The sequence below is a fragment of the Podarcis vaucheri genome (genome assembly GCF_965113315.1).
Source record: "Podarcis vaucheri genome assembly, chromosome: 7".
NCBI classification, from domain to species: Eukaryota; Metazoa; Chordata; class Lepidosauria; order Squamata; family Lacertidae; genus Podarcis; species Podarcis vaucheri.
In genome coordinates this window covers 19,364,357-19,491,133 of record NC_138765.1, presented here as the reverse complement: position 1 = coordinate 19,491,133, position 126,777 = coordinate 19,364,357, and the positions used below count along the sequence as shown (strand labels likewise).

Genomic DNA, 126,777 nt, shown 5'->3' with positions numbered 1-126,777 from the left:
ATTCCGGAATTCTACTGTAAGCCAATCAGGTTGTGGATTCACTTCAATCTGGAGCAGGATTGGGTGGTTCCTGCCAACCAATCATACTGCTGCATTGTTCTAGGACCAATCAGACTGCTGCATTCTGAATCCTATTGTTCTCGGACTAATCAGACTGCTGCAATTTGGATCCTATTGTTCTCAGTACATAACACCCCTCCCCTCTAAGTTCCAGTCCTGCCCGGGAGGTCGCATTCATAGTCCTCAAGGTACGCCGGCGGCCTACGTGTGCGTTGCGGCCTGGGGTGTTCCCTGGTCCGGGCTCCAGGTTCTGGCTCGTGTTCCAAGGATGCTGGCTGTGATGGGGTTGTTTGGTCTGGTGCAACCGGCTCGCTCAGTCGTGGTTCTGGTTCTGGTGTCCTTTCGGCCTCACGGGTCCTCTCTGTATTTACTGATTCTGCCTCTCCTGCTGGCCCCTCCTGCTCTATGGGCCTCACTGCCCCGCTGTTCCCTTGGGACTCCTCTGACCTGTCCTCCTCCTGCGTTTCTCCCGGGAATCGTCGCCGTATCTGGTCGCAGTGGCGGCGCCAGCATTGCCCCCCATCCGTTAGCACCTCGTACGACACTGGGCCTGTGACCCTGGTGACTGTGGCGGGTACCCATGCTGGGCCTGCCCCAAAATTCTTTGCGTACACTGGGTCCTGGGCCTCGAAGGTCCGGGGGTTCCTGCCTTCCCCCACCACTACCTCATCCTGAGCTCTATCGGGGTGAAGGCGGTCCAATCTGATTGCAAGGCGCCGACCCATTAGTAGTTCAGCGGGGCTCCGGCCAGTCGTTGAGCTGGGGGTGCTGTGCTGTGCTAGAAGGAATGTGGCAAGGCGGTACTCCCAGTCCCCTTGCATCATGCGGCGAAGGGTGTCCTTGGTGGTCCGCACCATGTGTTCTGCTTGGCCATTGGTGGCAGGGTGGAACGGCGCCGAACGGATGTGGCGGATGGCGTTCTGTGCTGTGAAGGTTTGGAATTCTCCTGACGTAAATGCAGTCCCGTTGTCTGAGACGAGAGTGTCAGGGAGCCCGTGGGTTGCAAACAGCCTGCGTAGTACCCGGATGGCTGCGGACGTGGAAGTGGACGGTACCAGTGCGACTTCCAGCCATTTGGTGTAGGAGTCCACCACTATGAAGAATGTTTTCCCCTGAAAGGGGCCCGCGAAATCCACATGCAGGCGTGACCATGGTGCTCGGGCGGACTCCCAGGTCTGGACTGGGGCCCTTGGGGGATCTGGGCGGGATTCTTGGCAGGCCTGGCAGTGTTTGACCCAGGCCTCTATCTCTCCATCAATCCCCAGCCACCACACATAACTCCTGGCAAGGGCCTTCATTCTTACTACCCCTGGATGTGTCTCGTGTAGGGCTGTGAGGACCCTTTTGCGGACGGGCTGGGGAACAACGACTCTGCTTCCCCATAACAGGCACCCCTTGTGGGCCGACAGTTCATGTTTGCGGGTTGTGTATCCGGCGAATTCTGGCCTGGGGCTGCTGCTGGGCCATCCCCTCCACACCCAGTCCAGGACCCGGGAGATGACCCTATCTTTCTTGGAATGGTGTGCAACTTCTTGTGCCTGAATGGGGCGGTCGGGAAGCAGCTCCAGGCTCATAACCTCTTGTGCAGGTGCTGGGTCAGGGCCTGTTTCCGGTAGTGGTAGCCTGCTGAGGGCGTCCGCATGGCCCATCGCCTTCCCAGGTCGGTGAATCAGTGCATACTGGTAGCTGGCAAGGAAAATTGACCACCTGAGGACGCGAGGAGACAGCACTTGGGGGGTCTGCCTTTCGGGGGGCAAACAAGCCAAGCAACGGCTTGTGGTCAGTCACCACGGTGAAGGGCCGCCCGTACAAGAAATCATGGAATTTTTTTACTCCCTTCACGATTGCCAGACCCTCCTTGTCAATTTGCGAGTAGTTCCGCTCGGTTGCGTTGAGTGTCTGGGGAAAGTACGCCACCGGTACCTCTCTTCCATCCGGGAGTTGGTGCCCCAGGACAGCGCCAATGCCATAGGGTGAGGCGTCGCATGCTAGCACCACCGGCAGCCTCTCGTCGAAGTGTGCCAAGACCGAGTTTGAGACAAGCAAGTCCTTGACTGCCTGGAATGCGGCCTCCTGGTGCTGGCCCCACACCCAAGGGGCCCGCTTGTCCAGGAGTCTGTGTAGGGGCTCCGCTACCGCCGCCTTGTGGGGAAGGAAGGAATGGTAAAAGTTCAATAGTCCCAAGAAGGCCTGAAGTTCAGTCTTGCTCTTGGGCGCTGGGGCATCACAAATAGCCCGTACCTCGTCCCCAGTCAGGTGGACCCCTTCTGCGTCCACCATAAATCCCAGAAAGTCCACCTGAGGCACTCCTAGTAGACATTTTTCCCGCTTCACCTTGAGACCCGCCGTCTGGAAACGGTGCAGAACGGTGCGGAGGTGGTCCTCAAACTCCTCTGGTGTGGGCCCGGCAATCAACACATCATCGAAGAAGGGGGTGACACCAGGAATCCCTTTAAGGAGAGAGTCCATTAGATTCTGGAATATGCCTGGTGCCACGCTGACCCCGAATTGCAGCCGCTTTACCCTGAACGCTCCTCTGTGCGTCACAATCGTCTGTGCCTCTGCTGTGGCCTCATCTACTGGCAGCTGTTGATATGCTTGGGCCAAGTCCAGCTTGCCAAAAATTTTCGACCCAGCCAGGGTGGCAAGGACATGGCTGACCACTGGCACTGGGTATGCGTGGGCCGTGAGGGCCTTGTTTATGGTACATTTGTAGTCTGCGCAGATGCGGACCGAACCATTAGGCTTGACGGGTGTGACAATTGGAGTTTCCCAGGGGGCATTAGGCACCGGCTCCAGCACTCCTTGCTCCACGAGTCGGTCCAATTCCTCGTCTATACGGGGTTTCAAGGCGAACAGGACCCGGCGGGCCTTGAGCCTGACCGGTCGTACTGTGGGGTCAAGCTGTAGCGCAATGGGGGGGCCTGTATACTGTCCCAAGTTCCCGTCGAAAACCCCTGGAAATTCCTTGCATATGGCGTCCACGTCCACTTGTAAGCTAGTGTGGTTCACCCCGGTGACAGCTAGCCCCAGTGGTCCAAACCATGCCAATCCCAGTAAGCTAATGTAGGGGCCCTTGACCACAAGCAAGTCCAGTTGCCGCGTCCGCCCTCAGTTTTGCACCCTGAAGGTCCCCACCCCCATTGTGGGGACCTTACGTTTCTGGAAGTCCCGGAGGGTGAATGGGGCCGGCCTGAGTTTGGGACCACCAGTAGGACACAGTTTCCTTAAGGTCTTTGCCGAGATTATGGATAGAGTTGAACCCGTGTCAAGCTCCATGCGGCATGGGGCCCCCTCTATCTGTACCTCTACATAAATTTTCTCTACGTTGGGGTGGGGCAACTGGTATACCTGGCAGTTCGTGAGCTCCGTCGAGTTGCCTTGGTGCGTTGGGCCCGGGACCTGGGGCTCTTGGGTTGGTCATCTGATGCCTGGTGTCGGGTGGGCCGAGCCCGACACACCCGGGCGATGTCTCCCGATTTTCTGCACTGCCTGCACTCTGCGTTGCGGAAACGGCAGGTCCTCCTCTCGTGACTCTCCCCGCAGCTTGCGCAGTTTCCTCCTTCTCGTTGAGGCAGCTGTGGTCTGTGCGCTGCTTGAGTGCGCTGCTGTACTTGGTGCACCTCCTCCCTGTCGGATCCTGAGTCGTCGGTGAGGTCTTCGTGGTGGACCCTCGGTTGGGATGGCAGGCTCGGCCGTGCCTCTTGCGTCGACCTCTCGGCAGCTTCTGTTGCCAGGGCCTCCTCCAGAGCGACCTGGAACGTTAGGTCCTTCTTGGCGTAGAGGCGTTGTTGCAGCTTCTCATCCTTCAGGCCACCGACGAGGCGGTCACGAAGCATGTTCTCCAGCTCTGAGAAGTTGCAGAACCGGGCGGCTTGGCGGAGAGAGGTCACAAACCCAGTTATGGTTTCCCCAGGGGCTTGTCGCTTTGCGTAGAAGGCATTTCGACGAGCCACCACTGAGGGCTGCGGCGAAAAGTGCCCCTTCAGCTGTTCCATTATTGTTTTGTATGGAACAGTAGCGACGTCTTCAGGCACAAGGAGAGCCCGGGCGATTTCAAACGTCTCCTCTCCGCAGACGCTGAAGAATATCGCCCTCTTCTTGGTGTCTTCTTCGTCGGTGACCCCTTTGGCTTCTAGGAGGAAGGTGAAACGGGAGGCGTATGCTTCCCAGTCTCCAGATGCTGGGTTGAATGGCGAGAAGCTGCTGTTGGCTGCCATTCTGAGTTCCTTGTGTCCCGGAGCTGAAGCCTGGATACACGGTGCGAGGCAGCGGTGCGGCAGGTGGCGGTGCTGCGGTGCTGTGTGTGGCAGTCAGCTCAGCGGGATCCCACCTTTGTCGCCAGTGAAATATACTCAGAGTCGCAAAGTGATTTCATGCTCTTTATTCAGCTCATAGTGGTGAGGAGGAATGAATGAAAGTCCCCTCACAGTATCTGCTTTATATACATTATTTACACAATGGGCTGCACATGATTGGCTAATTCCGGAATTCTACTGTAAGCCAATCAGGTTGTGGATTCACTTCAATCTGGAGCAGGATTGGGTGGTTCCTGCCAACCAATCATACTGCTGCATTGTTCTAGGACCAATCAGACTGCTGCATTCTGAATCCTATTGTTCTCGGACTAATCAGACTGCTGCAATTTGGATCCTATTGTTCTCAGTACATAACACCTGAGCTGCAGATAAAAGCCAGCCAATCCCAAGTTGCGGGAGCAACATTGTTGGTTGCTAGTTCCTGCCTGAATCCTGTCCTGCTTTCCTGCCTGAGCTCCTGACCCACCCTGGTTCCCTGCTTGTATGCCTGTTCCTGACTTCACTTGACTCACTGCCCTTCACCCAGCTTCAGCTACTACAGACTGCCTCCACGTTGCACCTTTGAGCACGGACCGGACTTGGACCATGCCTCTTGGGTAACCCACGGGACCAGCACATGCACACTCCATTTGCACTGTGCTCTTGGCAGGTTTACTGTGCCCCGATGTCACTCGGTGTGAGTTGGGTGTGTCTTTCTTCAGTTCTGTGAAGCTGTACATTGCAGGAGAAGATGGGTGGCATTGGGCAAGTTGCACAGAAGAGATGCTTCTTCGCCACAACCAGTCTTCAAGTTGGCAAACCTATGATAAGCTTCAAAGGATACTTAGAAGAATACAGACTAAACCAGTTGCCTCTCCTGATGGCGTCTCTCAGCAGCTTAATAGAGATATAAACCAGCTTGGGGGAAAGAATGAACCCCTGTGGAGTGCAGTGGGTTATGCAACAGGCCAGTAACCATGGTGCTGAATAATAGGAGGCTGGCCCATTAGGGGAAATGGAGTATTGGTCCACCAGCATCTGTCTGCTTTCAGACAATGCCCACCTACCACGGGTTGGCTGTGTCTGACATTCCCTCTTGCTCCACTTACTTTTGGTCTTCCTGCCATCTGCCCTACCAGTACTCATATGCATCAGCCACCACTGGTGACAGCCCCACTTTCAGGACTGACCACGCAGGTAGGAGTAGAAGCACCACCAGGAAATCATGCCCTCAATGTTTTTAATTACTTTTTTGTTGTTGGAGATTCCTTTAAATGCGAATATTTATTTGGACTTTTCTATTAAAAAATACAGATTAATTCTGAAACAGGACAGAGAGCATGCAAAACTGATATGTGTCAGATAAAAACTGATCTATCCAACCCTGGTGGAAAGTATTACATGGGATGTCTGCAGGGTTATTGTCAAATCCCACAAATGCATTGAACCTTGTTTCTTTCTCTTCCTTCCTTCCTGAAAGCTTACATCGATGCTACCCGAACCTTCATGTTCTTCGCTGTGATCGCTGGAGTCATCTCTTGCATTGGCCTTTGTGGCAACTTCTTTTCCTTCCAGCTTCGCTCCATCTCCAAGACCAAGAGCTCAGCTATAGCCAGCCTCGTTGCAGGTATCATGGGGGTTCTGAACATCTGCGTCCACACTAAGCCCAAGCCCCTGAAACCCCAGAAATCAGCTAACCCAGAAATAGTACCCCGGGTTAAGAACTTTGCTTCAGGATGAGAACATAAATCGTGTGGTGGCGGCGCAGTGGCAGCAGGAGGCCCCATTAGCTAAAGTGGTGCTTCAGGTTAAGAACAGTTTCAGGTTAAGAACGGACCTCCAGAACGTCTTAAGTTCTTAACCCGTGGTACCACTGTATAGGGAGGGTGGGAGGGTGGTCCGGTGGATGAAACGAAACACAAGAATCTCAAAACGCAATGTGCAGCGGTATATATCTATCCCTTGGAAGTAATTTCTGCAACCCCATTGGCCGGAACAGGTCCCATGCTTCCGAGGGACCAGTTGGGTAGCTGTGGCAATCCAAATATAGCCACCCCAGAAACAGAGTCAGTTGTGGTGACTTCACTGCAACACATGCTCTCTGGGAGGAGAACGCGATTTCACAAAACACTATTGGCAGAACTAAGTTATACTTAGAGTAGACCCACTGAAATCAATGGATATGGTGCACAGCAATGCCCTCCCCACTCCCCACCTCCAGTTTCAGAGTTACAAAAGATAGGGAGGGGGATGCAAGGGTTTTCATAGCCCTGCCAGGGCAGCTGCTTTTTACTTGCTATGTTGGAGTTAGAAAGCAGCCGTGTGGGGTTGCTTCAAAAGCCACACCGTGGGAAGCAGTGGCTTCCATTGAATGAAAACCATACACCCCTTCTTGAGTATGGCATGCTTCTAAAACCTTCCCTCTTTCATCTCATGCTGCCACAGCTAAGTGAGCTGAGGAATTTGCCTGGCAGGAATAACAACACTGGGAGATGGCCAGTTGCACTGCTGGTAGATCTGTGCCTCTGGATCCTGGGAGTATGAGCCACTCAGGTGGTTGGCAGAGGAGCCAGCAGAGCAGGGCAGTGGCTGCCACCTGTTCCAGCTGTCCCTCTACATTTCACCTAGACCACCCATCTACCACCTTTCATCACACTCTATATTAGATCGCCACCTGTCTCTGTTCAAGTGAACTGCAGAGTGATGGCACATTTACCTTTTTATTATATGTTACACATACTGTAAAAGGATAGCCAAACAACTGCATATGAAAACAATGTGAAAAATAACAAGCAGAAATATGAAAAACTATTTAGAACAGCATCCCATAATGCACAATCAATTCAAATCCAGGACGGATACCAGCTGGGATAAGGATTTAGGCATGTTTGTTGAAAGCGGGAATGTTTTGGCTCCCAAACGCCACAAACCCCGAAGTGTGTCTTCCAGTTTGCAAACGTTCTTTGGAAGCTGAAAGTTCCGATTGAGTGCAGGAAGCACTTGCAGCCAATCAGAAGCTGTGATTCGGTTGTCGAAAGTTTTCGGAAGTTGAACGTACTTCCGGAACAGATTCCCTTTGACAACCAAGGTACAACTGTATAGGGCTTTGTACACTAATGTTGAACCTTGCACGGCGGTGGATTGGCAGCTGCAGTATATATGTTGGTCATATTCCACCCCAGTGAGTAGTTAACCCTCTCTATTTTGCACTAACTGCAGCTTCCAGCTCAGCATCAAGGATTTAATTAACAAGTAACTTGATATCCTGGTGTATTTTTTCTTCCTAGCTCTTTGTGTCATGATTGGCATGGCCATCTTCACAGGGCAGACAGGAGGAATTGCCCCTTATGGATGGGCTTTTGGCTTGGGCTGGGCAACCTTTCCTCTCTTCCTCATAACTGGTGAGTATTTGTCGAATGCTGGAAATGTACATCTTTATTTAAAGGTTTACCTTTGTGTAGAGTAGTCTGCTGCGTTATTTAGCTCAGAACAGTTTGGGGCTGCTCTACAGTGTGTCCATTTGAACACAGTTGAAAGCAGGTGTGTATTCCATGCAGAAGATTCAAAATGCACCTTGTAGTTCTGTGGAAGAGAATATGTTTTTGCCCTCTAGAACGACAAGTTTGTGACCTCACGGATGAGGAAGCGAGGTCAGCAGTCCAGATATCTTGGGTGGTGTTTTTTTCTGCTCCCCCTGTTGCCCTAACCAGCCCCTTTTCTCTCCTGACAGGTGGGCTGGCTTTTGCCTTGGATAGGGCTGTGTCAACAGCAGCATGAAGAAAAGGCTGTGCTTCCACTTCAGATGACACCTGGGGCACACAGACCCAGCCTGCACTGGGGCGAGTTGGAGCTGGGGGGAACTGAATATAATGTAGGGCTGTCCGGACACAAAAGTTGTTGAACTTCTGTTTTGTCCTTTTGGCCAAAGTTGTTGATCTTTCTTTGCAAAACCCCTAAGGGTTTTTGAGCTATTTTTACTGAAATTTGAGCTATCTTTACTGACATGAACCGAATAGCCGCTATGTCTGGGAAATTCTGGGTGCATGGCAACTTTAATGGCAAAACTGATATTGTTATAAGTCTGGCAAGGTGGTTAAGAAACTCCAATTGGTGGGAGAAGGATGATTAAGGTATCATATTATCTTAATGTATGCTGCTATTACCAGTTAAGAATGATAATGAACATTATTATAATTATTTTGTAAATTTATTTATTTGTTTTTTTCAAATTAAAATTTTACAATAACATATAAATATACAATATAGAAATAAAATTCCACAGAATCTCCTGGACTTCTCTCCTCCCATTTGTGGGTCCTATTGTTAGTCCTTTCCTCCTGCGTATTCTATAAAAATCCAAATGTTTTGCATCTTCCTTGTGTCCAAAATTCAGCATTAAACTACAACTGTTATTCCAATCCCACTAAAAATGTTTTAGCTGTTTACAATGGTTTTTAATATAGATTATAAATTTCCCCCATTCCTTATTACAATTTTGGTCTTCTCTTCCTGATTTCTGATCCTTCCAGTTGTTTTTGCCATTTTGGCATAGTCCATCAACTTGATCTGCCATAATGATGAACAATATTATTATTCCTTCAGTAGCTGGGTTAAAGATAAGGAATGAGTCAGCCAGGCATCTTCTATTCATCAAGCTAAAAGGAAGGTCTATGAATTAAATGATATGCCTCTATGTTTCGTATATTTTGTAGGAGCAAATGACTTTTGTGATTCTTCTGTTTATCTTGCTTACCTTGTGGCCACAAGAATTTGGAGCAAATGATTCAGCAGAGGAAACACAGCCCAGAATAACTAAGGAGATAGTACAAGAATATTTGGCTAGTTTAGATGTATTCAAGTCTCCAGGGCCAGATGAACTGCATCCAAGAGTATTAAAAGAACTGGCAGATGTGATCTCAGAACCACTGGCAGTCATCTTTGAGAATTCCTGGAGAATAGTCGAAGTCCCGGCAGATGGGAGGAGGGCAAATGTTGTTCCTATTTTCAAAAAGGGGGAAAGAGAGGACCCAAATAATTACTGCCCAGTCAGTCTGACATCAATACCAGGGAAGATTCTGGAGCAGATCATTAAGCAAGCACTTGGGCAAAAAAAAGGAGAGGCACAAATACAAGATGGGTGACACCTGGCTTGAGAGTAGTACATGTGAAAAGGATCTAGGAGTCTTGGTTGACCACAAACTTGACATGAGCCAACAGTGTGACGCGGCAGCTAAAAAAGCCAATGCAATTCTGGGCTGCATCAATAGGAGTATAGCATCTAGATCAAGGGAAGTAATAGTGCCACTGTATTCTGCTCTGGTCAGACCACACCTGGAGTACTGTGTCCAGTTCTGGGCACCACAATTCAAGAAGGACACTGACAAACTGGAACGTGTCCAGAGGAGGGCAACCAAAATGGTCAAAGGCCTGGAAACGATGCCTTATGAGGAACGGCTAAGGGAGCTGGGCATGTTTAGCCTGGAGAAGAGGAGGTTAAGGGGTGATATGATAGCCATGTTCAAATATATAAAAGGATGTCACATAGAGGAGGGAGAAAGGTTGTTTTCTGCTGCTCCAGAGAAGCGGACACGGAGCAATGGATCCAAACTACAAGAAAGAAGATTCCACCTAAACATTAGGAAGAACTTCCTGACAGTAAGAGCTGTTTGACAGTGGAATTTGCTGCCAAGGAGTGTGGTGGAGTCTCCTACTTTGGAGGTCTTTAAGCAGAGGCTTGACAACCATATGTCAGGAGTGCTCTGATGGTGTTTCCTGCTTGGCAGGGGGTTGGACTCGATGGCCCTTGTGGTCTCTTCCAACTCTATGATTCTAATATATATATATATATATATATATATATATATATATATATATATATGTGCTTTCGTAGATTTTCACGGGTACAGGAATGCAGGTTTTGGTGTCTTCGGGTGTCTTCCCGTGTAAGAGTCGGGGTGTCTGTGCGACGTTTCGACGAGGTCTCACTCGTCATCTTCAGGCTGGTGCTTTCGGCTTCTTGTTACTGGAACAGAGCAGAGTCTGGTGTTTGAGTTCCTATAAATACTGTTGAGGGGTGTGGTGTATAGCCTCCAACGTTCTGGGCAGAGAGGAAGTTCCTAGATTAGTGTGCCTTTTCTTCTTTTGTTCCTTAATTACTTGAGGGATATCTTGGGTGATTTCATGAGTGATATTCTGAATATCACTGGGTGGGTCATTAAGTGTAGATTAGTTGCTAAAGCTTTCGTGTCTTGACCTCTTGAGCTTGTGAAGAGTTTTTCTGAGAAGATGGCTGTGCTGCATTTAGTTGTGCTCTGGCTTGGCTTCGTGTATAGGGGCGAGCTATGGTTTTGTGCCTTGTGCCAGCCAGATCTGTGTAGGGATTGCAGGGGGGTGCAGCATCCGGAGGTGCCACTATAGTTTGGCTACTGGATGGAGTCTGTAATATGTCTGTGGAGAGGGTCTGGGTTTGGGTCTGGTGTGGTTGATTGGTGACGGCGTTCTGTGTGCCTCTGGTTCTGGTGTCGGTTTTTGTGGGGAGGGCTAATTTCCAGATGTCTGGCAGGCGGGACGTGTCGTCACGCTTGTTCATGTTGTGAGGGTGTTTCTCTATCTCGATGGCTTCCATGATTATTCTCTTGTGGTGATGTTCCATGTTAAAGAGCAATTTGGAATCTGCAAAATTAATTTCATGTCCTGTTTCTTTCATGTGTTGGAAAAGAGAGGAAGTTTTTTCTTCTTTTTTGACGGCATTCTTGTGTTCTGCGATACGTGCATTTATTCGTCTGTTTGTTTGTCCAATGTACGTGGCTGGGCAGACTTTGCAGGGTATTTCATAGACCCCTTGGTTTTCCAGCTGGATTTTGTCTTTTGGGTTTCTGAGGATATTGGCTATTTTTTGGTTGGTGCAGAAGGCTGTTTTGATATTGTGTTTATGGAGGATTTTGCTGATTTTGTCTGTAGTGCCCTTGATATAAGGAAGGAGGGCCATGCCATTGTTTTCTTCTGTGTCTTGGTTTTTGGGGGGTGTTTCTTTTTGGATTAGCTTCGTAACCCTGTTTTTCTGGTATCCATTGGCGATTAACACATTTGAGAGATTCTGTAACTCAGTTGTCAAGTGGTCTTTGTCAGCCAGGCGTTTGGTTCTGGAGATGAGAGTTTTGGCTACGGAGTTTATTTGTGCAGGGTGGTGGTGTGATTGTGCATGTAAGTAGCGGTTGGTGTGTGTTTTTTTCCGGTAGATAGTGTGTCCTAGGGAGCCATCAGGTTTTTTGTAGATTAGGACGTCAAGAAAGGGGAGTTGGTTGTTGTCTTCTATTTCCATAGTGAATTGTATTTTGGGGTGTAGGCTGTTGAGATGTGTGAGGAAGCTATCTAGTTTTTCTTTCCCGTGTGGCCAAATTACAAAGGTGTCGTCAACATATCTGAGCCAAAGTTTGGGTTTGTGTTCTGACTTGTCTAAAGCATTGGTTTCAAAGTGTTCCATGTACAAATTTGCGATGACCGGTGAGAGGGGTGATCCCATAGGTGCTCCTTCTATCTGTTTGTATCTTTGTCCATTGTGGATGAAGTACGTGTTGGTTAGGCAGTGGTTGGTCAGGTCCAGGATGTATTTGGGGGGGTTGTATTTGTTTTGAATGGCTGTCAAGGCTTCATTAATGGGCACTTGAGTGAAGAGAGATACAACATCGAAGCTCACAAGTAGGTCATCGGGATGTAGGTATTGTTTCTTTATTGTTTCTATGAACTGGAAGGAGTTAGTAACGTGTGAAGCGATGGATTCTGCATAGGGCTGAAGTTGCTTAGCGAGAAATTTAGCGAGATTTTGTAGAGGTGAGCCTATGGAGCTGACTATTGGTCTGAGTGGTGTTCCTTCTTTGTGTATCTTGGGGAGACCGTAGAGTTTGGGGCATCTGGATGATTTTTCTCTGTTACTAACAAAACCATAGCTCGCCCCTATACACGAAGCCAAGCCAGAGCACAACTAAATGCAGCACAGCCATCTTCTCAGAAAAACTCTTCACAAGCTCAAGAGGTCAAGACACGAAAGCTTTAGCAACTAATCTACACTTAATGACCCACCCAGTGATATTCAGAATATCACTCATGAAATCACCCAAGATATCCCTCAAGTAATTAAGGAACAAAAGAAGAAAAGGCACACTAATCTAGGAACTTCCTCTCTGCCCAGAACGTTGGAGGCTATACACCACACCCCTCAACAGTATTTATAGGAACTCAAACACCAGACTCTGCTCTGTTCCAGTAACAAGAAGCCGAAAGCACCAGCCTGAAGATGACGAGTGAGACCTCGTCGAAACGTCGCACAGACACCCCGACTCTTACACGGGAAGACACCCGAAGACACCAAAACCTGCATTCCTGTACCCGTGAAAATCTACGAAAGCATATATATATATATATATATATATATATATATATATATATATGTGTGTGTGTGTGTGTGTGTGTGTGTGTGGGACGCAGGTGGCGCTGTGGGTAAAAGCCTCAGCGCCTAGGGCTTGCCGATCGTAAGGTCGGCGGTTCGAATCCCCGCGGCGGGGTGCGCTCCCGCTGCTCGGTCCCAGCGCCTGCCAACCTAGCAGTTCGAAAGCACCTGCGGGTGCAAGTAGATAAATAGGTACCGCTTACCAGCGGGAAGGTAAACGGCGTTCCGTGTGCTGCGCTGGCTCGCCAGATGCAGCTTTGTCACGCGGGCCACGTGACCCGGAAGTGTCTCCGGACAGCGCTGGCCCCCGGCCTATAGATGTGAGATGGGTGCACAAACCCCAGAGTCTGTCAAGACTGGCCCGTTCGGGCAGGGGTACCTTTACCTTTACCTATATATATATATATGCACACAGATTCTGAAGCCTGGTTATAAGGGTGAAAGTGTGGGTTTGGATTTAGAATCAAGAGGTCTAATTTTGCTCCCAGCAGGCTTCCCTGCAAAGTCATAGGAAGCAATGGAACCTCTCTCGTCTCCATCCCTTGACATGTGGCTCTTTCTCTCCCCCATGCAAATTTTGGGCGAAAAGCAGTTCTTCTGGCATTTGAATCTGACTTCTTGGATGTGACTTTCTCTTTAACAGAAGGTTCCCACACACAGCCTATTTATTCCTCCCAATGTACTTGCAGAAAACTTATGTGGAGGTTAGTTCATTCAGCATTCATCCTGAACTTTCTTGGGGAGTCATATTACAACAAGCATTCATCCTGCCTTCGCCCTGATTTGTTTGTCAAGTGTTTATATGTGTTCCCAGTAATAATTCACTCATTTCTCACTTGTCAATGCATTTCCCAGCACTCCTCCCCAATCACACAAAGTCTGGGTTTTCCCCACTGAATTCCATTCAGAGTAGATTCATCGACATTAATGAGCCTATGTTATAGGTTAACATTGGCTATAACCCTGATTTCTTTATTATTATTATTTTTAAAAATGGATCCCCCCCCCAGGTTAATAGATGGCTTTAACCCACATTATTTATGTGCAACCCCAAATTTAGGGTACACAGTCTGGAGGCACCTTGAGTAAGCTTTCTAAATTTACCTCAAATGGAGGTATTTGGAAAAACAAATACCCACTACACATGCTTAATTTTTCTCTCAGTGACTGCTGTGTGCAAAATGATTTTAAAAATAAATGAAATAAACACAACATCCAAATACTCTCAGAGTTTCATGAGTTGCTCTCAAACAGGGACAGGAAACCTGTGTTTGGCAGATTCTTCTCTTCATTTAACACAGAGTTAGCACCGTGAAGCTTACAGTCTCTGAATTATAGATAAGTGGAGAGGAAGGATTGTGATCCATCTCTACACCAGGGTTTGCTAAAATTTGGTCTCCAGCTGTTGTTGGACTACAACTCCCATCATCCCTAACTGCATAGCTGTCAACCTTCCCTTTTGTTGCAGGAAATTCCCTTATTCCAGTGCCGTTTCCTGCTGTTTCCCGCTTCTATCCCAGATTGTTATATATCCCGTAGACTGTCCCTGGGACAGGTGACGCTGCTGACCCCTTATTTTCAAATCTGAAAGTTGACAGCTATGCCTAACTAGCAGGCCCAGTTCTACGGAAAGCAGAAGAGTTGTGTGTTATTGTCGAGCAAGGGTTATGCATATGTCTGTAAAGCTGACAGAGCACCAGAAATCTTCCCACTCCATTTCTTTTCTTGTTTCTTCTTTATTTTCTTTCTTTTAGTTGTTATGTTTTAAAAAATGCTTTGTATTTGATAGAAATTGTTGTATATTGCTTTTTCTATGCCCCCCAGGTTTTAATGAAAATCCCCCCCCCCCAAAGCCAAGGGGTATTGATGTTGACTCAACTGAACAGTTGGTAGAGCATGAGAATCTTTAATCTCAAGGTCTTAGGTTTGATTCCTATTTGGGCCAAACATTGCAGGGGGTTGGACTAGATGACCCTTGCGGCTAGGTGACTCTACAAATCTATGATTTTATAATAAAGAAGCTACAATGAGGAAAGCATCTGAGCAGGTCTGGGAACATCAAGCTGATGAGCCAGACATCTGGTCCACTGCCTCCACTCCTTACCCTGCTCCTAGCAGTTAGGTCTAATTATAGTAGTGCCAGCTGGCCAGGGGGAGATAAGAATTAATGCCCTGGCTTCTTCCTGTGTCTTTAGCTGTGGTTTGATTTGCAGAAACCAGCAAGTGTAGATTTCGCTCTGGACATGTCTGCAGATGTATATGCCACTCATAGTGAGATTCATCTGCAATAACAGCAGAGCCAAGATTTGGGTGGATGCAAGCGATTTTATCCTCAAAATGCTTCGCAAACAAGTCACAAAGAGCTACCGTTGGTTCTATCACCTCCTTTGGGCCAGGATACACCCCAGAAAAGCTCTGCCTGACAACATAATGAGGTTGCAAGGGAGGCAGCAAAGTGTGCCTTCTTTGCTGCCTTCACTGCCTCTAGGTCGGCTCAATAATGAGCCCTTACCAGTGTTTGGGTCTTTCCTCCACTTGTGTCCAAATTGTCTCCCAGCTTGTTTCCTCATCCTAAGCTCTGGAGTACTCATGAATGCTGCCTCTGTGTTCAGAAATCAACAGATGAAGCTTCAGCATAGAGGACACCTTACCAGTGTTTGGTTGCATTCATATGGATCTTTCCTCCACTTGCGTTCAAGCCATTTTCCAGCTTGTTTCCTCATCCTAAGCTCTGGAATATAACGGGGGGGGGGAATGGGCTCCACAAAGTGGGAGAGAGAGCTCTGGCTGATCGTGTCAGCCAGAGCTTTGACAGGGCGCCAGTCATATCAGCCAGAAAACCTCTTAGAACCATTTGGAATCCCACCGGATCCATCAGCCTCTGGGGGCGGACCTTCCGAATAGGTTCCCCCGCCTCTGCAGAGGGGAAGAGTGCACTCCCATGGGTGGTGGAGTCAGAGCCTGCCTGGCCCTTGTTCCAGAGTGAAGACTTCACCTGAAGAAAAGAGGAAGGCATTCTGAGCCAGGTGGGATTAAACATCTCTAGATTTATGTGGGAGGGAAAGGGAAATTGTTCAGTAGCTGATTTTTTGGTGAATTTTGATACAGGGAAAAATGAGAGGGACTCAATGCGATTTATTTTATTTTTGCACTGGACTACATATAAACGTCTTTGTTCTAATTTCGACAATGCCAACTTTGCTGATACATTTCTTCGATCCACTTTTTAAAGTGAAGCCGTCCTGGATTTGTATGCAGATTGGAGCACAGCTATCCATTGGATTAGACATGTCTTTGAATTTTGTGGCTCGGTTCCAGTACAAAAATGTGCATTTTACGGCAGACATGCATTTCTGAGCATACAGAATGTATATTTGGTTGGGTGGGATGGATGAGTATAAAATGTGTACTTTAGGGGAAAGGGCATACAATTTAGATGTGAAATGTTGCTGCTTTTTGTTATCTACAGAAAATGGTACAGAATGGATCTCTTAAGTGCCCATGAAGCTGCCATGCATTGGAAATAGGCAAAGCCACCACTCCCAGATAGATAGGTTGATAGAGAGCTTACATACCAATATCCAGCAAAGCTGGGGGTTTATCCACACTTCCTCTTGTCCTCCTGCTTTCCCCTGGGAAAAAACAACTCTTTAGCCTTCAATCAGAGAAAAGAGCAATTTGGGTTTTCTATGGATTGCCGTTTTGCCATTTGCTCAGATTTAAAGCAAAAGAGCAAGTTTTCCCTGGAAAAGGAGCAGGGAAAGAAACGGCCATCTGGGTCAGACCTAAGGCATATTTCGCTCAGTAAGATGCAGTCATGGGCAGAGGATATCAAGCTTTTAGAGAGGAACCAGACACAAGTCCATGTAGTAACCGTCAGTGCCTAATACTCATGAATGCTGCCTCTGTGTTCAGAAATCAACAGATGAAGCTTCAGCATTGAGGACACAATTGCTCACTCATGTCTGGAGACAAAGACAAAGTTACAGAACACAGGAGGAGACGGCAATATAAGCTAGAGCCTGTCACTAATCTGTGTCCTTTCAATAACAGGGCAACAGGGAAACCATAAAAGGCAAAAAGAGAGGACTGAAAAAATAGAGGTAAAGAACATGTTTGGTATGCATATGGTTGAAAGTTCACAAAATATATAACATATCTATCTAAATTGTGACTTTGTGAAATTTATTCAACACATAATAGCAATTTACACATTCCCATTCTTTTTATAGTTTTTGGTAGAGTTGATACTTTATTGCTGCTGTCATTCTTGCCAATTGGAAATATTCACACAGTTTATTTTGCTATTCTCCCTTTGTTGGTGTAGTCTCCCCTTTCCAATTCTTTGCAGTTAACATTCTTGCTGCGGTTGTAGCATACAAGAACACCTTTTTCTTATCCTTTGGGATATTAATTCGCATAATGCTTAGGAGAAAGGCTTCATGGTTTGTTTGTTTTCCCAAATGTTTGTCTAAACATTTTTTAAAATTCATCATTGACAGTATTCCAAAATATTTTATCCCAACCCCACCACATGTGGTACATTGTTCCTTCCCCCTGATTACACATCAACCAAACGTTTGATTTTGATTTATATATTTTAGCCAATTTGCTGGGGGTCATGTACCACCTATACAGCATTTTCATGACATTTTCCTTTATTCTATAGCAGGCGGTGAATTTTTAGTCTTTTTGCTACAATCTTTCTCAATCCTCCATCTGGAAATGATATCCAAAATCTTTTGCCCATTTGATCATCACTTCCTTGATCTCTTCGTCCTCTACTTCCCAATCCAGCCTTAATCTATATGTTTTTGATATTTTCCTTTTGTTCTGTAATAATTCCTTTTCTAATTTTGATATATCTCATTTTCAAATCCATTTTTTTTCTAATTTAAACACCTTATTTAATTGATGATATTGTAACCAATCCGAACAATAATGTCTAATAGCTTCAAAATTCTCCAGTTTTAATTGGCTTTGTTCTTCTTTATATGTTGCCCAATTTGGTTCCACATTTTTTCTTTTTACCAAAAAGGCCTCCATCTCTATACTGTGTATAGAGCTTTTGAATTACATGCTTTAAAATACCCCTATGTACTTTTTCTTTATCATAACCTAGATATCCGTGCAATCCAACATGCCACCCGTATCTGTTGTCCCATCCTTCTATGTCCAATATATCTGTATTTTTCAATTTCATCCATTCTTTTAGTCAACATAAACATGAGGCTTCATAATAGAGTTTCAGATCTGGCAAGGTGAAGCCCCCTCTTTCCTTTATATCTGTTAATAATTTATATTTTATTCATGGCTTCTTGCCTTGCCTGGCACTGATTTGATCCCACAATGTCCCTATTTCCCCTGCCAGTGCTGCCACCACTAAGCTCAGGAAGGAGAATGAGCTGGCGCTTGTCCCGAGCAATGGCGGCAGCGGTGAAGGAGCACGCCGTTGCCTCTCTGTGTCTGCCACTGCCTGCCTCCTCCCTTCAGCAGCTCGTAGCTGTTTCTGGAAAATGGGCAAGAAGGATGTATACTTTACATGTTATACATAGAGTGTATTGCACTAAGCAATACACATGATGTATAATATATACCCTTTATGAGAACAGGGTGGAGAAGGAGGTCCCAGGTTTTGCAAACTGCCCCCAGAACCCAGAACATAAATTCTAAATGCCTGTCATAGTCTGCGCAGCCTGAAAACCTCTTCTGTCCAGGACAGCACAATCTGCTGCAGGCCTCTGAGCGCATGTGCATCTTTAAAGCACACCTGAACACATACTGCAACTGATGTGGAATAATGTGGATGTCTCCTTTCCCCAGGTTCATCATCCCTATTGTGCTCCTCAGTCTCACATCTGACCATTCTCACAATGCATATACTGCAGATCAGCGCTGTGATTTGTGCTTTCATCAGCCTTCTCCTCCTCCTCATCGCCCTGGGCTCAGCCTACTGGCTGCAAAGTGACAATGCGAACAGTGGCCTCTGGGTAGCTTGCGGCCCTATCTTTTCGATCTATACTTGTTACTCACCTTCGATTAATGCCGTACAAGGTAAGATCTTCTCTGTCTTGTGCTAGGAGTACTTAAGGTGCGGTATTCCAAAGGAGATTGAACTGAGGTTCATTTCTGAGGTTTGCAGCAGTGGGGGACCTAGTTGATCCTTCCTCAACCCTGGGTGCCAGCACAAAATGGCTGCTGTGGGTGGGCAGCAAAAAAATTAAAAGGAGATGGTAGTTCTTACCACTGAGGCTGGATCTACACGGATATGAAAAATGCTATAAAGACACTATAAAAAATATAGCTCTCAATGCTGTTTACCATTGACGATGGATCACTGCTCTACAGTGCCCTCTTGTGTCACATTTTAAGAACACATTTTTAACGTTATAATTGACCAGTGTAGATGAGTCCCCACTTTCCACATAAAAACCCCCTTGCCTCTGATTTTTAATATATGTTGTCAGGAAGCCATTTTTTTTTTGTCTGCCAAGACGCCCCTACCTTACATACAACCTTGCATGTTGCAAAGGATCCTGGGAGTGCTTTGGACTGCACACTCAATTTGCACTGTGCCCTTGGCAGGTTTACTGGCGCCCAATGTCACTCAGTGTGAATTGGGTGTGTCTTTTTTCAGTTCTGCGAAGCTGTGCATTGCAGGAGAAGATGGGTGGCGTTGGGCAAGTTGCACAGAAGAGATGTTTCCCTACCACAGCTAGTCTTCAAGTTGGCAAACCTATGATGAGCTTCAAAGGATACTTAGAACAATACAGACTAAACCAGTTGCCTCTCCTGATGGCGTCTCTCAGCAGCTTAACAGAGATATGAACCAGCATGGGGGAAAGAATGAACCCCTGTGGAGTGCAGTGGGTTATGCAACAGGCCAGTAACCATGGTGCTGAATAATAGGAGGCCGGCCCATTAGGGGAAATGGAGCATTGGTCCACCAGCGTCTGTCTGCTTTCAGCCAACACCCACCTACCACGGGTTGGCTGTGTCTGACATTCCCTCTTGCTCCACTTACTTTTGGTCTTCCTGCCATCTGCCCTACCAGTACTCATATGCATCAGCCACCACTGGTGACATCCCCCCTTTCAGGACTGACCAAGCAGGTAGGAGTAGATTCCTTTAAATGTGAATATTTATTTTGACTTTTCTATTAAAAAATACAGATTAATTCAGAAACAGGACAGAGAGCATGCAAAACTGGTATGTATCAGATAAAAACTGATCTACCCATCCCTGGTGGAAAGTATTACATGGCATGTCTGCAGGGCTATTGTCAAATCCCACAGATGCATTTAACCTTTTTTCTTTCTCTTCCTTCCTTCCCAAAAGGTTTCTACCATGCTACCCGAGCCTTCATGCTCTTCGGGATGATTGCTGGAGCCATCTCTTGCATTGGCCTTTGTTGCAACTTCTTTTCCTTCCAACTTGGCTTCATCTCCAAGACCAAGAACTCCGCTAAAGCCAGCCTTGTTGCAGGTATCATGGGGGTTCTGAGCATCTGCGTCCACACTAAGCCCAAGCCCCTGAAACCCCAGAAATCAGAGCTGTAGACACTTGCAGCCAATCGGAAGCCATGTCTTGGTTGTCCAATATTTTTGGAAGTTGAACAGACTCCCTTTGACAACCAAGGTACGACTGTATAGGGCTTTGTACACTAATTTTGAACCTTGCACAGGGGCTGATTGGCAGCCAGTGCATTTCTTTCAGCCGCAGTATATAAGTCAGTCATATTCCACTCCAGTGAGTAGTTGATCTTCTCCATTTAGCACTAACTGTAGCTTCCAGCTCAGCATCAAGGATTTAACTAACAAGTAACTTGATATCCTGATGTATTTTTTCTTCCTAGCTCTTTGTGTCATGATTGGCATGGCCATCTTCACAGGGCAGACAGGAGGAATTGCCCCTTATGGATGGGCTTTTGGCTTGGGCTGGGCAACCTTTCCTCTCTTCCTCATAACTGGTGAGTATTTGTCGAATGCTGGAAATGTACATCTTTATTTAAAGGTTTACCTTTGTGTAGAGTAGTCTGCTGCGTTATTTAGCTCAGAACAGTTTGGGGCTTCTCTACAGTGTGTCCATTTGAACACAGTTGAAAGCAGGTGTGTATTCCATGCAGAAGATTCAAAATGCACCATGTAGTTCTGTGGAAGAGAATATATTTCTGCCTTCTAGAACGGCAATTTGGGACCTCACTGATTAGGAAACGAGCTCAGAAGTCCAGATATCTTGGGTGGTGTTTTATTCTCCTCCCCCTGTTGCCCTAACCAGCCCCTTTTCTCTCCTGACAGGTGGGCTGGCTTTCGCCTTGGATAGAGCTGTGTCAACAGGAGCATGAAGAAAAGGCTGTGCTTCCACTTCAGATGACACCTGGGGCACACAGACCCAGCCTGCACTGGGGCGAGTTGGAGCTGGGGGGAACTGAATATAATGTAGGCCTGCCATATTTCAAAAAGTGAAAATCCGGACACAAAAGTTGTTGAACTTCTGTCAAAGTTGTTGAAGGTTTTTGTTTGTCTTTTTAGCCAAAGTTGTTGATCTTTCTTTGCAAAACCCCTAAGGGTTTTTGAGCTATCTTTACCGAAATTTGCTGAGATCTATACTTCTGACATGAACCGAATACCTGCTATGTCTGGGAAATTCCGGATGTATGGCAACTTTAATGACAAAACTGACATTTTTATAAGTCCAGCAAAGTGGTTAAGAAAATGGAAGTTATTTACTGATCGGTGTTGAACAGAACTTCTCCAATTGGCAGGGAAAATATGATTTGCTTAATGTATGCTGCTATTACCAGTTAAGAATGATGATGAACATTATTATAATTATATTGTAAATTTATTTGTTTGGTTTTTTCAAATTAAAATTTTACAATAACATATCAATATACAATATAGAAATAAGATTCCACAGAATCTCCTGGAGTTCCCTCCTCCCATTTGTGGGTCCTATTGTTAGTCCTTTCCTCCTGTGTATTCTATAATAATCCAAATCTTTTCATCTCCATTGTGTCCGAAATTCACAGTACTTCTGGCATTTGAATCAGTCTTCTTGGATGTGACTTTCTCTTTAACAGAAGGTTCCCACAGACAGCCTATTTATTCCTCCAAATATTTTTGCAAAAAACTTATTTGATGGAAACTGTTGTATATTGCTTTTTCTATGTCCCCCCCGAAGCTTTAATGAAAATCTCTCCCCCCCCAAAGCCAATGGGTATTGATATTGACTCAGCTGAACAGTTGGTAGAGCATGAGAATCTTAATCTCAAGGTCTTGGGTTCGAGTCCCATTTGGGCCAAAGATTACAGGGGGTTGGACTAGATGACCCTTGCGGCTAGGTGACTCTACAATTCTATGATTTTATAATAAAGAAGCTACAATGAGGAAAGCATCTGAGCAGGTCTGGGAACCTCAAGGTGATGAGCCAGACATCTGGTCCACTGCCTCCACTCCTTACCCTGCTCCTAGCAGTTAGATCTAATTATAGTAGTGCCAGCTGGCCAGGGGGAGATAGGAATTAATGCCCTGGCTTCCTCCTGTGTCTTTAGCTATGGTTTGATTTGCAGAAACCAGCAAGTGTAGATTTTGCTCTGGGCATGTCTGCAGGTGTATATGCCACTCATAGTGAGATTCATCTGCAATAACAGCAGAGCCAAGATTTGGGTGGATGCAAGTGATTTTATTCTCAAAATGCTTCACAAACAAGTCACAAAGAGCTACCGTTGGTTCTATCACCTCCTTTGGGCCAGGATACACCCCAGAAAAGCTCTGCCTGACGACATAATGAGGATGCAGTGTAGGGAGCAAAGTGTGCCTTCTTTGCTGCCTTCACTGCCTCTAGGTCGGCTTGATAATGAGCCCTTACCAGTGTTTGGGTCTTTCCTCCACTTGTGCTCAAACTGTATCCCAGCTTGTTTCCTTGTCCTAAGCTCTGGAGTAGTCATGAATGCTGCCTCTGTGTTCAGAAATCAACAGATGAAGCTTCAGCATAGAGGACACCTTACCAGTGTTTGGTTGCATTCATATGGATCTTTCCTCCACTTGCGTTCAAGCCATTTCCCAGCTTGTTTCCTCGTCCTAAGCTCTGGAGTCCTGTTTCATTGTGCATTTTAAGGTAGTGGCTGGTTTTATGATACACCTTTATTGTTTGATGTTCCTGTATCCCGTAAGTTGGTTTTTAAAAAATGCCCACTGCTTGAAAAGGTAAATGATTAAGCGGTGTAGGAACGTCTTAAATAAATAAGAAATAAAATTGTGATGTAAATCAATTTCCGGCTCCACAAAGTGGGAGAGGGCTTTCAGAGTGATCATATCAATAGCCCAAGCCATTCAGGTGTTCCAGAGGTCACCCAGAGCTTTGACACGGGCGTCAGTCATATCAGCCAGAAAACCTCCCAAAACCGTTTGGAATCCCACTGGATCCCTCAGCCTCTGGGGGCGGACCTTCTGAATAGGTTCCCCCACCTCCGTAGAGGGAAAAGTGCACTCCCATGGGTGGTGGAGTCAGAGCCTGCCTGGCCCTTGTTCCAGAGTGAAGACTTCACCTGAAGGAAAGAGGAAGGCATTCTGAGCCAGGTGGGATTAAACTTCTCTAGATTTATGCGGGAGGGAAAGGGAAATTGTTCAGTAGCTGATTTTTTGGTGAATTTTGATACAGGGAAAAATGAGAGGGACTCAATGCGATTTATTTTATTTTTGCACTGGACTACATATAAACGTCTTTGTTCTAATTTCGACAATGCCAACTTTGCTGATACATTTCTTCGATCCACTTTTTAAAGTGAAGCCGTCCTGGATTTGTATGCAGATTGGAGCACAGCTATCCATTGGATTAGACATGTCTTTGAATTTTGTGGCTCGGTTCCAGTACAAAAATGTGCATTTTACAGAAGACATGCATTTCTGAGCATACAGAATGTAAATTTGGTTGGGTGGGATGGAACAAATGAAAGGGACTAAAAACGATTTTATTTTTTATTTTTTGCACTGGACTTCTTTGTTCTAATTTTGATGATGCCTACTTTGCCGATGCATTTGTTTGATCCACTTTTGAAAGTGAAGCAGTCCTGGAACTGTATGCAGATTGGAGCTCTATTATTGCTCTATGGAAGGCAAACAGCATCAAAAGGCAAAGGAGACCCATTTGGAGAAATCATTCACCAGCTTGTCAACCAGAGTTGGCATCACTAGGCAGTCACAGAGGGCCACACCTAGAGACCCATTCCCAACCTCTGGATCTGTGCGCCATGAAATGTTGGTGTGCCATCAAGCTGAACAAACCTACAGAGGGGGTGGGGTGGGGAAGGGAGGTGGTGGTAGCCAGTGGCATCACAAGGGGGGCAGGTGCCATGTCTGGGTGGAGGGTGACAAAAAGGTACCCGGTGGGGTGCTCGGCCTGCCTCCCCTAGACTCAGCGGTGTGAGCAACCATCGCGCCAAATGTGGAGGATCCTCCGTTCACAGCTGCAGGCGCAAGCAGAGGATCCCGCCACCCCCCATGTGGTGTTCGAGTGGCGTCGCCAGCAAACCGCTACAACAACGCATGCACGGTGTCGCACACATGTGCTGTACATAGTGGCGCCACACATGTGGCGTCACTACATGCGTTGTATGTAGTGGTGCAATGCGTGCGCAGCCGGTGGTTTGCCCCGCCCTGCGTGTCGGTTAGCCTTCGTTCACCCCTGGCGGTAGCAGCACAAAATGGTTAAGCAGTACATTATTTCATTTAGGTACTTCATTTAGACTTTATTTTCTTTTTCCTTGATCCCTTGTTTCAGTGATCTACTAAATGTTTTTTCTTGATCTGGAAGGAGACCTAAAACGTATTCAAGCAAAAAAAACATGGCGGCACCAGCATAAGGTGCAAAAATCCCTGAGTAGGATTGACAGTTTGGTCATCCTGAGAATGAATCTGGCTCAAGTGAATTCTGCCCCAGACTTTGAAATTCTGCATTACCAGCACAGTTCCTGGATAGGAACTTGGCAGGATGGAATCCAGATTAAAGATGAGAATTTTGGATTCCCCCTACCCCCAGACCTTGGAGAAAGCTGAAATGCTAATATAGTTTCAGTGGTGAAATTGTGTTGTGTTGGGAACAATGTTTTCCCAAATAGCCATTTACACATTCCCATTCCTTTAAAAGTTTTTGGTAGGGTTGATACCCTATTGCTGCTTTAATTTTTGCCAATTCCAATTGGAAATATTCACACAGTTTACTTTATTGCTGCTGTCATTCTTGCCAATTCCAAATATTCACACAGTTTATTTTGCTATTCTCCCTTTGTTGGTATAGTCTCCCCTTTCCAATTCTTTGCAATTAACATTTTGCTGCGGTTGTAGCATACAAGAACACATTTTTCTTATCCTTTGGGATATCGATTCACATAATGCCTAGGAGAAAGGCTTCAGGGTTTGTTTGTTTTCCCAAATGTTTGTCTAAACATTTTTTAAACTTCATCATAGACAGTATTCCAAAATATTTTATCCCAACCCCACCACATGTGGTACATTGTTCCTTCCCCCTGATTACACATCCAGCAAACATTTGATTTTGATTTATATATTTTAGCCAATTTTCTGGGGATCATGTACCACCTATACATGAAATTTTCCTTTATTGTATAGCAGGCCATGAATTTTAAATCTTTTTGCCACATTTTTTCCCAATCCTCCATCTAGATAGGATATCCAAAATCTTTTGCCCATTTGATCATCACTTCTTTGATCTCCCCATCCTCTACCTCCCAATCCAGCAATAATCTATATGTTTTGATAATATTTTCTTTTTATTCTGTAATAATTCCTTTTCTAATTTTGATATCTCTTTTTCAAATCCAATTTTCTTATCTAATTTAAACACATCATTTAATGGATGGTATTTTAACCAATCCGTACAATAATGTCTAATTGCTTTAAATTTTTTCAGTTTTAATTAGCTTTGTTCTTCTTTTAGAATTTCTCTATATGTTGCCCAATTTGGATCCATATTTTTTCTCTTTACCGAAAAGACCTCCATCGGTGAAAGCCACCAAGGTGTCTTTATATATACAAAGTCTTTATCTCTGACCCATATTGTAAATAGAGAGTTTTGAATTATATGGTTTTAAAAAAACCTATGTACTTTTGCTTTATCATAACCTAGATATCCGTGCCATCCAACACGCCATCCATATCTGTTGTCCCATCCTTCTATGTCCAATATATCTGTATTTTTCAATGTCATCCATTCTTTTAGTCAACATAAACATGAGGCTTCATAATAGAGTTTCAGATCCGGCAAGGCGAAGCCCCCTCTTTCCTTTATATCTGTTAATAATTTATATTTAATTCGTGGATTCTTGCCTTGCCTGGCTACTGATTTGATCCCACAATGTCCCTATTTCCCCTGCCAGTGCTGCCACCACTGAGCTCAGGAAGGAGAATGAGCTGGCACTTTTCCCGAGCAATGGTGGCAGTTGTGAGGGAGCACCCCGTTGCCTCTCTGTGTCTGCCGCTGCCTGCCTCCTCCCTTGGGCAGCTCGTAGCTGTTTCTGGAAAGCGGGCAAGAATGATGTGTACTTTACATACTATACATAAAGTTTATTGCACTAAGCAATACACATGATGTATAATATATACCCTTTATGAGAACAGGGTGAGGAAGGAGGTCCCAGGTTTTGCAAACTGCCCTCAGAACCCAGAACATTAATTCTAAATGCCTGTCAAAGTCTCTGCAGCCTGAAAACCTCTTCTGTCCAGGACAGTACATTCTGTTGCAGGCCTTTGAGCATATGCGCATCTTTAAAGCGCACCTGAACACAAACTGCAACTGATGTGGAATAATGTGGATGTCTCCTTTCCCCAGGTTCATCATCCCTATTGTGCTCCTCAGTCTCACATCTGACCATTCTCACAATGCATATACTGCAGATCAGCGCTGTGGTTTGTGCTTTCATCAGCCTTCTCTTCCTCCTCATCGCCCTGGGCTCAGACTACTGGCAGCAAATTGGCCTCTGGCACAGTGGCCTCTGGAATGTGTGTTTTCCTAATTGCAAACCTATCGGGATGGTTGTGGCAGGTAAGATCTTCTCTGTCATGTGCTAGGAGTACTTAAGGTGCGGTATTCCAAAGCTGATTGAACTGATCTTCATTTCTAAAGCATGCAGCAGTATGTGGGGCACTTGATCATACTTCAACTCCCTGAAAGTCCGGTGTGACTAGGGATAACATATTTATTCTGTCTTAGGCACTGGGAATCATATTTTGATAAATATGCTCTGGAAGCCACCACAAAATGGCTGCTGTGGGAAGCAAAGAAATAGGTGACAGTAATCTGCAGCAGTGAGTCCCACTGCTGCCTTTACTATGGTATAATTTATGTAGGGCCGGACTGAGAGGTTTCGGCACTTGAGACAAAACAGAAAGTGCTTCTTCTTCTGTAGCTTCCTGCTTGTGGTAGCTGCCACCTGCAAGTTACACCAGCATTGCTGCGTCACAACTGAAACATCACCAATGACAGGATGCCTTCACTGCAATGGGGAGGGTTATGGGTAGACTTGGCGCAGTCGCAATGAGCTTCTGGCCATGTTTGGAGTGTAAACAAGGAGCTGGCGAGGGCGTGAGGATGTGAGTTCCCACATCTCCTTTGGAACACAGCTGTTTCTCTGCCAGGAAGTGTTTTCCTTCCCTGACTTAGAGTATGAGATCTGTGGCGAATGCTGCCCAAGGGGTTGCCCGAGATTCAGCCAAAAGACACTGCACTGCTCCTTCAAGTCAAAAATTCCTTCCTTGCACAGAAGGGATGCACATGGGTCCGTCAAATGAACCACTGCAGTGCTTGAAATGTCAAGTACGTGAACCAGCAACTCCTGCATCTGTCAGGAGGGCTGGGGCTGTGAGAGACGACAGCAGCCCCCCAGTGAGGACATATTGACGATGCAGCTGCAGGCTAGCATTTCTTGGAGCGCTGGAGGACAGGGATTAGGGGAGACTCTGTGCTGTTTTGATGATCGCACTACTGCCATTTTAAAATTGTGTTTTGAACTTATTGTAACCTGCCTCAAGAACTTTGGTTAGTAGGTGGGGTAGAGATATTCATAAATAAATAAAATAATCGTGGTGCTGAGTAATAGGGGGTTTGGGCTGGGTGTTCATCACTATGCAGATGACACCCAGCTCTACCTCTCTTTTAAATCGGAATTAGTGAAGGCAGTGAAGGTCCTGTGTGAGTGCCTGGAGGCGGTTGGAGGATGGATGGCGGCCAACAGATTTGGATTGAATTCTGAAAAGACAGAAGTACTGTTTTGGGGGGACAGGGGGCGGGTGAGTGTGGGGGACTCCCTGGCCCTGAATGGGGTAAATGTGCTCATGAAGGACCAGGTGCGCAGTCATTTTGGACTCACAGCTGTCCATGGAGGCGCAGGTCAATTCTGTGTCCAGGGCAGCTGTCTACCAGCTGTATCTGGTACACAGGCTGAGACCCTCCCTGCCTGCAGACTGTCTCGCCAGAGTGGTGCATGCTCTAGTTATCTCCTGCTTGGACTACTGCAATGCACTCTATGTGGGGCTACCTTTGAAGATGACCCGGAAACTACAGTTAATCCAGAATGCGGCAGCTAGACTGGTGACTGGGAGTGGCCACCGGGACCACATAACACTGGTCCTGAGAGATTTGCATTGGTTCCCAGTACGTTTCTGAGCACAATTCAAAGTGTTGGCGCTGACCTGTGAAGCCCTAAACGGCCTCGGTCCCGTATACCTATACCTGAAGGAGCATCTCCACCCCCATCGTTCAGCCCGGACACTGAGATCCAGCGCCGAGGGCCTTCTGGCGGTTCCCTCATTGTGAGAAGTGAGGTTACAGGGAACCAGACAGAGGGCCTTCTCAGTAGTGGCACCCGCCCTGTGGAATGCCCTCCCTTCAGATGTGAAGGAAATAAGAAGGTATCTTATTTTTAAAAGACATCTGAAGGCAGCCCTGTTTAGGGAAGTTTTTAATATTTAATGCTGTATTGTTTTTTACATTCAATTGGAAGCTGCCCAGAATGCCTGGGGAAACTCAGCCAGATGGGCGGGGTATAAATAATAAATTATTATTATTATTATTATTATTATTATTATTATTATTATTTTAGGAGCCTGATCCATTAGAGCAAATGGGGCACTGCCAACCCCCACCTGCCAGGGATTGGCTCTGCTTGACATGGCCTCTGGCACTGCCTACTGTTGGTCTCCCTGGCTGCTCTGGGCATTTAACCCCCTTCTTCCTTTCTCTTCCTTCCATCAAGATTCCGTTCATGCCATCCGAGCGTTCATGTTCCTCGGGATGATCGCTGGAGCCGTCTCTTGCATTATTCTCTGTGGAACATTTTTTGACTTCCAGTGTGGCTTCCTCTCCCGGGCCAGGACCTCAGCCATAGCCAGCCTTGTTGCAGGTATCCTTGGGGTCATATGCATCTGATTCCACAGTCCCCTCAAGCCCCTAAACTCAAAGCTGCAGACTGTTCCTGAACAAATCCCACAAATCCTACGCCAAGAAAACTTGAGCTAAAAGGAAAGTCCACACGGAATCCTATTGGTGGACTCCAACTAAGTCATATTCAGAGTAGACCCACTGAAATGTATTACCATGATAAAAGGTACAATTCAAACCCTTACTCTCCATCCTAGGAATTTAGAGTGTGGTGGAGCCACTACTGCATATCCAGTTCATCTGGAAGGTATGAATCTGCTGTAGGCCTCTCAGGAGGGTGAACGTCTAATGCTTCTTTCTGCAACACCTGCAACATCAGAAGTTGAAAGTAGGAGTCTAGAAAAGGGCTGTGGTCTAAATCACTGAGCCTCTTGGGCTTGCTGATCAGAAGGTCGGCTGTTCGAACCCCCACAATGGGATGAGCTCCCGTTATTCAGTCCCAGCTCCTGCCATCCTAGAAGTTTGAAAGCATGCCAAAAAGTGCAAGTAGATTAAAAGGTACTGCTGCGGCAGGAAGGTAAATGATGATTCCTTGTGCTGCTCTGGTTTCAGTGCTCCGTTACGCCAGAAGCAGCTTAGTCCTGCTGGCCACATGACCTGGAAAAACTGTCTGCGGACAAACTCTGGCTCCCTCGGCCTGTAAAGCTAGATGAGCACCGCAACCCCAGAGTCGTCTGTGACTAGACTTAACTGTCGGGGTCCTTTACCTTTACTAGAAAAGGGCTTAGTTATCTCTCTAAATACTTCTTTCCGCTTCCATTTCCACCAATGTCAGAGGTGCAAAGGAGAAGAGCCAGTTCAGAAAACACTTTATAAGCTTCCCCCTTCTTCTTTGCACCTCCAATATTATGGTGCAAAGGAGAAGAAGAGGATCACAAAGGTTCTTCAAAGCCTCCCCAGAAATGGCTCTTTTCCTACTGCAATATTGGAGATGGAAAAGAGCTGTATAGAGCAGCTTCCAGCTCAGCATCAAGGATTTAATTTACAAGTAACTTGATATCCTGATATATTTTTTCTTCCTAGCTGGTTGCGTCCTGATTGCCATGGCCACCTACACAGGGCAGACAGGAGGAAATGCCTCTTATGGATGGTCTTTCGGCTTGGGTTGGGCCTCCTTTCCTCTCTTCCTTATTACTGGTGAGTATGTGTCAAATGGGAAATGCTGAAAAAGCACGTCTTTATTAAAAAGTTTGCCTTCGCATAGCCTTGTCAGCTGCATTAGTTAAGTCTGGGGCTGCTCTACAGTGTGTCCATTTGAACACAGATGGAAGCAGGTGTGTGTGTGCGTATCCTTACCTGCCCAATGACATTGTGGGTTGGTATATACCAAGAGCGCTTCTTTCTTCAATTATCTGAGGCGCGGGCAAGGAAGAAAAAATATGGATACCCTAATTAGATGAAAGGTTTTATAACACCAAACCCACCCTTGTGGGTGGGATGCCAGGATCTAGAATTAATTTAGATTGAAAGCAGCATGTTGAGGATGAGCACAAACGATTGTGGATTGAGAAAATTGATTTTTTGTGTGCTACCTATGGGGTTAGTATATACGTAGGTGTTAAATAGCGTGAAGGGTAAGGTACATATCTGTGGGGCTCCAAAATCAGTCTCCGTGGGGTAGAACACTTATCTCATAGGACCACATCCTGCATCTCCCTTAACAGCAATGAAAGGACCTATTGCAAATCAGCACCCTCTCTTCCCCACTATGCCAGAAGGACTCCATAATGCCTGACTTGCATGACCAGGCATTGCATTCTACCCAACTCTCTGGATAACACTATGAAGGACATGGCACAGCTTGAATGGGATCAATCCAGACCACAACTTTATTGACATCAGAGGCAAGAGGTTGGGCATAAGCATCAGTCAACCATTTACTTCCAACCCACCTGCCAGAAGAGACACCAAGGGTCAACGCAGCAGCAGGGGTTCCTATGACTTACATCAAATAGGGGGACTCCCATGGGGGTCACCACCTTGAGGAGTGCTGAGGTCCAAGCCCACGCCTGGGCATACAGCCAGAAGCAACTCCTCCAGGACCCCTTTAATGGGATACCCTATATTTGGGGAGGGGTAGACCAAGACTACAACCTTTCCCCTGCCCGGGCAAGACTAAGGAGCATCCAATGCCTAGACCGCCAAAGTTGTGACAATTGCTATGAGGTAGGAAAAAACCAACAGGTTGATTTCCTTAATGGACAAATTCCTGCACCAAATATGGTGACCACCAATGCCACAGCTAGGTCTGAAAACAGTATGAAAAATGGCTGGCTGGCTGGGGGATCCAACACAAAACTAGTTGCTGGGACTAGGGCCAACCTGCCTCATCAAGCCCACTCCCTGGGAAGGCCCTGTCTCCAAGCCTGCCTGCCACTGGCCAATTTGCAGGCAGGCTTGAATCCAAAATGCCAGCTGATGAGGTGAGCTTGAAGCCGCCCTCGCCAGCCAGGCAGTCCCCAGCACCAGGGCCCCTGTCGGATGAGGGATCCAGGAGGCATTGCCTACCCACAGTGTGGCAGAAGGGTAAGCGGACTTCTATGAAATGCCACTGAGATGTCCAGAAGAACCAACAGCGTCACAGCCCCAATACCCAACCCTAGTCAAAGGTAATTTGGAGACACAACCGGTGCAGTTTCTGCCCCTTAGCAGAGCTGAAGCCAGAGTAATTGAGGCCAAGGTAATGCATGGGATCCCAAAGTGCCTGTAATGGAATGTTGACGTTCTATACAGTTATGTTGCCTAAGTATTGCAGATTGGTGGAGAAGCTGTAGCTCAGTATAACACGCATGTTTTTCATGTCCAAGCTTCAGAAGCTTCTCAGAAGGTTCTGAAAACGTATCTGGCCGGGACCCCGAGAACTGTTGGCACACAGGATTGATATATATGGCATCTATATCTATCTATCTATCTATCTATCTATCTATCTATCTATCTATCTATCTATCTATATCTATCTATCTATCTATCTATCTATCTATCTATCTATCTATCATCTATCTATCTATCTATCTATCTATCTATCTATCTATCTATCATCTATCATCTATCTATCTATCTATCATCTATCTATCTATCTATCTATCTATCTATCTATCTATCTATCTATCTATCATCTATCTATCTATCATCATCTATCTATCTATCATCTATCTATCTATCTATCTATCTATCTATCTATCTATCTATCTATCATCTATCTATCTATCTATCATCTATCTATCATCTATCATCTATCATTTATCTATCATCTCTATCTATCTATATCTACACACACACGTACAAGGCATGTATCTGCATAGCTGCTTCCTACAATCAAATCCAATACTACCCCAATAGTTCTAGGATTCCATGTGCCCATGGAGGACATCAGTAAAAGCCTCTTGCTTTAAAAATCGACACATCTACATCAAAATATGTATTTTATTATTGCATATGTTGACCTAAGATATGTGTTTATATATGTATGTTGTGGATACACACTAGTTCTTGTTACGTTTTATTTTAAAATAGATAATTTACAGTGTGATGTGAAAATGGGTTGGAACAGGTTTATGCATCAATGACACGGATGTGAGATAGGCTTATCCATCCACTCCTAGACACTTCCAGTTCTGCCCACAGCTAGTCGCTTGGAAAAGTCTCAAAATGCGCAGTCAGTGTGGTTCTGTGGAAGGGAATATATTTTGGTCCATGAAAACAGCAGGTCTTGGAGGATGAGCAAGAGAGGTAATGCTGGGGTCAGAGCCCCAGACATCTTGGGTGGTGTTTTATTCTGTTCCCCTGTTGCCCTAACCAGCCCCTTTTCTCTCCTGACAGGTGGGCTGGCTTTCCCCTTGGATAGGGCTGTGTCAACAGGAGTATGAAGAAAAGGCTGTGCTCCCACTTCGGATGACACCTGGGGCACACAGACACAGCCTGCACTGGAGCAAGTTGGAGCTGGGGGGAATTGAATATATTGTAGGGCTGCCATATTTAAAAAAGTGAAAATCAGAACACAAAAGTTGTTGAGATTTTGTCAAGGTGGTTGAGGTTTTGATTTTATTTTATTTTTGGATATTTTTTTGGCCAAAGTTGTTGAGCTTTCTTTGCAAAATCTCTAAGGGTTTTTGAGCTTTCTTTAATGAAATTTGCCGAGATCTACACTTCTGACAGGAACCGAATACCTGCTATGTCTGGGAAATTCCGGGTGTATGGCAACCCTACTTTAATGACAAAACTGACATTTTTATAGGTCCAGCAAGGTGGTTAAGAAAATGGAAGTTATTTACTGAATGCTGTAGAACAGGATTTCTCCAATTGGCGGGGGAAGAATATATATATCTGCACACAGGTTCTGAGGCCTAAAAGACAGCTTGGTTATAAGGGTGGAAGTGTGGGTTTGGATTTAGAATCAAGAGGTCTAATTTTGCTCCCAACAGACTTCCCTGCAAAGTAATAGGAAGCAATGGAACATCTCTCTTCTCCATCCCTTGATATGTGGCTCTTTCTCTCCCCCATGCAAGTTTTGGGAGAAAAGCAGTTCTTCTGGCATTTGAATCAGTCTTCTTGGATGTAAGTTTCTTTTTAACAGAAGGTTCCCACACACAGCCTATTTATTCCTCCCAATATACTTGCAGAAAACTTATGTGGAGGTTAGACCATATCTGGTCTTCATTCAGCATCCATCCTGATCTTTCTTGGGGAGTCATATTACAACAAGCATTCATCCTGCCTTTGCCCTGAATTGTTTGTCAAGTTTTTATTTGTGTTCCCAGTAATAATTCACTCATTTCTCACTTGTCAATGCATTTCCCAGCACTCCTCCCCAATCACACAAAGTCTGGGTTGTACCCCACTGAATTCCATTCAGAGTAGATTCATCGAAATTAATGGGCCTATGTTAGTAGATTAGCATTGGCTATAACCCTGATTCCTTTATATATATTTTTTAAAAATGGATTTGTTGTCCCAGAGTAATAGATGGCTTTAACCCACATTATTTATGTGCAACCCCAAATTTAGGGTACACAGTCTGGAGGCACCTTGAGTAAGCTTTCTAAATTTGGAAAAACAAATAGCCACCACACATATTGGCGCTACCAATTTTGTATAAATAGAGTTTTTAAAAAATGCTTATTTTTTTTCTCAGTGACTGCTGTGTGCAAAATGATTTTAAAAATAAATGAAATAAAAACAACATCCAAATACTCTCTGAGTTTCATGAGTTGCTCTCAAATGAGGGTGGGAAACCTACATTTGGCAGATTCCTCTCTTCATTTAACACAGGATTGGCACCATGAAGCTTACAGTCTCTGAATTATAGATAAGTGCAGAGACAGGATTGTGATCCATCTCTAGAACAGGGTTTCCTAAACTTTGGTCTCCAGCTGTTGTTGGACTACAAATCCCATCATCCCTAACTGATTCCATCAGCCAAAAGGCTAGGTTAGGCTAGGCGGTTGTAGTTTGAGGCAATAGGGGTATGCAATGAAAGAAGAAAGAGGGAAGGGGAGCAGGTGTTTGGTGTGGGTGTGTGTGTGTGCGCGCGCACGCGTGCTTGACATTGCAACTCCCCAGACCAGACTAGGCATAGAATTCTTTTCTTAAAATATTTGTGAATGATTAGGGGAGTGAGGCATAACTGACAAAAGCCCCTATCGCTGCTCATGTATTTTCATCTGCATGCAAAGTTATGAAAGTGCATCAACAACTCATGAGAAGCATTTTATTCACAAATGTATTTCTTTGGTTACTGATCTATGGCAGGCAAGCAGCATCAAAAGGCAAAGAAGGCCCATTAGGAGAAATCATATAGGTTAATGAGTCACCAACTTGTTAACCAGAGTTGGCGTCACTAGGCAGTCACAGAGGGCCAGACTAGAGACCCATGCCCACTCTCTGGATTCAGTCTTGCCTGATTGCTCCTCCTCCTCTACTGTTGCCCTTCTGGGTCAAGTCAAAGGTCCATCTAGCCTCAGTGACAGATCTGACTGCTCTCACAATGCATATACTGCAGATCAGTGCTGTGGTTAGTGCTTTCATCAGCCTTCTTCTCACTCTCATTGCCCTGGGCTCAGACCACTGGGTGCTAATTGGCAATTTGAACCGTGGCCTCTGGAAATTTTGTCGTCCTTCTGCTTCGAGCTATATTTGTTTTACATATTCGATGGATCTAGAACCAGGTGAGATCTTCTCTGTCTTGTGCTTGGACTACTTAAGGTATGGAATTCTAAAGCAGATTGAACTGATTTTCCTTTCTAAGGCATGCAGCAGTGGGGGGGGGGGCAGTTGATTCTTCAACCCCCTGAAAGTCCAGTGTGACTAGAGATAACACATTTACCCTGTCCTTTTTTTGGGGGGGGGGTTTAAAATAGTAGGTGCTGGGACTCATATCTTGATAAAGGTGTCCTGAGTGCCAGCACAAAATGGCAGCAAAAAAAATAAAAGGTGATGGTACTTCTTACCACTGAGGCTGGATCTACACAGATATGAAAAATGCTATAAAAACACTATAAAAATATAGCTCCCAATGCTATTTACCATTGACGACGGATCACTGATATACGGTGCCCTCTCATGTCACATTTTTAGAACACATTTTTAACGTTATAATTGACCAGTGCAGATGAGTCCCCACTTTCCACAAAAAAACCCTTGCATTTGATTTTTAATATATGCAGTCTGGAAGCCATTTTTGTCTGGCAAGGATCCCCTACCATATACAACCTTGCATGTTGCAAAGGATCCTGGGAGTGCTTTGGAGTGCCCACTCCATTTGCACTGTGCTCTTGGCAGGTTTGCTGTGCCCCAATGTCACTCGGTGTGAGTTGTGTGTGTTTTTCTTCAGTTCTGCGAAGCTGTGCGTTGAAGGAGAAGATCGGTGGCGTTGGGCAAGTTTCTCTGAAGAGATGTTTCCCTACCACAACTAGTCTTCAAGTTGGCAAACCTATGATAAGCTTCTTCTCCTTCTTCTTTAAATAAGAATAAACATGTGCATCCCACCACCCAGACCATTCCATTGTAATTATCCAACCTCCCAAAATTTCAGCGCCTCTTGTGGTGGTCCGACTCCTTTGTTTCAACAGTACAAACTCCACAAACACCCTCCATTTCTCCCCAAAATCATTTCTCCTGCATATTTCCCCTCTTACATTAATGGCACATGTTAGTAAAGGTAAAGGGAAACCTGACCATTAGGTCCAGTCGTGGCCGACTCTGGGGTTGCGGCGCTCATCTCGCTTTACTGGCCAAGGAAGCCGGCATACAGCTTCCAGGTCATGTGGTCAGCATGACTAAGCCGCTTCTGGCGAACCAGAGCAGCGCATGGAAACGCCGTTTACCTTCCCGCCGGAGTGGTACCTATTTATCTACTTGCACTTTGACATGCTTTCAAACTGCTAGGTTGGCAGCAGCTGGGACTGAGCAACGGGAGCTCACCCCATCACGGGGATTCGAACCCCTGACCTTCTGATCAGCAAATCCTAGGTTTGTGGTTTAACCCACAGCGCCACCCGCGTCCCTAATGGCACATGTTAATTTATTGTTAATAGCTATATCCCACACCTCTTTATACCATTCTTCCATTTTATTTTCTGCTTGCCCCTTCCACTTCCTAGCTATCATAATTCGTGTAGCAGTCAATAAATTAGTGAGCAAGTCCTGTATAGCCTGTGAACCTTCCACCCCATCGTAAATTGATAATAATGCTACCTCTGGACTTTTGGTCAGCTTTAACCCAGTGATTTCTGTTATCACCTTAAACACCTTTTGTAAAAAAAAATAAAAAATTGTACATATTTGCACCCCCGCAGGTGAACATAATTTCCAGTTTCCTGGCATCCCCTCCAACATAACACTGAATATTTCTTGTTTATTTGATTTAATCTGACTGGTGTCAAATGCCATCTCCTAATTAATTTATAATTATTTTCTTTTATTCTTATAGACAGCATTTTCAACATATGTTTCTCCCATAATTCCCCCAGCTGTCACTATGTAACTGCCCTGTTGTTTTCTTTTCCCACACCTCTTTTAATTGATCTCCTTGATCCTCCATTTCTATTAATATTTTATAAATTTCACTGATTTCCCTTTTTATAACTGTATTTTTTCTTTATCTCTCCTTTTTATTTTATTTTTTTTTCCGAATTTTGTATATTCCTTGCAGTTCTTGTTTTCCCTTGACCATTTCTTTGTCCATTGCGCCAGTTGTTTACAGTTAAACCAAGTTATTTTACTTCCTTTTAGAGCTTCTCTTATTTTTTCTTTGCGTCACATTTTCTCCACTCAAAGGATTGAGTGGAGAAAATGTGACGCAAAGAAAAAATAAGAGAAGCTCTAAAAGGAAGTAAATTGAAAAAGAAGCCAAAGAGAAGAAAATACTTAAAATAAAGGATTATTTTAAGTATTTTCTTCTCTTTGGCTTCTTTTTCAATTTACTTTTTTCAATTTACTGGGAGGTCTTCTGTCATCATCACCGGGGTTAGTGGGGAATTTGCTTGTATCATTTTTCCTTTATATTTCGCCCATATCTCAATGATATTTCTTAGTAAGGGATTTTCAATATTCTGCCACCATTGTCTATTTGGTTTGATAAAAAATATATTCACTAACTTCTTCCTCATTTCCTGTATACCACTCTCTAACCATTCTCTCTCTCCTTGTTCTGTTATACCATCTATGATATATCTTAATCATACCATCTTCTTTTATTAATTCTAGGTTTTTTATCCCCATTACAAAATTTATTAATCATACTTTGCCAACACTTTATCCCTGTCTCCGTTATCTTAATTGGTAACATTCTAAATAAAAAAATTACTCTAGAAAAAAGTTCATTTTAATTATCACTAGTCTTCCAAACCATGAAAGCTTAATTTTCTTATATTCCTCCAGCTTTTCCTTAATTTCCTTCTTTAATTTATTAAGGTTCTCTTGTTCTAAATTTTCTAAATTTCTTGTTATATTTATTCCCAAGTACTTCATTACATTTCTTAGTTTTTATATCTATTTTTATTTCCTTCAAAATGATAAGCTTCTAAGGATACTCAGGAATACATGCTATACACATTTTTGTCTACTTGAAGAAGCCATGGTCCAATCTGAAAAATACAAATATTTATGTTACAAAACTATAAAAATAATAAAAAATTAAGTTTGCAAAACAATAATTACCATGTGGTTTAGGGTAGATCAATGTGTCAGTGTCCACTTATCCCCAGTGTAAATATGACATATCGGCAAAAGTCAGAAATTGAAAGATAACTATAGCATGTACACAAAAATCAATTTCAGATTTGAAATCAGCATTGAAAGAACATATAAAAACAGTTGAAAAATCTCATGCAGAAGGGGAAAAAAATTGTTCCCCAGTATACTGTGTATCCCAAGGGAATACATTTTTTTTGCATACCTCCAACTGTACGTAGATATTCATGTCATGTTCAATGCTATGTAAGTCACTTACATTTATACTCATATTGTACTACTTTGGCTATGTGTTTAATAAAATATTGAAAAACATTGTGAAAAACAAAGATTATGGTGAAAAGTGAAAAACATGAATTGCAAAAAATTAGAGCTTACAGAACAAAACCATCTTCAGATATGAAATCAGCACATCGAAATTAGGTTAGAACAAAATTCTTGTTTCCCAGTGTTATAAACCAATTTCGTTATTAAACAATGATTATAAACTGTTTGCCAACATATTGGCTAACAGGATGAAAATAATTTTGAAAGAATACATACAACATGATCAGGCAGGTTTTCTTCCAGGGAGACAAATGAAGGATAATATAAGAAATATTCTAGATATAATAGAATACCTGGGAGCAAGAAATGAAAAACAGCAGCATTGATGTTTATAGATGCTGAAAAAGCCTTTGACTCTTGTCTCTTGGGAATTCATGGAAAAAATTCTTGGAGAAATGGGCTTTGGAGAAAATTTTGGGAGAGGGAGTCAAGCAATATATTCGGATCAAAAAGCAAAATTAATTGTAAATCAAGTGATAACAGATGAATGTAAGATACAGAAGGGAACAAGACAGGGATATCCTTTAACACCGTTATTATTCATTTTGGTCCTAGAAGTCCTGACGAGAACTATCAGGGCAGATGAAAATATCAGATGAATTATGGTAGCGAAAAAGACATATAAATTGAAAGCATATGCTTATGACCTTGTAATTACAGTGGAAGACCCCAAGAATTCTGTTCCGAAAGTCCTAGAAAAAATGCAGGAATTTGGGCAGGTGGCAGGCTTCAAATTAAATAAAAATAAGACAAAGCTGTTAGTAAAAAACCTATCAGAAAAGGGTAACAAAGTATTTATCAGAGTATAGAAAAAGAGATTCATAAAAAGGTTAAATATTTAGGAATTTGGCTCACAACCAAGAATATAAATACAGTGGTACCTCTGGTTACAAACTTAATTCGTTCTGGAGGTCCGTTCTTAACCTGAAACCGTTCTTAACCTGATGTACCACTTTAGCTAATGGGGCCTCCCAGTACCGCTGGGCTGCTGCCGTGCAATTTCAGTTCTCATCCTGAGGTAAAGTTCTTAACCCGAGGTACTACTTCCGGGTTAGCGGAGTCTGTAACCCAAAGTGTTTGTAACCGAGGTGTTTGTAACCCGAGGTACCACTGTATCTTTAAGGATAATTATGAAAATATTTGGAAGGAAATAAAAAGGAATCTAGAAATATGGGGTAGAATGCAACCCGTGCATATGCAGACGCGTCTTACGTTTACTACAGGATGCGAACGGGGCTCCGGAATGGATCCCGTTCGTATCCAGAGGTACCACTGTATACAGATTAATTCTGAAACAGGACAGAGTGCATGCAAAACTGATATGTGTCAGATAAAAACTGATTGATCCATCCACAGGGGGAAATATTACATGGGACATCTGCAGGCTATTGCCAAATCCCACAGATGCATTTAACCTTTTTTCTTTCTCTTCCTTCCTTCCTGAAAGATTCGTACCATGCTACCCGAGCCTTCTTGTTCTTCGGGATGATCGCTGGAGCCATCTCTTGCATTGGTCTTTGTTGCACTTTCTTTCCCTTCCAACTTGGCTCCATCTCCAAGACTAAGAGCTCAGCTATAGCCAGCCTCATTGCAGGTATCATGGGGGTTCTGAGCATCTATGTCCACACTAAGCCCAAGCCCCTGAAACCCCAGAAATCAGAGCTGTAGACTGTGTTTAAACAGATTCCGTGCCAACAAGCCGAGCTCAAATGAAAAATATTCATTTCACAAAACACTATTGGCAGAACTAAGTTATACTCAGAATAGACCCACAGAAATTGATGGATATGAATAAGGGTGAAAAATGCCCTTCCCCCTCTCCACCTCCAGTTACAAAAGATTGGGGGGGTGAGATGCAAAGGGCTTTCATAGCCCTTCCGGGGAGGCTGCTTTCCACCTGCTATGCTGGAGTTAGAAAGTAGCCATGTGGGGTGCCTTCAAAAGCCACACTGTGGGGAGCAGTGGCTTCCATTGAATGAAAACCACATTCCCCTTCTTAATAATAATAATAATAACAACAAATGTTTATTTATGCCCAGCCAGAACCGGGCTCAGGGCGGCTAACACCAATAAAATTACAATAAAACGTAATAGAAAAAGAAAAAGAAACAGTTAATTAAAATATGGGTTAAAATATAGGTTAGAATACAATTTAAAATGCAGCCTCATTTTAGTAGTAACCCATAAATCAAAACCACAAGGGAAGGGAAACATAAAGGTCAGACTGAGTCCAAACCAAAGGCCAGGCGGAACAGCTCTGTCTTGCAGGCCCTGCGGAAAGATGTCAAATCCCACAGGGCCCTGGTCTCTTGTGACAGAGCGTTCCACCAAGTCAGGGCCAGTACTGAAAAGGCCCTGGCCCTAGTTGAGACCAATCTAACTTCCTTGCGGCTCGGGACCTGCAAAGTATTGTTATTTGTGGACCTTAAGGTCCTCCGTGGGGCATACCAGGAGACATGGTCCTTGAGTATAGCTTGCTTCTAAAACCTTCCCCCTTTCACCTCATGCTGCCACAACCAAGCAGGATGAAGAATTTGCCTGGCAGGAGGAGCAACACTGGGAGGTAGCCAGTAGCAGTGCTGGCAGATCTGTGCCTCTGGATCCTGAGAGCATGAACTACTACGTTGGCAGGCAGAGGAGCCAGCAGAGCAGGGCAGTGGCTACTACTTGTACTGACTATCTGTCAGTGAAGCCCCGCTGCTGACAAGAGAAGCAGAGGCAGGCATAGAGAGAGAACAGTTAAAAGTGGAAGGCAGAGAGGAGGGGGAGCGCAGCTGTAATTTGAGCTCTGAACATAGGGGAGAAGAAGGACAGGGCCAGAGTGAAAGGCTGCTGAGTGAGAGCTCAAATAGTGAGTCAGATCTTGGAATGCAGGAAGTATTCTCTCCCAAATCTCGTTGGATCACAAAAGTGGCTGAGACACGTGAAAGATACCAGAAAAGAAGGTGAGGGCTTCTGTGTTGGGGAAGGGGGAGGAGCTTAGTCTGGGCAACTCCATCTCCTGGGGAGAATGATGAGTAGAGGAGCTCCGTCATAGTTTGTTATTTTAGCAATAAATCTGAAATAATTAACAGCCAGAGTCGTCTCACTTTTGTGAGAGACACCAAGCCATAACATTATCCCTCTACATCTCACCTGCGCCACCCATTCACCACCATATTTTACATCGCTACCTGTCTGTGTTCTAGTGAACTGCAGAGTGATGACACACTTACTTTTTTATTATATGTAACTGATACGTATATTAAAAAGTTAAACAATATAATATGAAAACGATGTGAAAAATAACAACCATAAATATGAAAAACTGTTTAGAACAGCATCACATAATGCACAATCGATTCAAATCCAGGACAGATGCTAGCTGGGATAAAGACTGTAGCAGGTTTGTTGAATGCGGAACATCTTTAGCATGCACCAGAGAGACAATAATGGAGGGGCCTGTCTGATATATAATGTGAGGGAGTGCCAAAGTGTAGGTGCCACTACAACAAATACCCGATTTTGACATCATGTGGAGCGGACCTCCTCATAGCCTGGGACCTGCAGGATGGCATCTCTTGCAGAGCACAGTAGTCAGCTTAGGATGTAGGGGGTGAGATGATGTTTTAGGGCTCACTGGTCCATAGCTATATAGGACTTTGTACTAATTTTGAACCTTGCACAGGGTTTGATTGGCAGCCAGTGCATTTCTTTCAGCTGTAGTATATATGTTGGCCATATTCTACCCCAGTGAGTAGTTGATCCTCTCCATTTTGCACTAGCTGCAGCTTCCAGCTCAGCATCAAAGATTTAATTTACAAGTAACTTGATAACCTGATGTATATTTTCTTCCTAGCTGGTTGCGTCCTGATTGCCATGGCCACCTTCACAGGGTGTTTGACACCACAGAGGAGTTCTGAATGGTCTTATGGATGGTCTTTTGATTTGGGCTGGGCCACCTTTCCTCTCTTCCTTATTACTGGTGAGTATGTGTCAGATCAGAAATGCTGAAAATGCACATCTTTATTTAAAAGTTTGCCTTCGTGCAGCATGGTCAGCTTCATTATTTAAGTCTGGGGCTGCTCTACAGTGTGTCCATTTGAACACAGAGGAAAGCTGGTGTGTGTTCCCTGTAGAAGATTCAAAATGCACCTTGTAGTTCTGTGGAAGAGAATATATTTTTGCCTTCTAGAATGACAAGTTTGTGACCTCATGGATGAGGAAACGAGGTCAGCAGTCCAGATATCTTGGGTGATGTTTTTTCTGCTCCCCCTGTTGCTGTTGCCCTAACCAGCCCCTTTTCTCTCCTCACAGGTGGGCTGGCTTTCGCCTTGGATAGGGCTGTGTCAACAGCAGCATGAAGAAAAGGCTGTGCTTCCACTTCAGATGACACCTGGGGCACACAGACCCAGCCTGCACTGGGGCGAGTTGGAGCTGGGGGGAATTGAATATAATGTAGGGCTGCCATATTTTAAAAAGTGAAAATCCGGACACAAAATTGTTGAGTTTTTGTCAACGTTGTTGAGGTTTTTTTTAGTTTTGCCCAAAGTTGTTAAGCTTCCATTGCAAAATCTCTAAGGATTTCATCTTCAATAAAATTCGCCAAGATCTACACTTCCGACATGGACCGAATACCCGCTATGTCTGGGAAATTCTGGATGTATGGCAACTTTAATGACAAAGTGGCATTGTTATAATACCAGCAAGGTGGTTAAGAAACTGGGGAGTTATTTACTGAATGCTGTAGAACAGAACATCTCCAATTGGTGGGGAAGGATGATTAAAGTATTGTATTAGCTTAATGTATGCTGCTATTACCAGTTAATAATGGTGATGAACGTTGTTGTTGTTGTTGTTATTATTATCATCATCATCATCATCATGTAAATTTATTTATTTGGTTTTTTAAATTAAAATTTTACAATAACATGTCAATATACAATATTGAAATAAGATTCCATATATAAAAGGACACAGATTCTGAAGCCAAAAAGACAGTCTGGTTATAAGGGTGGAAGCGTGGGTTTGGATTTAGAATCAAGAAGTCTAATTTTGCTCCCAGCAGACTTCCCTGCAAAGTCATAGGAAGCAATGGAACCTCTCTCTTCTCCATCCCTTGATATGTGGCTCTTTCTCTCCCTCATGCAAGTTTTGGGAGAAAAGCAGTTGTTACTGGATGTGACTTTCCCTTTAACAGAAGGTTCCCACACACAGCCTATTTATTCCTCCCAATATACTTGCAGAAAACTTATGTGGAGGTTAGACCATATCCGGTCTTCATTCAGCATCCATCCTGATCTTTCTTGGGGAGTTATATTACAATAAGTATTCATCCTGCCTTCGCCCTGATTTGTTTGTCAAGTGTTTATATGTGTTCCCAGTAGTAATTCACTCATCTCTCACTTGTCAATGCATTTCCCAGCACTCCTCCCCAATCACACAAAGTCTGGGTTTTCCCCACTGAATTCCATTCAGAGTAGATTCATCGGAATTAATGAGCCTACGTTAGTAGGTTAACATTGGCTAAAACCCTGATTCCTTTATATTTTTTAAAAAAATATGGATTTGTTGTCCAAGGGGAATAGATGGCTTTAACCCACATTATTTATGTGGAACCCCAAATTTAGGGTACACTGTCTGGAGGCAGCTTGAGTAAGCTTTCTAAGTTTACCTCACATGGAAGTATTTGGAAAAACAAATATCCACCATGCATATTGACGCTACCAATTTTGTATAGAGTTTTTTAAAAATGCTTATTTTTTTTCTCTCAGTGACTGCTGTGTGCAAAATGGTTTTAAAAATAAATGAAATAAAAACAACATCCAAATACTCTCAGAGTTTCAAGGTATAGGCAAAGGGAACCCTGACCATTAGGTCCAGTCGTGACTGACTCTGGGGTTGTGGCGCTCATCTCGCTTTATTGGCCGAGGGTGCCAGCGTACAGCTTCCGGGTCATGTGGCCAGCATGACTATGCCGCTTCTGGCAAACCAGAGCAGCGCACGGAAATGCCATTTACCTTCCCGCCATTCCTACCTTATCTAGCTATTCATCTACTTGCACTTTGACGTGCTTTCGAACTGCTAGGTTGGCAGGAGCTGGGACCGAGCAACGGGAGCTCACCCCGTCACGGGGATTCGAACCACCGACCTTCTGATTGGCAAATCTTAGGCTCTGTGGTTTAACCCACAGGGCCACCCACATCCCCAGAGTTTCATGAGTTGCTCTCAAATGGTTGTGGGAAACCTGTGTTTGGCAGATTCTTCTGTTCATTTAACACAGGGTTGGCACCATGAAGCTTACAGTATCTGAATTATAGATAAGTGGAGAGACAGGATTGTGATCCGTCTCTAGACCAGGGTTTCCGAAACTTTGGTCTCCAGCTGTTGTTGGACTACAACTCCCATCATCCCTAAGTAGCAGGTCCAGTGGTCAGGGATGGTGGGAATTGTAATCCAACAACAGCTGGAGACCCAAGTTTGGTAAACACTAGACTAGACAATCGATTAGATGTTACAACAAAAACCAACCTGATACAAAGAGAATTGGGAAACACTGCTGTAGACCAAGATGGAGTGGGGGGTGGGGCTTCTACAGTCCCATGGCCACAATCTCTTCTTTGGCAACCTTTTTGGGGGGGCCGTGCCACTCTTACTTTCATAGAACAGACCACATTCATAGAACAGACCCATGCAAAAGGCAGAGGTTTCTACACTGCTAGAATCACACATGCATGGAGCTTATTTCTCACTTGTTACTCAACATACAGTGGTACCTTGGGTTACAGATGCTTCAGGTTACAGGCGCTTCAGGTTACAGACTCCGCTAACCCAGAAATAGTACCTCGGGTTAAGAACTTTGCTTCAGGATGAGAACAGAAATCCTGCTCTGACGGAGCGGCGGCAGTGGGAGGCCCCATTAGCTAAAGTGGTGCTTCAGGTTAAGAACAGTTTCAGGTTAAGAACAGACCTCCAGAACGAATTAAGTTCTTAACCCGAGGTACCACTGTATTCAGGTAAGGGCTGTAGCTCAGAGGCAGAGCAACGACTCTGCATGCAGAAGGACTCAGGTTCAGCCCCAGGTATCTCCAGGTAGGGATGGGAAGGGATGGGAAAGACCCATGCCACAAATTCTGGAAGACTACTGGTAGTAGACAATACTGAGCTTGATGGCAGTGGGTGCATGGCCAAGCTGTTCTGCTTATCTCCCCATCTTCCTCTCTTGCACAGATACCATGAAAATTTAAGGACTGCCTTTTTACAAATACTTGGTATATAACTAAATTGAAAATGGGTCCCTGCTGTCACAGTCATTTCTCTGATGGGAGAAATGTTGTGTGGCGCCCTAGAAAAGAGGAGACTGAGAGGATATATGATAGCCATCTTCTAATATCTCAAAGGCTGTCACATGGAAGATGGTGCAAGCTTGTTTTCTCCAGCTCTGGAGGGTAGGACTTGAACCAATGGTTACATGAAAGGAGATTCTGACTGAACATCAGGAAGAACTTTCTGACAGTAAGAGTTGTTTGACAGTGGAAGGGTCTATTCCGGGAGGTTGCGGACTCTCCTTCCTTGGAGGTTTTAAAGCAGAGGTGGGATGGCCATATGTCTGTCAGGAAAAAGCAGCAATGCGAAAGCCAGCTGCAGGTGTCTGGAATGCAAAACAGGATGTTGATGTCTGGGACTGTACTGAGCACCGGATGTTAGCTCAGAGTGTCATCTGACCTGTACTGGAAGTACAGGGGTGGAGTTTCTTACACTACTGTTGGAGTCTGAAGAGTGCAGACACGTTTCTCTGTACTGCTGGAATGACAGGAATAAAGACATGTAAATAGATTTCTGTCTGTCTCTTTACCCCTCCCTGAGGGAACCAGGGAGGAGGGGGAGAGGTGTGTCCCTCTCACGCTGAGTGGGATCGCCGATTGGTGACCTTGCCTGTATCCTGCCGGCAGACGCAGACGGGGAGGTCAACAAGGATCTCAAGCCGAATGCCTGGAGTGAGGCCAGTTACCTCTGACTGCGGCTCGAGAATCTGACAATGTCATGGATGCTTTAAGTTAGAATCCTACATTGCAGGGGTTCGGACTAAATGACCCTCGGGATCCCTTCCAACTATGCAATTTCATGATTCTATTCTTATTCTTATTTTAATCATACGAGCTGACTTGATGTACTTCCCTTGCAAACCATCCAGAGAACCCAGAGTAGAGTCGTATCTTGGTTGTCAAACAGCTTAGTTCCCAAATGTTTTGGCTCCCAAAGTTAATGCCGTAAACCCAGAAGTGACTGTTCCGGTTTGCCAACTATTTTTGGAAGCTGAATGTCCGATGGGGCTTCTGCATCTTCTGATTGGCTTCAGGAGTTTCCTGCAGCCTATCAGAAGTCACGCTTTGGTTTTCAAACATTTTGGAAGTCTAACGGACTTCTGGAACAGATTTCATTCGACTTCCAAGGTATGACTGTATATGAATATTGGATGTATTTTTTAAACAACAAGAGACCATAATAATAAATACGTTCAGGCTGAGTTCTGAATTACAACTCCCACGATCTCTCACTGAGGCTGTACTATAGTCAGGGGCACCAACTATAGAGGGCTGAAGGCCCTTCAATATTTGAGGACAGGAGGTGAGGCCCTCCCAGAATTAAGGGGGCTCCAAACAAAGCCTCTTGCCTGCACCCTCTGCGCTCCCCATCCCCTGCCACTGGCGGGTAATTGGTGGCACGCCAGAGAGGAGCAGGATGCATGTAGGGTGATCTTTACTTTCCTTGCTTTGTAGCCCCGCCACTGTCAGGGTGCAGTGGGGATTTCTGCAAGGGGGGGAGCCTGAGTCCCACCCCACTGCATACCCGAGGCAACAGACCCCTGGCACCCGCCACCTGGTGCATGATGTTGTGTGTATGATGTCACACAACGCTGGACCCCCTCGATGTTGGCGCCCCTGGCTGTAGTTCAACGACATCTGGAAAGCGGAAGGTCTAGCGCCTGGGCCTAGCACAGAGCTCACTGCCTGATGACATCATATGTTTGTGACAGCACAATGTTCAGAAGGCATCACGGAGCAGTGGCAGTTGGCCATTGGCTGGGCAAGCAGCACTTCAGCAGGGCAGCGCACACCCATGCTCAGTCAGCAGCACGCCTGAAGTAATGTGAACATCTCCCTTCCCTGGGCTCATCATCCTGAATCCGCTTTGCAGTCACAGACCCAACGTTTCCATCAATGTGCAGCCTGGAGGGTATCGCAGAGATTTTTGCTGTCCTCTGCTTTCTGCTTCACATCGCTGCTCTGTCCACAGAGCACTGGCTATCAAACATCAATGAGCACATGGGGCTGTGGAAAGGTTGCCATGAAACACAGTGTGTGTTGTTCGGGCTACAAGTTCCACGTAAGTTCGTCTTTGCCTTGGGCTATGTGTACTAGAGGTGTGGTACCCTGAAGTGGCTTAGAGCTGTTCTTATTATTTATTAGGTAAGGGTAAAGAGACCCCTGACCATTAGATCTAGTCATGACCGACTCCGGGGTTGCGGCACTCATCTCACTTTATTGGCCGAGGGAGCCGGCGTGCAGCTTCCGGGTCATGTAGTCAGCATGACTAAGCCGCTTCTGGCAAACCAGAGTAGTGCACAGAAATGCCATTTACCTTCCCGCCAGAGCGGTACCTATATATCTACTTGCACTTTGATGTGCTTTCAAACTGCTAGGTTGGCAGGAGCAGGGACGGAGCAACGGGAGCTCGCCCCATCGCGGGGATTCAAACCGCCGACCTTCTGATCGGCAAGTCCTAGCCTCTGTGGTTTAACCCACAGCGCCACCCACGTCCTATTATTTATTACCCCAGTGCTATTTTTCTAGAAGAGGAGGTGCCACAGCTCCCCACGAATGCCTGCCTTGGTCTCTTATGATGTCAATGGTGCGCACCTAAGAGGTGCTGGAACTGAGTTCTGGCTGAAAAAAAAGCCCTGACTTACGCTATGTATGTGCTGTTCTTCAGACGGGCCTTAGAAAGCGCTTTTCATAAGTTTATTACAAGAAGCATCACTTTACAAAATATTAATGTTACAATAGAGTGGCTAAGACAACTTGTTTGCTTGCAAAAAGCTGCTTCTTTTCCTTCCCCTCAGAGCAAGATGGTCCTTCACATACTTCTGTGGGAGCTGGGTGGTGACAGTTCCTAAAGCTTCTTTCCTCAGTCCTCTTCATTTTGAACGTCTCCTGCAGTTTGGTCCTTCAGTCTGCTGATAGTTCAGAGTGACTAGGGATAATGCTACACAGACACACACACAGTGCCAGATTAAACCCAGTGAAGCCCCCTGGGCAGTTGAAATCAGGAGGGATCATAATTTATCTTGTGCGCTCTAGTGGGATAACATTGAGGGAGCAGATAAAAACTGACCTCTCTGTCCCTGGAGGGAAATATTGCATGGGAAGTCGGCTGCGCTATTGTCTAGTCCCATTGATAAATTTAACCCCTGTTCTCTCTTTCCTCCGTCTAGCATACATGCAGGCTACCCGAACCTTGATGTTGCTGGCATTGTTAGCTGGAAGCCTCTCTTTGTTTAGCATTACTTCTGTCTTATTCCAGTGCCCCTTCGGCTGCATCTCCAAACCAAGGATCTCAACAATATTCAGCACCATCGCAGGTATGGTGGGGGTGTCATAAGCATCTGCTTCCACAGACAGCCAAGCTGTAGCTCAGGGCTAGAGCATCTGTTCTGCATGGAGAAGGTCTCAGCTTCGGTCCTCAGCATCTCCATGTGGGGCCAGAAGAGACCCCTGGTCTCAATCCCCCAGAGCTGCTGCCTGCCACTTTAGGCAGTACTGGGTGAGATAGGCCAATGGTTCGGACTCAGCATAAGGCAGCTTCCTGTGTTCCTTCGAGTTTGGTAACTAACTCAAAGCCAACCCTTGACTTGGAAAAATAAAACAAAATAACCCCCCACTCGCCAGATCCTATGCCAAGAAGGCTTGAGCTGAAATGGAAAGCTGAAATCAATACACATGGCAAACTTAAGTCCATTGAATACAAGGCATCCCCTCTGATTAGGGCTGATACCACCCGAAATCCAGCAAAAATAAATCTTAGATGGCCTTAAAGATGTGCACAGGATTACAACCCCTAAGGTGGCTTGAAAGGGGAATCCTGCAAATTCATGGACGATAAGGCTACCAGAGGGTTGCAACAGGTTTGGCAGCCTCCGGGATTGGGACTGGAAAAAGAAGAAAATAAATTTATTTATGATATCCCACTTCTTTCTCCAATGTGGCTCACCCTCAAACAACCCTGCAGGCTGAGAGACTTTGACTGGATCAAGGTCACCCAGTGAGCTTCATGGTGGAGGGGAATCTGAAACCTGGTTTCCCGGGTCCTAGTCTAACATTCCAACAACTATGCCATAGTGGCTGTCAAGCAAGCATAAAGGTAAAGGTACCCTGACCATTAGGTCCAGTCGCGAACGTCTCTGGGGTTGCGGCGCTCATCTTGCTTTACTGGCCAAGGGAGCCGGCGTACAGCTTCCAGGTCATGTGGCCAGCATGACTAAGCCGCTTCTGGAGAACTAGAGCAGCGCACGGAAACGCCGTTTACCTTGCCGCCGGAGCGGTGCCTATTTATCTACTTGCACTTTGACATGCTTTCGAACTGCTAGGTTGGCAGGAGCAGGGACCGAGCAATGGGAGCTCACCCCGTCGCAGGGATCCGAACTGCCAACCTTCTGATTGGCAAGTCCTAGGCTCTGTGGTTTAACCCACAGCACCACCTGCATCCCTCAACTATGCCATACTGGCTGTCAAACAAGCATAGGGGGTTACTATTACTGAGCTCAAAATAGGAAGCTTTATATTGAATCAGCCCAGTACTCATACCCTCCAAGTGTCCCTATTTCCCAGGGACGGTGCCAGAATGATGAAAGCTATCCCGACTTCTGATTTGATCCTGGAATGTCCTTATTTCCTCCCCTAGTGCTGTTGCCACTGAGCTTGGGGAGAAGGAAGAGCTGGTGCTTGCCTTGAGCAGCAGTGGCGGCTGCAGTGGTGGCTGAAAGGAGCACCCCATTCCTCTCCATGGAGATTGCCGACCTCCTCCCTTTGACAGCTCTTAGCAGCTGTTGGAGAGAGGGCAAAGTGGAGGAGAGGCTGCTGCCACTGAGGCCCAGCTAATGCACCAGCTCTGAGGTGCAGGCAGAGGGCAGGGCTGCCCTGGGCAGGAAGAAAGAGGGGGAAGAGTGGAACGCAAAGAGCCTAGAATTTGTTTTTATAAATGCCTCGTGCATCCACATCTAATCTTGCCCCTTTCTAAAAGTTATGTACTGGTATGTGCCAAAGAATACAGTAAACTTGGGATTAAGGAGTTTTCTCAGGACAGCAGAGGGTGTGTCAGAGACCAGGCTGAGGAGAGCTATTCTGATGAGGAATGGTGTCCAGGATGCAGATGCCCAGGAGCAGTGGAGCATTATAGATTTGGAGCAGTGGTTTGCAGAGGGAACTAGTTTGGAAGACAACAGCTGGGCAGAACTCAGTGGGGAACAGCTAGGAGAAGGAGAACAGGGAGAGAGAGAATTAACAGACTCGCTGGAAAGTGTCCAAGTGCTCAGTCCAAGGTCAAGGGGAGCAGATAAGGTAGCTACACAGAAAACCAAATGGGTGCGAGATCAGGTTGCCAGATGAGGAAGTGATGGGGGTGGCTTGGGGGGAAGTGGGTGGAAACTTTAATTGGGAGCACCTTTCTTCCGAGAATGGAGTCTTTGTTCTTTCACTGTGAACATTAAATTCTCGTTAACTGATAAGAGACTGTTTTCACTTTGTTCTGCTTATCCATGGCCAAACGGAGGGAGGAAGCCGCTTCCTTAAAGCCTGACAGGTTTGTGTCCTGGTGGTGTAGTGGGGGTGGGGAAACAAAAATTGGGGAGGTTGAGGACGGTCAGTGAGAAATGCCCCTATTTTCATCTGAGGACTGTTGGAGGGTATGAGTACTGTATACACTGACAGGTAGCAGCTCTCCAGGGATTCAGGCAGGAAACATTTCCAGCTTTGATGAGCTCAGGATTGAACCAGTTGCTCTGCTTTACACATCAACTATGCGTGTTTCTCAGAGGAATCAGATCGACACTGGGGGAAAGGGGAACCTGGGATATGAGGCTCTAAGAAGTTTTATTTGCTCCTAGGCTTATTTGTTCTGGTTTCGGTATGCATCTTCACCAGCCATATGCGACCAAGTGATAATTCGGGGTGGTCCCTGTACTTGGCCTGGGCCTCGATTCCTCTGTGCCTTATAACTGGTGAGTATGCGTGGCATGGGACATACTGAAATGTATTCACAGAATCTGAAATATACTTGGAGTCGAGTGTGGATTTCATGTTCTTTATTCAGCTCATAGTAGTGAAGAATGGAAGTTCCCCCGAAATGTCTGCTTTATATACATTATTTACACAATGGGCCCCACGTGGTTGGCTAATTCTGGGATTCTCCTGAAGGCCAATCAGGTTGAGGATTCACTTCCACCTGGAGGTGGATTGGGTGGCTCCTGCAGACCAATCAGACTGCTGCATTGTGGATCCTATTGTTCTAGGACCAATCAGACTGCTGCATTTTATCATATTCAACTCAGTACATAACAGAATCATAGAGCTGGAAGGAACCACAAGGGTCAGGGCCGTTTTTACCCAGAGGTGCAAGGGGTGCGGGGTACCCTAGCGTCGAATTCTGGGGGGCGCCAGGTGCCCGCCCCTGAAGCCGCTGAAGCTCTTAACTGTCTACCTGTTATGAAATAATTAGAGGCATCTTGTGTGAAGGCGTCACTGGAAGGGGTGTGCGCCGATGGCGGTAGCTGGGCTGTGGCCACGCGGCTGCACCAGGGGACCCCGGCCCTCCTGTTGGCTTGAAGGAGGTGCTTCCCAGAAGCGCTCGTCCACAGCCGAGTCCCTTCTTCTGCGCTGAGGCGCCGACGCTGAGGTAGGAGCATGAGCAAGTGGGGACCCTTGTGGGCAGGAGCAGGTCACAGAGTATGGCTGGAGGAGCTGCAACTTGGTGAGCCTGAGTTACAGCAGTGGCGGAGCGGCCAGTCTGGAGCAGCGCTCGCCCCACTGCCAGTGCCGCGCACCCTTCGGCTGGCATCATGCAGGTGGCACTGAGTCAGCCCCAGCCTTGAAGGCAGCTTGCTGCTCCCCCTGGCTTGGCCCAGCCCCCACCCACAACCGGTGGGGGGAGAGAGATGCACCTCCAGAACAAAGAAGGGGCAGCAACGTGTGCTTCCTCCTGCTCCGCTGCCTTCAAGACCCTGCTTCCCTCCTCCGGCCCTGCCATCATATTAACAGGCCTCTCCCTGACACTTTCATGGGCCATAGATTATTTAATAGCCATAGGCCTAAGTAAAGAGGAATGTTTTTGCCTGGCGCCTAAAGACATGTAATGAGGGCGCCAGGCGAGCCTCTCTGGAGAGAGCATTCCGCAATCAAAGAGCCACCACAGAAAAGGCCCGTTCTCTTGTTGCCACCCTCGGGACCTCTTGTGAAGAAGGCACGTGAAGAAGGTCCTCATCCATCCCTAGACACTTCCAGTTACCAAACTTTTCCGTCTATAAGACGCCCCCTTGTATAAGACTCCCCCTATTTTGGGGGACTAAAAATTTCAAAAATGGTGGTGGGGAGATTCCCCAAAGTTGTTGAGCTTTACCCTCAGTGGTCGCAGAGGGGTCTTTGCAGCCCACGGTTTGATCCTCTCGCTGCGCCGCTGTTGCGGCGCCCTCCTTTTCCCCCTCCTGTCTCGGTCCAGCCTCAGACTCACCAGGACTGTAAAAGCTATTGCAAGGCAACCTGCTCACAAACCCTGTGCAAGCACTGCATGTGGGAGACTTCTACCTGCGCATCCAAACGTGCCTCCCGCTCCCCTCCTCCTCCTCCACAGGGCTGGGGGAAATGCGCTAATTAGGGGATTGTCATTAAAAACAGGGAAAAGAAAAGCCCTCCCCCCCCGTGCGTTTCCCAGGGAGATCAGGTGGAGCGTCCCCAGGTCTGCCCCAATCTTGAGTGCAGGTCTTTGCAAATGCTCCCTACCCACCAGAAGGGAGTAGTTTTCAGCACAGGAGGCCAGCTAATTAATCAGTCGTTTGCCTCAGTGCCTTGCGTATACTTGGCATGCTCGAATGGCCACACAAAAGCTTCAATTAGATTTATTTTTAATTGCACAACTCCATCCACAGAAATGCACCAAGGCTATCTGCTGCTGCCGGCATTGCAAAAGCCACTTATTGTCTGTCCCCTCGCTGAAAAAAGCAGCAAAAGGCCGACCAATTGCCACAATGACAGCCAATCAATACCAGCCCTTGACGCAGCCACCAGTAACATTCTCCGACTCATGGCAGCAACCAATCCCACAATGTACTGCCCATGTATAAGACTACCCCCAATTTTCAACATGATTTTTGAAGGAAAAAACCTTCTCTTGTACATGGAAAAGTATGGTATATCCAGGACTAGCAGCTTGTAGAAGGCTCAAAATGCACCAACTATGCAGAAGAGAATAGTCCTATCCAAAGATATTCTACTTGGAGATGCCAACATCTTTAAGTTGGACTAGCACTAGATTGGACTAGCACTATTGGTTTGCATTTTGGCCTGTCGGAATGGTAGAGTGTGGAGGATCAGAGCATGAGCCTACCTGCGAGCCAGAGAAAGATTGCTGGGCTCACAGATCCACATGTCTCAGAAGGTGTATCATTCTGCTCCACCTATTGCCTCAAATAATCCCTTTTCTCTCCTGACAGCTGGGACTGCTTTGGTACTGGATACTGCAATGTTAGACTGAGCAAGACAATGTGACTGTTCTGCCATTTCCCATGACGTCTGAAGCTACATTGATAAGGTGTGGTGCAAAGATAGCCTGCACTGGGGCGAGCTGGACCTGGAAGAAGAGGCTGTATTTTCCCCTTGGTGGCAGAATTGATGCATTATTTGCCCCCCCCCCTATAATATTATTGCTATATATTTTGGAAAGTGGTTTGTCCCTTTGTCCTCTGTGAGTTCGAACGCTTCTAATGATATTGTCACCAAAAAGCAGAAGCCAGTTTTTGTCTGTCAGGATACCGCTGGGCACCATTTTCAATCCAGATAGTAGAGCACAATGGTCCAAACCGAAGAAGATGTTGCCAGATGTGCCACAGGGATTTCCAGGAATGAGGCGCTGGTTTTGGTCAATGTTTGGAAACTGCCGTCTGCCATTTTTAATTCAAGATGGCACGCTGAAATGCTCCCAACTGCGCTGGTTATATAATTTAGAATAATGATTTATTATTTATACCCCGCCCATCTGGCTGGGTTTCCCCAGCCAGTCTGGGCGGCTCCCAACCAAATATTAAAAACACAATACAGCATTAAACAGTAAAAACTTCCCTAAACTTACCTCTGGAGATATCATCGCCCAATTTCATATGGCAGTTCCTAAGATGGAAGAATGGATTTTGGTTTATGTTTGGATTCTGTTAGATGTTATTTTTGACCAAAGTGTTTCAAACTGCCCTGACTTGGGCACCTCTCAAGATATCAGGGCCCAATTTTGTGTGGTTGTTCCTGAGACCAAGAAAGAGATTTTGGTCTATATTTGGATACTATTGCATTCCAGTTTGAATCCAGATAGTAGACTGCAGTCATTTTAATCATATTTGGAAGAAATACCTAATACGGTTGTGCACTGGACTTGACTAAACTACAAATCTCGAAAAGAATTGGGCTAATTTGGACAGAACTGGGTTTCAACTAAGTCAGGTTAAGGCAGCCCTGGTTCACCCAAGCTTGGGCCTCCTGGAGCTAACCGAGGCTCGCTGGCAGAGGAACAGGGGAGCAGGTGGCGCACCATGCCCACGGGATGCACGCCAGCCATGCTCCCGCCTGCTCTCTGCCCCCCCCCCCCCGGCACAGCTTGAAGCTCTACCCCTACCGAGGCTATAAGGGTTGAGATCTTGGGTTGGAAGAATGAGAGGCAAGCAACAACTGCAAAGTGTTGTTGTTGTAGTTGTTGTTTAGTCGTTTAGTCGTATCCGACTCTTTGTGACCCCATGGACCAGAGCACGCCAGGCACTCCTGTCTTCCAATGCCTCAAACTCATGCTGGTAGCTTCGAGAACACTGTTCAACCATCTCGTCCGCTGTCGTCCCCTTCTCCTTGTGCCCTCCATCTTTCCCAACATCAGGGTCTTTTCCAAGGAGTCTTCTCTTCTCATGAGGTCATCTTGAATCCAAATTCTGTCATTGGCTACCCCTCCTGGTTTGGTGCCATCTCCAGATTTGATGAGCATCCCCTCAATTCCTTCGTCCAAGCCGTTTATAAAGACATTGAACTAAAGGTGAACTGAACTGAATCTCTCCCCCTCCCCCATTGCTACCTACACATGCTTTGGATGAACGATATTGTGATCTGCAAAAGTGAAAAACAGAGAGGTGGAAGCTTGGCTTTCTCCTGTGACTTCAGCTGAGCTGCAAACAGCTCTGGCTTTTTACAGTGTGGAGATAAGCAGCAGCAGCAGCTGCTAATGTTTGCAGATCACGCTTCTGCGACAGTTACAAGAGGACCCCTTGTAAAACAGTTGGTGAGCCTCATAGGTCGTGGGATGAACGGGGAGGCAATAAAAAACTCACGCCCTTTTGTAACAGGATTGCCTCTTGGAGGCTTTAAAAGCAAGCAGGAAATAGCACTGCTCCCACCTGCAACTGGTATTCAGGGGCATAGCCATGCAGCAGTGGGTATGCCTGCGCTGACCAGGATGGGCACGCTCCCGAGGGGGGCGTGGCATGGAGACTGCCCTCCCAGGCGTGGGATAGCCACTCGGATGCCCAGAGTGGTATGTGCCCTGCAGCCGGGGCGGAGTAAGCCTCCCATAGGGGCAGAGCAAGCCGCCCATGGCGAACATTTGGTGTGCCGCCTGCCAGCGACACCCAAGCCTCTCCCAAGCTGTCAAAATGAAGGAGGCACAGGTCCTCCCCTTACCCCGAAGGCTCAGGGTAGGCTTGGGAGTCATGGGCGGGCGGTGCACTGAATATCACCCCCTCAGTGAGGGCACCCAGGGCAGTCCGGAAATGAGATGAAACCTACTTAATGTAGGCACAGCAGTCCAGGTTGTGCCATTAAATTAAGCCTGCCTTTACAACCATTTTCCCCTCCCTGTACCGTTCATAACATCAGAATCAGAAAGTATATCCGTACTTCAAAGTGTCTGACCTGTTTGTTCTAATCTGCAGTAAAATGAAACCTATGCATATATAGAATTCTGGCAATCCAAATGGTATCTTTATTTCTCAAGCATATTACAGATGGAGGCAGTATGTGAAGGTGGGACTTGATTTTCCAGATTCTCTTCCAGGGAACCAAAATGCAAATCTCTCTTTACAGCCTCAGCAATACCCCAAATACATTTTGAGGCAACGCAGAAGGTTTCTCATCAAAACGTTCTTCTGTTTCCATCTCTAGCAGTATTCAGTACTGTTTTTTCTATGCTCCTGCAGCCATCATAGTGCATGGCCATCGTGACTAGCAGCCACTGACACCTTCATGTCAAATGGCAAGGATGATAAAAGACGCTTTTTATCCAGTCTGGTTTGATTTCATAAAATATATAAATAGGGGAGCAAAGGGAGAGCCAGTGTGGCATAGTGGTTAGAGTGTCGGACCAGGAGCTAGGTGACCAGGGATCGAATCCCCACTCAGCCACAAAGCATTTCCCCTCCTCCTCTGTGTTTGTTGCCACCAGGGCTGTTTCTACAGTTTGGCTTCAGAGAATACCTCCCCTGTCCAGCTTGCTATCTTCTGTCGCCAGAACTGACGTAGTTAATCGTAGAATCATAATGGATTAATGTAATTAGTTATGTAATCAATTTCAATGGAAAAGAACATCTAAAACAACGCACGAAACAATGTAATTACTTAAGTAACCACTGCAAACCTAGAAAACGATGATAGCGAGTATTGCTTGTCTTCTCTCGCAAAATTTCCATTCCTGATCTCCAGCGAGCAGTCAGATTGCATCAACATTTGCTGCTGTTTCCATCTCTGAGTGAATTCTCTGACATCCCTAGTCCTGTTCCAGATTCCTTCTCCCTCGCACTTTTCAAAAAGCATCCACACAGTTGCTAACTCTGCAAAAAGAGTCTCATCTAGGCTTGCCCTTTGGTAGGTCGCAGAGTGCAATGTGGCTTAATCAAGAAGCCTAGCTAAGTGGGCCTTTATAAGTCAAAGTAAAAATAATAATAAAGGGTCAGAGTGAAGTAACATGGTGCTTAAATCACCTTCATTTCAATGTAACTTCCTCATCAATGTCAGCAGCCGTTTTATTGATATCCTGTGTGACTCTCACAGCAGGCTGAACTTCACATGTTGGTAGGTTTTTGTACTTACTTATCTCTATGTTGTAAAAAGTTTCACCCTTTATATTGCAGATGACTCACACATTTATGTCAAATATTTGCTAGATGTACAGTACATTTAGCAGTTGCATATATTTTATCTCTTTTTCACTACTGTTGATTTTTAATCATCTTTTGAACGTTTTCTTTAAAATACTTGTGCTAACTGGCTTTTTAATTGATCATTTTAATGTTTTATCCTTTTGTAAACTGCTTAGAGGTTTTTTTTGTTACAACCAAGCAGTATATAGATATCGTTACACAAGAAATAAATAAATAAAATACCAGATGTGCAACACTGCAGTCAGAAGCAAAGATAATAAAAAATTATCATGCTATCAGATTCCCTTGCAAACCTTAGAACAAAGCATATCTCATAATGGCTGATGAGGGTGGTTTATTTCTCCAACATTCCATAAATGTCTATCAGTTCTGCACAAAGCTGCCATATATGTTTGTCTTCATTATCTGCCTTCTTTCTCTACTTGATGTAAAAATTGGGGTTTGGCTTTTGCTGCTCAACTCCTCATGGGACTCTGAGTTCCCTAAGTCCATGATCAGTCAGAGAAGAATGGATGGAGGCAGGAGCCAGTGGGAAGCAAGGCAGATATTTACAGTGGTGCCCCACAAGACGAATGCCGTGCAAGACGAAAAACTCGCTAGACAAAAGGGTTTTTCGGTTTTGCGTTGCTTCGCTAGACGAATTTCCCTATGGGCTTGCTTCACAAGATGAAAACGTCTTGCACTTTTTTTAAAAAGCCGCTTGAAGAGGCACAGTTGCGACGGACTGTGCTTCGCAAGACGAAAAATATCGCAAGATGAAAAGACTCGCGGAATGAATTATTTTCGTCTTGCGAGGCACCACTGTATTTTTCTGTTGCAACAGAGTTCCCTTCCCCTCCTTCCAAGGAGGGAGAGTCCCTGAACAAAAGTGTGCAGGAACCTTTGACTTTTGACATTGCCCAACCCCCTTAGCTAAAGGTCACCCCAAAATCACCATGCATACATTATAGGAGGCAGTCTACAGCAGAAATCCTGTCTGCCAGAATACATGATAATGGTCCCTGATTGCATTACCTGGGCACAGGACCAGATTTAGGTTTGATGAGGCCCTAAGCTACTGAAGGTAATGGGGCCCTTTATATGTCCAGCTGTCCTTTGTCAACAACAAATTGTCACTGTTTTTTGTGTTGAAAACATACTATATGGTAATTTATGGACATAATAGGTATCTAAAGCCATTTGCACAAAACAAAATCTGTATTTTATCAAAGTAATTGTTGAACTGAAATACAATTAAGAAGTATATTAACAGTGAAATAATTATTAAGCTCTAACTGTATGCAGGTCTTATTTTATTTGTTTTTTATCTTATATTTTGGAAATGTACAGCTAGGTTGTTTTTTCTTTAGGTTTTTTTTGGGGGGGCAAGAGAGTGGAGCCCTAAGCTATAGCTTGTTTAGCTTATACGTAAATCCGGCACTGCCTGGGCAGTCTGGCCATTCTTTTGTGATGGTTAATACTTTACTACCTGAATCCAGGTCACAGTCTCACCCTATTCATACACAAATATGCCCTCAAAACAGGATTTGTAAGCAAAAAGACAATGGGAAGCTTTTCCCCAATTGCCTCCCTTACTGCAGAGGAATATTTGAGGTCATTGGGAGAGTCAAAATGGCTTCAGGATTGCTCTCCTGTACTATTTCAGACACATTTAGATATGTGAGCATTTATGAATATTTATTCTGTGTTTGAGACCTTAGAATTCTTATAAATCGTGACCTCCCTAAAAGAGGGCACGTGTTGCGGCGAGACCTGGAGACCAAACTCCTGTGTTGTGGGTGGGTAAGATTGGATAGCCGCAACACCCAATTGGTAGGTCCCTCGATGTTGGGTTCAACCTGACCAATGGGGCACAGTCTAAATGGATCGAGGGACCTATATATACCCATGCACGTGACCCAGAGCTTCCTTTTTTGGCTCGTGCATTCGGAACAGCTAAACAGCATGTCCTTTGTGCAACCGAGAGAGAGAGACTTACCCTCGATGGATTGTCTTGGTGATATCTTTCCGTTATCTTTCTTTCTTTACCTTTCTTTTATTTATTTTGTTCTTTATTGTTTTCCCCATTTTAAGTTCCCCTTCCTTCCCCTTCCCTCTTGCTAGCGGGGCTTGCCCCACAAGGCTTCAGCCTCTGAGCGCTCCTTGTTGCGGAGCCGGCCGCTACACTCACCTTCTGTAATCAATAAAGCTGTGGCCTAAATTCTGCCAAAAACCAAAACAAAAATTTGAGTCAAGTGTGACTTTATTTAGTGGGGAGGTCTCTGGGTCTGAACACGCAACAGTTGCATTCACACTTTGTGTATCATTAAAGCATCATGGATATGTACTATAACTGAAGTCTGTGAAATGGGCTTAAAACTTTTGTAGAACTAATGACTGCATCTCCGGACTGTTTCAGCATAAAATACCAGAATTAGCCCAAACATGTATTTCCGCTGACTGAGTTTCCCAGACTTACATAACACCATTACTGTTGACTTTCTCTTTGATTCAGAAGCTTTATTTTATTCCGACGCCTGTATACCTTGGGTTCGGATAAGTTCCCTAAACAAATACTTTCAACGATTAAACCCTCAGCAGGTGGGGCTTTCCTCTTAAATCAGAATTACTGGATGACAAAGAAGAAGAGGAGGAGGAGGAAGAAGAAGAAGAAGGTACTAAAAATTGGACATATATCAAGAATAAAGAATAGCCAATGTGGTGCTATCCTGGTTTCAATTTCTGGAATCTCCAGATAAGACTGGGAGGGTCCTCTGAGAGATATTCTGCAGTCACTGCCAGTCAGTGCACACAATACTGGGGTAGATGGGTCAGTAGTCTGACTCTGTATAAGGCAGCTTATATGCATGGGTGCTAATTTAGAAACATACATCTCACCTCCTTAGGCTATTATACCTGAGAACTGAAGTTAAGGCTGTACAGCCCTTCAAACAGTGCAAAGAGTCCCCTGCCTTTCTGGGCTCAGGAGCGCATCTGGAACTCTTAAGTGGCTGTTGCCATCATGACAAAATGCCCATCTCACAGACACGAAACTGGCAGTGCTCAGAATCCCTCTCCCAAAACAACAGGTGAAACACCTACATGCAAGCAAAAACAAATGAAACACAGAGCAGAAAAAGCAGAGAACAGCCCCCAAAAGCAGGCAATCCTGCAAAAAACCCCTCTAAAAGTAAAAATAAAAAATAAAAAAACAACTCGATTTTTTTTTTAAAAAAACCAACAACTTAAAAAAAATGGAGAGCAGGGAAACCTTGATGTGTGTCTGAGGGTGTCCACAGATTCTGTCCACAAGTGATACAGAATTTGAGAATATCTTCAAATTGAGAGAGGTCCTATGTAAAATAGGACTCATGACTACCCCTTAATCCAACTAGAGTTTTTGAAAAAAAATAAGCCCAAACCGTTGCAAACAAGTAGCCTGAAATGCCATCCCCCCAAAAGGCAACAAAATTCTTTTGCGTAAATGAAAAACAAACAACAGAGTTATCGAACACTTAAAATGTGAAGGGCATCATATCTAGATTTTCCAGGAACCGAGAATGGGAACTTTGACAAACAGGAAATCCTTGAAATTGGAAATGGCAGCAGTGTATTGAGGAGATATCAGTCTTTACATTAGATATAAACAAGGATTCCCCCTGTCAGATGACCATGGCCAGTGAGAGAACTTTAATTCACATATATATGCACACACATCTCGCAATCTGCTAGTATTGGTCAAGGCTGTACAAAAATAAACTGCTACAGATTATTCAAAGTCTTGAAGCAATTGAGGATTTTCCTGCAGCTTGGCATTGGACTGGCTAAGTAACAGATCCTAAAGAACAACACAGTAAAATAGTGAGAACAATGTATTAGACCCCATCAACAAAATGGTAAGGAAAAGAGTGGTTAAATTTATGGAAAGAAATGCTAGATATTCTAATTGAGATTACCTTGAGTGATATGATACAAAATACTATGGTATAATGGATTAATGTGATAGCCTTCCATGGCCTCACAGTTATGCTTGATGCTCAGTTATATAGGTCAATTCTCTCTCGCTTTCTGCAGATTTTTGGAAAGAGCATGTGAAAAGACTTGTGCACATTTGGGATAAGTTTTTAATGGGAAATGGGGGAATCGCCCATGTACACTAGGCTAGGGCTTAAATATTTTTTCTTCTGTGTGGTTTTATTTTAATTCTGGACACTAGATGGCAATGTATTATTTTCTTTAAAAGCCATAGCTCTGGGATGTACAGGTTGAGACCAATGTGGGTCCAACAGTCAAGAAGGTGGCTTCTGCACATTCTGTAGAGGGAAGTTAGATTCAGATGGGGGTGGTCAACCTGGGAAGGTAGCCCATTTAGGGGAAGGAAAACTCTGATCCTAAACCTCTGCTACCTTATGGAAGAAGGAAAGGCTAAGGAATAAACTCTATACAATTCCAGAGTCCCTAAGACATTGGATGGCATATTGTACACCTCCTTCTGGCAACACCTGCAGCCAAGATGGTGCCAGGTGTATTCTGTATCCAGGGCAGCTGTCTACCAGCTCCATCTGGTACGCAGGCTGAGACCCTCCCTGCCCGCAGACTGTCTCGCCAGAGTGGTGCATGCTCTAGTTATCTCCCGCTTGGACTACTGCAATGCGCTCTACATGGGGCTACCTTTGAAGGTGACCTGGAAACTACAACTAATCCAGAATGCGGCAGTTAGACTGGTGACTGGGAATGGCCACCAAGACCATATAACATCGGTCTGAAAGACCTACATTGGCTCCCAGTACGTTTCCGAGCACAATTCAAAGTGTTGGTGTTGACCTTTAAAGACCTAAATGGCCTCGGCCCAGTATACCTGAAGGAGAGTCTCCACCCCCATTGTTCTGCCCAGACAATGAGGTCCAGTGCCAAGGGCCTTCTGGCAGTTCCCTCACTGTGAGAAGCAAAGCTACAGGGAACCAGGAAGAGGGCCTTCTCGGTAGTGGCACCCACCCTGTGGAATGCCCTCCCATCAGATGTCAAAGAGAAAAACAACTACCTGACATTTAGAAGACATACCTGTTCAGGGAAGTTTTTAATGTGTGACATTTTAATGTATTTTTAATCTTTGTTGGAAGCTGCCCAGAGTGGCTGGGGAAAGCCCAGCCAGATGGGCGGGGTACAAATAATAAATTATTATTATTATTATTATTATTATTATTATTATTATTATTATTATTATTATTATTATTTTATTATTGCTGCTCTTCTTTCCTTTGGACCACGTCAGCGAGGCCAAAAGGGATGGTGGTCTTGTCATCCGGGCAGCCCAGGACCACCATACGCACTGCCCAGGCTTTCACCCTGCAGAGGTCATTTTGGTACTGCTGACGCAGCAGTTTGACTTCACCCCCGGAGGCACACTCCATTGTCTCTCGAGACAGACGGATGCTGACATGATTCTCAAACTCTTTTTAAAAAATTGCTTAGAATATTTTCCCACCCCCATGTCATCAGATTCTGAAATTTCCAGGTCCCCCCCCCCAACTTAAGAGATTAATAAAACAAGCATATTTTAGAGATGAATGCACAGGGAAACATTTGGAAAGTGCTTATTTGATAAAAACTGCATGCAAAAATGCATATTTTACAGATGAGTGCATTGGAAATACATTGAAAGGTGTGCATTTCCCCTGCATTGCACTTTGGATTTTCGATTGCACTTTTAATAAATAGTGCATTATATATTTTTTTCTGTCCGTTGTCTCAATGCTATCAGTCAAATCTAGTTGTGTCCTCACTTCATTTCCCCCCCAAAGTTTATTGTTTTTCTTCTTAGAGGTTTAATGACAACCCATGAATAAAGAAAGAACAAACACAAACCCTCACTTAGGAACTATGATTTGGAGCAGAATATAGCCATGTTATCTAACACACCAAAGAAAAGAGTGGATGCAGCTTATCCAATGCAATAAAAGAAAACCAACACCCTATCAGAAATAATAATAATAATAATAATAATAATAATAATAATAATAATAATAATAATAATAAAATCATTCACTGTGTGGAGCCCCCTGTTGTCCATCTTTTTCATACGTGTAATAAAACAGTACAGTTGCACTGTAAATTGATCTGTGCCTTTTTTTTTTTTTCTCCCCTTGCTATTTTTAACTTGTGTCTTAAGTTTTTCATGTAAAGCAACCTGCCACACTTTTGGGAACCTTGCCATAAGAGTCGCCCCTTCCAAAACCTTAAAGCCTTTGTTCTCTGAAGCTTCTCCTGTTGACTGATTGCATTCCTCAGATACTCCGGGGATTAATATTTAGGTTTCCTTCTGTTCCTCTTTCCCCCTCCCTCTGCATTCCCACATGCAAGCGCTACCTAAGTTGCAGCCCAAGACCTCTGTCATCGTACCTTGGAAGAATGGCAGATGAAGGTGATTGACTACATGGGACTGGCAGAAATGACTGGCAGAATCCGAGACGGCGGAAGAAGATTGGAAGAAATTTAAGAACTATCTTAAGAAATATTGCAAAATCAATGTGTGTTAGAATGAGGCGGCTTTAAAAATCAAATGGAGTACAGCTGTAAATATTAAGTTAAAAGAAAAGAAAGGTTGACAACTAGATAAAATTAAGGGTGAGGATTTGCTGAACTAAATATTTAAAATGGGAATGCAGAAAGGGGAGGTATGAGGAGGTCGGTGAAGTAAGTTTTAAGAAAATAAGGTTTTGAAATTATACTTGTTCTTTTTTGTGTGTTTGTGTGTATTGTTTTGTTTGATATAATTTGTAAAACTTCAATAAATATCTTTTTTTTAAAAAAAAAAAAACCTCTGTCATCGTGGCAGTCTGTTGTCCTCAAGCTCATCAGCATGGCTCTCTTTCTGCTCAGCTCCTCACTGACAGTCTCTGCGATCTGTACCAATCACTGGGTCACGAGACCCATCTTGTTGGGCCCTTCCAACGAAAGCCTGTGGGATGTCTGTGCACTGTGGGGATGCAGATTCCTGCCCCGAGGATGGGGTAAGTGGCTCCTTTTGTGGTCAGCAATCCAAACACCCGGTGCAATGCCTCTCTTTGCTAGGATTGCCAAATGTTTTTTTTAATTGCCAGCTTCTGCTCTTCTGTCTTAAACAGCAGCATGGTCTACAGTCATAAGAAATGTTGTTAAAAATGTATTACTAATTCCTACTCTTTCAAAGGCACAGGAGTTGGCCTGGTCAGTTTCTTCCTTGCCAGTTGACAACCTTACTCTCTGGCTCTATTGTTCCTCATGAATCGGTGCCTAGCATCTACCGTATTTTCCTATGTATAAGACAACACCTATTTTTTGAACCAAAAAATTGAAAAATCAACCAATCGCTCAATCTTTCAGTCAAAAAGATTTCCAGCTTTGTACTGCTGGAAAACTCTTTAATGAAATTAAGGAAGGGGAACAGATTCCATTGTCCTGGAAAGAAACCACATCTGAAAGGTGGTACTCTTTCTCTCTCTCCCAGTGCTTGCCTCAGATCTTCTTTCATAGCTGTCAACGTTTCCCTTTTTAAAAAGGGAAATTCCCTTATTCCAAATAGGATTCCTCGCAAGTAAAGGGAAAAGTTGACAGCTATGGTCTTCTTTCCCGGCCACCCCAAGCAAGTGAACGAGCAGGGGGGGGAAGCGACCAACAGACCGACTGAGCATCCCCCTTGGTCTCTGCCTCAACATCAAGTGTGTGGAGCTTTTTTGGGGGGTGGGGGTGGGGGAGATTGAATCACCAGCTACGGGAAGGTAACTAGAGTGTTGTTGTTGTTTTGCAACCCCAAGCATTGAACACCTGTGTATAAGATGACCCCCAATTTTGGACGGAAAAAATTAAGTGAAAAACATCATCTTAGACACGGAAAAATACACTAATCCTCCAGCCACTGACCCCACCTGTGCTATTCCTGAGTCTGCTCCAGGAACCTAGCTGGCACCTGAGATTTCAGCTCCTGAAAAAGGTGGTGAGATCTGGCACTACCTCTCCTTCTTCTTCCTCCTCCTCCTCTCCCCCTGCTGCCATTCTTACTGCTGCCACCCTACTTTATGGGAGTTGGAACTTAAGAGGTTGAGTTGTTCCCATGATGCCTCAGCATTCTGACGTCAGCTTTGGAAGCTGGGAGGAGATTTGGGAGGAGTCTGTTTGTTCCTCTCGGTCGTTGAGAGAGAAAGACGCAGTTCGTAATGGCTGCGAGGAGTCCTGGAATTTTCTGAGAAAATGATGCAATAAAGAGCTGTAAATGGACATTACTGTGCCCTGTGTGTTTATCAGAAACTAAGTGACAGTTTGCTGCTGCGTTTTACTCTGCTGGGCGTGACGGAGAAGAAGCGGATTGCATCGCTGAGAGGGAAGCGTGCCAGACCGCTGTAAAGAGCTAATTGGATTATAAATCAATTAGCACGTCAAGGACTGACCGATATATCTACATACTTCTCCCATTGTCACTTGCCTACTTTTGGTCCCTTTCGCTGCTGTTAGCGTCATCAGTGTTGGCTTCCTCTCCACCTCAGCCTTGCCTCTTTCCAAAGAAGGGCCACAGGAGACCTTCTACAAAAGGAATAATCCCTGGCTGAATGAGGTGCCCAGGAGAGTGCCTGTACTGGCTCTGCTTTCCTACAACTGCGATAACTTTGACTTAAAGGGACCCCTGACCATTAGGTCCAGTCGTGGCCGACCCTGGAGTTGCAGCGCTCATCTCACTTTATTGGCCGAGGGAGCCAGCGTACAGCTCCTGGGTCATGTGGCCAGCATGACTAAGCCGCTTCTGGCAAACCAGAGCAGCGCACGGAAACGCCGTTTACCTTCCCGCCAGAGTGGTACCTATTTATCTACTTGCACTTTGACGTGCTTTCGAACTGCTAGGTTGGCAGGAGCAGGGACGGAGCAACGGGAGCTCACGCCATCTCGGGGATTCGAACCGCCAACCTTCTGATTGGCAAGCCCTAGGCTCTGTGGTTTAACCCACAGCGCCACCCATGTCCCTTAACTTTGACTTAAACTCGGCTAAAAATATAAATTACCTTAAAGGATATAGATCACCTGCCACAGTTAAGTACAAGCAGTGCAGGCACTTCCGAAGCCAACTTGCCCTGAATGCTTTGCTCTGAGAAAGGACCCTCCCTTGGACATTTCACAAGGTGTGGCGGGGTGTGTGTAGAATGAGAGATGGCAGAAGAGGACCCCACTGCTGCCCCAAGGCAAGTGAGGAGCCCCCCCCCCGGGCCACCAATTTGCTTCCTCTCCAAGGCCCATTGGATTGAGACAATTGTCACATTCTGTCACATGTTTGGACTTGCCTTGTCTAGGTTCTTGGCTGATTTCTAATAAGACTGAAGCATGTCTGGAACTCACATATCGTCGCTTCAGTTATTGACTTTTAAGGAAAGTGATCTTCAGGTGATAGGGTTCTTCCAGCCCATTGTGATTCTGTCAATCTCCTCCCCCCCCCCTTCTGCAGTCTTCAACACCTTTGTTGTAGGATTCCTGGTGGTGGGGGCAATGTTCGGGTTCCTCTGTGCTGCAAATTTTATGCTCCTCTTCATCTGCACAAAAAGCAAATGGCTACACAAGTGTTTAAGGAAAAAATTCCTCACTCCAGGTATCTCAGACACAGCTTGCCTCCAAATTTTAGGGTGGTGTTATGTGTGCCGGCGTGGTTGCTCAAGAGCGAGCAGGCAAGACTCCCACTGGTCTTTTCAAGGCTTTATTATCTGTCCAAAACATTCATTGTGCAGAGCATCTCAATTCCATGTCTGCTCAGTCGCTAGCAGAATCTGGGAGTGGGCGGTCCTTAAACTTTCCCAGCATAGCAGTCTATTGACCCCCATCCTACGCCTCCTCCATCCTATGCCTTTCATTTTAACTATATTTTTTAAATCACAAAATTGTTTGCCACCCTAGGCTCCTTTGGGAGGAAGGGCAGGATGTGAACCAAATGAATGAATGAATGAATGAACCTTGGCTGGGTTGGAGCAGAAGGAGAGTCACACACACCACAACAAAGGGGCATTAATCCTTCTTCATATGCTTCTTCCTAGCACTCACTACGATGATCGCAATGTCTGTGTATACAGGGAAATATACTAGCGATGTTCCTCTAGAGTTCTGTGGCTGGTCCTTCTACTTTGCCTGGGCTAGCTTCCCACTATTCCTCAGTGCTGGTGAGGTCAAACCAAAGGGTGTGGATGCTTATGGATTTAGGATGGACTGTGTAGAGTTAGGACCTCTGTTGACTTTGGAGTTGTGGGTTAGAAATCTCCAACCCCTTGCAATTAAAAATGGACAGGTGGGTGGGGCCTTCACAGTACTTTCATGAATGGAGATCCACAAGCTTGAAGTCACCACCTACCAGCCAATGGGTGGTGACTGGAAACCTGATGTCTGCAAGGATGGGCTGTGCAATTGACTCCCCTGCGGTGAGGGGGTGACTTCACAGCCGGTGGAGGGGTGGTGGTTTCATACCTGCTTCCTGCAGGGACCGAGCCAGCCATTCTTCTACCTGTTCCACAACCGACCTCTCCTGCGATGCTATGTATGGGGAAGTAGGCAAGGTTTGGGGACAGTAGTCTCACAAACAAAGCTGGGACCCACACACAGTGAATGGACTAAGTTTAGATGGATGTATAAAGTTCAAATTGCAAACAAAAAGCTTGAGAAAGTTCCTTACTTTGACGTTTACCGAACATAATCAACAACCGCATTCCCTTTATATAATTTTGAGGTGCAAATGCTGTTGATTATGTAGCCAAAACTCACTTTTGGTGGTGGGGGGTAACTTTGACAGAAATATTAAAAATATTGAGGGGGGGAATTAAAGGGGCCTTCTTACCAGATGCTTGGAAGCTGTGGCTGGATGGTTTCGTGGGAGCTGATTGAAACTAAATCCTTCGAAGACAGAGGTCCTATGGCTGGGTCGGGATGGCATGGGGATGAGGGACCAACTCCCTTCTCTTGCGGGGGCCCAATTAGTGCCATTGCCTTCCGTTAAGAGTTTGGGTGTAATCCTTGATGCCTCCCTTTCCATAGAGGCGCAAGTGACAGCAACAGCCAAGGCGACATTTTTCCACCTTCGCCGCATCAAGCAGTTGGTCCCTTACCTTTCCTGCCCCGACCTGGCCACAGTGATCCATGCGACGGTCATCTCCAGGCTTGACTACTGTAATTCGCTCTACACGGGGCTGCCCTTGAAGCTGACCCAGAAACTCCAGAGAGTGCAGAATACTGCAGCGAGGCTCCTCACGGGGTCTCTGCCATGGGAGCATATTCACCCAGTGCTTTTCAAACTGCACTGGCTCCCAGTAGAGTACAGGGTCAGATTTAAGGTGCTGCTTTTGACCTTTAAAGCCCTTCACGGCCTAGGACTCTCGTACCTACAGGACTGCCTCTCCCAGTATGCCCCACGGAGAGCCTCAAGGTCCATAAATAGCAACACCCTAGTGGTCCCGGGCCCTAAGGAAGTTAGATTGGCTTCAACCAGAGTCAGGGCCTTTTCAACTCTGGCTCTGGCCTGGTGCAACGCTCTGCCTCATGAGACCAGGGCCCTGCAGGATCTGATTTCTTCCCACAGGGCCTGTAAGACAGAGTTGTTCCGCCTGGCCTTTGGCTTGGAGCCAATTTGATTTCCTCCCTCTCTTTCTTTTTTCCTTTCCTTCTCCTCCTACGATGAGGCTACATTTTAACATTTTAATGTTTCAATATTTTAATGTTGTATTTTAATTTTGTTTTTAAGTTGTAATCATTCAACTTGTTTTTATTATTGCTTGTAAGCCACTCTGAGCCCGGCCTTGGCTGGGGAGGGTGGGGTATAAATAAAAAATATTATTATTATTATTATTCTCAGTAGTGGCACCTTGCCCTGTGGAACACCCTCCCATCAGATGTTAAAGAGAGAAACAATTATACAGATTTCCATAGACATCTGAAGGCAGCCCTGTATCAGGACTTTTGTAATTTTCGATATTTTGCTGTGTTCTGTCATATTCTGTTAGAAGCCTCCCAGAGTGGCTGGGGCAACCAAGTCAGACGGGCTGGGTACATGTGATAAATTATTATTATTATTATTATTATTATTATTATTATTATTATTATTATTATGCCAGGGGCCTGGGGTTCTCCCAACTCTGGTGTAAATGCTTTCCTATGTTTGGGGACAGTGTCCAATCTCCCTTGGATTCTGCTTCTCTTTGTTCATTTGTCCTCTCTTTCTATCCCACAGGAATCATGACAGTGTTGTACCAGAAGTTTCAGGAAACTGAAGAACAAGAAGAGAGCCTTGCAGCAAACTCTGTTGGAAACTTAGCGTGAACGTCTTTGAACTCCGCAAGAGGGAATAAGGCAGAAAACCTGACCTCTTACAGCATGGACTACAAATACAGCATCTGCATCTGAATTTCCCTGGAGATTTGTGGCATTCCAAATTACTCGGTGCTGTTTCCAAGGTGGAATAAAGCCACTGGGAATCCTCTACCATTATATTTTGGAGAGTATGGTGTACGCACATTGAGTCCCTTTCGATTATTTGTGCCTTCCAGGACAGCTGCGCTACTAGCACACATGTTTGCGTTAATTAAAACACTGTGAAAAATAAACTGAATTATTTCATTTAAGGTCTTTCTACTCCACATTTTGCAGCAGAGCCTGATGATGGCTTGTAGTGTAAGCATTAAAAATATAATGTGTTTGCTTGTTTGTTTGTTTATCTGATCTAATATGCCCACCCTTTGCACAGGCCATAGGGTGGGGAGGGTTCACAATAAAATCAAGTTGATATATCCCATTTATATACAGAAATTACTTAAGGTACCTTTTAATGGAATAACAACATGAACAACAAAAGAGAAAAGGGGCGGTGGATTTCAGCTCCAAGGTTCCCTCTTCCCAGTGGACTCTGCAAATTGTAGCTCTGTCAGTGGAATAATACAGGTCTCCTAACTACTCTCAGAACCCTTAACAAAGCAGAGATACCAGAATTATCTGGAAGAAGCCCTGACTGTGTAAAGTGTTATGACACTGCTTTAAATGTACAACGGAGACTGGGCCTTTCTCTGGAGAAAGCCTTTTGCACTGCAACGGCTTCAGGATGGGCAGAAATGCAGTCAGGGAAGACATGCACAACAATATGTCAGAAGCAAAACCCTTTGGAGAAGAGCGTCGGGGCTTTAGTTTTCAGTGACATGTAGGGACGGGACAGTAATATGGTTTGGTTCACACTTTCCCTGATTCGCACCTTCCATCCAACTCCATCAGGCCTCCTTTCCATCAGGCTGCCCCAGTGGAAGAAGCAGAAAGCAGAGCTCCTTCCATCGGCTTTGCTGAAAGACCAGCTGCATCAGGTACCTCCTTACCCCTGAACTGTGCCAGCTGGGGATTATAAGAGCAGCTGTTTAGAAATTGGTACCTAAGTTTGACTTTTTCCTCTTCCCTCCCTGTTCCGTTCTCCTTGTGTGCCATGGCGTTTTTGGGTGGGAGGCTGGAGCTTAGACTGTAACTATCTTGTTTTAATCGATTGTACGTAAGCCACTCTGCGAGCCTTTTTGTGGGGTACATCTGTTCTAACAGATAAATAAATATATGTCACTGTCCTCTGAAATTCACGTGTCTCTGAATTTTGTGACGCTGTTTTCCAATCCCTTCCCCCACAGATGGGAATAACTCTCATGCTTATTCGTTCCATTTTCGAATCACTTCCTATCGGGCACCTGTAAGCCACTTACAGTATAATAAAGCCTACATAAAACAGTTAAATATGTAAATATGTATATAAATATGTTAAATATGTATATAAAAATAGTTTAAAACAACAGTGGCACGTACATCAATCAACACCCAGAAAGAAAGAAACAGAAATAAATGTCTCCTTTTCGAAAGCTTGCTGAAAGAGAAGTTTGCTGAAAGGGCAATGGAGAAGGTGTCTCTGATTCTGACATCATGCAGAATTTCACATTGCATACCCACTTCGCCATTTCTCCTTAGTCTGGTTAATGAAAAACTTGCACTTTGCACCAAGGTAATGGCTGCTTGTTCGCAAGGGGTGTGATCTATCTGTAATGATGCATTTGCATCGAAGAGCTTTTCTCCAGAGCTCAGCTCAGCTTCCAGAGACCTCCAGCAATGTGGCAGATCCTTCTCCTGCTCGGCAGTCTGGGCTGCTGCTTGCTTGGCTCCACAATGCTTATTGCTTCTGTGTGTACCACTAACTGGATTATTCAGCCCACTCTATTCGGCTATTACTACGAAGGGCTCTGGAACTTCTGTATAGCAGAGCAATGTATGAGCCTGAATCGAGATTGGGGTGAGTCTTTCTCTGGTGGCCAGTATGCTAAACTCTGGACGGATGTGGGTGGGGTGTTGTTACCAGATCAGGGCTGGCTCACTGAAGGTGCCCACCTTGGGTGCAGAAGCCAAGAGGTGGCAGCCACCTCACCCACCTGCCACGCTGCCGCCTCCATCCCTGTACCAGATACTGTTCCTGTGCTTTTGACAGCAGCTTAATCTACAGTGGTACCTCGCAAGACAAATGCCTCGCAAGACGAAAAATGCACAAGACGAAAGAATTTTCCGTTTTTTGAGTCGTTCCACAAGACGAATTTCCCTATGGGCTTGCTTTGCAAGACAAAACGTCTTGTGAGTTCTTGCGAGTTTGTTTCCTTTTTCTTAAAGCCGCTAAGCCGCTAAGCCGTTAATAGCCGCTAAGCCGCTAAGCCGCTAATAGCCGCTAAGCCGCTAATAGCCATGCTTCGCAAGACGGAAAAACCGCAAGACGAAGAGACTCGCGGAACGGATTAATTTCGTCTTGCGAGGCACCATTGTATATGCATCCAGAGTCCATAATGCTTATCTCTAGCCGGTGAAAAAGACATTGCTTGTTAACTCAGATGTGGCGAGCCTCTGGCCCTCCAGATGTTGTGGACTCTAGCCAGCATGGCCAACGATCAGGGATGATGAGAGTTGTGGCCCATCAACATCTGGAGAGCCATGGGTTCCCATCCCGTAGGGAAACCCAGCCAGATCTGTGGGGTATAAATAATAAATTATTATTTTGAATTATGGTGCTGGAGGAGACTCTTGAGGGTCCCATGGACTACAAGAAGATCAAACCTATCCATTCTGAAGGAAATCAGCCCCGAGTGCTCACTGGAAGGACAGATCCTGAAGCTGAGGCTCCAATACTTTGGCCACCTCATGAGAAGAGAAGACTCCCTGGGAAAGACCCTGATGTTGGGAAAGATTGAGGGCACAAGGAGAAGGGGACGACAGAGGACGAGATGGTTGGACAGTGTTCTCGAAACTACCAACATGAATCTGACGAAACTGCGGGAGGCAGTGGAAAACAGGACTGCCTGGTGTGCTCTGGTCCATTGAGTCCTGAAGAGTTGGACACGACTAAACAACTAAACAACAACAAAAGTTATAACAATACCAAATACATATCCATATACAGAGATTTCTCTACACAGGGGGTAATGGTAGAAGGCAATAATATCTGGTTTTCCAGTGTTACTAATTCACTGTTGCTTCTCTTTTGCAGCATACAAAGTGTTTGTTTTAGGATTCCTGAATGTGGGAACATTTTATGGATTCTTGTGCAACCTTCTTTCACCATTCTTGTGGGTGTGTGGAAAGAAGGAGCAGATACGAAGAGCTACCTTCAACTCAACTTTCCTGTCAGATATTGCAGATACAGAACACCCCCCTCTCCAACTACTCCAATTCCTTTAATATAGCCACGGGTCTTTAAGTATCAAGAATATGATACTTAAGAGCCACTAATCTCAAACCAGATCCATAAAATTGTTCCTGTTTTGCCCTGCACTGGAGGGCAGGACCCAAACCAATAGCTTCAAGTTACAAGAAAGGAGATTCTAGCTAAACACCAGGAAGAACTTTCTGACAGTAAGAGTGAATGAATGAATTTACTTTATTACGGTCATAGACCAGCATAAGCAAAACATCTAAATAAATAGCATAACAGTATGAATCTAAGCAAATAATTATTAAATAAATGGGAGCAAGAACCATACATAGATTTAAACATATACATAGAATACTTAATTAAGCATAGATAATGAGTGAGTAAAAACTGATAAGAAAAATTAAAAGATCAGTCAACACAGCTATATGGGGTGGGCTTCAGAAGAACAATATGGTCCTTCAGTTTAGGACTGAGTTGTAGCATAGACCATTCTTCGTCAGATATCTATCATGGCAATCTGGAAACAGTGGCTCATGTTCTCCTGTCCTGTCCCCTTTATAAAGATCTGAGGAATGAGATCATCTTACTTACCATCCCAGGCCGCCCATCTGCGGCCACATTGTTCTTTCTTTCATCAGATCAAAATGATCAGACAACAGCAAAGGTTGCTAGGTTTATCGAGGGTGCAATGAGATTAAGGACTACTATCTGAACGATAATATTGGGCATTTGGTTGCCCTTTTTACCCATTGCTGTCTTTTTAATTGTATATATTGCTTGTTTTATGTTGCTATGGCCGTTGGCTAATGCGAATAAAGTTTATCTATCATGGCAGCACAAAATCTGGTGACTAAATATGTGTGTGATGGCCTGGGATTTGGACGCAGACACGGAATCTGAGGAATCCCAGCCTGCACAGGAGTCCCCGCCTCCAGAACCAGCTGAGCCGGGGCTGGGGCCTGAGCCTGAAGGGTCCTCACCTGTGCTGGATCCTCAGGTGCAGGCACCAGCTGAGTCTGCTCTGGCCCCTGAGGTGATGGAGGGCTCATTGCCTGCAGGTGCCCCACTCTCAGCCCCGTCAGGGGAAGAGGAGGTTGCCTCTGGGTCTGGTAACCCTCCAGCCTCTCCTGAGCTACAGAGGCTCAGGGCAAAGAGGCAGAGGGAACTACGTTCCCACTGGAGGAGTGCTCGCCTCCAGGCCAGGAGAGGCGAGTCACCTGAGGACCGGGGCCGCCCTATGCCTCGGGGCAGATAAAAGGCAGTCAGCCCAGTCCCAGGTTGCGGGAGCAACGTGGTCGCTAGTCTGTTCCTGCCTGCACCCTGTCCTGCTCTTCTGCCAGAGTTCCTGACTCCACCTGACTCCCTGCCTTGGACCCTGCTTCAGCTTTGATGGACAGCCTCCATACCACACCACTGACTTCGGACTGGACTCGGACCTCGCCTCTTGGTAGCCCCCAGGACCAGCACAATGTGACTTCTAGGGTCTTGTCCTGTAGTAATAGGGAGATGTTGTGCTGTTCTGAACGCCCAGGGAATTTATATAAGATGGGTTGGATAAACCTAGTTTGAATGTCTATATAATACTGGCAATGAAGAAGGGCATGCTCCGTTGTCTCCTGCTGCCCAGAGCCACATGGACATTTCCTCTCCTCATAAGTTATCTTCCTATAGTGGCCTTCCTGAATTGCTGAAGGGAGAGCCTGACAATGGGCCAAAGTGAAAGCCCTTCATTGTTTTGGTATTTCAAGATTGGCTATGTTTTGCATTTGGGAAGTCAAGTATCTTCTAGTTTCACTAATTAAAATTTGGGGGGGGGACAGTAACAGGTGTTCGACAGTGGAACAGACTCCCTTGGGAAGTTGTGGACTCTTATTTCCTGGAGGATTTTAAGCAGAGGTTGGATGGCTTTAGCTGAGATTCCTGCATTGCAGGAGTTTGGACTAAATGGCTCTCGGGCTCCTTTCCAACTCGACAATTCTACGACGAGCCCACCAGGCTCAGTATAGCTCAGTTACACTGTTAAAAACAAATTGATCAAAAGACCCAAGTGAATAACATCAACAGCCATAAGAATACCTTCTAAGCTAGAACCACAGATCAAAATGCACATCGACATGCCTGGGGAGGCTTCCTTAAGCAGAAAAGTTTTTAGGAGTCTGCTAAATATTTCTACCCAGCTTTTCAGGTGAGATTGGCTCAACAGGGTGAGGTAGATAACAGTGCATCTGACTGCTGGCTCTGGAAAGAGTCACCATTGACATGCTTCCGTTTGCTCATTCCTAGTGGTTACTACATTGATTGGAATGAGTGTGTACACAGGGAAATACACTCGGAGTAAACCTCTGGAATACCGTGGGTGGTCTTTCATCTTGGCCTGGTGTAGCTTCTCCCTCTACCTTGTTGCTGGTGAGTGCGACTAGCAGAAATATCCAGGAGACTGAGGTTTGCTTCCATTCTGATAACAAGAGTTCCTCCCCCCATCATTGCATCTGCTATTGTTTCCTGGGATGCTCAATCACTATATCCTGGGGGAATCAACATAGAGGCCTCCATAGGTTGTGGACTTCAACTCCCATCATCCCTGATGGTCTGGCATGATGCCTGGGTCTGATGGGAGTTGTAGTCCAAATCCTCTGGGTGGCACTACAACAGCTACTTCAGCTATAAACAAACTTGGTTCTCTTATTTGCTTGTTATGTGGAGTCATGGAAAAGGCAGCACAGGGAAAGATAGAAACAGATTATGGTGGTAAGCATATCACTTGACATCAACTGGGCTTACTTTGGAGTAAATATGCTGTGGATGAGGCTGCCGATTTCTTTTCTGTTAGAAGAATGGAAGAGAGATCAGCGGTGAAACACCTGCTGTGTAGTATGCAAAATGTCCCAGATTCAATAGCCCCCAATAGCTGCTTATGTTGGGGGAGGGAAGAGAGAGAGTCTGCACTTCCAAAAAAGGAATAAAATATGGCCCAGATTTGTATAAAAATTGCATGTGTGAACATATGGCAAGGGAGGTGGAAGGTATGGTAAAAAGGAGTGTAAGAAATCTAATAAATAATAATAAATGCTTTCATTTTTAAAGTAATTTTAATTGGTTTTCATAAATGTGCAACAAAATGTAGCTAGATAACTAAGCATAACATAATCTCGCCAGTGACCAGTTTTCATGTCTTTATAATATTTGTTCCTCTTTTAGCTTTCCTTCGGGTTTCTCCCTTGTTGTTCGGTCAGGGTCATGCGGATACCTCCATCTTCCAGAAGTCATCTCCTCCAACTGAAGTATCAGCAATTACCAACGGTCACGACAACAAGATTTGTAGTAATGAGGCTGATGAAATATCTTCCACGTAGACCCTTTTGGTTCATATATAAAATAAGTGGCCACCAGATGGAATAAAAGGATTCATATTCCTATTTTCCTTTCAGCACTATGACATTATCGGTAATTTTCTAAGCTATAGCCAGCTTCCATACATTTCTATACCACAGGTCTACTCCCAAATCCTGTAGATTTCAACACGTTTTGGCAATGGATAGTCTTGCTGCAACAGGCAAAATTTCAGGAGTTCTCTTCTTTTAATGGACTTATTGGACCTTCAGAAATTGACAATGAACACAACTGTGGGGTAAATCGATTTCTTCTCATGAAATATGAGAAAATTCTGAGTATATTCCCCCCCCTCAAAAAAATTGTATTTTGATGTCAGGGACTGGGTAGAGGAGGAATGGTGGAGACCGCCTCCCCAGCCTGACCCTTCCAGAGAAGAAGACCGTTCAGAATTACAACAGGGGTTTGAGGGAGGTCACAGCTCAGAGGAGGCCTTAAAAGTAGGAGAGCAAAGAGCTCAAAGACAGAGGGCCCTCAGTGCCGCCCGTAGAAAGGATTGTGAAGAGAATCAGAACTTACAGGGTTAATAGTTCTGAGTGACGTCTCACATTCTGAGGCGTGGTTATGTTCACATACGGGAACGTTCTCTATGTGTGATCTCTCTTTCGGTTTTGACCGAGAGGCGAAAGATGTGCGCTCTTTCGCCGGGATGATTTAGGCTGATTTATGATGTTTTTCTACACGATTAAAGACTGTTGGAGATAAGCAAGAAAGCCTGTGTGCAGTCTGATTTATTACACACACATTGCAACAGTTTTCTACCGCTGCAGAGACTCTGCTGAAGGACGCTGACAGTGAGCTACCCACGGGAGTCCAGTGTGGCGCAGGGAAACGTGCCGGACTCCATCAAAAAGCCACAAGGATGACAAATGAGGAAGTGGGAGAGAAGGGGAGGGGAGATTTACCCAGGACAACACCATTATTCCAAGAGGCAGCATTTCCAATCCTCTCTCTGTGAATATTGAATAAAAAGCAATTGATAAGAACTTTTCATTGTCTTATCTGTTCCTGGCGACCTGCCTTGGGGGTTGGAGCCACTGACGCCCGATGGTTGGGCAGCCCCACCGCAAGTGGTGGTACGATTGCAATCTCTGCACCACGTTGATACTGTTCCAGAAGTAATATGGGACAACTGCACTGGTGTTCTATAGATGCAAGTGGAGAAATAGCCACTACATAGTAAATAGAAATACAATATATCTCACCACAGTGAGGAGGGCAATGACCAGATGAGCTGTGTAAACTTGCTCAATTTACTGTTGAAAGCGCTCACTGTGAGTGGGCAGCTTCAAGCCCTCCTCCTCACTTTCCTTTCATGGTGTTCTTTAAAAAAAAAATTGAAGCCAATAAATCAAATCCATACAATAACAATAATAGTGTTCTTTAAATTTAAAGCCATCTTGAACTGGTCAGCCTTCAAAACAGAGGATGTCTTCAAACAGAGCAACTGTATTCTGTGACGTAGGACATGCAGCAATCCTGCCCCTACCACCAAAAGAAACACAGCTAACAGGATTTGGAAATAAATAAAATAAAATAAAAATTGTCCAGTAGCACCTTATAGATCAGCTAAGTTTGTTCTTGGTATGAGCTTTCGTGTGCATGCACACTTCTTCAGATACACTGAAACAGACGTCACCAGACCCTTGTATATAGTGAGAGGGTGGGGTGGGGTATTTCTCTCTTTTTTTTAAAGAGATATTTATTAAAGTTTCCAATTTTTACAAACAAAAGGAAAAAACAAACATAAAAATATTAAAAACACATAAATTTCATAACTTATTTTCTCGTAACTTATTTCCCTGACCTCCTCGTACCTCCCCTTCTTGTATACCCAGTTTGAGTTATTTATACAGCAAATCCTTATCTCAACATCTTAAATTGTTGTAGCTTTAAATTCTTGCTTACAAAAAAAAAAGGTCATTTTATCATAATTACAGCTTGAAACCACTTAATTTCAATCCAACATCATTCAACATTCCTTAATTTTACAATATTTTTGTAAATAGTCCTTAAATTTTTTCCAGTCTTCTTCTGTCGACTCTTCTCCCTGGTCACGAATTCTGCCAGTCATTTCTGCCAGTCCCATACAGTCAATCAGCTTCATCTGCCATTCTTCCAAAGTGGGTAGGTCTTGTGTCTTCCAGTACTTTGCAATAAGTATTCCTGCTGCTGTTGTGGTGTACATAAAAAAAGTTCTGTCCTTCTTTGGCACCAATTGGCCGACCATGCCCAGGAGAAAGGCCTCTGGTTTCTTCAAGAAGGTATATTTAAATACCTTTTTCAGTTCATTATATATCATCTCCCAGAAAGCCTTAATCCTTGGGCACGTCCACCAAAGGTGAAAGAATGTACCTTCAGTTTCTTTACATTTCCAACATTTGTTATCAGGCAAATGATAGATTTTTGCAAGCTTGACTGGGGTCATGTACCACCTATATATCATTTTCATAATATTTTCTCTCAAGGCATTACATGCCGTAAATTTCATTCCGGTGGTCCACAACTGTTCCCAGTCAGCAAACATAATATTATGTCCAACATCTTGTGCCCATTTAATCATGACCGATTTAACCGTTTCATACTGAGTATTCCATTTCAACAGCAAGTTATACATTTTTGACAAAATCTTAGCTTTAGGTTCTAACAGTTCTGTTTCCAATTTAGATTTTTCCACCTGGAAACCAATTCTTTTATCCTGGTTGTAGGCCTCCATTATCTGGTAGTAATGGAGCCAATCTCTCACTTTATTTTTTAATTTCTCAAAACTCTGCAGTTTCAATTTATCTCCTTCTTGTTCCAAAATTTCCCAATATTTTGGCCATTTGACTTCCATATTGAGCTTTTTCTGGGCCTTTGCTTCCATCGGTGACAACCACCTTGGGGTTTTATTTTCCAATAAATCTTTATATCTTATCCAAACATTAAACAGTGCTCTTCTAACAATATGGTTTTTAAATGCTTTATGTGCTTTAACCTTGTCATACCACCAATATGCATGCCACCCAAAAACGTTATTAAAACCTTCTAAATCCAAAATATCTGTGTTCTCAAGAAGCAGCCATTCTTTCAGCCAGCAGGGTGGGGTATTTCTCAGAAGGGTAGTAGGAGATGGGTGATTGACTCAATGGGTATGGTAAACCTGTTGACAACTGTTAATGACTGCAATTAGTCCTACAGGGGAAAAAGCAAGAGATAGTATGCAGATGACCAAAAATAGCTTTAGCATGTATATTGAGACAAGAATCTAATGTCTCTAATCAGACCATAGTTTTCAGTTTGGTAATAACTTGTAATTCAGCAACTTTGTGTATGCCATCAAATGCCAGCAGTGCCCTTCAGCTCTCTATATTGGACAAACAGGCCAAACCCTACGCCAAAGGATAAATGGACATAAATCTGACATCAGGAAATACAAGACAGAGAAACCAGTGGGAGAACACTTCAGTCTTCCAGGACATTCAGTACAAGATCTCAAAGCAGCTGTCTTATTACAAAAGAATTTCAGAAACAGACTTGAAAGAGAAGTTGCTGAATTTACCATACCCATTGAGCCAATCACCCATCTCCTACTACCCTTCACAGTGGATTTGCTCCAAGCTTAGGAAGGGCAGAGGCTAGACCCTAACACAGTGTGACAAGCCCTTCCTTCTGATCCCAGAGAATGACCCGTCAGCGTTAAGAAGAACACACTCTGCACATGCTCAGACAGAATATTTATTATAACTTTAGATATTCCAGGGATGAACACTAGTGGATTCAAGAGGAGGGTTCTGAAGGAGGCCGGCGACAGCAGCCATTGAGAAGCTCAGGACAAGTGCTCAGTGGTGGCTGTGTTAGAGGGGAAAATCATGACATTCCTTGATCGAATCAGAAGCTGGGATGGCTTCTGTAATTCTGGGAGTGTCCCGGAGAAATTGGGACGGTTGAAGGGTATGCATCATTTGTCTAATGAAAAGATAAGGGCCTAAGAGAACAATGGTACTTGTCAGCTTGGAACACCATTTCATAAATGAGTGAAAGGTCAACAAGATATTGACAGCTGCTAATGCCAGCCTGAGAAAATGTGTCACACCCAGCAGCACTCAGTTCTCGACCTTCCATGTGGAGAGTCTTATCAATAAGGCTCAGCTCTTTGCTGGAGACTTTCAACCCCCAACACGTGAGAGGCTGCAGCGACAGGTGTGTGCAGGTGGGGCCAATGGCTTCCCAGCTTCTCTCTCCCTTGTGTGATGTATCAAGCTGACTGGGTGGCGTAACCATTAAATAGGTCATAACACCTGCCAGAAAGCAAGAGCCATACATTAGGCAATCCAAGGGCTGTGAACCCTGCTGCCAAACGGCTTGGAGCCCGTTTTGTTGGCAAGATGCCTTCTGCTATAAAGATCTGATGAGGGGTGGGGGAACCTTTCTGGCTGGATCCCAAGCTTCCCATCCCTGGCTGGCTGCTTTGACAGGTGGGAGCCAAATCACCCGCCTATCTAGTGCCCAATATCACAATACCAGGTGGAAACTGCGAAGGGGCTCACTCTTAGCATCGATCAGGTGGTTGAAGCTGACTGCAAGCCTCCCTCCAGAGCTGTACTATGGTGTTCCCTAGCACCGCTAATCCCAGTGGGGATCTCTGTCAGGGCTGTTCCTTTATAGCCATGCTTTTATATGCCCCAGACCTGACAGATGTGGGACAGCTGGGGCGGCTTGTAGAAAACAGCCTTGTGGGTCGTGTTTAGCACTCCTGCCAGGTCTAATTTGTCTCATGGACTGGAGGTTAATCATGTTTAATAATTTATGATGATGATGATGTCTGCCCTGCTACCAACACACAGTGGTTTAAGGAAAGGAGGAGGGAACACGAAGGAAAGTCCCATTTCATATCATTCCAATGACTTCCCTTTGCACCATGTGGGCCGACTGTATGTATGTCTGACTTTGAAAAACTTTGCACTTTGTACGCAGCTAATGATAGCTTGCATCACACACACCAGGGATATTCCCTGTTATTAATATATTTGCTGCTTCCTGGTCCTTTTCCTCCCTCTTGCCTGCGGTGTTCCTAGCACCAAAGAGCTTTGACTAGTTCTGCAGTTCTTCCGCCTAAAGATCCAGCTTAAGGAGACCGCCGGCAATGTGGCAAGTCCCTTTTCTCAGATTTGGCTGCCTGGGTCTTCTAACACTCAGCACGGCGATGCTACTTACTGCTATGTTTACTGGGCCCTGGGTTGTTTGGCCTTCCATTTTCGGACCTGCTTATGAAGACCTCTTAAGTCAGTGTTTCCTATCAACCTGCGTATCCCTGGAGCGAGGCTGGGGTAAGTGGCTGGTTGGTGACAATCACTCCAAACACCTTGGATGAAATGCCCCCATCTAGGGCGGCATGCACTCCAACGTTTCTCCGATAAAAATAGGGATGTCCTATTCAATAATAATAATAATAATAATAATTATTATTATTATTATTCTCCACCCACCTGACTGGGTTGCCCCAGCCACTCTGGGTGGCTTCCAACATACATAAAAACATAATAAAACATTAAATATTTTTTAAAAATCTTCTCTATACAGGGCTGCCTTCAGAAGTCTTCTATAGGTTGTATAGTTACTTATCTTTTTGGCTTGGGGGGGTGTCGCATAACTCCATACCCTCCAACATTTATCCGATTAAAATAGGGACGTCCAAAGAAAAGCAGGACATTCCGGGATCAAATTAGAAACTAGGATGGCTTCTGTAAATCGGATTACTATCTTTGGAAAATGGGGACACTTGGAGGGTATGGGTTTACCAACTTTTCTTCTTCTTCTTGCCAGTTGCTGCTCCTCTGTTTTTTAACAGCAGCTAGATCTAGATCTTATCTTATATCCCTGTTCAGGGAAGTTTTTAATGTGTGACATTTTAATGTATTTTTAATCTTTGTTGGAAGCTGCCCAGAGCGGCTGGGGAAACCCAGCCAGATGGGCGGGTTACAAATAATTTATTATTATTATTATTATTATTATTATTATTATTATTATTATTATTATTATTTACAATGGTCGCTCCGGTTGTGCATGGGATCCATTTCGGAGCTCCAGTTGGATCCCGAGGAATCCGCAACTGGAGGTGCTGCTTCTGCGCATGGTGCGTAGAGCGCTTCTGTGCATGTGGAGAAACCCGGAAAAATACTTCTGGGTTTGCCACGTTCACATCCTGAAGGATACACAACCGGAGGTGTGTATGTCAAGAGGTACCACTATATTGTGGCATCTGAATATAGACTGCATTTTTAATCAAGGCATATATTGGCTTATATCTTGATCAGGTTCCTAAATTAAATGGGCTTAGATTTTCAAAAGTATTCAAGCCAGGCAGAAGACCAGCAGTTTACAACCTTGGTAATGTTTTTCCTCCCAGACAAAGGGCCCCCCCTTGATTTATAGCAGAAAACAATTCTCAAAGTCGTAAAAGCTGAAATTACAGGACACTGACCCTACATGTTACAGAAGATAAAAAAGGCAGAGATAAACATAATTAATAGTTGGTAAATAGTAAAATAATATCAATGTGCCTCCCAGTAAATGACCCAGATCTTCTTTCTAAGGTTAAAAGGCCAAGACCAAATGGGGAAGCATCTAGCTGGCAAGTCTTTTTTTCTAATGGGAAAAGCAGCTGGCTGAAGGAGGGGTTGTAAACTGGAGAGGCTTCTTTTGAAGCTGTTTTTTTACTGAGTTCCTTTTTACTTTACAAAGGCCTTATTCCTTTTAAAAGGCTACCTATGTTATGTATTAAATATATTGTCTTAAATGTAATTATGCAAAGGATTTAAGAAATGCTAGATTTCATATAGTTGTATTTAGCCCCCCTTGTCAGACAAGAGACGCCAAAACGAGCCCGCATGACAGATGGCTGTCAGACCTTTGTTTAAAGACCTCCAAAAGGAGATATTTCATTGATGATGCATGAGAATATGAACCCAAGGTCTCTGACATCTGTTCAAGATAAAATTTTAAAATTATTAACCATCTGTTTTGGAGGGCAAGGAAGACAAGAGGTGAGCTGGTAATTAAGATTCCTTGTTGAGACACATGTAAGATATATTACTACTTATTTGTCATTTATAGATGTAACAATATATAGCTCTTTGTGTTCCATATAAGGACAGGAGGATATGGGTGTATCTCTTAGAATTAATTATAGCAATCAGCCAATAGGAAATCCAACCAGGCTGATTGAACAGAGGCAGCCACAGGAGGAGCAAAGGGGGCTGGATTAAGGGAATATAAGTGCTGGCCATAATGGCAGGAGGCCAGGCCAGAGCTTGGTAACCATATACCACTGTGCCTCTTATTTATTTGTCTGACAAATAAATTATTTTTTTAATTTCTCTGTTGCTGCGTTGAATATTTCATTCCAGCTAAGCGTTAACCACAAGCAGGGTGCTACAATATATCTCATCTCCATGTCAAACAGAGTGCCCTTTGCTAATAATTCCTGCATATAAAGCTCCTCTTAAATGCACACAATCAATTTTTAGCCTTCTCCTCCTGTTTCTTCTTCCTGAGTTTGAGCTAATGCAGAACCTCCCTTTTTCATGTCAGATAAATCTAATCCTGTGGCTAATTTCAGGAGGTGTGAAGGGGTGTTGAGTGGGCTATGCACATGCTCAGTCCTCGCTATAAGGGGAGAGGCAATGCCTGGAAGCAACTCTGGAGATGAAAGGTAGTCACACCCACACCATACATTTAAAGCACTCATAACAAACTACAGTTCCCAGGATTCTTTGGGGCAGGGGGAAGCCACAACGGTTAAAGTGCTTTAAATGTACATGATGCTGTAGCACACTAGACTCATAAATTAACCTTGCAAAAGGGAAGGACAAAAACAAACTCCCCCTCCCAAGAAATTCCAGAGCATTGGTGCCACATAATGACGATGATTACTGTTGTTTCTCTTTTGCAGTGTACAATGTCTTTGTCATAGGATTCCTTGTGCTTGGGGCAACCGATGGAGCCATTCTGGTTGTTGTTTTCATGTGCCTCTCCATCTGCAAGAAAAGCAAGAGGGTGAACAAGTTAATGAACAAACATGGCGCCGTGCCAGGTACTTCAGTCACTGAATGCCCCCTTCTGCCCAGTTCAGGGTTGACTTTCCTGACCCGTCACGCTCAGGAAGCTTCTAGGTGGGCCTGAACAGTACCTCCACTGTTGGAGGTGACCTGCTTCTGAACACCAGTTGCTGGCAACCATGGAAGTGCCTATTTGATCTCACATCCTATTTGTAGGTTTGTCATCGGTTGGCCACGATGAGATGCTGAATTGGATTTGTCATCAGCCTGATCCAGAGGGCTCGTCTTACATACTTAATGTTAGCATTGCAAGTTGTATACTTCTGCCATGTTGGGGGTGGAGGATGGCTCCAACAAATTTTCCTAATCTGATAATGCTTGCAAAAATCCCCCCAAAAACCCCAAATGCATAATCTCCTAGTCTGTGATGCCTGGTTATTATTGCTCTTCTTTTTCTTCTTTTTTAAAGCACTAATTACACTCTGAAGATTGGCACAAACAGTAATGTCCAGATTGATAGTGGAACAACTTGGGTGTATTATGTGAGAATCGTTGTGGGTTGTATTCAACAAACTTTTACTCAAGAGTAGACCCATTGAAATTAACTCTGAGTTGTAAACCACTTTTTTAAAACAACTACTACAACAAAACAGTGTATAAATTCAAATAGTACGTTTCCGAGCACAATTCAAAGTGTTGGTGCTGACCTTTAAAGCCCTAAACGGCCTCGGGCCAGTATACCTGAAGGAGCGTCTCCACCCCCATCATTCTGCCCGGACGCTGAGGTCCAGCGCCGAGGGCCTTCTGGCGGTTCCCTCATTGCGAGAAGCAAAGCTACAGGGAACCAGGCAGAGGGCCTTCTCGGTAGTGGCGCCCGCCCTGTGGAACGCCCTTCCAGCAGATGTCAAAGCGATAAACTACCTGACATTCAGAAGACATCTTAAGGCAGCCCTGTTCAGGGAAGTTTTTAACGTGTGATATTTTACTGTATTTCTGGTTTCTATGGAAGCCGCCCAGAGTGGCTGGGGAGGCCCAGCCAGATGGGCAGGGTATAAATAATAAATTATTATTACTATTATTATTATTATTATTATTATTATTATTATTATTATTATTATTATTATTATTAGACTAACCTAGGTCCATTAATTTCAGCTTTTAGTTGTATTTAATAAATTTTCAAAAATTTCACACATACATTCCAATACGTAATATTTTTTTCTTTTGCTTGGTTGTCTTCCCACCCTATTTACCATGGTGGTTTTTTTTTATTACTCCCCCTTGCTGCACCCTGTCTTCCCTCTCTTATAACAATCATACAATAATCTCTAATTCCTTCTGATGCTCATAGTTCAAATCCTGCTTGCGAATTCATCGTACTGTAATATTTCTTTAAATAGGTCCAGTAATTTCTATGGCTCTGCTCTGAGTAAATGTTAGTTGAATACCAACCACCCTGTGCCATTAAAAAAAGGGAAGAAATGACTATAGCCTCCTGTGGGTCCTAAGTACTCATCCACCGTATAAGATTATTTGCAGTGCTTCTGCATAGTTGGTTGCTTTGGCCTTGACTCCCTTCAAGCAGCTCCCAATGTTGGGGTGGGGGTGGGGAAGAGCAGGGTAAGAAGACGGCAAGGTGGGGGGGCAGAAGCCCCACCATTGTGCACACACCCCAATGTGGCTGCTGCTGGCAACCCAGAACAACTCTCAGAACAACGCCATCCCCCTCCTGCCCAAAGTGTACAGTGCCACTTCTAGGAGGACCCCAATGCTTCAATCTCATGAGTTGCCTTATCTGAGCATCAGCTTGGACTCCATCACTTCCAGTGAAGAGAGGCAACCATTCAGAGGAGATGTCTTTTGTGTCTCGGTGTGAGTCACTGGACTTCCTGCTTTCAACTGGAGGGTTCACCCAGGACCATGACTTGTGCAAAACCAGGGCAGGTTGAGGTTCCTCTTGGGACAGTTCATTTGGGCACTTGCCTGCTTTAAAAGCAAACCTCTGTAGTGTGCCACCTCTGACCATGTGTACCTGTGCGGACCTTCCCCAAGTTTCTGGTAACAAGCCTTTCTGGTTTATCCACAAATGACAATTGGAATGTCCAACTTCACCTATATCTGCATCACTGGTTGACTGGACAGGACAACAGGGCAGCAGTCTGTAGTGAGTCAGGAGGAACCAAAAAAGCAATGAGGACCAGAGGACGAGGCTGGATTCAAGAGGCGTCAGATTAGAAACCAAGCCCCAAGAGCAAGACCAGATCTCAGGTAGAACTTGGTCACTCATGCAGAGTCCCTTAGCCTCCTTATACTCTTTCCTTCCCAGGAGGAATCGGTAGCCATCTTGGAAGGCGTCAGCCCAGCAGCTGCTGTACTGAGAAACTGCAGTGATGCAGCTCGCCACACGGGGCAATGGTCAGCATTTCCTGACAGGGACGGAGTGGGGCAGGGCAACTGTGTAAACAAAGGGATATTATGAATACTCCTCTATTTACTCCTTCCTAGTGGTCGCTACGTTGATAGGAATGTCTGTATATACTGGGAAATACACTCCACAAGTTCCTGTGAAATACCGTGGGTGGTCCTTCTTCATGGCTTGGTCTTGCTTTCCGCTTTTCTTCATTGCCGGTGAGTTAAACAAAGATAGAGCTATTGGGGGATGGGGGGTGGGACATGGACTTGCATCTCTTGCAAGGGGCATGGAGACCATGGCTTCTTTCTGGAGGCGGTGGCATCTCTTGAGAGGGCCTTCTTGTTGGTTGCGAGGAAAAGATAGACATTCCCTGGATGCCGTTACGTCTTGAGCTTTTGCAAATTTGGGGGTTCCGCCTAGTCAAGTGACACCTCTCTCTTGCATGCAGGGGTTGTTCAGGGTGGTTAGAGAATTGTGACAAAAATGGAAACAGAACCAGACCTTGTGAGCTTCTCTTACTCACCCTATGTCTGGAATGGGAATCAGTCCCTGGAGTACATTTTGTATTTGCTGCTACTGTAGCTTTCAGTCCCCCGATGATGGCATAGTCAAATATGTATATTATGTAAGTTACCGCATTTTGCCACACACTGGGCACACTGAATAAAATAGTTTCCGGTGGGAGATGAACTGCAGCAGAGAAGAAAGTGTACCGCATGCGATGAATACTGGGTGGAAGGAAAATGGCGCCTTCTTACATCCCTAGGGCTATTTCGGTGGCATAAGGATAAATGCTTACTGCCTGAAGTTTGGAACTGGAGGAAATTATTTCCACTCCCCCCTGACATTCTGACAAACATTTCTCTCTCTCCCACAGCTATAGGAATCCTGTTTTATCAAGTGTTCCAAGAAATAGAAGAAGAACAGCTTGAGGACAATGTTGTACCCCAAGGGATGCCAAACGGCAGCTATTCCTTGGAAACGGAAGGGGCTAAAGGCTGAGCTTTCTCAGCATGGATATGGAATGCATCCAGAATGATTTGGAATTTATTCTCGCCCCCCCCCCACCAAAGATTTGGAAGTTTAAAGTTACTTACTCCTTGCATTCTTCTTCTTCTTCCCTGAATTAAATATGCATAGGAATTCTCTGTCATTCTGTTCATAGATCCAAATTCTGTAGACTTTGCAGCAGGTTTCAGTTGCTTTGCATCTCTCTTAAACACATGTATTAATGCACATATAACATTATGGAGACTTCGGGGAGCCCTTGCTGATGCTGGCCTTAGGGTCCAAGCTCCCCAATGTGGCTGCAAAGCATCAGGTGGCAGAATTTGTCATCCAGTGTGATTATGTGTATGGGGGCAGGTACCCACATGGCTTGAAAGGAGCAATAAGGAGCTTAAAGTGGGGCCTCTTGCTCATTTGCTGGAACAAGGTGCACTCCCACCAGCCATCAGCGCATGGGCAGTGGTGTGGAATGTTTTCCATTGGGAGCAGTCAAATACAACATTCCTTGTTTTCCTAGAGTGGACATGCAAGGGAATGTTTGGTACAGCCAGTTGAAACTTCCTGTTCCTCCTGGCCTGGAGCTTCCTTCCTTGCATATGATTAGTGGATGGGCATGACCTTTCCAGACCTGGTGACAGGACAAGGCATGCTGCCTCTCTCTCTCTCTCTCTCTCTTTTCCATCTTCCTTTCGTCCTGCAAACTTCCTGGACTGAACTGCTGGCTGCGAGCCAAGCAGTCCCCCAGGTCATCTCCCTTATGGGGTAAACCTGTTTTTATATATTTGTAACTTTAAGCCTAAAGCCTGCCTTCAGGGATCACACTGTGCTTTGCCTGATTGTGAGTAAACTTTATTTTTATTGCTTATGAATAAGACTGTGGTGTCTTTATTCTTTTAGGAGGAATTCAAGGGGTCTTACCAGGAAAATATCAGAAGACATTTCAATCCAGACAAGCCAGATTGAACTGTGTATTGTCTTAAGAAACACAAGCGAGTTTACAACTAGTTTTCTGCTGTGTAAAGGGGCAATGCACTCTGCTAAGTAAAGGAACTTGCTGGCGCAAGTTAGGAAGGATATTAATAAACACTATATCATCTCCTGCCACCCTGAGCCTTCCCACAAGTAGGAGTCTGCCTTGCTCCAGAATCAGAAAAGAGTTTGCATGGAAACTCCTTCTAAAATGGAGGGGGGAAGCTCTATTTCAGCAACGGTTTCAATGCCACCACCTTCCTGATCTTGGAGCAACCCTCTGCGAAGGTGTGCTGGAAGAGGGTTATTGTGCTGTCAGGTGATGGAATTTGTCATCCACCCAACTGTTAAATTAAACCCAGGATGGGTAGGTCAGAAACAGTTTTGGTCTGCTGGTGGAGGGGAAAGTTTCGCTATCACTGCATGAAATGAACTACAGGACGAGGGTGGCGCTGTGGGTTAAACCACAGAGCCTAGGACTTGCTGATCAGAAGATCGGTGGTTCGAATCCCCGCAACGGGGTGAGCTCCCATTGCTCGGTCCCTGCTCCTGCCAACCTAGCAGTTCGAAAGCACATCAAAGTGCAAGTAGATAAATAGGCACCGCTCTGGCAGGAAGGTAAACGGCGTTTCCGTGCGCTGCTCTGGTTCACCAGAAGTGGCTTGGTCATGCTGGCCACATGACCCGGAAGCTGCACACCGGCTCCCTTGGCCAATAAAGCGAGATGAGTGCCGCAACCCCAGAGTCGGCCACGACTGGACCTAATGGTCAGGGGTCCCTTTACCTTTATATAATATCCCCTTACACCCAGGCTAGTAGTTACAGTTCCTACCTCCTCCTTCTTTGTCCAATTTATATACCACCCTTTATCAAAACATCTCAGGGTGGTGTACAACATTCAAAACACATTACAAGACCTCAGTGATAAAAACACAGTAAAAAGCATATTGACAGACAGCATAATGGTGAAATTATAGTAATACCCACACTTCTACAGGACATAGATTATTTAATAGCCATGGGCCTGGGTAAAGAGGAATGTTTTTGCCTGGTGTCTAAAGACATGTAATGATGGCACCAGGCGAGCCTCCTTTGGGGAGAGCATTCCACAATCGAAGAGCCACCAGAGAAAATGCCTGTTCCTTGTTTCCACCCCCCAACCTCTCTTTGGCCTTAACTTTAGTGAAGCATTGCAGATATGCTCATATGAACCTGCCCAGGTTCTGTTCTTCCAAGAGCATGGAAGTTCCATGGCAGTTGGAGTCTTAGAATGATAGAAGTAACGGGAAATAAACATTATCCCAGGACCCTTCTTGCTCTGTACTTTACCTGCCCCCACCTCCTGTGTAATTCTAGGGCAAGGCAAGGATTGGGTTAAAGGCAAATACAAGCAAAGCCTGTCCAAACTTAGGCCCAATGTCTCTGCACAGGGCCATAGGTTTTTCACTTTCCCTCATCCACATTGTTCTGCTCTTCATCGTCCATTCATCTCATGGCTGGATGATGACTGACTCTCAAGTAGACGAGTATCATGCTGGCCTCTGGACCATCTGCTCAGAAAAATTTGGATGCAAACCCCTGAGACCTCATGATGGTATGATAGATGGGGCAAAACGAAAATCAGTATTGTGGTTTTGTTTGACATATGAATGTAGAATTTGAATTTATTGTGATTTGAAGCACCCTTTAGAAAGAAGAAAGAAAAGAAAGAACTCTGTTGCAAAGTAGCCAAATTATCCACAGCAGGGATGAAGAACTGACAGCATTCCAGGTTTTGTTGGACTATAGCTCCCGTCATCCTTGACCATTGGCCATGCTGGTTGGGGCTGGTGGTAGCTGAAGGTCCCAACAACTTCTGAAGAGCTATCAGTTCTTCACCTCTAATCTGCAGGCCCAGAGCAAAACATTTTGCCTTTTCAACTGGCTGCTGTGTACGGAAGTTACTAGTCCAAGAGTTCCCTGGGGAAAGGGGTTGACTGTTAAGGGTGGGGTGCGGTAACATTCATTGCTGGGTCAAACCACGTCCACTGGTGCAAGAGAAATTTAGCATGACCTGCAGGTATATTGGTCAAAAAGTCATGGCTCCATAATGCCACAGTACTGCAATGTGAAAAGAATGTTAGAAAATGGTGCTGCTAGGGTTATAATCAGGAAAACTAGTATTCTCCACATCTGAATGTACCCAAACACTGTGGCTGAAGGAGCTGGGCTATCTAGATTGGATTCCTTGCTTTTTGGGGGTGTTTGAACACTATAGGGGACATAGTCCCCACTCTGACATCATGTAGGATTGACAGGGAGCCAAGCCACTGTATTGGAAGAGATAAAACATAACTAGCTGTATTTTCCAGCTTGCATCCTCTAACTTCTCTGCTTTGTGCCACCTGTTGGTTCGTGCCTGTGCAACTAATGTCTCCATCTTCTACTGTTGCCTGGGTTTTGGCTTCATGCTTGTTTGCTGCTGCGTCGCTTACCACGATGCCCAGGACTCTGTCTCACCCAAAGCAGCAAAAAGCTTGCCCAAAGGTCCTAGCCGCTTATCGGAAAACAACACAGACATGACACAATGCCGTATTCACTGTACATTCGAAGCACTGTGGTGCCACTTTCAAAAGTCATGGCTTCCCCCAAATAATACCACTCTGAGAGTATTCTGTCTTAAATCTCAGGCACTACAAATGTTAGAAACCTTCCCTCTCTCTTAAAGCTGGCAATCTGTGGATTATGGTTCATCCTTTGCCAGCCCCCTTGCCCCTCCCACCTCTGTGGAGAGAGATGCATCTAAGTCCTACATGTTTTTGCATGGGAGATACACAGATTCTCCCTTTACACCACATTATTTCAAATGCCACACCTCGTTTTGAGTGCTGCAGGTCTAAATTTCATAGGAAAGGGAACTGCTTTGTATAATGACAAGCTCCCACAGGGTTTTTCTTGGGGGAGGGGGCAGGAACCCCAGGAAATATATTTGTTTAATCTGTGTCATTATGAATTGATTCAGACCCATTGCCGACCTCCCCCCACAACTAGAGAACCATAGAATAAAATCTTTGTTGCCCCACCTATCCAGTTACCCAAAGCTCCACTCCTCCCCAACTTTGGATGATGGAAGAGAAGAACAACTTTCACAAAATTTCCCCTTTTTCTTTTAGTGCACCTGGACCTCATGCGAAGCTTCATGGTGTTAGCAACACTTGCATCTGTCTCAGCTATGCTATGGGCAGTGGAATGGGACCACATCATCCACTGCAACTACTGCTTTCCTCCCAAATCCCTGATTACTTCCATCTTCAACTTCCTTGCAGGTACCATTGTGAACTGAATAAATTTTAGGTGGGCGTTGTTTGCGTCCTATCGCTTTTTGCATGGAATTTGTTTTGGTGTGGTGCCCTGGTGCAAGCCAATGATTTGTGCGAGAGCACGAACCTTCCCCCACCCCGGATCTTTTGGTCTGTCGCTCTGTCCCGATGCCAGACAAAAAAGGAGGATATTCCAGGATCCAATCAGAAGCTGGGGTGGCTTCTGTAATTCCAGGATGTCCTGCTCAAAATGAGACAGTTGAGAGGTGTGTCTTGCAGGCCACCATTTTGTCTGCAGTATATGAAGCTGTTGGGAGCAGTTATCTGGCATTTTGGAGCGCACCTCTCTATTTCTCCACAATTTCTGAATCAGCAGAGGTTGTGCAAGCCCTGCACTGGTGCCGTATTGCAGTGGTGAACTGGATGAGGGCCAATAGACCCTACGGGTGGGTGGGTGATTCCTGAGTCTGCAAGATGGGCCCATCGCCTGTTCTGACATGGTTTCCATCCCTCTAAGGAACCAGGTACAGAGCTGGAGGATACTCTCCTGTTTACATACCTGCCATTAGAGGCCCAAGTGACCCCTGTGGCTAAGACTGTCTTTTGCCCACTTCATCTGGCATGCCAGCTATGGCTATAACTGGAGAGTGCAGTGGCTGGACTGCTGATGGGTGCAGATGGCCATTGGCCAGTAGCATTTGACACTTTGGCTAAGACATCACTGGTATGCTATGGGGTCAGTTTCCTGGTTCTTGTGCTTAAAGCTGGGCTCCAGGATGCCTTAAAGACGGTTTGAGACCTTATTTCCCAACTCAGTCAAGGCTGTCACCCATGTTATGGAGGTCCAAGTGGCTTCACCTAGATGGCGGTCATTTAGTGTCGCTAGTCTCATGCTGTGGAACGCTCTTCTAGCAGAGATCTGGCAAGCATCCTCATTTTTGATTTTCAGGTGTCTCTTGAATATGTTTTTGTGCCAGCAAAGCCTTTACAGCAATTTGATTTTTGTTTAGCCCATCCCCTTAATGATTATCTCTGTTAGTTTCTGTGAACGCCACTGAGCAGCATGTCAGTACAATCTCAGTACAAGCCCAATTTCTGTACATAGGTAGAGTGTTGATCCCTTGGAACAACCTTGGACAATAAATCAGCAGGAATTTTGTTGCCTGGCATGTAGGACACCATTACGAGTCCTTTCTGAACACATTCTCTAGCATGTTGCAGCTTCAACTGCAAGTGCTTTGTGCTTTGCTTACAACCTGTGCTGGAAACTCTGCTGGATGAAGAATGTGCCTGAGGCCTTATCAAAGGCTCAGGTCGTTATTCGTCAGGAGGCGATTCCGAACGGCTCGGGGGAAGAAAATGAGCTTTAGCAGCTTGGTTGAGCGGAGATCCCGACAATCTCTACGTATATATAGTGCTTTATGTTTTAAAGGTGCCTTGATATTTAACGAGACAGGAATACCTCTATCAATCAATCAATCAATCAATCAATTCCACAGGAATCTTTGTGCTGGCTACTGTGGTGGTGTTTCACATCAAAGTCAACCAGTTATCAACAGCTGTGCCTCCTGCTAAGAAATGGGCTTTCTACTTAAGCTGTGCCATCTGCATCCTGTGTTTCTTGACAGGTGAGTGTGAATGGATGAACATTATTCCTGAAAGGCTAAAATTAATATTGTGAAATCTCCTGTGTTGGTATGTCACTCTCTGGTGGGCCAAAGAAAGGAAAGGGAGCCAGATTGACTCTGTAGGCTGCTAGGCTACACAGGAAAAAAACCCACAAAAAATAAGTCAGAAATTAGATCATTTAAAAAATATATGGGAAAACGTGTATAAATTATGTTTATAGTGCATTCAAATCATTGTTTCTTTACTAATGTAGCTGAGTCCCCAGTTGCCTACCTGCTCTCAAGAGCTCAGCCCATTTACTTACAAGGTGGCCTATGAACTATGATTCTATGAGTTCAGAGATGGGACAATCCAACACACACTTTTTAATGGATTGGACAGTCTGTTTACATTGGTACCGGCATCTCCAAGCTCTATGCAATTGAGGGAGTACCACACAGTCTCCAATTTGTCACCAGACACCTCTGAGGAGGAGAAAGGCTCAGTGCTAGCATGGTGCCCAGGGTGGCTCTGTAGCAGGAGGAGCCCCCAAAAAGAGTGCCTGATATAACACAGGGGTGCAATCTTTCCCTCACAACCGACTTGGCCCTTCTCCTGGAGCCACATCCTTGCTTCCCTGCCTGCAGACCTTCTCCTCTGTCACCGAAACTGTTTCACAGGCATTGCCTTCCAAACCCCGCTGGAACCTTTCTCTCTTTTTTTGTAAATAATTTTTATTAAATTTTCATTTACCAAACCAATCATATCATATTAATTATTCCAAATTATATCAATACATATCACAATGTCCAAATATTAAACCAAATTTTAATTTTTTTGTGGGGGGTACCCATGCTTCGAGTTCGGTAGGAGTCCAATCATCTTATATTTCTGCAGCTTTGATGTTCACAGTCCCATCTTCTCATCTCCTTGTCATTATCCTTTTTCTTCTTAATAACCTTCAAGTTGTCTCCACAAGTGAGTTGAAAGAAACAGCCTTGTTTATATTTCTGTGTGAACTTTGTAATGCTCTCCCGTAATTCATCTCACATAGATCCAAGAATCCAAAAGTCCTGTTCAAGCGGCAGTCACCATTCTAGTCAGTGCCGATGAAATAGAGTCTAGGCGTCCGCTCCTTAATTTTCCCAGACCAGTTGCACCATAAATCAGTCTTTCCAGAAGGGTTATTGCCCTTTCAAATTTACGATCCAAACCTGATAACAGAACAGTGGCTCAACCCCCCCCCCTAAGACTGCAAATCTTGCAACAAGGTCTGCCTCTTAATGGCAGATCGCTTTTGTAACTACGCCACAAGAAAGCCTCCCTTCTTTCCAGATCTTTCACAGAGTAAAACCTTTTATTAGTATTTTTTATTTCCGCACAGTTTATTTTTCAGTCTCACTTGCTATCAGTCATTGTGACGGTTCTTCTAAGGGGGGGAGGGTTTGTTAGGTAAATCATATTGAAAAAGAAGAAAGTCCCCCCCCTTTCCGTTCCGTTCAACATACTGACATGGCTGTGATTCCTTGATGCAGTCCTCTGTTCATTCTGTTCCATCACTCTATCTTCTCAGTAGTAGATTTATTTAGCAGATAATACACTCCTGACCTCGCTCGAAACATGTGCATTTACTTCTCCATTTTTTTTATCTTAAGCAACGCAGCTAGTTTCGCTCTTGAAAGCGGCGTCCAGGCGCTCCAGAGCTTGCACAAGGGCTTTCCACCCAGTGCTCCCACCCCCTCCTTCTTTCGAACTCGGGGGTGATTTATGGGCAACCGCGGGTGAGGCAGCCCTTCTCCAGGAGCCACATCCTTGCTTCCCTGCCTGCAGACCTTCTCCTCTGCCACTGAAACTGTTTCACAGGCATTGCCTTCCAAACCCCGCTGGGACCTTTCTAAGGGTTGTATGGTTCTCACATCCAAGCTCCTCCCAACCCTCCTCCTGATCTGACCACTCTCTCCAAGACACCACCACAGAGCTCATGACAGTACAGTGGTACCTCTGGTTACAGATGCTTCAGGTTACAGATACTTCAGGTTACAGGCTCTGCTAACCCAGAAATAGTACCTCGGGTTAAGAACTTTGCTTCAGGATGAGAACAGAAATCGTGCAGTGGCAGCGCAGTGGCAGCAGGAGGCCCCATTAGCTAAAGTGATACCTCAGGTTAAGAACAGTTTCAGGTTAAGAATGGACCTCTGGAATGAATTATGTTCTTAACCCGAGGTACCACTGTACTGCCATATTTGTGTGCGTGCTTGAGAGATCATATAACACCTATAGGAAACCGCGGGTGAGGTCAAATGTGTATTTAGAGAAAGATGCCCTTCACTAGGCTGGCAATACACACCTCTTTTTCGTCAGAGAATGAAAGAAAGACAGGAATGGGGAATGTCAGGTTCAGGGGCCAAATGTGGGCCCCAGGCATCTCTCATTGGCACTGGGCTACATCTCCTCTGCCTCAGACACATCCCCTCTCCCAAGGCTACACCCTTCACAGCCCCCGTTTCTCCTTCCAAGGGTTTTTGCCTGGTTGGAAGGTGTCCTTGAATTGGCCTTGAGAATGCCTCTTGCTTGCCTCAGTGCAGGACAGAGAGGGGGATTTGAGTGTGTGTGGAACCTGCCTCCTTTACAAAGGTAAAATTTACATTACAGTGGTACCTCAGGTTACAGACGCTTCAGGTTACAGATGCTTCAGGTTACAGACTCCGCTAACCCAGAAATAGTACCTCGGGTTAAGAACTTTGCTTCAGGATGAGAACCATAGCTATCAACGTTCCCTTTTTTGTGGGAAATTCCCTTATTCCAGTGCCGTTTCCCACTGCTTCCTGCTGCTATCCCGGATTGTTAGATATCCTGTAGACTGTCCCTGGGACAGGTGAGGCTGCTGATCCCTTATTTTCAAATCTGAAAGTTGACAACTATGATGAGAACAGAAATCATGCGGCGGCGGCGGCGGCAGGGCGGCAGCAGCGGGAGGCCCCATTAGCTAAAGTGGTACCTCAGGTTAAGAACAGTTTCAGGTTAACAGCGGACCCTCCAAAACAAATTAAGTTCTTAACCTGAGGTACCACTGTACAGTAGAACCTCACTTTGCGAACATAGTCCATTCCGGAAGTTCGACTTCTGAAACATTTGAAAACCAAGGATCAAAGGGCTGTCAGCAAGTTCAAAGGGGGAAATTGAGAAAGCCATTCGACTTCCGAGGTGCATTCGAAAACAGAAGCATTCACTTCACGGTTTTCAGCATTCGGCTTCCAAAACAGACGAGACATTGAAAAACCGAGGTTTGACTGTAGTTGCTCTGCCTCTTTTGCCTCTGGTCCAGCCCACCACCGGCATGTTGCTCAGAAAGGACTGTGGCCCTCTGTCTGAAAAGGTTTGCTTGCCCCAGGCTTAATATGTAATATGCAGCTATGCTGAGGTTCCCATCTGTCTGAGGTCTGCCGCTCTCCAGGCACCTCAAGTTAACATAAGAACCTACTGGGTGAGGCCAATGGAAAACTAGCCTCGCTGTACATCGGGGAGGGCTGTGCGGAGAGAGTCTCTTCCTTTAAATTCCTAGGAGTTTATCTCAGTGAAGACCTTACTTGGAAAATCAATACAACCCAGGTGGTTAAGAAAGCCCAACAGAGGCTCCATCTCCTCAGAGTATTGCGAAAGAACAATGTCAATCAACATTTGATGACCTCCTTCGACTGGTCCATAATAGAAAGTGTCCTTTCATACTGCATCACGGTGTGCTACGCTGGTTTGACCTCAACTGATAGGAAGTGCCTACAGAGGGTGGTGAATACAGCACAAGATATTATGGGCTGTCCCATAAATCCACTGGATGACATTGAGGAAGAACGTTGCCTCAAGAGAGAGAGGAAAATTCTCAAGGATGATTCACACCCTGGCTGGCACTTTCTTGATCTCCTGCCCTCGGGCAGAAGATATAGAAGCATGATTAGTCGCACCAACAGGGTAAAGAACAGCTTCTATCTGTAGGCTGTTAGGCTGCTGAATGAAAAGATAACAACAGGGCTTGTTTCGGGTTTGGTGGGCGTGCATCAGTAAGGGGAATTAAGACTAAGAGAGCTGAGTGGGGGGTACCCGTGTAATCTCACTGTATACATGTTGTACAAGTGACAATAAAGTATTTCATTTCATTTCATCTAGTTCAGCATCCTGTTCCCACAGGGGCCAACCAGAGGCCTGCAGGAAACCCGCAAGCAGGATTTGAGCACAGGAGCCCTTTCCCCTCCTGTGGTTTCCTGCATGGCTATTCAGTTGCATGGCTGCCTCCGACAGTGGAGGCAGCGCAATGCCATCGTGGCTAGTTGGCTGCCAGAGTGGTGCCCCTTCATCTCACAATGGAGGCAGCCACTGTCTGCTGGTGCTAAACACCTGCGGAGTGCTCCTCACAATTTTAAGCCTCTTTCCACCACTTCTCTCCCAGGTATTTACAACCTCTTGTGCTACAAGTTCTCAGCGTGGGGGACAGGAACGTCAACCACTCGCGTTGGCCCGGATATCGAAACACCTGTGCTGCTTCCAGAAAGACATAAGGTTGCGCGGCCTACTCTGCTCTGAACGAACCAGGTTCTTAATGTCCAAATTCATCTCATCGTGTGTGCATGCTCAGTGGAGGAGCCTCATCCTTGCAGGGCAGTTCACCATCTGCACCAGCTTCTTTGAGATGTCCTCTGCCATCCAGTTGGGAGGACTCTTTGATTTTCTGAACACTTTGGGAACTACTGAAGATCTCCCTTCCTTGCTTTGTGCTACTCAGCAACACTGGAGAACATTTTACTTCAGGAGCACTTTTCTTGATCAATGAAATATCCCTTTTGTTACCTGGACTCTCGTCCCCTATGTTAAACATCCATTCACTCAATATGTTTCTGCTGACTGTACTTCAATGGATAGACGTGTACCTCCCACCCCATCTATTGCTATTAAATATCCCTTTACTGACCGGAATACTTTCCTGTTATGCCATTGGGATCCTCTCCATTTTGTCTGTGTGATGGTGTGTGTGTGTGTAGGGTATATTTATATTTATAAATAACTAGGCAGATAGATGGGGAAGCGGGTGGCATTGTGGTCTAAACCACAGAGCCTAGGGCTAGCAGATCGGAAGGTCGGCAGTTCAAATCCCCGCGACGGGGTGAGCTCCCGTTGCTCAGTCCCTGCTCCTGCCCAACTAGCAGTTCGAAAGCATGTCAAAGAACAAGTAGATAAATAGGTACCACTGCGGCGGGAAGGTAAATGGCATTTCCGTGCACTGCTCTGGTTCACCAGAAGTGGCTTAGTCATGCCACATGACCCAGAAGCTGTCTGCGGACAAACGCCAGCTCTCTTGGCCTATAGAGCGCGAGGAGTGCCGCAACCCCAGAGTTGTCCGCAACTGGACCTCATGGTCAGGGGTCCCTTTAGGCAGGTAGATTGAACCTGCATTGCAGGTTCAATCACCTTCTAATATCAAACTTGGGTGAAGAGGGCTGTACATTTGTAGCCAAAATGGGGCCGCTGAGGAATATGAGGAAGTTGGAAGCATGCCTGGAGGATTCTTGAAATTCACAGAAGTATGGGAAAATAATATTTACAAAGTGAGTGAATCACATAATAAAGCATAATACAAAAAAAATCCGATATAAAATCCCCCCCCCAAAACCAAGTACAGTATCAACAAGAAAACCAAATCAGTTGTGGAGGTAAAAGGTAAAGGGACCCCTGACCATTAGGTCCAGTCGTGACTGACTCTGGGGTTGCGGTGCTCATCTCGCTTTATTGGCCAAGGGAGCTGGTGTACAGCTTCCAGGTCATGTGGCCAGCATGACTAAGCCACTTCTGGCGAACCAGAGCAGCGCACGGAAACACCATTTACCTTCCCGCCAGAGCGGTACCTATTTATCTACTTGCACTTTGACGTGCTTTCGAACTGCTAGGTTGGCAGGAGCAGGGACCGAGCAACAGGAGCTCACCCTGTCGCGGGGATTTGAACCGCCAACCTTCTGATCGGCAAGTCCTAGGCTCTATGGTTTAACCCACAGCGCCACCCATAGTACTTAAATAATTCCCCATCCAAATCAACCCCAATTAAAACAGTTTTTCCTCACAGTTCCTCTTCAGCTGTTTAGTGGAGGAAAGCAGAATCTTGGGCCTTCCAGATATCGTGGGACCACAGCTCCTGTCACCTCTGACCGATGGCCATTCTTGCAGTGGCTGATGGGAGTTGGAGTCCAACAATAGCTGGAGGGCTGGTTTAGCCCCTCACTCCCCTGAGTGCCCCCCCAAAGCAAGAGGCAGGTAGCTGCTACCCACAGAAAAAGCTGTATTTTAAGGGTACTTTGTTAACAGCACCAGGGTACTTTGTAAGCACAGCACAGGATGTACGCCTCTTGTTATCTTTCCCTTTTGATCTTCGGTTTGCAGATAAGTAACAGTGTGCACCTAGCCTGGGTCTTGATGAGCTTTGAGGGTAAGCTATGTAACTATCACCCTCTTCTTCTCTCAAGTTCTCCGTCCACTGCTTCAGCTGGAAGGACATTGAGTTGTATTCAGTCATGGTGAATGAGCTCTTCACGGTTCCCTTAAGTGGAGCCCAACCAATCTTCCCAGAGACACACTCTCCTCTCTTTCCTTGACCTGAGAGGAAACCTAAACTACAATTCCCACCAACCCCAGTAAGCACAACCCCAGTAAGCATGCCTAATGGCCAGGGATGATGGGAGTTGTAGTTCAGAAACACCTGGAGAACCAAAGGTTCTCCCACACCTGGCCTAAGGGTTGAGCAAAGAGCCCTGTTGGTGAAAGGGGCCAAGTTGGTGAAAGATGGCTTAGCATTATGCACAGACCAGACCTGCATCCTTATTGCCCATTGAACCTTTGGTGATTGAATTCCAGCTCCACACAAGTACTGGTGATTCAGCTGATTCATTGACAGCATTCCATGGAACACCCTGGCAGGACTGCTTTAGATAAGCCTACAGGAGGGTTTCTCTTAGGACAAGGGAAGGGAAGAGTGTGCAACTGTGTCGAGACTGTCTCAGCTCCACTTAAGGCAGCTGTTCTCAACCTGTGGGTCCCCAGATGTTGTTGGACTACAATTCCCATCATCCCTGAGCTCTGGCCTTGCTAGCTAGGGGTGATGGGAGTCGTAGTTCAACAACATCTGGGGACCCACAGGTTGAGAAAGGCTGACTTAAGGGAACAGTAAATAGCCAACTGACCAAGTATAACTCGGTGTCCTTCCACCTGACGTGGGGGATTCACAGAATCTCCACCCCTTGTTCTAGGTGTTCCAGACTACAACTTCCAAGCTGGCTGGGGCTGATGGGAATTGTAGTCCAAGACATCTGCTGGATTGCAGTCCATGTAGACATTGCAAAACATTGGGTTAAACATGCCTAAGGCAGCCTCCCATGTTACTTAGCAATGACCTGGCATCTCAAAGGTGGTTCAGTCATAACTTCTTGAGAACCATTCCATGCTGCTCTGTTCCAGAGGCAGAATGGAAGTTCCATGGCAGTTGGAGGCCAGAGTGGAGGGAGGTGTATAAAACTGCCACCCTTGGCAAGAACCGGGTGCTGCTATCCCCATGGTGGGGTGGAGGGTGTCCCTCCTGTTCCAGACCTCCCTTGCCAGCTCCCCTCTATCTGTCTAAGGCTGCAGTTGAGGCAAAAAGAAGATTAGCTTGGAAGGAAATTGTGGAGATGCCATTCGTGGCCTCGGGTCCTTTCTACAGAAGCACCAGCGTTCTCTTTTCCATGATTAATTTTCTGCAACTTGTCATTGCCCATGCATCTCCCACTTGGACTTCGTATATTGCAGATGTGGACCATTTTGCTATAGGACTCTGGCTCCTCTGCTCAGACAAATATGGATGCCAATCCACAGGAACACGTGATGGTATGGTATATGGCGGGGTTAGGGAACTGTTGTTAGCTCAACCTTTACAGCAACCTTGGGGGGTGGCACATGTGGGTGGGGCCAGAGGAAAAAGTGGGTGGGGCACCATGTTATCTTTGTACAAGAACCTAGCTTCTACAGACACCTGCACATCCCTCTCTGACCTCCATCCAGGCATGCAAAAAGGTGTTATCCATGTTCAATGACAAATTGCAGCCGGGGGTGGGGGTGGGATATCCAAGAAAGATGCAAACCAGGACCCAGCAGGATGCTGACCTGTGAAGAGAATCTGAAGGCCAGATGGAAAGGGTTGAAGGGCCATATTTTGCCCCTGGGCTTGACATTTCAAACCCTGCCCCAATATATAAGGTGCAACGAAAACCAATACAGTGGTGCCCCGCAAGACGAATGCCTCGCAAGACGGAAAACTCGCTAGACGAAAGAGTTTTCCGTTTTGGAGGTGCTTCGCAAAATGAATCTCCTATGGGCTTGCTTCGCAAGACGACAATGTCTTGCGAGTTCCTGCTGGTTTTTTTCCCCTTCCCCCCCCCTTTTTCTAAGCCGCTAAGACGCTTATCAGCTGATCCTATCAGCAGATAAGCCGCTAAAAGCAGCTAAAAGCTGCTCATAGTGCTAAGCCGCTTATCAGCTGATCCGATCAGCAGATAAGCCGCTAAAAGCCTCTAATAGTGCTAATAGCGCTAATCCGCTAATCCTTCAATGGGCTTGCTTCACAAGACGAAAAAAACCGCTAGACGAAGAGAATCACAGAACGGATTCTTTTCGTCTTGCGAGGCACCACTGTATTGTTGTTTTATTAACATATGAAAGTAGACCTGCGTCATTTGAGCATGCATTTGAAAGTATGAGAGAGAATGGGGGCAGCATTTTCCTTTGCAAAATAAAGGTCTTGATCAGGTGTGGGGAACAGCCCCAACAAGCATGGCCAATGACTAGGGATGGTGGGAGTTAAGCAACTGCTGGAGGTATGACGGTTCCCCACACTTGCTCTAGAGGTCTGTCCTCAAATGTTTTGCTACTCTAATTAGCTGCAGTATATGGTCTGTCCTCCCAGCATCCCTTGCAATGTCCCAAAGGATGTTGGGGGCACAACTCTTGGATTTCATGGGACTTTGCCAATGCATGTACAAATACTCTGGTCCTGAGCAGCTCGCTCCTACTTTTAAAACTCAAATGCAATCTGGGGCCCAAGTTGTTTACCCTTTCTGGATTAATGTTGGAGCAGCCATGTCATTGAACTGAACTCGATTTCCCATCAGCCCCAAACTGTTAAGGGTTTCAGAACTCACAGGGTTAAAGAGTTCTGAGTGACGTCTCTTTCCTGAGGCGTGGTCAAAGACACTTACGGGAGTGGTTTGCTCTGAGTGTCTCAGTCTGCCTCTGGTACGCTATGCGAGAGGGAGGATGGGCGAGCTTTCGCCAGATCTGATTTATGCTGTTATACTACATGATTAAAGGCTAAGAAGATAAGGAACGCCTTTGTGTTTGTTCTGAATTATTACCCACTGGCTGCAATTGCTTCTCGCCGCTGTGTTCACTCTGCTACCGGCCAAAGAGGGAGAAGGACTTTTGGATCGGCATGGACAGTTTGCAAGCTGCGCAACGGAAGGGTGCCGGACTCCATGTTTGGCCTTATTGGCACTCTCGGCCCTTTTGGCCTCTTGGCTGCCATACAAACAGCATAGCAGGCCAACAGTCAGAGATGAATAGGACCTGGATTCTAACAACATCTGGAGGGCATGATATTGGCTGCCCCTGCATTGATGTAAGCACCTTGAATTGGGCTCAGAAGCAAATGGGATGCCAATGCAGATGCTTCAGGATAGGTGTAATATGGGTCCTCGCAGGCATCCCAGATGACATTTGGCACAAGTTGCAGCCTCTGAGCCATCTTCAAGGGGAGCCCCACATAGAGTGCATTGCAGTAGTCCAATCTGGAATTTACCAGGAATAGAATGCAGTTACCCAGTCATTTCTGTCTGTAGCTGGCAAACCATCTAGAACTTGAAATAGGAGTGCATACATTTGAATAATACATGTCTCCAAATAAGAAAGGTACACAAGTTATTCTATTGCACATTATACAATGGGCAAGGTAACTTCTGAGTGTTCCCTGGGAAGAGGGACCATTGGTTAAAGCACACTACCATTTATAGCTCTGTGGGAGAATCGGGGTCTCCTAACAACTTTCACCATCCTAAATGAACTACACTTCCCAGGATGCTCTGTGGGAAGCCATGGCAGTTTAAAATGGTGTCACGGTAGTTTAAATGTATAGTGTAGATGGGTTCTTACAAAGATGAATCCATTTCAATGGGTCTGCTCTTAGTAGGGTCAGCACTGAGATGTAACCCATAATTTTCAACTAAAAATCAATTGTATATTCCATGTGAAGTCACTGAATTTGTTCTGCTTGAAGTAGCACCAAAGTAGAACAAGCGAGTGTAAAGGCCAAATTATAGTACATTCTTTCACCTTTGGTGGACGTGCCCAAGGATCAAGGCCTTCTGGGAAATGATATATAATGGACTGAAAAAGGTATTTAAATATACTTTCCCGAAGAAACCAGAGGCCTTCCTCCTGGGCATAGTGGACCAATCGGTTTTAAAGAAGGATAGAACTTTCTTTATGTATGCTACAGCAGCAGCAAGAATCCTCATCGCAAAGCATTGGAAGACACAAGATCTACCCACCTTGGAAGATTGGCAGATGCAGCTAATGGACTATATGGAGATGGCGGAAATGACTGGCAGAATCCGAGACCAGGGAGAAGAGACGGTGGAGGAAGATTGGAAGAAATTTAAAATTTATTTGCAGAAATACTGTAAAATTTATGAATGTTAAGGACATTGAAATGAATTGCAGTGGCTTTAGCAACAAAGTAAAATGTTAGATTGGATTAACAACAGATAAATAATTAGGATATGAATTTGCTAAACTAATTTTTTAAAAAAGGGATACAAGAATGGGAGATGTGAGGAAGTCGGGAAAATAAGTTATTTGAAGATGAGAAATTAAGAAAGAGGGAATTTTTGTTTTTTGTTACTATATGTGTTTTTATCACTTTTTCCTTTTCTTTTGATGTGTTTAATGTTTGTATTTTGTATTGTATTGTTTTTTGTGATTTTGTATTTTCTTTGTTTTTGTAGGTTTTTTTCTTTATTGTGAAAACTTAATAAATATTTATAAAAAAAAAACAACAAATTATAGATCTGACCAATTTTCCCATGAGTACAAACTGATGTGGCTGTGACCAGGCTCTTGCAAGGGGGAAGAAAAGGCTCAGAATTAGCCTCCGTTTTCACAATATCTCTCCTTTTTATCTCTCTCTCTTTATAGTATCCCTGAATATCACCCGGATCTTCATGATACTTGCTCTCATTATGTCCTTCGTAGCTTTGGCATTATCAATGCCATGGGAGTGGATTGTTCGCTGCTCCTCTCCTTTTCTTAGCAGGCCTCTGCTTATTTCCATCTTCAGCTTCATTGCAGGTATCATGGAAAGCGCGTAAATATACAGTTGACAAAGCTGTAATTTGTGACAGGCACTGTGAGTTGAAAGGAGCCTCCCTGTTCCCCTCAAGGAGCTGCAATTCCCAGAGTTCCCTGGGAAGAGGGATTGATATGGTATGACAAATGCAAGGTGTGGATGTGGCCAAAATTGTACCACATAATAATATTACTTTAATAACAATTTATTAAATTAAATTTATTATCGTGTTTTTAATATTCTCCTGAGAGCCACCCAGAGTGGCTGGGGAAACCCAGCCAGATGGACGGGGTATAAATATCTGGCTGAGTTTCCCCAGCCACTCTGGGCAGCTCCCAACAGAATATTAAAAACACCGAACATTAAAAACTTCCCTAAACAGGGCTTCCTTCAGATGCCTTTTAAAAGTCAGATAGTTGTTTATTTCCTTGACATCTGGTTGGAGGGCATTCCACAGGGTGGGCGCCACTACCAAGAAGGTGCTCTGCCTGGTTCCCTGTAAACTTGCAGTGAGGGAACCGCCAGAAGGCCTTGGAGCTGGACCTCGGTGTCCGGGCAAAACAATGGGGGTGGAGACGCTCCTTCAGGTATACCTGGCTGAGGCCGTTTAGGGCTTTCAAGGTCAGCACCAACAGTTTGAATTGTGCTCAGAAATGTACTGGGAGCCAACGTAGGTCTTTCAGGACCGGCGTTATGTGGTCTCAGGGGCTGCTCGCAGTCACCAGTCTAGCTGGAGATGCAGCTGTTTTTAGGGAAGAGCAGTGAAACGTCTCTTCCTCCTCTGGGGAGTGGCAGGAATAGTTCTGTGCACTATGGCTTCCACAACCACCTCAGTGTATTCTGAGGTCTGCAACTGCTGTCCTTGCACCTTTGGCCCAGAATTGGTCCGACGTGACAGCATGGAACCAATTTAGCAGCTCCAGTGACACAGCATGGCTCCTGGCAGTCCTGCTTCCATGTGCCACTTTCCTCCAGGGCTTCATCACCTGCAATGGGGAATCTTCCTCCTCCCTGGGGGCAGCTTGCCTGTGCCACTGTTCCAGGACAGTTGACTCTGCTGTGTTGAGAAATTCCACATCTTGGCCAGTAGCTTGAAATGTGAATAGGTGGACCTCAAGGTGCTGTACCTTCTCTTCCAACGAGGAAGACAGCTTGCAGTTGCTGCAGGTGTAGCTTTGTGCCTTTGTTGGGTTTGTTGGATTAAGTTGCTCACTTGGAGCTGTCCGCGATCCAGAAATCCACACACCCCACCCCACATTGGTCCTGTCATCAGACCAGAACACAGCATAATCTCACTGAGGGCTTTTGCCAGGCTGCCACAGGTTAGATTTTATTGTGTAGATCTGGAAGCTCAGTGCCAGAGGCATGATGTCAGCATCACTCCATGGATAGAGGCCAGCAGAGCTCTGTTGGGCTGGCAGGGGTGGGGAGACCTATGTCCCATCCAACCTCCACCTCACCCCAGTTGCAGCAAAGGGTTGAATTGCAGCCTTACCTTTTTGAAAAAGCAGCATTCTAAGGGTCATATATAATATAAAGCACATCTTAAACAGAACAGTTTTGATAATTTTTTTAATGTTGGCGGAGGAAAGGTGAAATTAGCCCCCTGAGAGGCTGAATTTGAGCCAAGGGGCCATCAGTAAGAAGGTCCTGTCTGTCAGATTCACATTTTTCCAATCTTTCAGTTCACCCCATTTCTGTATCAGCTTGTGTTGCTGTTTTTTTAATCATGAAAATTCATGAGCAAACATTTTTTGCAAAAAAATTTCCCCAAACATAATACATTTGGGTATTTTCTGCCCCTTCCATTAAGACAAGCACTTTCATGGACACTCTGCATCAAAACTACTTAGGGACCATGCATAAGAGTTTAAGAATTCCCGCTCTTTCAGGTTTCTAATAATATCATACAGAGGCCAGAGGTGGGGAACCTGTGGCTCTCCAGATTTTGTTGGACTTCAGCCCCCACCAGCTCCAGCCAGCATGGCCCACAGTCAAGGATTATGGGAGCTGGAGTCAAACAACAGATTTCTCCATCGCTTATCAAAATGGAATTCTAAGTATCTCCTTTGTGTTTTGTAGCAATCTGTTCACTAATTGCTGTGGTGGTATTTGGGCTCCAAGTTGATCGGAAGTCAGACTCTGCACATCCTTCTGGGAAATTTGCTTTTTACTTAAGCTGTTTCACCTCTGCTTTTTCCTTCTTGGCAGGTAAGTATCAGTGGGGGGCTGCTGCTTCTTCTTCTTCTTCTTCTTCTTCTTCTTCTTCTTCTTCTTCTTCTTCTTCTTCTTCTTCTTCTTCTTCTTCTTCTTCTTCTTCTTCTTCTTCTTCTTCTCCTCCTCCTCCTTCTTCAAATTTATATACTGCACTATACCCAGAGGTCTCAGGGCAGTTCACAGAATAAAATCACAATATAAATCATAGACCTCACCATCACTTATATTCCTTTCCTTGTAGGAAACTGTGTTGCTCACTGTGGTGGTTGAGAAGTCTAAGATTTTGACTTTTTGCTTTATCTATGCCTTCTCTTTCCTGTGCTTCTAGTTTCAGCGTTCCCCATGAATAAGGATTGATTGTTTAACTACTCTGGGAGCTGTAGCTCTGGGAGGGGAATAGAGGGTCTCCTAGCACCTCTCAGCACCCTTAACAAACTACAGCTCCCAGAATCCTTTGGGAGAAGCCATGCCTATTTACAATGGTATGATACTGCTTTAAGTAGATGGTGTGAATGTGGCCTTGAACATAACAAGGAGCCCATTGTATACCTTTGATACTGTACCTATTTATAACTCACAGGGGGCTCTTTCCTTGGGCATAAGTGTTCTGAAATGGTGAAATGTACTTGTGCAGATCATCTTTATTTTAGTGGGGCTTCAGCAGGAGATTTTCCTAATGGATTGCTGCCAATCTTGCAGGCTTATTGGTCTGCTATGTGGTTCCCTTGTTGTTGTTTAGTCGTTTAGTCGTGTCCGACTCTTCGTGACCCCATGGACCAGAGCACGCCAGGCACTCCTGTCTTCCACTGCCTCCCGCAGTTTGGTCAAAATCATGTTTGTAGCTTCGAGAACACTGTCCAACCATTTCGTCCTCTGTCGTCCCCTTCTCCTTGTGCCCTCCATCTCTCCCAACATCAGGGTCTTTTCCAGGGAGTCTTCTCTTCTCATGAGGTGGCCAAAGTATTGGAGCCTCAGCTTCAGGATCTGTCTTTCCAGTGAGCACTCAGGGCTGATTTCCTTCAGAATGGATAGGCTTGATCTTCTTGCAGTCTGTGGGGCTCTCAAGAGTCTCCTCCAGCACCATAATTCAAAAGCATCAATTCTTTGGCAATCAGCCTTCTTTATGGTCCAGCTCTCACTTCCATACATCACTACTGGGAAAACCATAGCTTTAACTATATGGACCTTTGTTGGCAAGGCAATGTCTCTGCTTTTTAAGATGCTGTCTAGGTTTGTCATCACTTTTCTCCCAAGAAGCAGGTGCCTTTTAATTTTGTGACTGCTGTCACCATCTGCAGTGATCATGGAGCCCAAGAAAGTAAAATCTCACACTGCCTCCATTTCTTCCCTATCTATTTGCCAGGAGGTGATGGGAGCAGTGGCCATGATCTTAGTTTTTTTGATGTTGAGCTTCAGACCATATTTTGTGCTCTCCTCTTTCACCTTCATTCAGAGGTTCTTTAATTCCTCCTCAATTTCTGCCATTTGAGTTGTATCATCTGCCAATGACTGCTGTCTCATTTTTGCATCTGCCTCTGACTGCTGCCCTGGCGATTGCGGGGGCCAGTGCCATGTGATGTGCTCATGCCATGCATGCATGCGGTGCACTCACACATGCCGTGCAATGTGCTGACATGTCGTGCACAAGGGACATGAACACACAGCACTGCCTGCACACATGGCATGCACAAGGTTGCTGCAGAATATTGAGGGGGCCCGGTCACCTCCTTGAATTTTTTTCGGGGGCGGCCTCAGCTCCCCTGCCCTTCCCCCAGATGGCACCCCTGCTACACGTGAAGAACAGCTTCTGCTGATGTTTCCAAGCGGTTGCTATTTTAGGATGGGACTCAATCACATACTAACAAGTTCTGTAAAAGCTGGTCTGGTCGTCTTTTGCAACAATCCAGCTTCTCCCAAAGACCAGACTTTTGGTGATAAGAAAATTGATGGGCAAAATGCAGCATAAACATCATCTCAGCTCCCTGCAAACAAATCAGCATAAATGCTAACTCAGTAGCCAACATCACCTGATCTCATAGAATCATAGAGTTGGAAGAGACCACAAGGGCCATCGAGTCCAACCCCCTGCCAAGCAGGAAAGGTATCTCCCTGAAAACAAATCTCGATGAATGTCCTACCTCCAGTTGCTGGGAATATCAAGTGGGGAGTGTGCTCTTGTGCTTGATGGTTTCTCCTAGGCCTTTGGTTGGCCACTCTCAGAACAGAATGGTGGGCTACACGGGCCTCTGGACTGATCCAGCACACCTTTTCTTACTTCCTTATGCTCAATACACAGTTCATTTGGAAGTGCCCTGAGTGTTCCTCACAATTTCTAAAGGAAATACATTATTATGCACAGCGCAAAAGACCTCCTCCACGTTATAAAATATTTCGGTTGCTGTGTTTGCATGTGGTAATGGGAGCTGCCACGTTAACTGGAATACTGCAACTTAAGGAGAAGTAAGTTCTGATGTAATTCGACCACTACATAGGAGGTTGGGTTTTATAGTAATGGTGGGTTTTTTTGTTCTTTATGTAATAAAAGAAAGCAAAAGAAACAATTTCCAATTTCTTTTTGCTGCTTTCTCTTCCAGCTGTTTACAATGGTTTGGTCCACAAGTTTTCACTCTGGGAGGTTGCAAGCTCAGGCCGTGTTGAAGATACACAAAAGGTGGATGAGACAGCCTAGAAGCCAAGGCCTGCGAGCTCCATCACTCTCCGAAGAAAGTGGACTCTAAACCCCCAGACCTATTTGCTCCATGGACATGTGAAGCTGTGAAGTGACCTCAAGCAGGGCAGTTCACAATCTTCATCTCCTTTGAGATCTCCCCTGCCTGGACTCATTTTGACATGGCAATCCATCAGAAAAACTTCTTTTTGCCTACAACACTTTGGACACTGCTGAGTAATCCCTTTGTGTCTCAGTGCTGCTCAGTAATCCTGGAGAGAGCATTACTTGGGGAGATATTTTTCCTCTTCAGTGAAATACCCCTCTCCCACCTGAACTCCTCTTTGTTAAAATCAATCAATATATTTCTCTTGGCAGAACTCATATGGACACATATTTCTAATGTTTAGATTGCATTATATTTTATAAATATAATTCTCAGGCATGTGGTTTATTGTATGGTTCATGTATGTGCAGTTTCAATTTTTAATGGTGTGTTATTTTGAAATTCACAATTATCATGCAAACACCACGTCACTAGTGCAACCACTTTGCCAGTTCCCATGCAGTCTATCTACCCATCGGAGCCAACTCCTAAGGGCTGTGGTGCCTTCACACCTTCAATAAGTGTTGAATTAGGACCTGGGAAAGCAGGGTTCAAATCCCCACTTGGCCACGAAGCTCTCTGGGTCACCTTGGGCCAGTCCCTGCCTTTTAGTCTAACCTACTGTGATGGGTATGAGTTACTCGTGCGTAAACTGCCGCCTCTCTAGGCTTAATTGCCATGGTTAAACCGTTCTGACTGCACAGCCCATCTCCGCGCGGCTGTCTCAGTCGCTAGCAGAATCTGTCTGTGGGCGTTTCTTAAACCTCTTCCAGCATAGAAGCTGTCTGACTCCCAAACGCCTCCTTCTCTCACTGCGCGGGAGTCTTCTGCGCAGGGAGGGCGTGGGTAGTGGAGGACCTGTGCTCTCCTCACTGATGTCCAGAGAAGAATCCCGGAGCTCTCCCTCCACCTCCCCCATATCCCGGGTGTTGCGCTGATTTCCTTCCCCCTCTACCGAGCTGCTTCTCCCCCTGGTGCTGGGTCCTTCGCCCGCAGAATCTGGGAGCCCTCCCTTCGCCTCTCGCTCTGATGTCAGTTCCCTGACACATGCCTTGCAGGATTTTTGTGGGGATCACTTGAGGAGGGGGAGAACCATGTGTACGACCTTAAGCTCCTTGAAGGAAAAGATGAGATATAAATGCAACAAACAAATATGGATGGGTGGATTCAGTTGGTTCCCATTTTATTGTGGAAACCCATAATTAACAAACCCTACAACAATATGTAACCAGAAATACAACCTCCTTCAAAATTCTCACTTTTCCAACTGCTGCAATGCAGTTCTCCAATCCAATAATAATAATATTTTTTAAAAATGAATACCTTGGGGGAAAGTGTGAAAATAACATACCAAAAAACGCATTATGTTCAGGGAAATGTGTTTGCAAAAAAAGAGGGGTGGCTGTATATCCTGAGCCTTTCACATGAAAGTGCCTGGTTGAATTTTCAAGAGAACCATAGTCCAGTAAATGAGTCACAAACTGATCCATTGAATTGTGGAGAACTGAACTTAAGCTCAGTAGAAACGAGAAGCCAAGGGGAACTGAAATGGACAGATTTATCCAATACTGAACTTCTAGCTACTCCCAGAGGAAGGTTCTCTCCCACCCAGTTCAAAGGTTCCGTTTCAGTTGAAGGAACGGAACAGAGGAATCCAGTAGAAACCGTTTGAGGAGCACTTTGTCCGGCAAAAACTGGATCTCAGTGATCTCCTTGGAGCCTCTTGGGGTGACCTCGCTAGCACCCCCACTACCCTCCCGGCTTCCTCAGGCTGCTGCCAGTGCAAAAGATCAGTAGAAGGAACCCCACCATGCTTCTCTACAGGGGAATTAGCTGCATCCTTTCCTGCGTCAGTTTTGTGCTTCTCTTGGTTGCTCAAGTATCCTCTGGGTGGGCAGTGCATGAAACAGATATTCTGGAAGCCTCATACACTGGTTTATGGACCACCTGCACAGAAGACGGCTGCAGTTTCTTGGCCATCAGAGAATGTACAGTATGCCTGGGCTGGGCTGGGTGAGGTTGGGTTCAACAGACATTGCTGCTGCTGTTTCCCTCGGGCTTTGAATTCCTCTTTCCACATGCACACATACTATGGGTGCTGCTACTAGTGACTTGTGACAGAAAAAGAAAAGATGGCTTCCCTCATAGATACAGCTAAAAATGTTTTCGTTATTTGTTTTAAAGAACAAACAAACAAACAAACAAACAGAAAATGAAAACCCAGAAGGCTCTTAGGCTGACTCTATGGGTTTTATAGTTGCTTGGGGTTTTTTGTACAGTTTTTTCGGATATTATTATTATTATTATTATTATTATTATTATTATTATTATTCCGCTTTATATTTTTCAGAAAAATCTCAAAGTGGTTTACAGCATATTAAACATCAATAAAACAATGCAGAATCAAACATTTCTGAAGGAAATTCTGCCATACAACAGAATGGGCTGGCCATTCTATTCATGTTCAAAGCACATAAACTGGATTAAGATCATTCCCTATACATCCCTGACTGGATCCTGCCCATGTTTATTCTGACTAACTGATATGATCGACATTTGCTATTATTATACCATCAGGAAGGTGCATTTATTGCAGAAAGTGCTTTACTACGTCATTTCAAATCACTGTTGCCATTATTATTCCACTATTCATTTTTCTCTACAACCATAGCAGCTGAACGAGTGCAGCTCTGTGAGGGGAATAAGGGGTCTCCAAACAGCTTCCAACACCCTTCCAACTACAGCTCCCAGAAATCTGGGGGGGGGGGGAGAAGCCATGACTGTTTAAAGTGTTTTCATTGTACTTTAAAAGTATGGCATGAATGTGGCCCTATATTTTAATTGCCGCAGCCTAACATTGTGGCTGTGGTTAAACCACAGAGCCTAGAACTTGCCAATCAGAAGGTCAGTGGTTCAAATCCCCGTGACGGCGTGAGCTTCTGTTGCTCGGTCCCTGCTCCTGCCAACCTAGCAGTTCGAAAGCACGTCAAAGTGCAAGTAGATAAGGTAAGGTAAACGGCATTTCCGTGCGCTGCTCTGGTTCACCAGAAGCGGCTTAGTCATGCTGGCCACATGACCTGGAAGCTGTACGCCAGCTCCCTCCGCCAGTAAAGCGAGATGAGCACCGCAACCCCAGAGTCGGCCACGACTGGACCTAATGGTCAGGGGTCCCTTTACCTTTAGCATTGTGGCACACTCTTGAGTCCCTCCTGCAAAAACACTGATGATCTGGAGGCATCCATAAATTTCATATCCTTTTATTCCCAGTCACAGAATTTGGGTTGCAGAAAGGAGAGACTTTCTCCGTGTTTCCTGAGTGCCGTCGTTCGGGTGGGGAAGAGCTACCTTGGACCACCCTCAGCTATTTTTACAAGTCTCTTATTCCACTTTAGTGAAACTGGATGTCGTCCGGAGCTTTATGCTCGTGGCTCTCTTTTTTTCCTTTCTGGCCATACTGTGCTCTGTGGAATCGAAGTACTGGATGAACTGCACCGAGGACTTTTTCATGGATGGCCCTGTTGCAGCTGTCTTCAGCTTGGCCTCAGGTACCAATTTCGAGAGGAATCATTTGTGTCCAGCTGGGATGTAGCTGCTTTGGGGACAAAAGCAAGGAAACTGGCAGGGAGCAGGGGGAGTACAAGTACTCGAGAACTGCCTTCCGAAAACAGGACATTTGTTTGTCTGTTTATAGCATTTGTGCCTGTCTTTCAGCCAAAAAAATTCTCAAGGGTGGCTTACAAACACCAGTTCTACGATGGCCGGTTCCCTCAGACTCTTGATCTAAAAAGACACAACACATGAGGAAATGGGGAATGGGAGGGAGAAGGCAAAAGCAAACTGCTAAATGCCATAACTGCTAGCTCCTAGGGGCCGAGGTTGTTTCGGCCCCCTCACCCATTTATTATTATTATTATTATTATTATTATTATTATTATTATTATTCCCTGCTTCTCAGTCGAACCTACCACATGGGGTTGTTGTGAAGAGTATATGAGGAGAGGGAGGACCATGTATTCCATCTTGAGCTCCTTGGAGGAAAATGGTGGGATAGAGATGCAATAAATGAATACATAAATGCTAACCTGCCATCCTGGGCTCCCTTAGAAGGAAGGAAGGGGTATAAATTGGATAGCTAAATAAAGAACCGCAGCACACCAGGGAGAAGCGTGTGTGAAGACCATCCATTCACTACGAGCACCGTTGCATTTGCAGGACTAACCAAACATTTGGATGGACTTTAATCCACTGTTTCTTGTAGGGATCTGTGTGCTGGTCGCTGTGGTGGTATTTGATAACTCCGTCCGCGAGACAACTGAGCCTGAACTGCAGGACCCTTCTGCTAAATGGGCTTATTTCCTAAGCTGTGTTGTCTGCGCCCTTTGCTTGGGAACAGGTAAATGCAAAGGCTATAATGGCTATAATGGCCTATAGCCAATTACACTTTAGAGTAGACCCATTGAAATTAATGGCCTTACATTAGCCATGTTAATTTATTCCAGTGGGTCTGCTCTAAGAAGAACTGGCCACAATTCATATAGAGATAGAGGTTCCAATTTTCTCCGTAAGATCTCAGGTTGGGTTACAACCATTAAAACACAGTACTGAAAACAGTTTTAAAAACAAAAAAAAATTACAATTGGAGAAAGCAGGTGGGTCCTAAAAATAAGGTCCATATATAGTGAAGGTGGCCAGATGCACTTCGGTGGGGAAGGATAGCCACAGAGAAGGCCCTTTCCCAGACACCGCCCCCTGCGAATCTGAGGGTTAACTCTGCCAGTCTTAGCATCTGAGAGGATCTGGAGGGACGGAGGTGGTCTTTCAGGTATCTGAAAGGAGACATTCAGAGTAACCAGCTCTCATGTTTTGACTCAGAGTTTCAGCATCTTGGGAGGGGCTTGTCATGCTGAAAAGTCAGAAACAAGGGAGGCTCCCCCTCTCTCATTGACTATGGAATTTGCTCTGACAAAACATAGGGATGGCCACAAACCTAGACGGCTTTAAAGTAGGATCAGACCAATTGATGGAGGAAAGGTCTATCAGTGGCGGTTGGTCACAACAGCTATGTTGTATCACCACTGCATGCCTCTGAATGCTGGGAATCACAAATGCGGGGGAAGAACTTTTGAGCTCAGGTGCTGCTTACAGGATTCCCAAAGGCATCTAGTCGGCCACTGTGAGAACAGTGTGCTGGACTAGATGGTAGAAGCAACTTACGCAAATGCCTTATATTAGGGAAAATGTCCTAGTCAAACCTGCATAGAACAATGTGTTACCTTGCAAGAAAACTGTACTAAAATGCAAAGTGGGTTTTCAGAAGGAGAAATTCTCTTTCTTTTCGAAAATTTCAAACTGCTGCGAAATGTGAATAACCAAATTTATGGCTGGAAAACAAGAAACCAAGAGAACTGAAATTGATAGGCCTTCCACACCTCAAGCCCTGAGGCTTTTTCTGGTGCCTGCAGGGTCCCACCCCCTGCCCCTCCCTCTGCTGAAAGAAACATGGAGATGCTTAAGGATATGCAAATATTTTTCGGTGGCAGAACTGCATTTCAAAATTTGGATAAGTGCGAATTTTGGAGGGTGGTGGTGTTTGGGTTAGCATACTGCTATAGAAAGTGTGAATTTGATAGATTTTTACTTTAAATACAGTGGTACCTTGGTTCTTAAATGACTTGGTACTGAAACAACTTGAAATCCAAACACTGCAAACCTGGAAGTTAGTGTTCCAGTTTGTGAACTATTTTCAGAAGCCAAACGTGCTCCATTTTGAGTGTTACACTTCCGTTTTGAGTGTTAACGTTGCGGTCTGTCTGTTTTTGCTATTTATTTTGTTTTTCTGTTTTTGCGGCTCTTTGTTTTTGTGACTGTGTGGAACCTAGTTTAGCTACGGATTGATTGATTGATTGATTGATTGATTGTGTGACTGCAGTACATTGTTTATTGCTTTCTTTTTATGGATCAATGGTCTCATTAGATAGCAAAATTCACGTTAAACTGCTGTTTTGGGGGTTGTTTTTAAGAGTCTGGAACTGATTAATCCATTTTGCATTACTTTCTATGGGAAAGTGTGCCTTGGTTTTGGAACACTTTAGTTTTGGAATGGACTTCCGGAACAGATTAAGTTTGAGAACCAAGGTACTACTGTGTGTACTGAACCATATTTCTCCTCCCCCCCCTTCCTGAGAGTCTATGTGTGTCCACAGGCACCATGCTGACAACCCATGCCAACACCCACTCATCTCTGTACCTCTCTCTTTCTCTCCCAGGGATATTCAGCCTGGTGCTGTACCAGCTCTCCCTCTGGAAACCAACAGCTTATTCCTCACAGGTGGCTCCCAATGGGTAATCAGACACCAAAGGCCAAAAGTCTAGAAGGAAGATAGCATTGTATGCTCCCCCCATTTTTGAAGTGGCACTGGATCCTTGGAATCTACATTGACCATGTGCATTTTTAAATGGAGATGTCCACAACCAGGCCACAAGATTCACTGTTTGCATTGGATATCATCCTGCCAACACATCTTCAAGTACATACCCACTGGACTTAGTGAGATCTTTGAACCTTTGAACCTTAGTGAGAATCTTTGAACAACCCACATGCAGCTTACTGCGTTTCAGCAGCACTGAAGAAGAAACGACCCTTTCCCAGGTCTCCTCTTCATTGCATCTCATTTGATGGGTATTTAGACAATTTTTTTCTTCCTTTCTTTTCTTCCTGCTTCAATGCCTTGTCCTGCTATTAAATCATTCGTTTGTATGGAAGATTAATAGCCCTCTCCATATCCTTGAGCAAATGAAGGCCAAAGCAACGAGTTACAGATGAACATGTGACGACGTAGGGATTGGTTAGCTGTGATTCCCGCATCGCAGGGGAGTTGGACACGGTTGACTCTACAATTCTATTATTCTGATAGCAGTTCAAAGCAAATAGCTCATTCCTTGGTGGTGGAGCTGCCATTACGAAAGAATGCTATGGGTGAAGATACTATTCATTGCAGGGATGGGGGATCTGGTGCCCTCTGAATGTTGCTCGACTCCAACGCCCGTCCTTGCCATTCTTAAGAGCAGCACTCTGTTGTGTAGGGGGCACACAGAGAAGACCACATGGCACTAAGGGGGGCAAGAATCTATGAATTTTGGTTCCCCTCAGCTTCTCATTTTTGCCATCTTAAATTCAGTTCACATTTCTGCAGCAATTTGTAACAACAACAACAACAACAACAACAACACTCACAAACATTTGTCAACATTTCAGGGCAAATCTATTGCAATATATGTCTCTTTGTATGACGCTTTTAACTAATCTTCACAATTTTGCAAACCATTTCCATTACCACAGTGATTTTTTGTATGCTATCTTCAGTAATAGGTATGAGTAATTCCACACTCACTTTCCCCTAATATATGCTTTTCTATACCAAATGTTTAGTTACAGAGAACCACATTGCAAAATTCAGAGATGTGTAAATATTGCAGGATAGTTGTATTTCGCTTTGCATATTGGTATGAGAAGTGTGAATTAGACAGTTTCTGATAAAAATACAAACAAAATCATTTTTCTCCCCTATCCCTACATAAGCACAACTGGCTCTGTCCTCCACCCCCTCACAGTTGCTCCCTTTTCCTTATCATATGAGGCATGAGGGAGACTATTCACTCTTCCTAATAGTAGGACCAACCCTGATTTCAAGAGATTCATGAATTTCCAGTAATATTATGAGAAGCGAAAGTTGCTATAAGACATTTAATAATTAAGTGTTCATCCATAGCATCACATCGGACTGAGACATGGCCTGTCCTCACAATATATACATATATTATAATAAAAACAACAGCAGCAACAATTAGAAGCACGTGGGGAAATGGGGCAGTCTTGGAAAGCAAGAGGGATATTCCACCCAAGGCAGAAATGATTGCTGAATAAAAGGTATCTCGGTAATGGATGAGATCATTTTAAGGGTTCCAGCAGGGCACTTGGGTAAGAAGGCTACTCAAAAGTGATGTCGCAGAGATGAAAGTGGGCATCTTTTCTGCAATCCAGGCTTATTCCAAATGGCTCTTGGTTAAGTGACATCACCAAACAGAATGCCCATTGGCCTGTCAGCTTTCAAGGCCCCACCTGACTGGGGAACACCTGTGACAGGTGCCATAGGCCGTGGGCTACACTCAAGGGTCGCTGGGTGTTGATGGCTCTTCCTCTTCGGATGGTTTTACTTTTTTGTGGAACTTCCTGTCCCATAGCAGGTTTTGTGTACCTGGAAAAGAAGTTGGGAAATGAGAAGACTAATCCTGTAAGTGTGAGAAAATGAAGCTTTTACATGAAATTGAAGCTCATTTTCATTCATATATATGAGAGAAAACGAAGCTGACCCAAGTTTACCAAGGTTGTTATCAGAATAGGATGTACTCACCCAACACTAAGCTGAGTGAGAAGGAGACGCAAGCTATGCAGAAAGCCCAGTCTGGTGCCAGGTGTATAACATCTGCATCTATGACAACACGGACCTCAAACAACACAATCATTAGAGAACTGACAGTGCAGAGTCCTGCAAGCAAGCAAAAAACTCTTATTAGACAGGGATGTCCCAAGACATTTTGCTGCCTGAGACAAAGGACAAGATAGTGAATCTTCCACTCTGCCTCCAACCCCCCACATAGCATGTACTAAGCCCTACGAGACTGGCAACTCGGTGTGGATGGACCTGCCAATTACAGTTTGGTTTAACCCATTGCAATTCGTTTATTTGAAGTGGAAATTTCTATGTGTTTTGTGCACATTTTCAAAAATAGATGCACTTTCTTACACAGTTTTGCCTTGTATAAGCATTTTTGCAAGCAATTTACCTCTCACCAACCTCACAAGCTGAATGCGTTTCTTTATGCTGTTTTCAGTATTATGCACATTGTTGTAATCGTCCCTTGGTTGGAGGCCAACCACCATTCAAAATTCAGAGAAAGGCAAATTTCAAAAGAGAGGTATGCTTTGGTTTGTATACTGATTTGAGAACATTGCATTAGAATGTGAACCAAATGAATCCCCTCCAACACAGAATCCTTACTGGAAAATGAATCTAAGGTCCCACCAGCACTATGCATTTGAAGCTGTGTCGCAGGAGCCACCAAGCCCATAGGTGCCACAGTGCCCAGGAAGGTTTTCACTACTGCTCCCAGGCATATGCCCCAGGCTCTGGGCTTTCATTAAAAAAAAAAATGAGTACATCTCTAGCTCTCCTAGAAAGAAAGTTATAAAGCAAAATGTGCAGGCAGCTTTCTAAGCAATTTCTGTGAAATGATCCAGCCTGGTTCTCGCCTATCAGTGTTTTTTAGCCAATGAGTGAAGTCAGAACTGTGATTGACAAGAAGGTTGTTTGGACACCAGGCAACAGGAATCCCTGGAGTCCTAAAGAGCTTCTGTTTCCTCCCCTTCCCATTAGTGTTCCTACTTTTGTCTTATTTTCAAGTAGTCCTTAGAATCTCTGCATTTTGCCCTTTCTTTGTCCCTTGCCAACCAGCAGGCATCTTTCCTTTGATGCATTTGTCTGAGATTGGCTACTTGCTAAAGGTTATTATCTTCAAATACCACTCGACAAAAATTGTGTGTGGATGTTAAAGAACGCTGTCCCCCCCCAAAAAAAAATAATCCAAAAAATTAAATATGAAAACTGTCCAGGCACTCATTAATAATGTCCAGTCACACATGCCTATTTCTGAAGTAAGTCTCTGTGTTTAATGGGGCTTTCTACCAGATAAGTAGGTACAGGATTGGCATTAAGGAAAATAGAGTTCTTGTCCCATTCAGAGCTGTATCTTCACAAGGATACAACTGACTTTCTATAGTTAGTATGGAGTTAACCAGGGGCAGGAACAATGAAACAGCAGTGGCTGGACTCTATGTAATGTTATGCCATGCTGCCCACAGCTGTCATTTTGTCTTACACCATATCCCCTCCACAGCAGCCATTTTGTGACTGGAACCCTCGGCACTCTCAATATTGCCCTCTGGTCCAAAAAAGATTGGCAACCCGCTGCTGCATCATGCCGTTTTCAACAGTCATGGCTTCCCCTAAAGGACCCTGGGAACTGTAGCGCTGAAAGTTGCTAGGAAACTCCCTATTCCTTTCACAGAGCTACAATGCCCAGAGCATGCAAACAGTCAAGCCCTCCTCCCAGAGAACTGAGTTCCTCTGAGCATACTCCACTCTTGCCCATGGCTGGCGCTGTTTCTGCTCCAGGTGGAGAACTAAACTCACTGTTATGCTAGATGATGAAGTGCCCTGACACGATACCTGCGCAGTAGTTAGCAATGGATGAAATCATACAGTCGGGAATCTCCCTCTTTGTGATGCGACTTAAAAGGTTCTGTCCGCACAGCAAGGCAAAGGAAGTAAAAATGAGGGCTATTATCATAAGGCCTCGGACAGCCTCCAGACTCTCTAGAAAAAAAAGAAAGAAAAACAGTCCCACTGTAAGTGCATTTGTGGCATTGTGCCAGTGCTTCTAAGAACAGATTTGCAGTGCATTCCTAGTCAGTGTATATATGAATGGGAGGGTCCACATTCAGCCAGGGGGGCAATTACATGTTTAGTTAATGTAGTGCCAGGGAACAGGTGGTGCAGGTGGTGCTCCTGTGTCAATTTAACCGTTATTCTTAGGTACGTGCTTTGATCCAGCATAATGTATTGGCCTGGCCAGCCACAGAGAAAAGGAGCATGAAAAAGAAGAGAGTGAAACAGTCCACTTCAAAGATGAACTTTGTCTCAACTCTGTGTGAGACCCTCCCTGCCCGCAGACTGTCTTGCCAGAGTGGTGCATGCTCTGGTTATCTCCCACTTGGACTACTGCAATGCGCTCTATGTGGGGCTCCCTTTGAAGGGGACCCAGAAACTGCAATTAATCCACAATGCCGCAGCTAGACTGGTGACTGGGAGTGGCTGCTGAGACCGTATAACACCAGTCCTGAAAGACCTACATTGGATCCCAGTATGTTTCTGAGCACAATTCAAAGTGTTGGTGCTGACCTTTAAAGCCCTAAACGGCCTCGGTCCAGTATACCTGAAGGAGCGTCTCCACCCCCATCGTTCAGCCCGGACACTGAGGGCCAGCGCTGAGGGCCTTCTGGTGGTTCCTTCACTGTGAGAAGTGAGGTTACAGGGAACCAGGCAGAGGGCCTTCTCGGTGGTGGCGAGATTGCAGTACAGAGTGGATGATTCCAGGCAGCCCAGAAGCAGGGCATGAGGGTGATAGCTTCTTCCCATTGTTGGCCCTCTCTTAAAGAGGAAAATGGCCAGTAAAGGTTCAATATCAGCAGTGAGCAGAAAGCAGATCAAATCTATCAGAGCAGAACTCTCAGAAATTTCGAACACCCCAACAAGGATTTCTGGCTCTGCATTGTTTAACAATTGGGGAGGGGGAGGAGGACATTTGTGTATGTATTGTACATTCATTCTTATAACAAATTAGAACTCTGTTTACTTTGGTAGGAAGGCTGGGGGGCAAACCAAGGAGATTGCTGAAATCTAAGAGGTGTGGAGGGTTTTTTTTGGCTTGGAATCCAAACCAGCCCACAGCTTCATCTCTGACTTCTAATAGTAACAGGGAACTACAGTGCATGGCTGCTGTATGATTTATGTATTTAATCATATGAAGAAGTTTACGTTAAATAATATAAAACATAAGAAAACAACCCCTAAAATCAACAGAGTTTAAAAAACAAGAAGACATAACAACATCACCAAAATTTAGATAAAACCAACAGTTTTACAAACAAATATGCAAAACAAACAAAAATTGCACGTTCCTCTAGGCTTGTCAAAACAAAAAAGTTTTTAGCAAGTGTTGAAAACAACAGGCCGGTTCTCCACTAACTTTTACTCATAGTAGACCAATTAAAAGTAATGGACCTAAGTTAGCTATGGTCTTTAATTTCAGTGAGCCTACTCTGAGTAAACAGGAAGTGGCTACAACCAAGTTGTTGGCCTAGTATTAAGTTCCAGAGCATAGATGCTGCCACACTATAACTCCACCTGCCCTGTACATTTAAAGCAATATCATACCACTTTAAACAGCCATGTCTTCCTCCAAAGGATCATGGGGACTGCAGTTTGTTAAGGGAGCTGAGAGTTATTAGAAGACCTCTATCTCCCTCTGCCCCAGAGCTACGATTCTCAAAGTGGTTTAACAGTCAACCTCTCCCCAGGAAACTCTGGAAATTGTGGAGACTCTTAGCAACTCTCAGCATACTTAACACACTATAGTTGCCAAAATTATGTGTGGGAAGCCACGATTGTTTAAAGTGATCTTATATTGCTTTGAATGTATAGCTAAGGTCTGAAAAAAATGCTACTTCTGCAGACAAAAGCTACTGAGTGGGTACCTAAGGGGTAAGACCGTCATTCAAGTCAACTCGTCCTAGCCTCCACTGCATGGAAATAAAACTCCTACCCAGAAGTCCGTTTGGCCCATGACCCTTAACCCAAGAAAGAACAGTAAACTAGTTGTGCCTCCTAACCGATGCCGTACGGGTGTGGTTTACAGTCCTTCTCAAAGCAAAAAAGCCACAACCCCAAATGAACATTGGATTTCACACAGTGATGGACCAGCCAGTTGGGAGATGCTATGCAGATGATGAGCAAGACGATATTGACGCAGCACATGACGCTGTATGTTTTTCTGACAAAAGGCATTGGCCGGACTTTGGCAAGGATCTGCAGAAAGAGGAAAGGCCAACATTCAGAAGCCCTAAGAATGATACTTGGAATCTAGGTATGAAGGGTGTGCTGGAGGGGATCATTTGCCAGCTTGGTGGTCTGTTCTACCCCAACATCATCATGGCCTCCAGTTATGTGGCTTCCGGTGACAGGGCATGCCTTGGCTACAACCTGAAAAAACTCAACTAGAAAGAAGTCCTTTTCTATGGTGGTATCTACTCTCTGGGGCCACAGGGGCCAACCAGATGCATGTGGGAAACCCTCTAGCAGGACCAGAGTCCAAGACAATTCTCCCTTCCCACAGTTTCCAGCAACTGGTACCCAGAAACATTGCTGCCTCCGACTGTGAAGGCAGAGCATAGCCATGATGGCTAGAAGCCACTCTTAGCCTTCACGCCCATGAATTTGTCCTATCTTCTTTTAAGGCCATCTAAGTGGGTGGCTATCACTGTCTTCTGTGGAAGTGAGTGCAATGAATTACGTGCTGCATGTCAAAGGACTTTAATTTATCTGTTCTGAGTCTCCCAAGAGTCCTCCCCTGTTTCATAATTTTTCAAGGCGATGGTCATGGGATAACCAAAGGAGAAGTTTGGGGTACAGAACCTTACAATCCTCTGCCCTTTCCTCCCCAAACTTGCACAACAGCAACAACCAGGTCAGTTGTAACTGCAGCAAGATTAACACTGAAAAGGCAGATGTGCCACAAGGCAGGTCTGACCAATGAAATAGACCTGAAGCTTCTGTTTTCCATAGGGGCCATGCATTTCCCAGCAACCTTTAGTCAAGCTTCAGCATAGTATTGTCTTCCTAACCATTATGCATCCAGGGACACAAAATGGAACCATCCATTCTTGGCAACCCTCAAGTTTAGACTCGGGTCTAAAGACCAGCCTTGGTCCTCAAGTCCCCAAACAACATCGCCTTGGCTATATATATTCAATGCTATCTCAAAACAGGGACCAGACTTCCCCTGCAATGTGGGACTCATACCATTGCACCTTAAGTTGGCAAGCATAGAATCACAGAATTGCAGAGTTGAAAGGGACACTGAGTGTCATCTAATCCAACCCTCTGCAATACAGGAATATTTTGCCCAACGTGGGGCTCGAACCCATCAGCCTGAGATTGAGAGTCTCACGCTCTACCAACTGAGCTACCCCAGATCCATCATAGGTTCAGCAGAGCCCTCCATGGAAAACTCAATTTTTTCCCCTGCTGATTATTTGTGCCTGATCATCTGTTGCCTTTTTAAAAGCATATCTAAGGTTCTCAGTCATCCCTTCTTTCAACTGAGTATTTTACCTTCCCTTGAATATCCCTCCCTTGGAGGAATATTTGAGGGAGGTTCTTAAAAATGTTTTCAATATTGTTTACAGTCGTTTTGGCAAATCATATTGCAACTTTGTCTTGGGCCCTACTGTGTGGGGTAGAGAAGAATACTATTTACATTTCTATTCTATTATTTCTGTTATTGATGTTCTTCTTCTGGATATGTCTAATTTCCTTGTGGCTTAGGGCCTCAGTAAGTGGAGAAAGGGAGGCACAAGGGGTATCACTCTTGCTTTTGGACTCACCATAATTCAACTTGAAACATGAAAGCTTTGACCACCCCACATTCCAGGCATGCACCATACCCTCTTCTTTGTTGTTGCTCCTCTCTGTTGCAACCCAAACCCAAAAAACAGAATGGCCACCCAGCTTCTGAGAGTCTTGCTTTTCAACTGTCATGGAATTTTCCCTCCTTCCATGAACAGAGGGTTGTCTCCAACTAAGTTCTACTCAGAATAGACTGGTTGAAATGAATGGACATAATCAGGTCCATTCATTTTAATGGTTTTTTTTTTCCTAAGTAGTCAGGGTTCATAAATTCCAAATATTTCTCAAAGTGATATCAAAGTGATATCAAAATGATATTTGAGAATCATTTGAAAAGAGGTCTGTACCCCAATCTCCTGTATAAGGAGGCATCTAGCTCCCAATTTTCTTTATCTGGGTTGCAGATATGTCTGTTTAATGCAGGAAACAGGATCCATTAAGAATTTAATTTGACCAAATTTGTATTACTGGCTTTGGTGAAAAGCTAGGTTGTCAAGTTCTTGTGTGAATGTTGACATTTTGATCTATTTAAAGTTTAAGATTTATAAGGCTGCTTATTTTATTTTATTTATTTTATTGCATTTTTCTTTTTTTAAAAAATACAATGATAGCATACATTAAACATTACATCTGGGCGTGGGGATAAACAAGTATACCAAATTATTCAAAGGATACAAACAGTGATTTGATTTATCTATACGCCAAGTTCCCAGAAAGAAATTACATTTTTTTTTATAATATTTTATTAGGTTTTATCAATAGAAAAGTTTAGAAAAATGAAAGAAGAAAAAGCTAGAAAGTAGGGATAGAAAGGTTGTGAAACAACCAACTTCAGAAAAAGAAATAGAGGAAGTTATAGGGAAACTAAAAGGAGAGAAACCCCAAGAGCAGATGGATTGGGAATGGAATGTTAAAGTATTAAAAAATATATTGGTTCCTAAATTAAAAGTAGTATATAATTCAGTAACAGAGGGTAAGAGGACCCCTACATCATGGGAACAATCAATAATTATCTTAATTCCAAAACCAGAAAAAGAGTTGAAGGACCCAGGATCATATGGGCAGATTTCCCTAACGAATCAAGATGCTAAAATATTGACCACAATAATGGCAAAAAGGATGAATAATTTTATGTATAAATATATAAATAAAAATCAATGTGGCTTTGTATCAGGAAGACAGATGTCTAGTTTAATAGGAGTTGAAAAAATAGATATAAAAGATGAATAAAATAAAAAATGAAATAAATAGAAAGCTGCTTTGTTGTTATTTAAGCGTTTAGTTGTGTCCGACTCTTCGTGAATCCATGGACCAGAACACGCCAGGCAAGCTGCTATAGTAGCATATTTTTAAGGCATTTGATTGTGTAGAATGGCCAGTGTTAAAAATAATTATAGAAAGTTTGGTATTTGGAGAACAATTTTTTAAAGGAATTTATAAATATCTAAATATCTGAGGAACAAGGCA

At 44.9% G+C, this 126,777-nt stretch overlaps 8 protein-coding genes and 2 long non-coding RNA genes across 10 annotated transcripts; 8 read left to right on the top strand and 2 right to left on the bottom strand.

The window, feature by feature from the left end:
• Nucleotides 1–5,413: 5,413 nt before the first annotated feature.
• On the top strand, nt 5,414–8,239 carry LOC309537581 (epithelial membrane protein 2-like; the record flags this gene model as incomplete). Its single annotated transcript, XM_082232478.1, has 4 exons — nt 5,414–5,555; nt 5,839–5,985; nt 7,646–7,759; nt 8,089–8,239. The coding sequence occupies 4 exons, from the start codon at nt 5,414–5,416 to the stop codon at nt 8,133–8,135; spliced, it is 450 nt and encodes a 149-aa protein (XP_082088604.1). The 3' UTR covers nt 8,136–8,239.
• Nucleotides 8,240–15,719: 7,480 nt separating this feature from the next.
• On the top strand, nt 15,720–43,588 carry LOC309537332 (peripheral myelin protein 22-like). The gene is made up of 7 exons (XM_082232191.1): nt 15,720–15,830; nt 16,720–16,907; nt 18,628–18,858; nt 20,143–20,289; nt 20,660–20,773; nt 21,102–21,315; nt 43,284–43,588. Exons 3-6 carry the CDS (start codon nt 18,678–18,680, stop codon nt 21,146–21,148), a joined length of 489 nt encoding a protein of 162 aa, XP_082088317.1. The 5' UTR covers nt 15,720–15,830; nt 16,720–16,907; nt 18,628–18,677; the 3' UTR covers nt 21,149–21,315; nt 43,284–43,588.
• Nucleotides 35,232–43,287, top strand: LOC309537330 (lens fiber membrane intrinsic protein-like). The gene is made up of 4 exons (XM_082232189.1): nt 35,232–35,423; nt 40,223–40,369; nt 42,614–42,739; nt 43,072–43,287. Exons 1-4 carry the CDS (start codon nt 35,243–35,245, stop codon nt 43,116–43,118), a joined length of 501 nt encoding a protein of 166 aa, XP_082088315.1. The 5' UTR covers nt 35,232–35,242; the 3' UTR covers nt 43,119–43,287.
• A 4,230-nt stretch (nt 43,589–47,818) lies between the features above and the next one.
• LOC309538245 (protein NKG7-like) lies at nt 47,819–54,743 on the top strand. The gene is made up of 4 exons (XM_082233590.1): nt 47,819–48,141; nt 49,250–49,396; nt 51,917–52,030; nt 54,515–54,743. Exons 1-4 carry the CDS (start codon nt 47,976–47,978, stop codon nt 54,553–54,555), a joined length of 468 nt encoding a protein of 155 aa, XP_082089716.1. The 5' UTR covers nt 47,819–47,975; the 3' UTR covers nt 54,556–54,743.
• An 11,160-nt stretch (nt 54,744–65,903) lies between these two features.
• Nucleotides 65,904–66,803, bottom strand: LOC309535952. Its single transcript, XR_014221451.1, has 2 exons — nt 66,619–66,803; nt 65,904–66,230 (listed from the first exon to the last, which is right to left on the bottom strand). It is a non-coding gene; the product is annotated as an uncharacterized lncRNA (long non-coding RNA).
• A 527-nt stretch (nt 66,804–67,330) lies between these two features.
• Nucleotides 67,331–71,713, top strand: LOC309535951. The gene is made up of 3 exons (XR_014221450.1): nt 67,331–67,389; nt 68,230–68,352; nt 70,407–71,713. It is a non-coding gene; the product is annotated as an uncharacterized lncRNA (long non-coding RNA).
• A 497-nt stretch (nt 71,714–72,210) lies between these two features.
• On the top strand, nt 72,211–77,671 carry LOC309538125 (lens fiber membrane intrinsic protein-like). The gene is made up of 4 exons (XM_082233374.1): nt 72,211–72,482; nt 73,719–73,859; nt 76,167–76,289; nt 77,082–77,671. Exons 1-4 carry the CDS (start codon nt 72,302–72,304, stop codon nt 77,234–77,236), a joined length of 600 nt encoding a protein of 199 aa, XP_082089500.1. The 5' UTR covers nt 72,211–72,301; the 3' UTR covers nt 77,237–77,671.
• A 12,827-nt stretch (nt 77,672–90,498) lies between these two features.
• On the top strand, nt 90,499–111,350 carry LOC309537258 (uncharacterized protein). Its single transcript, XM_082232001.1, has 6 exons — nt 90,499–91,296; nt 92,855–93,007; nt 94,501–94,629; nt 105,866–106,018; nt 108,099–108,227; nt 110,828–111,350. Exons 1-6 carry the CDS (start codon nt 91,119–91,121, stop codon nt 110,920–110,922), a joined length of 837 nt encoding a protein of 278 aa, XP_082088127.1. The 5' UTR covers nt 90,499–91,118; the 3' UTR covers nt 110,923–111,350.
• Nucleotides 111,351–112,619: 1,269 nt separating this feature from the next.
• Nucleotides 112,620–117,769, top strand: LOC309537544 (uncharacterized protein). The gene is made up of 4 exons (XM_082232432.1): nt 112,620–112,995; nt 114,400–114,552; nt 115,266–115,400; nt 117,274–117,769. The coding sequence occupies exons 1-4, from the start codon at nt 112,818–112,820 to the stop codon at nt 117,351–117,353; spliced, it is 546 nt and encodes a 181-aa protein (XP_082088558.1). The 5' UTR covers nt 112,620–112,817; the 3' UTR covers nt 117,354–117,769.
• Nucleotides 117,770–118,737: 968 nt separating this feature from the next.
• LOC309537543 (uncharacterized protein) lies at nt 118,738–125,417 on the bottom strand. The gene is made up of 5 exons (XM_082232431.1): nt 125,289–125,417; nt 123,516–123,711; nt 121,294–121,440; nt 119,419–119,553; nt 118,738–119,262 (listed from the first exon to the last, which is right to left on the bottom strand). The coding sequence occupies exons 1-5, from the start codon at nt 125,289–125,291 to the stop codon at nt 119,174–119,176; spliced, it is 570 nt and encodes a 189-aa protein (XP_082088557.1). The 5' UTR covers nt 125,292–125,417; the 3' UTR covers nt 118,738–119,173.
• Between the last annotated feature and the right edge of the window lie 1,360 nt (nt 125,418–126,777).

Coding starts and splice junctions, on each gene's coding strand:
- LOC309537332 (XM_082232191.1), top strand. CDS start 18,678: ATGCATATACTGCAGATCAGCGCTGTGATTTGTGCTTTCATCAGCCTT. Junction 18,859..20,142: donor TTCGATTAATGCCGTACAAG/GTAAGATCTTCT, acceptor CCTTCCCAAAAG/GTTTCTACCATGCTACCCGA. Junction 20,290..20,659: donor TAAAGCCAGCCTTGTTGCAG/GTATCATGGGGG, acceptor TTTTCTTCCTAG/CTCTTTGTGTCATGATTGGC.
- LOC309537330 (XM_082232189.1), top strand. CDS start 35,243: ATGCATATACTGCAGATCAGTGCTGTGGTTAGTGCTTTCATCAGCCTT. Junction 35,424..40,222: donor TTCGATGGATCTAGAACCAG/GTGAGATCTTCT, acceptor CCTTCCTGAAAG/ATTCGTACCATGCTACCCGA. Junction 40,370..42,613: donor TATAGCCAGCCTCATTGCAG/GTATCATGGGGG, acceptor TTTTCTTCCTAG/CTGGTTGCGTCCTGATTGCC.
- LOC309538245 (XM_082233590.1), top strand. CDS start 47,976: ATGTGCAGCCTGGAGGGTATCGCAGAGATTTTTGCTGTCCTCTGCTTT. Junction 48,142..49,249: donor GTTCGGGCTACAAGTTCCAC/GTAAGTTCGTCT, acceptor TCCTCCGTCTAG/CATACATGCAGGCTACCCGA. Junction 49,397..51,916: donor AATATTCAGCACCATCGCAG/GTATGGTGGGGG, acceptor ATTTGCTCCTAG/GCTTATTTGTTCTGGTTTCG.
- LOC309538125 (XM_082233374.1), top strand. CDS start 72,302: ATGTGGCAGATCCTTCTCCTGCTCGGCAGTCTGGGCTGCTGCTTGCTT. Junction 72,483..73,718: donor GAGCCTGAATCGAGATTGGG/GTGAGTCTTTCT, acceptor TCTCTTTTGCAG/CATACAAAGTGTTTGTTTTA. Junction 76,290..77,081: donor CTCCCTCTACCTTGTTGCTG/GTGAGTGCGACT, acceptor TTCCTCTTTTAG/CTTTCCTTCGGGTTTCTCCC.
- LOC309537258 (XM_082232001.1), top strand. CDS start 91,119: ATGTCTCTGCACAGGGCCATAGGTTTTTCACTTTCCCTCATCCACATT. Junction 94,630..105,865: donor CATCCTGTGTTTCTTGACAG/GTGAGTGTGAAT, acceptor CTCTCTTTATAG/TATCCCTGAATATCACCCGG. Junction 106,019..108,098: donor CATCTTCAGCTTCATTGCAG/GTATCATGGAAA, acceptor TGTGTTTTGTAG/CAATCTGTTCACTAATTGCT.
- LOC309537544 (XM_082232432.1), top strand. CDS start 112,818: ATGCTTCTCTACAGGGGAATTAGCTGCATCCTTTCCTGCGTCAGTTTT. Junction 112,996..114,399: donor TTTCTTGGCCATCAGAGAAT/GTACAGTATGCC, acceptor ATTCCACTTTAG/TGAAACTGGATGTCGTCCGG. Junction 115,401..117,273: donor CGCCCTTTGCTTGGGAACAG/GTAAATGCAAAG, acceptor TTTCTCTCCCAG/GGATATTCAGCCTGGTGCTG.
- LOC309537543 (XM_082232431.1), bottom strand. Junction 121,441..123,515: donor ACCACACCCGTACGGCATCG/GTTAGGAGGCAC, acceptor TTTTTTTTCTAG/AGAGTCTGGAGGCTGTCCGA. Junction 119,554..121,293: donor CATTGCTAACTACTGCGCAG/GTATCGTGTCAG, acceptor GCTTGCTTGCAG/GACTCTGCACTGTCAGTTCT.